Source organism: Diadema antillarum, unplaced genomic scaffold (genome assembly GCF_040938485.1).
Source record: "Diadema antillarum isolate AM-2024a unplaced genomic scaffold, OU_Dant_1.0 seq00002054_RagTag, whole genome shotgun sequence".
Taxonomy (NCBI): domain Eukaryota; kingdom Metazoa; phylum Echinodermata; class Echinoidea; order Diadematoida; family Diadematidae; genus Diadema; species Diadema antillarum.
In genome coordinates this window covers 5,226-124,650 of record NW_027272703.1, presented here as the reverse complement: position 1 = coordinate 124,650, position 119,425 = coordinate 5,226, and the positions used below count along the sequence as shown (strand labels likewise).

The 119,425-nt window shown below is 39.4% G+C and overlaps 1 protein-coding gene across 1 annotated transcript; it reads left to right on the top strand.

The window, feature by feature from the left end:
* The first annotated feature begins 21,596 nt into the window (after positions 1–21,596).
* LOC139713757 (SWI/SNF complex subunit SMARCC2-like) lies at positions 21,597–88,127 on the top strand. The gene is made up of 26 exons (XM_071625459.1): positions 21,597–21,717; positions 24,499–24,618; positions 25,112–25,197; positions 25,771–25,945; positions 26,895–26,964; positions 27,669–27,817; positions 28,839–28,916; positions 29,470–29,550; positions 31,594–31,700; positions 32,118–32,242; positions 34,607–34,710; positions 35,216–35,358; positions 35,734–35,805; positions 36,885–36,998; positions 37,906–38,071; positions 38,754–38,882; positions 39,416–39,617; positions 40,366–40,488; positions 41,388–41,650; positions 58,070–58,478; positions 58,969–59,096; positions 70,372–70,506; positions 74,972–75,452; positions 77,777–77,950; positions 81,106–81,234; positions 87,980–88,127. Exons 1-26 carry the CDS (start codon positions 21,607–21,609, stop codon positions 88,072–88,074), a joined length of 3,969 nt encoding a protein of 1,322 aa, XP_071481560.1. The 5' UTR covers positions 21,597–21,606; the 3' UTR covers positions 88,075–88,127.
* Positions 88,128–119,425: the final 31,298 nt, after the last annotated feature.

The window sequence follows — 119,425 nt, the reverse complement described above, 5'->3', positions numbered from 1 at the left end:
TCTTGTTGTCATCCAGATTGAGCTCATTTGGATTCTTCATAGCTCGCACTGACAGGTGAGTGTAGCACTCGGGTCGGATGAAGCAGGCAAGAAACTCTTGGAACAACTCTACCTGTCTGTCGTTCAGCTTATGCACCTGCGGCTGTGAGGATTCAAACATGCGTACATATTTTTTCAACATTGGCATTGATGCAGAGTAGAAACCAAGGATGAATTGTGTCTTTGTACCCTTGTAGAAGATTTTCTCGATGCAACCATTCTTCCTCGTTTTTCCACCTGCTGTCATCACCTTCCTGCCACATTCCCCCTGAATGTGAGCAATTTCCTTCTTTGCATGTGGAGAAACATCATGCTTCTTGTAGATATCAAGTACAGTTGCACGATAGAGATCCTTATCACTGCTGGTCAGATACGCGTAGTAGAGCACTACAAGAGCATCCCATAGTCGAAGTGTACTCACACTCACATCATAACAGGACAGCCAATGATGAGAGACAAACCGCTCTGGCATTGTGAACTTAATTCCTAGCAAAGAGCAAATATTCATCAATGCCGTTCGCAGGTCGGACGACCACTTGAAATCTGCATGAATGTAGCCAAACAGGCCCTCAACCCAGAATGCGAATGGTGCGCACATCTTCTTTGTTGCATTATGGATGTGATGACAAATGTTACCATCAATGTCAAGGAGGTGGGGTGCTTTCTCCTGTCGAGGTCTCACTTCCAAGCCAGTCTTGGATCCCCTCATGACATTACAGCTGTCCATCAGCACCGACATGAGATTCTTCCAGGGAAGATTGTGTTCCACCATGATCTCAATCAGTTTATCCAGGAGAGATTGTGCATTCACCCTCATCAGTGAAACAGATGCAATGTGATGAATAACTACACGTTTCATTCTTGGAGAGAAGTAGGATACCAAGACAGCAAGAACTTTTTCATTGGTGTGTGATGTTGATTTGTCAATGTTGAGAGAAAAGAAACTTGTCTGAAGGTCATCAACAGTCTCTTCTAGAAACGTCTTGGCAACTCCAAATCGCATTTTGTAGGAGGCACTGGTCCTATCCATGGACAACCGAGCCAGTGCTCTCGAATCAGTGGCGAGGGACTTGGCAAGGCCAATGAGAACTGGTGCCATGGTAAATGGTAGAGAATTCTCTGCCATTACACCTAGTAGTAGACCCTATTGGAAAACAAAGATAAATGAAATATGACATATTGTTGATCTAGATTCCCGTGGCATTCTCATACTTTATTCCACAAAAAACCTAATCACAACCCTAATCATATTCCTAGGATTATAGTCCTTGACTGCCATAAATGCAATTCCAACTTTCAGTTTTCTAAACTGTTTATACAATTTTTTGTGTCTGCATTTATAAAGTTAACATGTGCATTCCCAATATTAAGCAAGAATGTCACATGATTTTGCCGATGTGTCCACTACATACAGGTACTACTGTAAAAGTGGAAATTTTTGCGGTGTTGAAATTTTCGCGCATTTCGCGCAACCAAAAACTAGTGCGAAAATAAAAGCTCGCGAATATTTTTGCCTGCCATACGTTCCTGTGCGTGATGTCTTGATTCCGCGGAATTAAAAACACATGAAACTCTTCTGACCCGGTCATGCGCGAAAAATTAGTCGCGCGAAAATATCCACTTTTACAGTAGTAGACCAAAGATCAAGGTTTAGATGAGAAAAGAGCGAAATATAAAGGCAGTTTATACAGTCATACGCGTGTGTCTTGACCATCCAGCCACACGCGTGTGGTTGTAGCCATGGCCCGGATGGCTGGATACAGCCATTCTCGTGTAAGCTGTACATATCCATACACATGGGATGTCGCCACTGACACTGTGATGTATGTAGCCACTTCAAAACCTATGAGTCCATCACACACCACCACCTGGAAAAGTGATGAAAATGACATCATTATAAAGCAATCAGACCTTCTTGTCAACTTCTTTAATTTCCTACAATAGTTTTTCAACACTCAGTTCTCATCATCTTTGTGTGTAAGGTGGATCTAACAAAATTACAAGTATGGATTGGGGGACTTCCAATTCAATCGCAGAGAAAGAGTCGCTATGTTACGATTCCACGATCGACGACCAGCGAGTAGGCGCAGCAGCCAGCTAGCCAGCCAGCCAGCCGTGCCGCCGCGCCAGCACCGCTAGCAGTGAACGTGGCGCTACCTTGCGTGCCATGGCGAATATGTGCAGCTGCAGCCGCCTGGCATCGCGTCGCAGCGATTGTGATTGAATTGGAAGTCCCCCAATCCCAGACCTCTCAACATTTGAATTTCAAAATTCCTAATGATTTGCGCGGCTCAACAAACTTTGTGTCACGTCGCGAAATGCCTGGCTTATTGAGATACAATAATATGCATCATGCAGCTACCCAACACACATCTTGATGTTGGGCACATTTACATGCAATTAAGGGATTGTTTCAAGAAGTTTCAAACTGGATTTTTAAAAATCCAGGAGAACCTAAAGAGAGGGGGAAAAACAATAAAAAGGGTTAGAAATGCAACAAAAAACACAACAGCATTTAGTGGTTTCCATGAAGTCTAAGGTAAAACAGAACTTGAAAAGATAAATTATCTGAACAAAAGGATACAATATTTTGAAATCCATACCAATCTTATCTTGAACCAGAGGTACCAGCAACCTCCTCCTCTGATTTTTTTTTGTTCCTGAAGATCTCTGTAGGTTGCCTTCTTACACTGCTGGAGCAATGCAGTAGGATGTGTCTACTAATAGCACACTGTACCTCTGGAGAGCATGTAGTACTTCTGTATAAGAATGTCTCCTAGTGTTTCAGTGGTCATACTGGCGCTGAATTTTGTCTTTGCCTTGGTCACAAAGCTAAACACTCTCTCACAATCTGCATTGCTGTGGAAAAGTACTAAGACTGCTTTCACAAGTTTTGAGAGAGAAGGGTACTTAATCTTCATGTTCAGATCTTTGAGCTGTCCAATCAAATGCCACTGTTGATCAGCATGGGGGCAGTCAACCACTTCTTTGGGCAAATCATCCACTTGATAAGCTACACCTTTGTAAGAACTCTTCCTCCAGCTGGTCCATCTGCTGACTGGAGTTCACACCAAGGCAACTGAATCTCTCAGCAAAGTATCTGACACTCCCAAAGTTTACATCCTCTCTTTTCCTCACATCTGCAACCTTTGCATGGCAGATGACAGGGTCCTTATATGGGAACTTCTTCACCATATATTGTGCAGCTGAAGTGTAGTAACTTTGCACAGACTTGAAGAAGGCTGATGTGTCAATCATCTCACTTGCTTGCAAATACTCTCTTGCTGCTGCCCCAACAAACAAGTCTTCATCATCTTTCTGATGCACTCTCTCATCAAATGGAAGCTCATACAAGTTGTCTTTGTATGCATTCATTGCAGCAGGTGCGATAAACCGAAGGAACAGAGCTTTCAGTTGATCTAGAAGCACACTCCTCGTCACATGTATGCATGGAGCATCTTTTTGTATTATATCCCTCACAAATTGCTTCTCGTCCTTTGATTGGTCGAGAGCACTGTAAACAATAAAACATAATTCTACCATACAAATCCACGTATGACTATACTCCCGAGGGAAAATGGTAAAAACTATACCACGCTGGTGATTTTCGCGCCTTTTTTGCTTCGCGTCGCGACGCGAAATATTTCACGTGTAAATGAATGGGTATCGCAGCACCTTCGCTTCGCGAGAGATTTCATGTACAAGTGAATGGGAATCGCGGCGCCTTCACTTCGCAAGAACCACAAGGCACACATACACTCAATACGTGTAACGTTAGAGAGACTCAGAGAGACTCTTATAAAGCCCTCATTCCACCTAAAAAGATGATTATGGTATTGTATTTCGTTACAACAGAGTAGGCGATATCGTAGATCTATAATTAGACAACAATAAGCAAGCTAGGGTTCTTCGACGTACCGTAGGCCTTCGGGGAGTTCATGCTTCGCCGTTTGAAAGTTGGTCTCACAGTTCACTAACTCGAGCGACCCACCCAAAAGATGTTGACAAACGAAACTGCAGTAGATAGTAGGCCTGCTTTAACGTTAGCGCTAGTTAAGCGTAACGTTAGTTCTACCTGTCTAACAGTAGGCCCTATTTCCCGTAATCTCATTCCTAATAATTATTTTTTAGAGTGTCTAACGAGTTAGTTAGAGTCTAACTTGTTCACTGTTTACGATAGAACACCGTACGAATTACACGAATTTACAGTGGCACTCCATGCTTTAATTGCTAGAATTTTTCCAGTGCCTAATCTAACCTTATACGCTGTTACTGAATGCCACCCAAATTTACAATGTACTAGTATACTTGCATTTTAACAGGAAATGATAGTCCATATTCATGTACAGACAGCTAGGTAGAAAGACGACAGAAAACACAATCAACTGCAGCTCATAGTCACATCGTTGATCAGCTCGAGCACGCACATCACCGCACTGGCAACCGAACGTGACAGATCGGATAGGCGTATTGCATGCATGAAGCGCGTAGTGAGTTTGCAGTTTGCGCATGTTTACCAGTACGTTGTACAGCAATGCACCGAGTACACTTCAGCGGCTGAGCGCTCAGTAGATCTTCATAGTACGCGTATGCCCTGCCCTCCTGCTGAGCTGCTTTCCCGAGCGTGAATGACTAGATCTTCTTGAAAAGTAAAGCAAGATGCCCTTAAAAAAGAGGTAAATTACAGAATACCAGCAGTCGAATACTCTTAAATTCATTGGGAGGGATATAAAACAAATATACCAGGCCAATTTTCGAGGCACCGGTTGAAACTATGTGCCTTCGGTGACTTCAGTAGCACTATTTTCTTCGGGGCTGCGCCCCTCAGAAAAAAGTGCTACTGAAGTCACCTCATGCGCATAGTTTCAACCAGAGCCTCTCAGGCCTGGTATATTTGTATAATGTTACATTTGCCTTCTCAAAAACTGGTATGGATGCAGATAAAAACAGACAGTAAAGCTTTGTACTCTCTGCACTGAGTGCTCTCACAACTCGTTGAGGTCTTGTCAGTGGCTTAGAGTCAATTTTTTTCCCTTCAGTTTCTCTAGCCTCCTCTTTTCCTGTTGCATCTGTCTGCTTCCTCTTTGCACCTTGCACAGATTTAGTTGAAGATGCTACCTTGCTGGAATCAACTCTGAATGTCTTTCCCTGTGATTCCACTTTAGATTTATTTGTGGATGCAGCAGTTGAAGCTACTACCAATGGATTCTTTGCAAAAAATGATAAGGGAGGTTGAGCTGGTTTGCTTTTGACAACAGCAGTTCCCTTGGTAACACCAGTGCTAACCTGCTTAGAAGTAGCAGTTCCCTTGGCAACACCAGTGCTAACCTGCTTAGAAGTAGCAGTTCCCTTGGCAACACCAGTGCTAACCTGCTTAGAAGTAGCAGTTCCCTTGGTAACACCAGTGCTAACCTGCTTAGAAGTAGCAGTTCCCTTGGCAACACCAGTGCTAACCTGCTTAGAAGTAGCAGTTCCCTTGGCAACACCAGTGCTAACCTGCTTAGAAGTAGCAGTTCCCTTGGCAACACCAGTGCTAACCTGCTTAGAAGTAGCAGTTCCCTTGGCAACACCAGTGCTAACCTGCTTTAATAGAAGTAGCAGTTCCCTTGGTAACACCAGTGCTAACCTGCTTAGAAGTAGCAGTTCCCTTGGTAACACCAGTGCTAACCTGCTTAGAAGTAGCAGTTCCCTTGGTAACACCAGTGCTAACCTGCTTAGAAGTAGCAGTTCCCTTGGTAACACCAGTGCTAACCTGCTTAGAAGTAGCAGTTCCCTTGGTAACACCAGTGCTAACCTGCTTAGAAGTAGCAGCTCCTTTCTTTAGGTCTTCCTGGTTGGATGTTCTAGAGGATGCGACTGTGGTTGATGTACTAGTCGATGCATCTGACATGACTCCTGCATTGGTCTTTTTTCTCCATGTGATAGGTTGAGTTGATTTAGTTTTTTTGGCAGGTGCTGATGATGAAGAACATGGACCAGCACTTCTCTTCCTTGAGCTTCCTGTCTGTGCAGTTCCAGACACTTCCTTCTTGAAGAAAGCTAACAATGCAGGCCACTGCTGAAGAAGTCGATTGATGCACACACCTAAGGAAAGCCATCGTGTGCTCACATGCTTTATGATTTTCCGTACCTCTACATTGTGAAGACATTGAAATTCTTTCAATGTTGACTTCCTCTTACTGCTTTTCTCAAGGTAGAAGTAAACATCCACGAGCAGCTCCTCAATGTTCACTGGCAGAGATTTAGCCGCCTTTTCAGCTGCTATGTGCATCAAATGGCATGCACAACCAACCATGTAGATGTCTTCATGTGCTTGTTTCAGACGATATGCTAAGCCAGACTTTGTACCTTGCATGACATTCACATTGTCAGCACCAAATGACAAACAGTTGTTCCAGCTGACACCTCTTTTGGATAGTTCCTGATCCAGTCCTTCAAAAATCTTGGCTGCAGTAGACTCTTTAATCTCAACCATAGACATCAATGTGGTACAGACACGTCCAAGGGATTCATCAAAATACTTCACGACCAGAGGGTACAGTTTGAAGTCTCCAATGTCAGTGCTGCCATCTGTAGCAAGGCTGTATGGATTACTCTTTATCACATCTATGATCCCACTCTCTGTATTTCTCGCTAAAGTCCGAACAAGCGATCGTGTCTTAGTTTGACCGCAGCGATACTGCTTGGCCACATTGTTGCTTGGAAACATCTTTCTCAAGAGTGGCCCCACATGATCAGAGACAGCTAGAGGTAAGTTATGCTCTATTAAAAACTCTGTCATGTATACCTCTGCATTTGTCACATCAACTTTCTCATTGAAAGCGCTGAATGTTGTCAGTTTAGGAGTGGAACGAGCAGCGTTGACCAACCTCACATGCTTCTGTGACAATACATGCTTAGCACAATCTCCACGTCCTCCATAGCTGATCAAAAAATCTGATCCACATGAACTACAATGAGCATAGCTCTCACCAACTGTAGATGGGCCAAGGCATGGCCATTCTTCGTGATATTTTGATATATAGCGTTGGCGCTGATATTGCTTCTTTTCCTTGGATGGTGGTTTTGATTTTGGCATGATGTCCAACAGTTATCTTCTCTTCAAGAACTGCATGTGGAAAAAGAAAATTAAATGAAATGAGAAAGAAATGAGGTCCTGCAAATAGGCCAGGCTGGGCTAACTAAACAAATTAAAATTTTATTTTTCTTTTAAATTAGCATTAATATGATTTAGTTAATATCCTTTTATTGCTACTTGCATTAAAAAAACAACAACAAGCAAACAAACAAGAAAAATCCTTTGTTTTTAATAACATAGTTAGATTAATCAATTCATGATCAGTGTTAAAATATCCATTATATCAAAGAGCAGTATCAACATTTTGTGGTGGTAGACCCGTACAAAACACCATAACGCTGCGCGACGGGCCCGCTGGGTGAACGGGGTTTCACTCCAGCCGCCTTTGGAAGGAAGGCAGCTGCAACTGCACTCGCTCGATAATATCAGTTATGGCGTAATCACATCGCTCAAATCGCAACGAACAAACATCAGTATCGAAAATACACATCATAAAATTACTTACAAGTGATGATTTTGTCCTTTTTAGAGCATCGTCGGGATCAATGACGGCCTTCTGTTAGGAAAATGATGTCGAATATCGAGGCAACTCCGTGCGATCAACGTACACAAGCTATGCACATGTGCACACACGTTGTATGTGTATGCAGTGCATGCAGTGTGTGTACGTATATCGCAATCTCACTTCCGCATTCAATATATGAATGCTGCCATCTATCGTCAAAGACATGTAATTCTTCACTAATTTATTTATTACTATTATTTTTTTTTGGGGGGGGGGGGAATAATAGAAAAAAGCGGAAAAGCGGAAAAAGAAAAAGAAAGCGGAAAGGTTGGGAGGTCTGTGTCATGGTCAAATCCTGAGAATGTTAGGAAATTATTTCAGGTTATTTTTGTACATCTTGGCTATCCTATTTGCTCATGAACCTTTGAGACAACTGATGAAATTTGCTTGAGGCACTTGCTTTAAAGATAAAACTCAATGATAACAGTTCAAAGTTTATTCTACAGTTGTAAGTACAGCAGTGGATCGAAACAGTCTTCTATCATAAAACCCAATCTTATGTGCCAACTATATATACATGTTCATACACCAGCTACATGATGTATCTTCAATTTAGGAATGTGTCTTTTAAATACCGGAGTTAAAGTGTTTTTCACATACACTTCACTCAAAATGGACACACTGGCCAAGCTTTCCGACCAGTCCTCATACAGAAAGAATTATTCATATGAAGTGCTGCCAATATTCATAATAAAATTTGACATAAGCTTTCCCCCACAATAAAGACAGGACAGTGTGCAATATATTAAGTCAATAGTACAAACGAAGTCTGATGACCGCAGTGTTGATTGTTATAAAAAGATCAAAACACATCTCTTGATAAATACTATACCTGAAGAATTATTTTGGTCTAAGCTTCTTTTTTTTTTTCCAAGTGGTTAATCCTCTGGTGACTTATGAATGTTGCAAGTGTTGGAAAAGAAATATTTAGATTTTAGTCTGAATTTTTGTTTTGTAGAGACTCTTGTCTCAAAACAAGATGGAATATTGAAATATTAAAACTGTCATTCTGGGTAATGAAAGGAATAAAGTTAAATGTCAAATATCAGAAATGTTCCTTATCAGATGTTGAGGTGGAGGATATACAATCAATATTTTATCGCAAGCCAGGCAAGCAAATCAGGCATATATTCAAACTAATCTTCAGGAACTGTATCTTTGTCACTAATTTTCTTTTGGCGTGTTACATATTCATGGCTAACGTTAATGATAAATACTCCAATGTATTTTGTGGTGTTGTCTGTTTGAATGCATTATATCTACAAGTGAAACTGACGTCGATTATTCACCTTGAAAAGATGCTATAAAATACCAGTTGAATGCTTTATACACTGATTTTCATTAAATCATGTTATGTATAATCTTAATATAATTCTAGTGCAGCGTGTGAGAAATGACTTGTTACTTTAATACACTGACCACCATAATGAGGTATTTGGTACCCCAGTGTACCTACTAAAAGTTGGTAAATTCTGTTGAATCTTGTGTGTGTGTGTGTGTTGGGGGGGGGGGGGGGATGTAAGCGCTCTAACCTGGGTAACCCCAGAATGGGTGAAAGTACCGGTAATCTTAAGTACTTTATGCAAGATTTTGTTTTGTTATTAATCATAACATGACAATAAATGAATGCAAATTTATCAATAAATCCTATGATTGAATTCTATTTTTTCTCTCTCTGATTATGGTGCAAAATAGCTGGACACAAATACCCTGCCAGCATATTAGCAGTGTACAGTAGGCAGTGCATGCATTTGCAACCGAGGCTTACTGCTCAGCAGCAGCAGTACTAGTGCCATTGCACTGTGCCTTATCAGTTCACATACAAACATTTATAAGTGATCATTGGCAGAGTTTGTGTATTCAAATGGTCTCCATCTGAATTTCTGTCCAAAATTATGACATTTTTAGAAAAAAAAATGATCAGAAAAAGTTACTATCATTATTATATTAATCATTTTAAACATGCTACACTAGGGATGAATTATTTGGATTGTTATTGCCGATCACTAAAATCTGGCTGCCATAAAAGCAGTGTGTTACTGTACACAGTATAAAGAAAATGAGATGGCACTACACAACGATGTAAGCCAGGGTATAGAGTAACGAAGTGATGATGTCAGTCTTTCGTTCGATCATGGTTAACCCGTTGAGGATGGACTGATTTTGCTACAACACGCATTTCCCATAGACACTTGCCCGAGTATACCGGGGACTAGTCCTCAACGGGGTAACAACCATTGCGTTTACAGATATTTGGGCTGCGTGAGGTTGTTTAGTACAAGTTTTCATGGCGATGAATGGCTATGGTGTCTCACTTCAGTACTCTATGATGGTACCCCAGGTTGCAGCTTGTTGTACCATATGCCAAGAAGCATTCAATTGTCTCTGATGAACTTACATGTCGCATTAATATTGAATAGGGAAGTGAGTACGTGTTTGGATATCACCATGAATGGCTAGGTTTGTTTTGATAGCTTTCCTCACAGAGGAAATTGTGGCCGGTCTGTGATTGGCAAAGAGCAAATATAATCTAGATGTACATAATACATGTATAGTACTAAAGATTGTGTGGTTTAACCTTAGTTTGTATTGAGCTGGTATCAATGGTAGAATTGCATGGTGAGATGCTGTACTTGTAGAGCGAACTATGGAGAAGCTAGATATGTATTTTGCGCAAAAAAAAACCCCCAAAATCCAGGTCAGATGTATGTGATATGCTTATTATAACATTATCAAAGCTGAAATATCATACTATCCTTTATACCCATGTGTGGAGTTTGGATTTATAGCTCATCAATTCTTATGTAAATTTTGACACTTTAAGTTATACCTTGTATGGATTGTTGAAATGTATATTGACATGCAGTTTGCCTCAACAGGTTGTAAGAAATGTTTGTAAATGTCAGTTTTGGTGAGATATATGAATGTGTGGTTAGAATATGATGCATCATCAACATTACTCAAGTACATGTAGATTCAAAGTACAAATTTTACTTTTAGTATACTCCTGTAGCATGTCACACACAAGTGTACTGCATATCACATTAACTTGGGAAACTAACTCCAACGTCCACTCAAAATGTGCTATGTACATTACTTATGTGTGATTGTGGGTACTACTGTACTGCGACCAAATGTCTGTTGAAGCTATGGAATAAATACTTGGCCATACAAACTGCTAACTCTATGTAGCAATGCTTTAAATGTCATCAATATAATTGAGCACATGCCTATGCCTTTTTTAGCTGTATTCTTTCCAACATGCTACCGATGTGTGTTATTGTTACTATTAGGTGTAAAGAAATTATGATATAGATGGAATAACAAATTGCACTATAAAATATGACTTTCCCAAAATTTTCCCTAGTAGTTTGCATTTGTTTGTACTGTTTGCCCCAAGTGTGGATTGCAGTGATGTGTATTATGTACAAGTTATATTGTAAGTTATACACTGTACAATTTGCAATAGCTGTGTGTGTGTGTGTGTGTGTGTGTGTGTGTGTGTGTGTGTGTTTTGGAAGGAAATGTGTTACACTGGCGACAGATAATAAGCCTGCACTTTCACAAACACTCAATAACAAGTCCCCAAACATATACATACATAGTAAAGACTGCGCCCCACAGAAACAGTAATTCAGAATGAAAGTGGTGAGTTTTAGTATATCAGTGAAATTAGTGGGTATGACTACACAAACAATTACACAAGGTGCACATGAAACATTTTTTTTTTTTTGATCTGTCAGTCTTTGAGCAATCGTAAAAGTAGGTTTTGTGGCTGTTTCACTGTGACATCACTTGACTGGTACAAATCTATGTTCAAAAATATATGGCATATTCATGAATGAACAAACTGCTCAAACATTCACACATGTCATAACTACTGTAATGTGCATAATAGTCTCACCATGTGCCACACCAAACTCTGGAGCTAGAGATACATGTATTCAAGGATCAAGAATCACAACCACTAAGGATTTACAATGGATGGTGCGTGTTTAATGATTGCACAATATGATAAATGCATACAGTCATAGCGACAGGACAATAGTGATCTTTGTACATATGTACATGTACTTGAGTAGCTGTACACACAAATGTACACACATACAGTGCACACTATGGCTTATCCATAAAGGATACTCACTTTCAATTTCAGAACTAATTTTACAAACATTTAAATCCTACTTAATAAAAACACAAGAGTGTCCCCTACAATATGGACAATACATTGTACCTCAGTTCTGGGTTTGGTTTTTTCTTCTTTCTTTTTTCTTTTCAGAAATTGTAACATTCATTCTCAAGACAGCATTCCCATTACACAATCACTACAGAAGGATTTGATTGTTTTAGAAATTATAGTATCGTTCAGATTTGAGAAGATCTTAGATGGACTCGAGACCCAGAAAGAAAGGTGTCTCTCAAAAACTTTCGAAACAAGATTTTTATCCAGTCCCCGCTACATCTCCCAGTATCCTTTTGTTGACTATGTACGATGAAACACTATGTCACTTCCCTGATACTTTTTGGCATACATATTTCACAATATAATCGGCATCCAAACTATTTCACATTTCAAATGACTGCATATCCAACAAAATGCCACCTCCATGTAATGACTTAAATTAATGCTATACAATTACCAGGAGCTAATCCACAGGAACCACTACAAATTAAACTGGGCAGTTAATCTAAAAAAAAAGAAAGAAAAAAAAACTCTTTGTAGCTTGCTCTGTGGTACAAAAAGACAAGTACAAGTAATCGCTGGGATACTAAATTCGACCACTCAGTCTTGCATAATGCCCAATGAAAAATGATCGGGAGAGTCAAATTTTGAAATCAGTCATTTGAAATTTTAACAGTGGATGGATCATGGACAAAAAGTTTAAGATCTTTTGCCTGACATGTAGTTCATGTTACAACTTTTACCCACTGTTAATGGGAACTTGTTGTCCGAGGGCATTAAATCAATGGGGAATGAATATACACTTTTAGAAGGTGACAGATAAGACATACAACTGTAGTAATATATGGTAGTAATTCTATCTTACCTCGTCCCCCTCCCATACGAAAAAAAAAAAAAAAATGGCAGGGTCATGCTTTCACAAACTTCTCCCAACAGACATGTTACAGCTTTGTTTTTTGAATATCATGCCTTTCATATGAACGTATAAACCAAACACACCCTATCAGAGTATTTGCTCATTTAGAAGTCTACCACTAACACTTGCTGTTACATAACATTGTACTACATTCTGGGAGATGAAAGTTAACTGTTTGAAAAATCTGAGAGAGCCAACATCATTTCGCCATCTTTACTGAGCAATACTGGTTTACATATAGATTTTAATCATAACTGTCAAGGGTAAAGCTGACACATTTCTTTCTACATTATCATCATCATTCTATCATTATCAAGAAAGAAATAGATATCAATAACCAGGCTCAGGTTTTGTGTTTACATTTATTTGTGCTCCCCTTAAAAAGAAAAAAAAAAGCAATATGATAGAAATAAGGAATTTTCATAACTTCTCTGGCTGCATTTTATAGCTTCACTTGCTTCAAGTCTTGAAATATTACATGTACATGAGTGCTATCAAAATATTCTTCAGACAATAGACACAAAAGATGCATCTAATTATAAAATTAGGAAACATACATGTACAAACACAATCTCCAGATGCCACAGGCTAAGAGTGATATACTAATTTCTGAAGTTACTCTCATCCCAAGTTACATGTGAATCCCTTAGAATTCACTAGATGCATTCAAACACACAGAGTTGGTATACATTGTAGACAGAAAATGGAAACAAATACAAACTTTAAGTCGAACAATGAATGCCTGCTATGAAATTCTGTCACTAACAGACACAAAATGTCGACACACGTGCTGTACATGTAGGTTGGTGATAGGCAGGCAATTTTTCACCTGTGCCCTAAGATAAAGGTCTGCAATGCTCTTGTCACCTACTGCATTGAGGCTCTTCTTTAACCAAACTACCCTGGCCAGTGACCAAGTCTGGCGATGGACAGAACAATATTCCAGTGGCCTCTTCGGTGTTGCTGAAGATTCATATGTGACTAAGTTGATGACTGGATATCTGCAGAGTCCCTGTTCTCCCTGTATGGCTGATGCTACTCTATGTCTGTCAGTAAACATGCACCATTCCGTACAGAAACCTGTATGTGTGGAAGGCAATCTTCGTTAGGGAAATGAAACTGGGAAAGAAAATTACTCATAGAGCAAATATCTTTCATTGTGTGTGTGATATTTGTCCTGTTCATTTTGTGTTCAAATTATTTATCACTGAAAGAGACAAACGTCTGGCACAACTTGGCAGCATATCAGGGCAATTACCCCCGGCTAAATACTGGTTAGTAGTACGGTTAGAGCAAAGATTAGGGTTAGGGTTAGGGTTAGGTTTAGTGTTAGGTTTAGGGTTAGGAGTTTCGGTTACGGTTAGGATTAGGTTCAAGATTATGATTACGATTAGGGTTAGGGGAAGGGTGCGGGGTAATTGCCCTAGACCCGGCATAACTTGACAGCAACAACTATCAACTGTGCTTGAAATCAAAGACCTGTGTACATTTCTATTCTGCACAAATTTTAAATGCAACAAACGCATATACATTGTACAATGTACAATGTATGTGGTAATGTGCAATCAGCAGTACATGCTTATTCATCAATTCATGTACACTATTTCATTAGAGGTATATTTCTGGCTGAAAATACACTGTACCTTGCTCAGCAAAGAGATGCAATCTGCTATACAGTTGAACCTCTCGTATCCGGACAAGTCGGGACCGGGGCTCATCCGGATAAGGGATTTGGCTGGATACGGGAGACTCAATGCTTTATACATGTACATATACATACACAATGTACTGATGTAGCCCATTGTAGTACCACATGTAGTAATGTGTATGCTGCAACCTTTTCATTGTTACATTTGGGGATGTTTGGGGATGTTAAAATGTCTGAAGGTGAGCAATTTGGAAAGAAATTTGATGTAATGTATGTTAATCATGTTGGAAGTAATACAGTAATTCATGTGTGTTTGTGTAGGAGTTCTCAAGGAGTTGGGAATCTTCCTTTCCTCCCGTAATTATTTTTAAAAAAATCACGGTGAGATTGCGTCCGTATAATAGAGAGATCCGGATAAAGGGAGGCCGGATAAGAGAGGTTCAACTGTAATATAATAGAATTTAACTTCCTAACAGACAATAAAAACAAGGCAAGTGCCAAATTGTGTCTCGCCCATTTGCGTACAAAAAATTAATATTTTTCTAACTCCCAGAAGTTCATTGACCCGCCTATGACATTTGACCTTGTGGTGACCTTCAACTCCCCAAGGGACATTTAAAATCCAAGTTTGGTCACAATCGGACAAAGGGATCAAAAGTTATGAGCCATAATCGAAACGTGCCATAAAAACTTAACAATGGGCCCTAAAAATTTGTTGACCACTTTCTGTGACCTTTGACCTTTTGATGACCTTCACCTCTCCAAGGACATCTACCATCCAAGTTTGGTCACAAACGGACATAGGGATCAAAAGTTATGAGCCATAATCAAAACGCGCCATAAAAACTTAATATTGGGCCCTAAAAGTTCATTGACCCCGGTCTGTGACCTTTGACCTTGTGGTAACCTTCAACTTCCCAAGGGACATCTACCATCCAAGTTTGGTCACAAACAGACAGATACATCAAAAGTTACGAGCCATAAACGAAACGCGCCCTAAAAACTTAACATTGGGCCCTAAAGTTCATTGACCTCTGCCTGTGACCTTTGACCTTGAGGTGCCCTTCATGTTTGGTAAATTGTGTAACTTTGTATAACCACTCTTCCCTCCAAGTTTGATTGAAATTGAAATCCTCAGTAGAGAGTTATTCAAGTTTTTGTAGCGTTACCGACAGACGACGGACGGACGGACGACGGACGGACGACGGACGGACAGACGCCGCAGGCGATCCCTTGGTCTCCCCACACCTCCGGTGGGCTCGACAACTAGACCAACATGACCACAAAACTAAGAATGAGAATAGAAAAAACAAAGAGAAATAGAGAAGGTGAAAATATAAATTCAAATATAAATCAAAACAAAATGATTTCTCCAGTGATGAAAAAGGATACGTCCAAAACAAGATGTATGTCTGGTGATTTCATTTGGTCAAGGAAATTTGGTTTACATTCAAAATGCTACAAAAAAAAACCATACTAGCATCAATTTACAAACATCATGCATTAATTCTTAAGTTGAATACGAACAGAATGTACATGTTCTACAGATTTTCAGTTGCAAAAAATCCTTTGTGTTATCAGCACGGAAAGTGGAGATAGGCTATTTACAAGAAAATATACCCTTTTTAACAGCTTTCCTGCAATGCAGAAGTTCAATTGAAAGTTTAGCACCTAATCCAATAAAAGATGCAATAGTATCATGTTTGTACAAGTTACTCAAGGTGCAGCCTGCATGAGAGAATATTTTTTTTCTTCTGTAATAACATTTCTGATGCTGATGTACCTGCTTTGCAGATTACATTCCCCTGATCAGTAATAAATCAGGCATTAAAGCTCATTCTCCAGTCCAAATAGATTTAGACTCATGTAAAGTTGACTGTACTTCATTTCAACATGGTACTACAATAACATAAAAATATCCTTTATTTGGCTAAGAAACATAGGCATTGATAATCAAATGCTATGCTCCACTTGTCAGATAAAAGATAAAGGCTACCATATCTAGTTTGTATACAATGTACTGTATTTTAATACAATTAACTACATGTACTGGTACAGATTTGTAAAGGATACAAATAGTCCACCAAATAAACCATTGGTAAGGAGTGGCCGCCTCATCCTGAAATATTTCTTCCACTGAACGCCTGTCTTAAGAAACAGCATGAACTAGGAATTCAGAGAAGAAAATAATATCATATCAAAGGCACATGCAGAATAACTTCTTGGATAATACAAGAATTCCATGCAAATAACATACATAAATTACAAAAATTGCAAATACCTATGTTTGCTTTAATATAAAAGCACATATAAACATACACAGATAGACAGTGTGTTGCATTTACATTGACCCAGTAGTAACATATGACAAGCTCTGATACAGTTGTAATAATCACCAGTACAAAGGCACTGGACCACTTTTAAATACAAACATACCCAACTCATACATACATATGTACAAGAACATAAGATACAGTATATCAAATAAATGTCCTTGAAGTCCTCCAATGTACGTATTCCTCATCTTTTTAATTTACAAGCATGTTTACACTTCAGTATCACAGCAATATTCTGTGATACCTTGTAATTCATTCATTGCACTCAAGGACTTTAAAACTAAGACCCTGATGTTTACAATGTGTACATGAGTCTTTGCCAGGGTAACCTTTATAAAGTTTTATCATGGGTACAGAGTACTCCATGTACATAGACTACAAATGGGTGTTTGAGGTTTATGAGGAACATACCTTCAATGAAACAAGTTTTTGTAAATTGTTCAAACAATTCTATTGCATATCTAAACTTTTCCTGGTCAAACACAGTGCGCTTCATGAGGATCTCCATGCTTTGCATGATTATGGTAATCATTAAGTTACTACATGTATATATAGTTTTAAAGACCTGCTTTGACTCATTTTTTCATTTCAAACAATAGAAAGCTGAGAATATATGCCTTACAGAAAGTGCTAGAGCTGTGATGAAGTAGAAGATGAATCCATAAAGTCCAGTCAGACCAAGAATGCCAGCTGCTGAGCCAGATATTGCAGACATGAATGTCCGACTAAAGGACAAAAGATGCAACCAAAACATACATTGCAGATTAGCTCACGTAACACGTTAGTACTTCAACATTTATAGAAATACAATACAGTGTAAATGACTTTATTCTATGCACTTCCATCGCTAGCTTCATTAAAGGCAGATTCAAAACACAAGAGTTGGGATTAAACCACACAACATACATGCTAAATGCATATAACTGTAATTAAACATAATGATAACAGATACAAATGTGCACATATGGCGGGAGGAGAAAAAACAAACAAAGAGCATCATATATCACTGTAAAAGTGGTATTTTGCTTGGCTGGGTAAGATGGAGTTTGTGTGTTTTTAATTCTAAAAAATCAAAGAATAACATACTCCATATAATAGACCGTTATAAGCACACACAAAAAAAAAATGTGTGCTTTTGTTACACTAGTTTAAGGTCACACAAAATGCATGAACACTTCACTTCTACATTATATATGCCAGATCTCTTTTTGATAAGAATTTCCAGTTGCGATTCCTTGCGTAGCACTCACCAATAGTCCAAAATGGACATGTTCCCTCTGATAGCCAGCTCATTGTATATCATAGGTTCTGGGTGGAAGCAAATGAGAAAACACAATAAAGGAAACTCACACATACAGTAACAGAAGGCATCATATCAGAAACCAAAGAGTCTTTGGGGGTTGGGGCGCAAATGTACTTTTGTATCCATGTAGATTTCTCAAATTCTGGAAACCCAAACTGCACCAAAATCATCCTTAGGATACCTATGAATCGGTCATCAGGAAGTATCAATATCAATGTCAACATTCATGTAATTGCTCAAGAAAACTTGCTCTTCGCGAACAATCAATGCGTACACCGTTGTCTGCACAATCTGAAACTGAAGTTAGCTGTCTAATATCATGCGACAAAGCTTTCAAGTAACAGGTAGCAAAAAATCAGTAAACAAATGTGTAATGATAAAGACTTCTTTATCCTTCCCCTTAATAATTTTCCCATACCACTCTACACTTCCTTACCCTTTCTAGCACGGATCCACACACAGAACACTCACACACATTTGGCAGGTGATGAGGTATGAGTTGGTGGGGGGGGGGGGGGGCATAAGCAATTCTTGCTGATTTATGGCAAGTTGAAAGAAGTTAGGTGAGAAATGCAATTCCTAGAATGCACACCACCACAGACATACAATCACAAACAGACAGACAACAACAGACACACACAGACACACATACATGCAATCATACATTTCTCAGCCAACATCTAAAGTTCAACTTGCTACAATCAATGTGCATTGATTTTTTGCTCTCGTGTTGAGTCCTGTTATCCTCCCATGAAGAGAAAGTTTAAGCAATATGAAAGTGGACATCAACATTGACACTTTCTGACAATCAATTTCTTATTTGGTTTAAATTCATGCAAGTTAACGGGAGGAAAACACAAACAAAAACAAGACTAGGTATTAAGCAACTTGAGCCGCATCAAGGTTCGACCTCCTGTGCCAAAATTTGACCTCCTGCAAAAGCATAATAGGTTTCTACATAAGTAGCCAGTGGTTGAATCTTGGACGGTGTTACTGTTATAAATATGGTCAAATTATGGGCAGCTTGCCTTATACAATGTATATCCTGTGAGTTTGGTGCAACTGGGTTGAGAGGAATTCAAGATATTTACGGATTTAAAGTTAATTACAGTCTAATTACTTGAGGAAACAGGAGGAAAAAGAATTGAAGAAAATCATCATTAGAAAAAATGTAGGGGTCTAATTAATGTTAACACATCTTTGCCATTAACTACAACTGTAGACACTAGATTTATGGTAAGGAGATTAGATCTCGCGGAGGGACTTAATGGTCACGCATAGCGAAACTGCGTATAGCAAGCAATATTACGCATGGGATTAAGTGCAAAATTTGCCAATACGGCCATGGAATAAACATACCTGACAACCGCTAAACATGAGAAGGAAGCAGGTAAGAAATTTTGATTTCGAACAAATTTTTCACTAAATTTCAAATTTTTTACCTTGTAATTTACCTACCTAAATTAGCTTAAAATCTGTTTTAAGGATGTTGTAGCCTAACTTGTTAGATGTGTCGTCTCGCTTGTCTCGTTCGTAGCCAGTAGAATTCGTAGTTTGTTCGATCGATCGTTTACGTATCGCGTAACGTCATCATACATGAGAACAATGTACATGTATGCTGCCAGCTGTGCGACCTTTATATACCCCGAGAAATTGAACGCAGAAATTCAAGTCTGACATACAAACGGCGACAGCGCACTACTCCGTCATCGTATCATCAGGAGATTCAGGGAGGTGATTTTTCTGCATTTTCGTGATCTTTATTGAGAAATTCAGGTACGATTGTGGAATAATTCTATTATAAGAGCATCACAAACTCTTGTGCGCGATATCTAGACCCCTCAACCATACTTGCTTTATCAAAACAATGGGAGAACAGGCTGTTGATTAAAATGATGCACTTGCTTGCACTGCCACTGGTGTACTCCATAACTACAGATGACTATGTATTACTAAACTATACACAGCCCAGTCGTTGTAAGTAGCGCACAGTGTACTAACAGCGTCTGGTCGGGTCGGGCTAATGACTATGTTGATCGTGTTGATTGCGTGCGTCTGCCGCCGCGAGAATTCAACATGTGACATTACGGTATGACTATGAGTCAACAATCTGAGCCCGGGACATGAATCTGCACTACTTTCTGCCGAGCTGCCTTGAATGAAATGAACCTATGGTGAAACTCTGTAATTTATGAGTAAAATTTACTCAGTCTTCCTAACCTATTTTTACTTGGTAGAAGTCTACTGTCACTGACCGTCTGTCTAGTAGTAGGTAGTATAGTCAGGTATCCTATTACCGAACGGTATCCTATTACTGAACGCGTACTTTGTCAATGGAGCGCGTACAACAACTCGAATACGCATTCATTGCACTACGCGCTGTTATCTCACAGGGGAAGCCAGTGCCGAAAATTGCTAAACTGCAGCAAAAAACAAAACAAAACGTAATTTACCTCAAATTTACGTAATAATTGCTAAAATTTCGATGTTCGTTGTCCTGCGTTAATAAACATTGACCGAAAATGCAATGTACAATTTTCCCCATACAGAGGGCGCACGTTCGGTAATACAATACGATTTGCATCGGTAAAAAGAGACAATTTTTGTGGAAGGGTTATTTGAAATACGGATTTTTTCTAGAAGTTGGCTTATTTTTCAAGTATTTTCGTTACAGCTAAAGTCATCAGCATTTCAATTATCTATAAGGATATTTTTGGCTGAATTATTGCATAATGTTGCCCGTTTGGAGCAATAAAACAAAAATCGTTCGGTAACAGGATACACCTCCATACTAGTACCAGTACCAAGGACAAGGTAAATAAAATTATTGGTGAGTTACGGAGCAGTTATTTTCTCGTAAAGAAAAAAAAAATAGACAGTATCATACGGCATACTCGTGAAATAGGCCCCACCACTGCCTATCATACATAATGTATGTAGATACTTCGTCCTCTTGGTGTTTTTTTTTTTTTATTATTATTATTTTTATGTTGCACTAGTAATCATGGTTTGTTGATGGTTCCAGAGAATTGAAAAAGCGGCGCGGGCGGCGGAGCGCTTGATGTACAGCACACGACAAGCAATTAGTGGGACTACAAGAAGTTCGCTGAGTAAAAACGTATTTTATTAGAACAACACAGTATCATAAATTACCATGATGGGCAAAAAACCGTTCATAATATTGATTTTCTCAATTAGAAGCTAATTTGAATTAAATCTCTAGACACATAAATGAAAAACAGATGAATTATTACCCCTTTTCATTGCCGTACGAGCGTGTAACCCATGGGCAGCCGCCATTTTCAGTAATTCACAAAGAAAGTGTCGGATAATTATGCATATTTGTTTTCATTTGAATGTTCTATGAGTTTTTCATACTCTTTTAATATAATTTATGCTCAAAATTTTATTTTATTTAAAAAATTGACATGATATTGTTTTTATTTGAGAAATATATTGGAATGATCATTATAAATGATCACATTTGTTAAATTGTCAACACTTCATTTTCAGTACGAAACTCCGAAAAGAGACAAAGATGGCGATCAGAAAGAAAGACGGAGGTGCTGATTTCAAGTTTTTTGAGTCAACAGACACCGTTTCCCAACTCGATAATGTCAAATCATGGTTGCAGAGGAACTGCAAAAAGGTAACAATTTTCTTGGTATCAGTAGCCTCAAAGATTTATGTGAGATGGGTGTCTACATAGACTCAAACGTTACGACTAACGTTAGTGTGGTGTTCAGCGGTGTGTGGTGGTTGTGCATTGTGTTGTGGGTGAAGAGCCGGGGTGGCCCTGCCTGGCTTGCTTGGCCTGGCTGGGGGGACTAGAGCTAGGCCGGGCTTTCTATTTGCGGGCCCAGCTTCAGCGGGAGAACTTTATCATACCTGGATCTGGATGTTTACGATGCAGGGCCCTACTGGGCATAACGCATCGGATGAGAGAGGGCGCAGAGGTGATTAGAAAGTTCTATCAATGGCCTTTTTGAATGAGGCGATTGATGGCGAGTTAATAGTGGCGTCACTCAGGTGGTTCCACTCGATGACAGTAGACGGGAAGAATGAGTTTCTGAATTGTTCTGTTTGTGCTCTTATTTGATTAAAGCACTTACTGTTATTTGTCACTCGTCTGTCCAAGATATTTACAGTATCGCAGTTTGTGAATTGCTTAACACGGATACGTCGTCTAAGTTTTTTAGGTTGAGCAAAGGTTTGAATTATGACTTATTGAGTCTAAACCTCTGAATGCCTATGGATTACCTGAATTACTTTAACTACATATGATGACGTCCAGTAAAGACTTGATTCTGAATGCAATTATTACTAACGTTATTTCGTTAGTCAAGAAACATGCACATATTCACATGCCACAAACTCGCCCTTACTTCGTTATTCAGTAAAATAATTGCATCTGCATCTGAGACTCCACCAGAGAGGTGAATAGAAGTTAAGTTTTAACACTTTTGCTAGTGTTGTACTGTTGGAAAATCTTGATCGCTTGAAATGCTGGTTTGTACACAAGCAGTTGACATAAAAAATACTCAACAGTGCTCACAATACTCGATTAATAGCAGTTTGAATACGTTCAGCGCGCGCGCGCATGCAGCACTACGGTTCGCACTGCCACTGTTCATGAGCGATGATGTCATGTCTCTCTTATATTGTAGTTAAAGGGTTGATTGTTTGATCTCAGCGGCTTTTTCTGTGGTATCTTTGAAAAGCTAAGATTAGTTTTTCCCACTTCCTCAGCCAAGTCTTGCAAAAGCAGTTAGGTCTATTGCTTCTACACAAAGCGGTTGAGTGCATGATGTAGTATTGTGCAGCCCCTTGCATCTTTCTCTTTCTTTCATTTTCAGGTATTCGTAACTTTCCCTTTCCTTCCTATTACATTTCTTTGTGGGTTTTTTTCTTGTTCAACTATCTCAATTTCTCATTTAATCATACTTTCTGCCTAATTGTTTGTTTTTTTTTGTTTCCTTCATGTTCTTTGTTTCCTTTATGGCCCATGAAGGCAACAAAGAATAATTAGATCCAGGCAGAAAGTAGGATTGAATAAGAAATTGAGAAAGGTATGCAAGAGGAAATCCACAAAGGAATACCATAAAATGAAAGAAAATCATTGATTATCTGTCCCTCCATTTATTTCTACCTTTCCATTTCAATATCTTTTTATTTTTCGTTCTTTCCTGTTCAATATCGTTTTCTTATTTTTCATTCTTTCCTGTTCAATACCTTTTTCTTATTTTTCATTCTGATGTATCCTTTTTTCCGTTTTTATTTCCTTTTCAACCTGTATGATTCATTGATTCATCACTCATTTTATTAGTCTACCTAGTGCTCTGTTGTTTTCAATCTTATTTTTCTTCTTTGCTTTACGCTTTTCTTTTTGAGCATGCACAGCGCCACATGCTTGTTCTGTGTATGAAGTGTAGCTCCTATACATAATAATACAGTGTACGGGTAGGGCCGTCATTAAGCCACTGCAGCGCACCACTGACTGCTTCGCTGTTGCAACTGGCTGGCAGGCTGCATGCTGGCCTTTGATCATGAAATTGGAATGCCATGATTTCTGAGGCCTTTGATTTAGAAGTGAGATCTTCTTTAAGAAAATTTGCATTTAAAAAAGATGAACGTCTGTCACAAGACAAAAAAAAAAAGATGCGAGGAGAAAAGTTAATAGGAGTTAATTTGTTATGAAACCATGTATAGTAAATAAAGTTGTCTCAAATGTAAGAGAAAAAAAGATCATTCTAATCGTAATAAATTTCACATCACATTGCATGTTGGATGTGTGGCAAACTGTATGCAGCCGGCCACAGTAGTCACTCATGTGTGGCTGTATCCAGCAACCTAGGTCATGGCAACAATCACATGCGCATGGCTGTACATACACTGCCTTCGTAATATGCATATAAAACAAATTCTTTCTTGTAGTGGTACGTGCTATAGAAAAATCTAAATTTTTTACCATGTCATCTCTTGTGCATTCTTTTATCAGACCTAAGTCAGGCACTACTTCTCTGATCATATTTGTGAAAGAGCTTGAATGCCTCAATCATATCATACTTCACCCGGCAGTAAACCAAAGTTGGGAGTCCAATTCCCCCCTACGAGTTGGTCCAAAACTACACTAGGGCCTTGCGCTAGCTTGCAATTGCCCATGTATGCGGCTGTTTTAGATCAGAAAAAAGCAAGATGTCAAATACTAAGGTACTCCCTCATCACCTCACCCGAAAAATCCAGACGTGGAACTACTTTCTTTTTTTTACCTGGCCATACATTATGCAATGTTTTGTAATAAAGTTCACAATTTTGATAACTTATCTGTATATTCTGTGGTGTTGTATGCATTACATGTGAGTACTCTGTAGTAAATAAAAATATTGTTCTTTCATGTTTGTTTGTCTTTCATGTTGTTTTCAATGAATAGTGGATCCAGACGGAACCACCAACAAACAAGAGCATTGCCAGCATGCTGGCACAGTTGATCCAATTTCAGGAGGATGCCTTCGGTCGTCATGTCAGCAACCCACCCCTGACGAGAGTTCCTGTAAGCATCTCCATCTGTTATATCATGTTTCCCCGTCTCCCTTGACAAACAAAAAGATAATCAAGGAAGAGTGCACTTTATGACAACAATTTAAATGTGGTGAAAAGTGTAGGAACTCTGAAGGAAGAGAGCAATCTCCTCCGTGATAGTCTTTGTTGATGTGAGATGATCAGTTCCCATTTTGATCTTCAAAATGAAAATCTTTTATGTGGGAACGAGTGACTACAAGCTATTTTGGGTGGTCAGTGATAGAAATTTTCATGTGTTTTTACCTCATGTAGAAATCATTAGTAGGAAATTAAAAATGAAAAAACAAATTTAAAAAGATATAAAACTTGTTAAACATCATGCTGGATATGATATTACCAAATAGTTGTCAGTTTGTTTAGACTTGTCATGTCATTTCTAGTGTATTTGTTTGAACATTCAGCTATAGAAATCAGCATGAGCATTGGTGGTGTTTTGATCGAGTGTCAATTCATACTCTTTCCAGCAAAAATATTTCCTAGACTTCAAGTCCGGAGGCGGCCTGTGCAACATCCTGATGGCTGTGTACAAGTTCAAGAGTGAACAAGGATGGTAAGAATCCTAACGCATGTGCACTTGCCAACTATGTAGTCATTTTGAATCGTACTATTATTGTCATTCTTCAATCATAGGCTTTGTGTTTTGACATTGTCCATCGTACCGTTTTATTGTCCTTGTATAATATCTCATGTGGTCGCATTCAGACTTCCTTCAGACTTGGCAGAAGTGTAGCTATGGCAGGGCAAACAGATGGTCTATTTGAAGAAAATCTATCAGATTGGGGGAGGGATTGGTATAGGTTAAAAAGTGTCTACATTTGTATATGGCATAAATTAAATCATTTGCATGCATGACATTTCTGTTCAGTCAGTTACTATAAAGACCTTGGTTGGCTTATATTGGTGTTGTATTTGTGTTACTAGCTGTGTTTTCAATAACTGACTCATAAAAAGGTATGAATTGTTCACTGGAGCTTGCTAGTCACTTTGGCTTGAATTGCTCTTATTACATCCATGCTTGAAGGCAATGTGTTTGTGTAATAGTGATGAACAGTTTTAAGCTCTGTAACATGATATGGGCTATGCCATTCATCTGCTGGGCTGTGGTTTTCACCCCCTGTCCCAGGCGAAGGTTCGACTTTCACTCGCCCTCCCGCATGGACCGAAACGTGGAGATGTTCATGCAGATCTCCCGCACGCTGGTCCAGAACCGGTGCATGGTCTTGCCGCAGGTCTGCATCCATGAAAGTGTGGAGCCAAAGCTCGCCTCCAAGCTGACAGACATCATCAAGAGACACCAGGTAAGTCGGAGGGCAGAGTAGTAAAGGCATGGCTTTGTTGATATCACAATATCAATCTCTTGATGGAAACACCCTTCTGCTGCAGGCCCTGCATGTTACCATATTGCTTAAAGGCATAATTTACCATTTGCAGATGATACAAAAACCCAGCATTAGTGCTTCAAAATAGTCTTAAAATGTGAGTTAGGGATAGAAACAACGAATGTAAAAATTTTAACCAGTATAATCAATGTTTAAGTATTGTTAAATATACAGAATGTGAACAGTAGTTATAATAAAAATGTTTCCAGACTAAACCGTATACAGTTATGGTTTAATGAGAAAAATAGTGATATCTCCTTACATTTTAGGCTTTCTTGCAAAATTGTTATCTGGTAGGAGGTTTTGTTATACAACTGACCTACACATATGCATCAAAAGTGATATCTTGAGCATTTTTGAAATCACTGCTCCCAATGGTAAACAGGACCTGTAATCTGGGTTTAAAGTGTCGTGCATCACTGCAGTATTTGTCATACACATCTTCAAGAGGCATATTTGAAAATATGAATCTAGATATGGAGATAAACCTCGGTTAAAATGTTCCGCAGCAGCCTTTCAGCAAAATTGTGTTCAATAGTATGTCTGTGACATATTCTAGGGTCCAGAATTTAAAAAAAACACAACAACAACAAATGGTATAATCTTGTCATAATGTTTGTGGCTGGGTTGCAAGGTATGCAAAGATAGAAATCAAAATTTAGATATTACAACTTGCGTTCTGTTTAGAATTTGTATACCACAACACACATGTTTACGTATATAAATTGGCTACAACAATGTTCTATCTCTTCTTGTCAACTACTGCAGTTCCTTAATCGTGTTGTTGATGGAATGATTTGAATACCTCTACATTAATGCTATAGAGACAATTTTTACACTGTTTGAGATGTTCTTTTTTCCATCCAAGGGTACAGTTGTGGATGACCCAGATGTTGCAACTCATGTGGTGTTCTCTCCACCGGAGCCTCTTGCAGAAGGTAAGCTTGTTAACAAGGCATGTTCCCCTCCCCATTTGCTGAATGAGAGCTGTCAATACTTTTACTGCTGAGAAAGAAAAAACAACTTTGTCTTCTGATATGAGTGAGAATCAAATCTATTGCCTTGGCTGTTTTCTGTGAGATATGAATGGTTTAAATGAGTCTTAACTCAGTTAATAGTTAACCCCAGTTTGTTTATGAAATTTTAGATGGAAACTATTTCCTGTTCCCTCACCAGTGCTGTATCATTACAGTTGACTGAATTAAAAGGAATACACATGTGATGTATTCAAGTTTATGGCTGTCTTTGTGGCCCCAGTACTATGTAATGAGCTTTTATACACGGAAGGCCTTCTTAAATGCTTTATTTCTAGTTGAAATGTGTTTTGCCCTTATGAGTTGTTGTTTGATAAGGCACAGCTGAGAAACATTGCCTGAATAACTTTTCCATTGAAAGTGTGCATAAAGGTTGAATACAACACAAAACTTGTCATGCTGTGTTACATTCAGATGTGCTAGATTCCTTTTTTCAGGCAAATTGAACCATCTTTTTTTTTTTCTTTTTTTTCAATTCCATATGGTGCCGTGCTTCGATGGCCAACAACAAAATTCATTCATTCTTACACTTGTGCAAAGTACAAGTAGAACTATTTGCTTGTGATTTAAGTTGTCATCCCCTTCTCTGCTCCAACTCCCATGTTTAGGTGAGGAGTACCTGAGGCCCATTGCGCGCAAGGAGCGATCAACTCTCGTCCACTGGTGGTACTTCCCGGACAGCTATGACACCTGGGTGCCTTCGTCAGAGGTGCATGGTGACGCGGAGCACCTCGCCACCATGGACGGTGCCTGGGAGGTGAGTAGACACAATGCATTTTTCTCCTGGTTCACAGTCGTGTCATTATATGAAGTGGTCTACATAGATACTGGTTGGTCGTTATTCATAATACAATCACATGACTAATGCAGCGAGGATCAGAATTGTTATTTTTCAAGCAGTGATTTCATGTCAAGTATTATTATTGAAGAATTTTTCTGGCTGCTGACAGGGCTAGAATAAAATGATGTGTATTTATGTGGACCATATGGTATGACACATATGTGACCTGCCATGATAAAAGGATCTGAAAGTCACTGACGGCTGAGCCGTCAGAAGGAGAACTTTGAAGGCGGTTTTCAGGAAAAGCGGATTTCCTAGACCACTCGACATGCTCTCATAAAATCATTGATATATCCGCAACCGAGTACTTTTATGAGTTGTATTATATATGAAATTAAAGCGGAAGAGTAAGGAAATAATGTCATGTCATTTTTGGAAAACTGACCTCCCCCGACTTTCGGATCCTTTTGTTGTAGCGGATCACATGTTGCCTTGACTTTTATCATATTGACAGTCCTTTCAGAGTTATATTTCCTCCTCGAGACAAGATTTCATTAAGATATAGGCTCTTTGGTAGAATATAACTCCCATGGGGATTTCAAGCGTTATATTACACCTCTAAAGAGGCAATATGTGTATAACGACATGCAGTAGGCACAGAAAAGATTGCTTGCCGTAAGATATGAGTAAATAGCTCTTAGAAGAGCTGGGAGAAGAAAATAGAGTTTCATATGCAAAATTTATTTTTGCTTAGAGTGTTATGTCAGCTCATGGCATGCATTCTTTGAGATTACTTTACATTATTTCCCTGCCTCTGCTGTGATATTATGTTATGCATTCAAAGTTTATTTGAACAATGTCCATATAGCAAAGTTTAAGCTGAGCTCAAGAGAGTAGTGAAGAGATAGTGATAATTATGTGGTCTTCTTTAGCCAAGGTTTCCTCTTCAATTTTGCCACTGCTCTACCTCTTTGTCAATCTCTGACACATGTCACAGGTGAATGCCAAGTGGATTCTGGACTTGGATGAATTCAACGAGTGGATGAATGAAGAGGACTACGAAGTTCAGATGGATGTAAGTACTTGTGTGTGTAGAAAGAAACGATGTAGTTATTTGTGGCACACAGTAATTGTTACCAAGAGTTGATTCAATAACTGGCTAATACAAAGGCTGGCTCAGGCAGAGGTTATACTTTCAGCAGAATGTGGTTATAAGAATTAAAAGTAATGCATGTATGGTCTTGCAGATGCTTAGATATTCATGTTTTAGAAGGATAAATTAACCTTATTGTTCTAATGTAGACCATTTACTTAAGATGGACAATTGAAATTCATCCGGTCTGTACATTCCACTAAGCCCGTTAAGGAGGAGGGATGGATGTGGGGTTAGCCACCCCGACCCTGTTAAAAAAAAAAATCAAAACAAACAAACAAAAACAAAAAACCAGAGCAAAAAAAAAAGAAATGACCCATATTGCAGGAATACCAACAGAAATAATGGGAAGTTCCTGGCTGATCCTTCTATATGAGCAGATAAATTGAACATGGCCCAGATTTCCATCTCTGTCTGAAGCATTAAGCAGTGCATGAAATGATGGCAGTAAGTATTTGGTTTCACACTAAAACAGGGAGAGACGAGGATTCCTATCACTCCAGCCAACGGACGCACTAGGAGGCGGGCGTACCCAGCTAAGGCCAACATGGAAGAGGTGAGTGCTAGTTTGCTCATAAGACCTTGCAGGAGAAAATTATGCTCACAATGTTTATCCTCCTTATGCCCTTGCTGTGTTACACGATTCATAAAGACGTTCCAAACCGCCCTGGTGTCACATTAGCCAATATTTTACATGGCACGATTAGAGCACACATTTTTTTTTTATTTACCTCAATTGTGAAATATTAAGCGGTGTTGAAATTTTTCACTTATATTGAGCTCCACAAGACCTTGAGGAGAAAAGTTACTCACAAATTTGTTTTTTAGGCATTAGATTATGTACCATGCATTTTCTCATCCACAAAATAATCAACAAACAAAGTTCGCTGCAGTTAGGCCAGTGCAAAAAAAATTCATCACTCAATGGTGTCCGATTTTACAACACTTGACAATGATGGACAAACAGATTCAAGAAAGTATTTTTCATTTTGTTAGTTCTCACATTCGGAAGTGTGAGTAGGGCAGCACTCAGTTTCTCGTAAGAGAACCTACCTCAGTGCGTAGAATGAAATCAAGGAATGTAATCTGTGAAATATCGAGCAAAATCAAATATGTGTAAAGAAAACTGAGGACATCTGGAAGTCATTCGTGTTGTGTGGCTTCCTATTCAGACCTTGAAGTTGTTGTTGTGGTCATGTCTTTGTTGTTTGGTGAAATATTCCAAGTTTTGTGCACAAAGTGCCAAAATATGTTTTATCTTGAATTCATATGAGGAATCAATATCATGTCTCTCGGGATGTATAATTGTTGATCATCTTCTGTGTACGTCTGTCGTTCGATGAAATATCCCAAAATGTTTTGTGCGCAAAGTGCTAAAATATGTTTTTCATCTTGAATTGGTATTAGGAATCAATATCCTGTCTTTCAGGATGTGTAATTGTTGATCATCTTCTGTGTATGTCTGAGATGAGTCATGCAGAAAATTCCTTTCAAGAAAATAGGTAGTGTTACTCTGCATTTTTGTTAAAATGGCCTGATAATTCAGATTGTGCGAGCTGACCGCAGAAATTATTGCGAGCAGTGGAGTCTATGCCAGACTGCAATGAAATATTTTGCTAATTCAGAATGTATTATTCTGGTACTATAATATGAGTGTACGCTTCTCTGATCTCTCATACCCGGCATCCTTCATATGACACAACATGTCCTCGCACACCCTCTTTCTTCTTTTTTTTCTCCCTTATGTTGAGGCTTCACAAAACAATGGCAAGTTTAATTTCTCTAAAACTACGGTGCACTACAATTCTTTTTCCCACGATAGGTTTTTGAAAATTAATAGTAATGCTGTCAATTTGTGACAATTTTGTGAAAGTAATTTTAAAAACATGCAGGCCGGCTCTATGTGTGCTGCACATTTGAAGAGCGCACCCCAGTCAAGGAATTATTGTTATTGCAATGCGCAGTGTTTGACTACCAAAAAATTTAGCAAGATATTGCCTTTGAATTTAAAAGAAAAAAGAATCCTGCTCAGACTAGGGTTTGGATCACTATTTTGTGTGTTTTTGTTGCTACAATGCAAAATAATGTGATAAAATCTAACACAGAAATTCTTCTTGCGTTGATGTTGGGCAGTGTGGCACTCGATCTATTGTGAAGTCAATGCGTACATACATACATACATACATACATACATACATACATTCATCTCTCATAATTCATTTTGAAAAATATGTTTTTTGTCTGGAAAGGGCATACATGACAGATGGATTAATACCACAAAATATGCCACTGGTATTTTCAGTAAGACCCACCATCTACTCACAAGGATTTTGCCCAAAAAACTGCACCTAACTTGTTACAGATTATTAACCGAATAAGGACTCTCAGTTGATCACAGATCCGACGAGGAGGATTAGTGAGTAATTGCTGATGTATGGCTCCAGGTGGTTTGTGTCTTTACTCTTTTGGCTGTATTTATGAAACAGGAGTAATCCCGAATCCGGCTTTTCTGTGTGTAGTAGAAGCTGTTGTTTGACAGTCATGTACACAAGGTCTGATGATGTATGCATGGCATCTTGTTTGCGATTGTCTATATCAGAGCTCCGCCGATGGTGACCATGAGAGAGGGATGAACAAGCGCGGCGGTCCCGGCAAGAAGAGGAAGCGTTCGCCGTCTCCACAACCAGACAAGAGGAGGAAAAAGCCGTAAGTTTGTGCTAAATTTGTCGTCCTATGACAAAACACTGGTCTCCTTCCAGAAGGGTCAGGTTTCCATTGTTAATGTTATATAGGGCTTCAATAGTCATATAGAGACTGATATAAAACTGTATGATTATCAAAGTTTGTGCATTTAAGAAACATCCCCACCCCAGCTAAAACTCTTAAACCTAAGAAAGCATTTGATTGGTTATTTGATCTGAGATGCAATACATGATCACATAACAAACATTTGTCAGCCCTTGATATATTCCAACAAGTTGTCGTGAAGCTGACGCATTCTAGGAAGACTGCGTGGTTGAGGCCATGCAGGACTTCTTGACGTAGTTGTGTCCGCTTAATGACGAGGGTACTTTATTTATCCATTTTACGTGCTTGGCTGTGCTGACTGCTTTCCCTTCACAGGGGCAGGAGTCCAGCTCTCGGGGTGAAGAAGCGAGGGACCAAGGATGAAGAGGAAGACCTGACCAAAGAGATGGAGAACCCACCTTCAGTGCCGTCGGTCCAAGAGGTGGAGCTCCCAAAGACCAGTGAGTGGAATCTAGTATGAACGTCCACACCACTTCCAGAGTTGATTTAAAGGGATGGTATAGTCTTGGTGGAGATGAGGATTGGCTTTTAACTTTTTGCGAGATTTCAAGAAACCACCTACGAAACAGTACAGACAATACCATTCTAAGGGGAATTCAAAGTTTATCTAATAAAAATAGTTTTTTTTGAATGGCTGAGACATCCAAAAACAAAGTAAAACCAAGTGATTGTAATACCGTAATAAAAAGTGGGTCCCACCTTTTGTTGGGATTGCTGTGTTTTGTATATCTCAGCCATTTCAAAACCAATTTTCTTCAGATAACCGTTGAATTCCTCTTTGAACTACATGCTCTTTCACATTTCATGAGAGGTTTGTCATTATCTCACCAAAAAAGAAAAAAAAAATGTTAGAAACCTGCAGCCAGGGTCCCATTTTATAAAACTTGTTATCAGTGACAACTGCCACATTTCTGTGACAAATTAGCTCTTAGCCAATCAGATGCAAGGATTTCAGTAGCTTATAACAACTATGACAACTTGTCACTGATAACAAGTTTTATGAAACGGGGCCCAGGTCTCAACCCAAACAATGCGATCCCTTTAATGACCCAGTAGCGTGAGGATACCTTGTAATGGAAAGGTTGGTCTGCCTGGGATATATTCAAGAATCCCCATCGGGAATTGTGTAAAGTTTTATTACTGATCTCTATTTGAGTGCACACCCAGCTGAAGAACTTAGACCGGAGTAGAATGTTACCAATTAGCATGCACTTCAAAACACATATTATCCACTGCTGGGGAAATTCTATTTTAGTAGATCTTTGCTAGTCGTGGTATTGTAATGGACCCTGAAGGGCATCAATTGAAGATTTATTCAATTGGGCCTCTTATCTCTCCCATGCTACTGGGTCTTTTAGTAGATATAGACACAAGAAACTATAGAAGTTATATGCAATGAGATGAAAAAAAAAAAAAATTATCTCTTAGTAGAGTTTTTTGTGTTTTCTCTAAACAGTAATATAAAAAACTAGCAAATATGCCATCTAGAGGAGACAACAGTAGTCATAACATCAACTACTCTCCTTTTGGCTTGTACACAAAAGTGTTGAAAAATCAGGTTTTTGATAAACTAACTTCACAACTACGTATGCATTTTCCTAAAGATCATAATTGTACGTTCATTATTGAAAAGGACTACAGTGATTTGAAGTAAAGGATACAATTCATTACCAATTTCATGTCAAAAACAAAAATAAAGTGGAGATTTTTGCCTAAGTCAATTTGTGATGAGAGCCTTCCTTTAGTTTGTATATTTAGTTGCTCCTAATATCACAGTTTACTAAAACATGGAACACCTTAGATAGAATTACGTAACTGTATTATATCAGGTCTGATTTTTAAAGAAATCTGTACCAGTCTTAATCTGCTCATACTGTATGAATTAAAACCAGCTTGAGCTAAATGTCAATTGTACAATAAACCAACTACTGTATTGCTTTATGTTGCAGCTTTTCATTTTGAATATGGTGAGCACAGCAAGGAATTCAAATGTTTGTCAAATTATGATTTGTCTCTGAAATGTATGTTGTCATATCATGTTAGACCTTATTAGGGATCTTGAATCGTTCATCAGTGGGTTCAAATATCAAGTTGTCCGTCAAACGTGTCATGATATTCCCCAGCCAATCATATTCCACCTTTCATTCAAAACATGAGTAGATTTTCAAGTTATCCTGCTGCTGGAAGATGCCATGTGGTTCCAGAGAAATACTGGCGAAATTTTACAGTATGATTATTATCTGCCAGTGCCAAGCACTGTTGATTGTTCCTTTAAAACATATTATTTATGGACTAAACTTGTTAAAAAGCTGAAACAAAGAATATACTATCTGTCTGCAAAAAAACCTTGTAAACTGTTGAAAGAAAAAAGCTTGCCAAAGATAGCAGTTATCTCTGAATGATGTGTTTTGAAGGGTTAGAATCAAATGACTCCTTTTGCAACAAAGTCTAAATGTGAAGAATGAGGATTTGTACACAGTACTTGAAGGTGTGATAGTAATTCTTCTCTACCTCTGCACAAATGAATCAATTCAGTGACAGGCTCGCTCCATCCTCTGAAAAAAACCAGAGTGCAGTATGTTTTGCAACACCCCTTGAGCGTTCCTATGCAGTCGTATCATGATGTGTCTGTGATATAATCAAGGTTTTACCACGCATGTCCTCCAGCCCACAGTTGCCATGGTAGCAAAGGGAAGCCATGTGGCATCCTCCTGCGTCAGTAATTTTCTGATTGACTCGTCACTAACAAGAGGGATTTTGTTGTCCCATTTCTTTATTTGTTTCCACTCTCTGATGTCTTGCAGTTCCAGGTACCCGGAGCGGTAAGGACAATGAGATGCAACCGGTCAAGAGCGGGACAGTGATGGACCTGGACGAGGGCAAAGAAGAGCCGATGGAGATGGCAAAGGTGAGCCAGAGAGGCAGAAAGATGTCGGAGTCGAGGGCTGAGAACTAATGTTGTTGGTTCTTCAAACCTAAAGTTTCATTTCAATATAAGCTGCCGATGAGTCATTATTATTGGTCGCCATGTCTGTTTGAGTCATCCATCCATCCCTCCAGTTTTTTTTTCTATTTTCTGTTGTTCAAAGAAGGCTTTTGTTGATGAGCAGGTTAAGATTATTTTTAGATTTAAGTCATCAATAAAACTTGAATCATGACAAAGACATGCTGAAATTTATCTTTTGAATCACAAATGCTTGTTCACAAATAAGTATCGACGTATCAACTGGACTGGAGTGGAGCAAAACAAAAGTCTTATAGGGCTGCAAGTGAATCTCTCACATGGAGAGATAGCACTCACCTCTCACTCTTAGTATTTAGATGGAGTTTGCAATACAATGCCTACTGCAAAGTCTACTTCATGTGAGGGCATTCTTGCTCAAGAGAAGTCCTCCTCTCTCCCTCTCACACAGCAGGGAGATGATGCCCACAGCGCCACCACTGGTGCCGAGGAGAAGGATCGCAACGGGGCACCAGATATCCACGAGGACAACGTCACTGAACAGACCCATCATATCATCGTACCCAGCTACTCTGCTTGGTTTGATTACAACAGGTAAAGTCAGTCAACTCTCTCTGCCATCAACTTGTGCGCAACATTGCAAATACATGTACCGTAATTTAGCCTTCATTTGACTGACAGCACTCCATAACATTAATTGCCATCACAATTTTTTTTTAACAACTACTTCCTGCATTTTTAAGCAATTCAATGAAGATTTTAAAACTGATTGTTGAGTTTATTTTATGTGCGGGCAAATGTCTTTGACCCTTTGAAGTGCTGGATGCATTATGTAAGCGACTGAAAACCTTGATAAGTATTTATTTGACAGCAAGATATAAAAGAGTTTATAATATTCCCATTGCCATATATTATGAGTCATACGGTGAGCACTTCCTATTATTGTGATTTTTTGCTTGTGATTTGTAGTATCCATGCAATTGAGAGGCGAGCCTTGCCAGAGTTCTTCAACTGCAAGAACAAGTCAAAGACACCAGAAGTGTAAGTTCTCTTTTCCTTTCTTAATTTTAAACTTAATTAAAGCATACTTACAAAGTGCAACATATCAATACAAAATGTGCACGGTATTAGACCCAAGATCCATCTGGCGCTTTGTTTTGTTTGTTTTTATATGGAGGATGTCATTACAAATGATCAATATGGAGTCTGTGACAATATTCTTGTTATCATGATGCCAACAGTTCTATTTGATTTTGTTTTCAGTCTTCAGTAGAATACAAAATAGAGAGATTACAATGATTTGAATGTATGCATTTTTGAAAACAGGTATTGATGATTGATAACATTTATATATAAAATCCCATGACAATCTTGTACAGGATCTGTGATAACCAAAATAAAATGATGACAGTCAGAGTGTGTTCGTAACCATAAATGGTTATTCACATCTGTCATAAGTCTGTTCTGTGCTTGGAATTAAATTGCATTGTCGTGAATTCCAAGACTCCAAACATTTTAGATGTACCAGAGTTAGATATAATGCCCAGCAGCTTGTAGAATGTTCATCACTGTTCTAACATAGGACTTACTCTAGAATCGCCATATACACATGAATGTTCTGCTGGTGTTAGTATTACACCATGGTTACATTCACATATTGTCATCTATTTCACCAAGTGAAGTTGTATGTGTAAGCATAATAAATCAGAGTCGTTACTGTACAGTATGTGTGGTAATGAGCACAGATTTTAAACCTGCACTCTGTTATTTGTATATGATGTATGTCAAATACTTTATCTTTGTTACCAGTTTCTTCAAAATCAAAAACATTTGTGGAATGAAACTTTCTCAAATTGGAGCCAACGGCCTTTTTCATGGCATGAAACTCGTGCAAATTGCTAATGGCATTTCAGTGCATTGTGTGAAAAAAAAAGATCATGTGCATTTTACTTTTGCGAATCTTGGCTCTTCGGGAAATTAGAGAAAGTTTCATACAGGTGAAAATTTGGGGTTTTACAATACGATGGGTCTTTTACAGTTTGAATGTCATAATTGATCCCATATCTCCCACATGACTGCTCACGTTGCGATGTATTTCATTCTTTCCCTTGCCACCACAGATTCATGGCCTACCGCAACTTCATGATCGACACGTATCGTCTGAACCCGACAGAGTACTTGACCTTCACAGCGTGCAGGAGGAACCTTGCCGGAGACGTGTGCGCCATCATGAGGTAAGTTGAGTCTTACGCTGTTTTCAGTTTGAGCAGTGAGGTGCAGGATGTGCAGCAAAGCCTAAGGTGAAATAAGATGGGAACAAGAAGCAAGATTATTAACATATTTTAAGTGATGTTTAAGGCATATCCAAGCTTGTTTTCCTTACGATTGTGCTGTCATAGCAACATTAACTCTAGAATGGGAATAGAAACTTGCATATATGGGATAAATCATTGAATGTAGCAACAAAAGACTTTGTAAACAGTTATGAACTTTGTCCATACTGAAGTTCATTTGATTTGTGTGTTTTATGTATACAAAGCTCCAACACATGCTTGTGGAACAGTCGTTGTACAAAGTCGGGTGAAAAAGGATCAAACACTATGGATACCCAGTGAGTGGATCCATTTAGCCAGTTGTTGTTCCAACCCACAAAGTTTTGTATCGTTCAGTGTTAATCATTCCAGTTCAATCCAATTCAGTTCAAAATTTGTTACATTTTTCAAGAGATCACAAACAAACAAGCAAGGTATGCAAATGAGATGATGATGCTGTGAAATGCATTGGCAAATATTTATAAGACAGATATGCGTTATTGTTACAATGAAGGTAAGTTTTAAGACATGCTCAGCCAAATATGGAGGGACCCACTATAATGCAGTGCTTGTAATGTGTGGATCCTCAAAGAAAATCCAAGTAAATGGATGAGGAATGAATTAGCATACAGATACAGATATAGCCCACAATTCAAGAAAACAAATTTTGGACTTGACAGGACATGTTACAGTATGACAACATGTGACATAAACAGTGACAAGACAATACAAAGACACAAGAAAGAGATAGAGGACAACTTTTAGTACAATACCCTTGTTTAAGACAATGAGGCAGTAATGTCCTTCTTAAATGATTTTTGCTTTGTAGAGTACATGCATTCTTGGAGCAGTGGGGGTTAATCAACTACCAGGTGGATGCTGACAACAAGGCCACTCCCATGGGGCCACCGCCCACCTCACACTTTCATGTCCTGGCCGACACTCCATCAGGCCTGCAGCCGGTCCAGTCTGGAAAGTCCGGCAGTCAGAATAAGGTGGGCCGCGTGTTCACAGAGCCCTAATTTTCTCCTGGTGATTTTCTGATTTTTATCAGGAAGAAAAGATGGCCAAGGGACTTATCACTAGTTTGTCTGGAATTGTGGTTGTTATTTTTGCATTGTTGTGCCTTTTGATGTCGAAATTGTAGTTGTGGCCCTCTATTTTTTTATTTTTGTTTATCTAGTATAGTTGTTTTTACATGCTGAATTCTGTGGTCTGTATACCTTTCACCTTAACAAGAGACTCTCAAAAATAACAAACAAAAAAATTTGCTGTCACCTTCTGAGCAATCACATTGTTATGATTTGTCCCTTGAGTGAGGGTGAACAGATGTGTCAACAAAAATCAAAACCTACTAGCTGACACACAAGTAATGTAGCATTTGGAGATGTACAATTACCACAGTGCTCTATGGCACAAATAGTAAAGTTTCAAATCAAACGTAAATATCAAAACTAACTTGGCTGTCAACTTGTCGAAATTTAACATCAAGGGCCTTGAGCTATGGAGAGGTGAGTATACAACTAACTCATTTGTGAGTGCCACGCGACGATTTCATTGACCAAATTTGTTGTCATATGGTGTGCTTGAGCATGCGTGTAGACACCAGTGCCCTCTCACTCAACCAGCCTTCTCACTCTTCTTAAAACTTTTTTTTCCTCCATCTTGCAGCAGCAGCAATCCAACTCTCAGCAAATCATGAACATGACGGACAAGGATGGGGCCAAGGATGCCAAGAGCACGGATCTGACAAACTTTGGTCTCCGTGGAGACATGTACGCCCAGAAGAAGTCACAGAATGCCAAGGTGAGACCAGAGGGGAGGAATCACACTTTTTGTTCTTGGTCTGTTGCTTTATGTTGTGTGTTTTCTTTCTTGTCTTCAGTTGTTTTAAACTAAGACATATCAATTCAGGCATGTCAAATACAAATAGATTTATACCCAATGGTGATCGTTGCAAAGATTACTGATTTCCAAACTGAACATTACAGTACAATGTGTATTACTTTATATTTTGATATTCATGTTGTAAGATTTAGATGAAACAATTTTTTTTTTAACCTAAATCATTTGACGTGGCAACTATTTTGACCACACCATGAGCTTGTTAACCAGGCCATATTTGAATGAAACGATTTGTATTACTGTTTTAAAAAAAAATAAATAAAATGTTTCCATGCCACCCTAATCCACTTCATCTATGTTTGGGTGTGAAGAACATGAGATAATCACCCATAGTGTTTAGGTAGCTTGCCTCTCTTTTACTGAAGAGCAGTAAAGTGATTCCATGTGAAGCTTCAGTAATTCACATAAATCCTGGGCTACCCACCATCAATCAGGCCAAGGGGGCGTCGTCCAGCAACATCAAGGAGTGGACAGACCAGGAGACCCTGCTCCTCCTGGAGGCCCTGGAGATGTACAAGGATGACTGGAACAAGGTGTCGGAGCACGTCGGCAGCCGGACCCAGGATGAGTGCATCCTGCAGTTCCTGCGGCTGCCCATTGAGGACCCCTACCTCCACGACGGCCCCTCCGCCCTCGGTGAGAATTCTCGTACAAGTCATGCTTCCCAACATTGAGCATACAAGAGCAGAGATGCCAACTGTTACTTTTTTCCAGCATTGGGTACTGTTTGGGGTTTGTTTGTTTGTTTGTTTTTTGCCAAAAGTAATGAAAGTTTCATGGACAATACTGTTTTTACAAAATTGTAATACAACACATCGTCGGTTGAGGCAGGATTGGTAAAATTACTGTTTTTCCTCCAAAAATACACCTTTTCAGCCCTCAGAATACTGCAGTGCTTTCTCCCAGATTGGCATCCCCACAAGAAGCAATCATTCATGGTTTTACAGGCTGTACTAAAAGCTGCAGGATTTTGCTGGCCCTCTTTCGGTCAAGGTTTCAACAGCTTTGTTAGAGATCAACAATTCAACAATTATAAATCAAGAAATATGAATTGTAGAAATTTTAATCTCTGTCAGGATAAAGGTATCACTTGTTTTTCTGTGATAAGAATCTGTACATCAGCCAAATTATCACACAAAAACCAACTGATACTCTCACATGGTGAGGTCTGTGGGTCACAGTCACTAAGTTGACTTGTCACCACTGTAGCAGACTAGGATATTGCCAAAGAATTAATGATATAAATCTGTCAAAATTGGTGGATCGTTAAGAGTTAAGTTGCTGATGAATAGTCTTATCTTGCCTTTTGATGAGAATGCCATCATGTACAGAGCTGATCAATCTTGTTATCTTTTCCACTTTCTCTGTGTCCCCTTTCTTACAGGCCCACTTGCCTACCAACCAATCCCCTTCAGCCAGTCGGGGAACCCCCTTATGAGTACAGTGGCATTCCTGGCGTCAGCCGTCGACCCCAGGGTGGCTAGTGCTGCAGCAAAGGCAGCCATTGGTAAGAATGCCTTCCTTCTCCATTGTGGTTGGTGGTGTTTTTGCTTTTGTACTTCTGATCCCCCATCTTCTCTATCTATCCTCCCCCCACCCATTTCACTTTCCCTTCCCTCCTCTTCCCCTTCATTTTCCGCTTCCTTACCCCATCCCTGCCCCTTCCCATCCTCCTTCCGCATCCCCTCCTCCTTCCCCATCCCCTCATCCTGCTTCCCTGCTCTTCCCCCTTCCATACTTCTCCCCTTCCCTACCTGTCCTGTTCCCCCTTCCTAACCTGTCTTCCTCTCCCTGCCTTGCCCCTCTGCCTTCCCTTTTTCCCTTCCTCCTTTCTCTTTCTTCCCATCTCCCCTCCTTACCACTTCCTCATCCGTGGAAATATGAAATGAATGAGTATGAATTAAATGCTGTAGTATGCAGATCACTACCAGTAACCCCATCCTGTAATTTGAATTATATGAGTCCGTGTTGCCCAAAACATGTCTAAAGTTTTATGCCGTGGCACAGAAAAGAAATTTTCATAGTTTCTATTAAAACAGATCACTGTATACGTCATATATTTAGTGAGTCTAAAATTTCGCGTGTCAGAACTTCCCGGCGATTTCGCGAGTGGTTAAATTTGCGATCGTGAAGTCCTGTACTAAATGGACAAATGTATACACGTACTTGTACGTCACATTCTTATCGGGATCAGAATCAACATTTTTGTGTGTCTTTAATTTCGCAAATAACATCCGACTTGCAAAATTTGCGAAAATAAAAACCTCGCGAAATATTTGGCGTATACAATAAGTATTCTTTGCTATGCATTTTTGGCAGCCCTTGAGACACAAGACCCATCCGTATTTCCTTTCCCTGATTGTTGAATCTCGGTTGTATTCCCTATTTTCCTACCAACCTGTGCAGAGGAGTTTGCCAAGATGAAGGATGAGGTGCCCACCACGCTGGTGGACGTCCACATCCGCCGGGTGGAGGATGCGGCCAAGAACGGTCTCCTCGACGACAAGTACCTGCTTGGCGTCAGCGGCATCGCGGGGACCAATGAGCAGCAGGACGCCGAGGCAAAGGAGCCGGAGCCGCCGGGCCCCAAGCAGCCCGGAGACGGGGCGAAGGACGGAGCCGGCACCTCGGCGGCGGAAGGAGCCGATAAGGAGTTCAACAAGGATAAGGTAAGCAAAGACTTCCTCACCTGCTAGCATACAAATGATGCACAGGTCGGAGTGTGTCATTAGGAATTGTGTGCGTGAGGTACACATGTAACTATAGAATGCGTAAAGAGGAAATCCACCCTAAAAATAAATAAACTCTAAAAGAAAGAGAACGTCCCCAAAATGACAAAAATCATACAACATATAAGGAAGATAGGACATTTTGAAATTTTACATTTTTTTTCGGAAAGCATTTCTTGACCAGTCCTTATGAATATTCAAATGAGCGAGTTGATGATGTCATGTCCTCTCAATTTTTCGTGTTCATTATATATGAAGTTCAGAAAAATTGTCATTTTGAGCTAATACAGGTAAAAGCATATTCCCAGAGTTAAGATTTGTTCCTTTTTATTTTGGGTGGTTTTAAGGCAAGTTTTATGTTTATACAGCTGAAATATGAGTTTTTGTCATTTCTGTATATAAGATGAATAAAAAGTTGTGAGAGTATGACACCATCAACTTGCTTATTTGAATTTTCATAATGACCAGTCAAGAAGTGAGAGTTTTGAAATCTTGGAATGTCATAACATCCTTATTTCTTATCTGATTTTGATCATTTTTGCAATGTTCTGCAGGGAATTATATTCTAAATTTCATAGTTACTGCATGCACACAATTTCTTCTGACACACAAAATGCACGAACTCTTTATTACAAGTTATGCTCAACAAATGTTTACTGCGTCTATTGCCAGTGATCAAGCGTGCTGCCAGTAAAAATTGATACATTGCTTTCAACCAATGAGATTGCGGGATTCTCTCTGCCCATTTCATAAAACGTATGATGTATGTGATGCACGTCGATGTGGTGACAAATCGTGATTGCACAATGCATTTTGAGGCCGTGCTCATATCATGTCAGGTGGGATGGATGTGTGACAAGTCTTGCAGTGTACATGATTGTAAACAACGGTGGAGCTAATTTTACACCTTTATGTTCAATGTAACTTCTGATGATGCAATGTTAACAACCAGTAGTTGGACCATACTTCTTGTAGAGATGATTGTCAGATACAGCTGTAAGCTCACTCAACAAGAAAAGCCTCTTTTATTCTGAACTCAGAAGTTGCCCATCACAATCTTCTGCCCCTGCATTTTTGTTGTTGTTCCTTTCTAGGTACCATGTGTGTTAAACCTATCAGATACTCGTTAGATGGGAGATACTGGTGTAAATTTACATTCAGAATGTGGATTTTGAAAGTTTTGAAAGCAATTTCTGCATAGTTGCCTCTTGTCTTGCAAAACTGTATCACATGTGCCAAAGTAAATGAAAAATAATAAAATAGATTTGCATCAAATATTGTCATATTGTGTGTGAAGAGCAACATATGATGACATATGATTAGCAGTTTGAGTCCCAAAGAATATTACTCCTTCCTGCCCAAATTTTTACATAACATGACAAGTGTGTATGTGTGTATGTGCATTTGTGTGCTTGATGGTTCTTTTGTGTGTATGTGTGTGTGAGCATTCATTTGACATATTGAATAGACCTGTATACTAATTGAACAGTAGAATACAATGTAAGATACCCCCCCCCCTTTTTTTATTGAGTAGTGAATTCAAAGAACACTTGTCTTGTAAAGACAACATTTGCTGTATTAAATCACATCAGTTTATGAGCTTAATTGACATGGTGTCCTACAATGTATATTGTTTTCCAGCTAAAAGTCTTTTTTTTTTTAAATGAAATTAGAGAGAATCCATGCACTGGGTTATAGTCAGAGAGATTCCATTAGAGAGGCTTTCCTAACATTGTCAGTGATGCCAATATTCCATTGAGGTATCAAGTCTGTCTGTATTCCACACCATCCCTAGGAGGGCAGGAGAGTCATAGTAGAATCAGTTTCTAAAGAGTCATGGTGATCAAATAATATAGTTCCAATGTATGATATAAGTTTATATGACTGTGCTGTTCAAGTACCTTTGGTGCAACCTCGCCACCAATATAGACTTTACAGATGTGTTTGTTTGTTTTTTTCTGTGTGGAATTCTTGTCCAAAACGTGTTCAGTCAACTTTTACACAGTTACAATCTTTTTCCATGTCTTTACTTCAAATTGATCGAGTTCTTTTATTAGCTCACCTGAGCCAAAGGCTCAAGTGAGCTATTGCGATCGCCCTTCGTCCGGCGTCCGTCGTGCGTCGTGCGTTGTGCGTCGTCCGTCGTCCGTCGTCCGTCGTCCGTCGTCCGTCGTCCGTCGTCCGTCGTCCGTCGTGCGTCGTGCGTCGTGCGTAAACTTTTTACATTTTCATCTTCTTCTTGAAAACCCCAAGACCGATTTTCATCAAACTTGGCAGGTAGCATCCCTAGGGGGTTAGGAACTCAATTTGTTAAAATGGGCACCATGCCCCACCCAGGGGGGCCCCAGGGGGGCCCAAACCCCCAAAAATTAAGGAATCTGTAAAAATCTTCTTCTCTAGAACCAGAAGTGATAGAGCTAAGTTAATACTATGAGTTAGTACATTGATGACTGTAGTTTCAAGTTTGTTCATGGCAGAATCAGGGGTGCCCCCCTTGGGACCCAGGGGAGGGGGGTGGGGAGGGGTTCTAATGGGGCCTATATTGTACATTTTCATCTTCTTCTTAAGAATCCCATGACCCATTTTCACCAAACTTGGCAGCTAGCATCCCTAGGGGGTTAGGAACCCAATTTGTTAAAATGGGCACCATGCCCCACCCAGGGGGCCCCAGGGGGCCCAAACCCCCCAAAATTAAGGAATCTGTAAAAATCTTCTTCTCTAGAACCAGAAGTGATAGAGCTAAGTTAATACTATGAGTTAGTACATTGATGACTGTAGTTTCAAGTTTGTTCATGGCAGAATCAGGGGTGCCCCCCTTGGGACCCAGGGGAGGGGGGGGGGGGGGTGGGGAGGGGTTCTAATGGGGCCTATATTGTACATTTTCATCTTCTTCTTAAGAATCCCATGACCCATTTTCACCAAACTTGGCAGCTAGCATCCCTAGGGGGTTAGGATCACAATTTATCAAAATGAGCACCATGCCCCACCCAGAGGGCCCCAGGGGGCCCCAATCCCCCCAAATTAAGGAATCTTTAAAAAAATGGGACCTTATTGTACATTTTCATCTTCTACTTGAGAGTGCCTGGTCAAATTTTGGTAGAGCTGTGAATAATTTAGATTAGTGACTGCGTGAAAGGTGAACTTGCGATACTCAGGTGAGCGCTAGACCCGCGGGTCTCTTGTATTCTTTTCCTAATCTGTTTTTTCATTAGATTACCCTCTTTAGTGAACTACTTTACTGATTTTTTTATGTTGCAGTATTTAACAGTACTATTTGAACAATTCTCAAATTTGAGAATCAAGGGTTTGTTTCAACCACGAGGCTGAAAATGGACACCTTGTGCCTTTGACAAGTGCATTAGATTACTGGGAGCTGCAGCTTAGACACTTTTCTTTTAATCCAAATTCACACGCAAAGAATGCTGCCGTGGATTTGAGAGCACCAAAGCGTTTATTTGCCAAAATATTCCCAGCGAGTGCTGGGCATGCGCTATGATACAAATGAAAACGTGTGTGTGAGGTATGAAGTTCTTTATCAACAGCTAAATGCTGCAGCTCACGCACATATTAGTGAAAGCGCGCCCTCTAGAGTCCTCATATGCAGAACAGTGATGGTGCTACTGTGTGAAGAATATTCTGATTGTTTAAAACCAGTGGAACGTTTTTAAATGCATACATGCTTCAAACTAATATAACCTGTATCACTTGAAGGTCCTGTGGAGCCAGCTTAGTGTCATAAACATCTCTGCCATGGTTTTGTTATAAATACACTTACGGGTCAAACCTTCATTGTTGGGATCAGATAGAGATTTTTTTCTCTCTCTCTCTTGCTTAAACCATGTATCAGTTGAATACTATGAATGAATAGTACTGCATACATTTTCTATATTTTGCCATTACTTACTTGTCTTTAGGATTTGCTTATACAAATGTCTTTTGTAGGTCCATAACAACATTCATCACACACTTGTGAACAGCAGAAGATAAAACATTGCAGGATAATATTTAGTCCACTTTTGAGATGGCAAAGGCACATTAGAAATTTTGATTACTGCATTGTTGAAGTTTCATTGTATTTTAATGAGATATGTAGTGATATTCTGCAAATTACTGTAAAATACAAAACAATGATTTGATGCCTTATGATGTCTGCTAAACTTTGTGATGGAAGAGTGCAATCCACAGCGGGACATAGAAAATGAGGGCTTTTTCACAGAGTTGTATGGCCAGGTAAAACCATTACAGCAGGATAGAATGGTTCCCTCGATCTCGTCATGATTGCTTTTTTGTGTTCCAAGAATGGCAATGGATGTATTATGCTCTATTCATTATGATGGGAGAAAGAAAGTGCTCTAGAATTCGTGCTCATTCGCTCATTCCTGCGCCATCAGCTTACTCATGTCACGACATCATATCAATGCCAAGGGATACGATACAACCACCTGCTTGTTTGAAGCTTTTCAGCAACCGACGACAAAACACACTTGTTCTTCCAGTTTCCAGATATGGATCCTTTGATTAAATGCAAATTTCCCTTTGAATCATGGTAATGCAGTGCTAGAGCACAAACTGGAGCTCTTTAGGTGCTACAGATATTTTCTTTTTCCTTAATTTTCTTCCTTTTTTGTGTGTGTGTTTGTTGGGGGGGGGGGGTATTCAACTAAAGACCAAAATACCTCCAACTCGGTTAAGGTTGGCATTGTTTAAGCAATGAGAGAAGGCCTTGTCTATTGAAATGAACATCCAACCACCTTGACATTGCATCAACAAAGGCCCTTTTGTTTAAAGTTTCCTGATTGGATTACTCTGCTTTACAAATTTGTAACCCTTGCTCACCACCCGCCCCTCCCCCCCCCCCCCCCCCCCCCAAGCCACTTTGGCACACATTGCTCAGAGCATCCATCCACTCATCCCAAACTTTACGTCCCTCATTTCCCCCGCCGCTGTGTTAGTGACTGGACAGGCCCAATATCATAAACTGCCAATCGGGTAACTAATGCAGATTTGCGATGATGGTGGTGATGACTCCAATGGGGGTCGAAATTTGCGGGATTACACCCAAATGAGAAGGGGAAACGCCTCCTGTTGCTGAAGAAACAGGTGGCTGCATTGTTCCTCAAGAAGTCAGGAGTGAATGTCATCAGAAGAGATGGCATGTTTCTAAATTGGGCTGGCACCAGCCCACTATAACCCAAATTTGCACAGTCATAGTGGAAGGGCATGTGACCGAGCCCCAGTTTATCCAAACCTCAAGCATGATGGGAGGCAGTTTGCTCTGTTTATTTTTGCGCTAGAATTATTAAACTCTTTACTTTCATGGCTGTGTAATATATTCTGTACTGATGAATATTATTTTCTTTTCATTAATCTCTTCGTCGAAGTTAAGGTCCTATTTCATATCAAGACTTGCCTTGATGATAGCTTAGTTTGACAACAGCGACCATTTGAAGCAGCAGCCCTTTTAACGTTCAACACTTCTGCCGGTTGTCATTGTAGTAGGCTTATCATATTGTGGTTGATTATTGTAGTCATTCTTATCTGGGACACGGCCCAGGCAATAATCATACAAATTGTAAGTTGTTCACCTATGACCTTGCAAAGAGTGGCGTGAAGTTTTCAAAATCCAAGTGAAAGAAGTACAATTGTAGAGACACTCGAGGGGGGACAAATAACAAAAATCATTAAAACTTTTTTACTCGTGGGAGACGGAATGGAAGAGCACTTGATTTTTATTCATCTGTAAGTTATTGTTTAGTGTGTGTGTGTGTGTGTGCGTGTGTATGTGTGTGTGTTTCTGTAAATTAAGAAGTCTGTCAAAGCTGTATTGTACAATGCTAAATGAGGCACAGCTAATGGCATCTATTACCCACAGGCTTGTCATTCTGTGCTCTCCTTGAATTCAAAAGTGCCTGGGATTTGGCACAGGTTTCAAGATCAATACTAGCAAGAATAGAATACAAAAAAAAAAGATAATGATAGTAATAGACTACAAATAAACTTTCCAACAACACAGAATACAAAAGGTCATAGAGAATATCTTTTTTTTTTTTTTGGCTTGCTTGCTTGCTTGCTTGCTTGCATTCTTCTTTTCTGTTTGTTTGTAAGTCATTTGTTGGGGTTACAATTTCCATTAAGGGTCATAGTCATAATGCCAGTCTGTATTGTGTGTCGGGATGTGACTCGGTATTGCTGTTTGCTAGTTCTTGTATTCACATTTTGAACATCCTTATGACAAAGTCACAGTATCTTTGGCAATAACAAAGCTTGCATTTTTAGAGTTTGCTTAAGGCTTACGCGACCCATTAAGTACAACTATATGCTTTGAAAATTTGTCCCAGCTTTATACTATGCAAGTAGGTTTGAGACAGGTGAAATAAATGGCATTGATCACCATTAGGCATGGGAACCAGACGTATTGATAAACGTGGAATGCAGACTTGGTAAATTGGGCTATTAACTAACCCTGGTAAAACTTCAAGAATATTTGGAATTGAATGAGGAATTTTTTTTTAATTATTATTGTTATCAAGTGACATTGGTCATATGACCTGGACTTTGTTGCAAATTATTTGTTTTCTTTCTTTAAGTGTATGTTTCAGTTGATCTTAAGATCAGGGCCCCGTTTTATCAAATGATAAAATCGATTTTAAATTTCCTTACCACACAGGCTGTCATAGACTTACAGTTGAAATCAACTATATAATCAATTTTAACTCTTCACAAAACAGGGCCCAGTTGTCTTCATTTGCTTCCACATTACTTCTGGGTGTTAATACTGTAAGATATTTTGGCATGAGTAATTTTTTGCACTTGGCTGAGTAAGATGAATATTGCATGTTTTTGATTCTGCTGAATCAGATCATTAATTACTGGAACATATGGCATGCAAAAAATAATAGTTTCTGGGTGTGGAAATGCGTGAAAATTTCCACACCGCAAGAATTTCCTCTTTTGCCGCAACTTCTATAATACAGAATAATCCTCATTTGGTATGGAATTATCAGTTTGGGTGAATGTGTAATATTGTGAATATGTGTAATCTTGTGAATATGTGTAATCTTGTGAATATGTGTAATATTGTGAATATGTGTAATCTTGGTTATATTATGCTGGAAGGAAATATGTCTTTGTGTGCATGTGAGTCCAATTTCATTAATACTATACCTTGTCCAAAGGGAACATACGTTGTAGAATAGCATACCTAATGATTGTTGCAGACTTTGAGTGATTCCTTGTGGCTTGATTGGTCATGTCTCTTCAGATATATTGTACTCCTCACAGTTTATTGGTGGAGCGTGTGCATGTGTGTGTGTGTGTGATTTCATTGATGGTGTGAGTTTGTTTCCTTATTGCTCAGCAGAGTTGCACTTTGTTGTCCCCCCCCCCCAGTGAAAATCACTCTTAACCCTGTGATCACCAAAGCCAATTCATTTGTATGCAACATCAGTATCATTGTTATTTGGTATCCCTATGAGGGTTAAACACTGAGTGTCAATACAGGGGAACCCCCTGGTGACCGAGCAAGTTTTCTTTAATACCACAAGCACCCTCGAGAAGCTGTGCGAGATGCAGGCAGTGGAAAAAACAGCCATCACATGAGATTGGCAGGGAAGTGTGTGATTTTGTAAAGGGAAGGTCTTACGGCATTAGAGCAGCCTTTGCTGGCAATGTTGGCTCAGTGCCCGAGGATGGGCAAGGGTGGGGGGGGGGGGGGTGAAGGGGAAAGGGAGATTATCAGAGAGACGCATCAGTGTCATCTAGGAGATGATCACAGAGATGTACTCGTGGGGATTTAGCCCTGGGAGGACACTTGGGGGAAATTGAGTTTGCTCCTTGCAAGTGCGTCTGTGTAGAATTCTTTTCTTTAGTGCTCAGTGTCGATATTAACACATTGACAGATTTCGTCCGGCTTCACTTCGTCTTTCATTTTCTTCTGTGTGCATGGACCAGAAATTATTTTTGTTTTTAAATTGTTTTTAAATTGTAAAGCTTTGATTTTAGTTTGTATGGAAAGCAAGTATAGTCATTTAATAGTCTGTGGTGAAGGTCAGTATGTGAGATTCCTCATATATTTTTGTGTGTGTAACATTTGACACTTACTTCTTCAAATTTTCTTTGAAAAAAAGATCCCTTAAAATTTTGCTCAACACATACATGTATCAAAGCTAGTTTTTGTTCATTATTCTTCCAACATATTTTTTCTTTTTTCGCAGATCAGATGCCTTTTCAAATCACTGCCTTTTTGTTCTAGACATTTCATCCTTTTTTTCCCTTAAATTGGTGTGCATTATTTGAGAGACCTCCCAAATTTTTGAATTACCATCAATTTTTCCAGTGTAAGGATCATCACTGTGAATGCTAAGTACAGTATTTCACCCTGTGGAATTTAAGGACATTTTGCTCAGTGCAAACCTGCGCAAAAGGCAAAGTCATGCACAATGCTACATTCTAATTTCTTTGCTCTACGTTGTTCACAGGAATTATTACTATCGCCAGTAAGGTCAATAGCCAGCGAATCAAAAACTCATAAATTCATTGTACTCTTTAAAAAAAAAGAATCAACAAAGAAAACAACAAACATTAACTGCACAAAATTTCCTATTTACTGTTAATGTTACAAAGATATTGCTGGCATGACACAGTCTCAACAACTTCTACAATGTTACCATGTGTGTTCACACACATTGCTGCATTCAAAGCTGATATACAATATACGAGTAGTTTTGAAATAGGTCAATCAGGAAAATAAGGAAGTCTGTAACATTCCCTTCTCTCTTTCATGATAGATGTGACAAATGTAAAAAAACAAAAACACCTGTTTGTGTGAGTGGAAAATTTATCTATTATTTTTCTAAATATCTCAGGCAAGTTTTCATTATCCGCTTTTCTTACAGTCAGTTTACAAAAAAAAAAAAAGATGAAGAAGAATATATGAAGAGTAATAAGCAAGTTGGATCAACGTAAACAGTCAGTTTCTCTTTTCAATATGTCATCGCCGAAGCCATTGTTGGGTTTAAACCATTGGAGAATGATATAAGGGCCTTGTGGGGAAAAAGTATAAAGGGCATACTGTGTATATATTATATGTATGGTTAGTAGATGAGTGCTGTAACTCAAGATATGATTGCTAATGACTTCCAGATTGTACTGGATGCTCATAATGCAAATTCTCATATTCTCTCTTATGGTTCGATGATTAGAAATAATCTGAATGAAAGTCATTTCTAACAACTGTGGAGTGATTAATGGACGTGATGCATTGGCGCTCCCCCTCCGATTTATAAATGAAAACTCGGAAGGGAATACAAGCAGACGGGGGAATTATCCGTACTCCACGTAGTCGTTGGGGTGTGTGAGAAACGGAAATTAAGTGGGTGGCCTATGGGGCATAACATGTTGCTCTTATTTCTTAAATTTGTAATGCATTTGATTGAACTGTACCTGCTGGAATCAATAAGGGTTTGATTGTCTTACTAATAATGTCACCATGTTGATTGCTCCTGGAGGGCAGATCAAAGTATCTGAATTCAAAATGATTGAAATATGAAAGTATCATGTGTGACTCACAGGGGATGTAAAACTTCATGTTTGCTCTTTTGTGTGTGTGTGTGTGTGTGTGTGTGTGTGTGTATGTTTGCTTATTTAGCATCAAGTCCTTTGCTCTTTCTCAGCCAACAACTTTATGGCAAAACGATGTCTTAGGAACTTCAGATGTGCTTAAACGGATGGTACAGTATGGGTAGAGATGAGAAATGGGCTCTTAACTTTTTGCGAAATACCAAGAAAACACTTATGAAATAGTACCGAGCATACCATCTTGAGAGGAATTCAAAGTTTATTTTATGAAAATCGGGTGTGGAATGACTGAAACATCCAAAAACAAAGTAAAACAAAGCGATCGTAATAAAAGGTGGGTCCCACACTTCATTAGAATCGCTCTGTTTTGGATATCTCAGCCATTTCAAAACCAATTTTCATCAAATAAATGTTGAATTCCTCATGGAATAACATGCTCTTTCATATTTCATAAGAGTTTTCTCATTATCTCACCAAAAATGTTAGAAACCTGAAATTAGGTCTCAACCAAAACTATACGATCCCTTTAATATTTAACATGTACTTGTAACTGAATAATAAGAATGCAACATGTTTGCAAATATGTAGTGAATGTGTACACGCACAGTGCATAGGATTACCTTCATCAGAAATGCTTTGCTAATCTTGCTCTTTTGCAGCAAATGTAACAAGTCCTCAGTGTGTTGAGGGATGTGAAGGATTATTAACAGATGACTTCCTAAAGCCATCTCAGAGTTGTTCCTTTTTTTTTCTTTTTCTGTTTGATCAAACTTTTTGCAATTTATTCATTTTTGTTTTCTCATTGCTGCCACTTGATGTCGCTCGTAATTTGGGATATTCTGTACTACGAAACAGGTGTATCAATATTTTAATGTAATAAATTGATAAGATGGAAGGGTAAAATTCTGACAGATTGCACTCTTGTTTTGGAAAATTGGGCACGCATGGTCATACAAGTAAGCCCTTTTTACACTTGTGTTTCTTAACCCCGTACTTTCTCTGATCCAGGACTATTGTTAGTCCCGTACCAATTTTTTCAGCTTTTTACACTCGCCAAATAGTCCCGTACTAAGCTCTTGTCCGGGGCTAAGGAGAAAATTGACCTTTTTACACTCTTAGTCCTGTACTTTCCAAACCATATGAATATTCATGATTACGCCGTGCACTGTACACGTACACGCACGCACCGGCAGCACTTGATTACCTTGTTTCTGATTGGTCAGTGGGGGTCGGACTTCGTCTCCGTCGCTTAGCCCGGATTATTTTTTCATTCTGTTTACACTCGCTTGCTTGGCACCGCAAATTGCGGGGTTAGCACCGCAATTGCAGTGCTAACCCTGCTATTTTGCAGGGCCAGATAGTACAGGACTATCGGTGGGGCTAGCCCACTTTGGCAAAAACAAGTGTAAACAGAAAGTGGGCTAAGGAAAGTCCGGTACCAACGGTGGGGCTAAGGTCCCCCCTTAGCCCCACCGTTGGTACGGGACTAAGCAAAAATTTGCAAGTGTAAAAAGCCCTGTAGTTGTACCATCTTGGCTAGCTAGTGCGTATTAGTGTGTTGGTATGGGCCTGTGTTGTTAGTTTGTGGTTGTATGTTTTAAATTGGCTTACTGTAGTTTAATTTTGTATTGGATTTTAAGGTGGATCAACTGTCCTAACCGTCATAAAGTTGATAGCATTTTATGTTTTGAGTAACATGATAATTTAGCATATAAAAGTCAATCAAATGCCTCATATACTATTGAACACCTAATACTCTTTTTGAAAATTTGCGATTTTATCAAATTTAGTAGAGTTGGAAGAGTCGAGCAGAATTGCAACTCTCATTGTCATGCAATCAACAGATGCGAAGAAACAGAATGGCTCTTCAGTGTACAATGAAAGGTGGCCTGTATTGCTTGAGGAGTGTTGCTGAGAATCACTTTGTGGTGATATCCAAGGAAATTATTGCTGACATTGTTCAACCCTCTTTCCCCTTATGTAAAATAATCTCAGAATAAGACAAGGCCAACCTATAAGTTCATCATCTTATTTCTGTTTCTTTTAACAAGCACACCCACGAGCATGTAGAGGTCGGACTAAAGACACCTTAAAACAGAGCTGAGACTTGCTTGTTACTTTTGAATGTGACTGTACTAAATCAGGGCTTTATTTGCATTTTAGCGACTTGCCTATGATGGCAATTACACATTGTGCTACTGCTAATGTCAAGGCAGGCATGGATTTGTCTGTTTGTTTGTTCTTTTTGCCCATGCCTATTGTTCAGAAGCCTCTTCCTAGAGATTATGATGGGAATTCCTAAATCTTGCCATTTACAACTTGAATGTTATCTCATCTTATCATGCCTACTCATTCTCATGGCTAAACAATGCTAGTTTTCTTCCCCCTTCACCCCTCCACATTATTGGGATATTTGCTCTTGAATAGCTCTCATGTATTTTATTTGTGATAAGCCGCTTCAGGGTTTGTTTGTTTTTTTGTTGTTGTTTTTTTTTTTTTGGGGGGGGGGGTTGTGACCTTGGTTATCTCTGAATTACATTATTGTGTTTTGTTAATGTTGAAATGGATAATGCAAGTATTACGTGTTGGAGGATGAAATTGAAAAAGAGATTCAAAGATACTGAGCTGACATATTGTGTGTCACTTTGTCAAGTATGTCGCATATGTGGGGGGAAAAAAATATGTTACGATATTCTTCAGTTTCTGTCCATGTAGAGAGCATCTACGCAAACATCAGTTTGAGTTAGTTTCACAGCAAAAGCATGTAATCCAAACCAGAAGGGCCATGGTAGCATTGCGAAGGGAAATTTTCTCCCTATCTCCTATCCCTTTCAGACTAACTGTGTTCACTGGTTGTCCATTGAACTCTAGTTCAAAGGGGAGAATTTCATCACTTATGACATTCCCCCTCTTCCTGTCTTCAGACTAAAAATGGACAGTGAATTTGAGTGATTTTTTACGCTCACAAACTGTGTGAATAGTGAGCTGACCATGTAGAGGCATTTAATTGCTCAAGGGCATGTGTAGTGAAAGGAGTGTGTAAACGCAGCCAGACACAAGTTCACACAATGTTTTGAATGCAGAGCTGCCATACATGTATCTTTTCTGGTTCTGCAGGAGTTTCCCTGATGAAAGAAATATCTCTTCACATCCAGACAAAGGAATGCTAAGTCCTCCATCCTTCTGGGAATTAGTTTTACCTACATACCCAGCGTTCACATTAGTCCCCCGCTGCAGGACTTTCCACTCCAAAACCATTATTTTGAACACTCACTGGGACTTGTCTCAGCCCTGTTCCCGCGGAGCAAGTCCGGTCTGGGGACAAAATTTGGAGGGGAGAGTGGCCTTGTGCTACAATAGATAGCGTCCAGCTGTATTCATCAAATGTGCGCATGGGCGATGTGTGGTTTCATGTGGCAGGGCACGCCTCAAGCCCCGATTGCCCCCGCAGTTCGGGGACAGTCGAAATAGCAATGTGGATGGTCAGTGGGAAAAATGATAAGATCTCTGGTGACTGTCCCTGCGACGCTAGGTCCAATGTGAATGTGGGGTGAGATGCATGTGACATAAAAGTATCATCCTGAAAGCTCTCTTGAATCTCCTTTATTACCTCCGCCAAGGGAGGAGGTTTATGTTTTCTTTACCGTTGGTTTGTATGTTCGTTCGTTCGTCAGTTTGTCCGTGTGCAAAATAACTCAAAAAGTAGTGAACAGATTGGGATGAAACTTGCAGGAAATGTTGAGAATGACACAAGTAACAAACGATTAACTTTTGGTAATGATCCGAGAATTTTGGGGAAATTTATGAAGGATTTTTTATGTTTTGGCAGGTAGGGTCAATGAACTTGGGAGTTCAGGCTGCGCGTATTTGAGGTTTGCATGCGCGCACTAAAGTGCCTGCTCTAGTTTCTGTAGGGCAAGGCGCGCCGTGTGCAGCTGAGGGTTTATGACGTAACAAAGGCTTCTATATTTGGGAAATCGGGCGACTTTCAGCACACAATGCTAAAAGTACGTATGGGTGGAAATCACTGATATCTCCATGGAAGAACAAGATCAGTGGTGGAAATGAGCTGCATGCTTGGCAGAGTTCTGCGCTCTCAGAATGCTTCTCTAGTTTTTATGTGTGAATATTAGCACTCCTGCGAATGGTAATTCAATGGTATAGCATATCGCACCATATTCTCCAGTGGCATCACACTCCAGTAATCAGGACTTAACCATATGGGGATAAGAAATTCATCCTTGGTTCAAATTTTCATCACCCTACCGGCAGTGCTTTCAACGGGAGTTACTCTGGAGAGACTTTTCTGACTGGAGAAACTTTCACAGACAAAAAAAAAAAAAAGGATACACACACATGCACCCGTTTAAATTGCCTTGTCTGAAAGGGTATTAGTTCCGTTGCCTTACAGAGAACTTGTTTAGAAAACTGTGCCTGTGGTTGTGGCTATGGCCTGCCTGTGACCTTCGACAGTAATCCCATGTAAGGAAACAATCTCACCTGACCCTTGTAAGATGAAACAAGGCAAAACAAAATAGTTACCCGCCGTGGTTGCAGTGGAAGCAGTGGATTTGCCGCAGGCTTCTTCATTTGGGGTCTGTCGTTTTGGTACATGTGCTGGAAATATACACATCCTAGGACGTGACCCAGAAATGTAGATTGATGCCACGCTTGCAGCAGAAATCATAATTTGTTCAGTATGATTTGACCTGAATCATACTGAGACATGTGGTTCTTTTGTTATATACCTCAGCATTTTTGTAGGAGTCCTCCATTTTCTCAGCGGTCTTTCTGTACATCTGTACGAAATCTCCCCGATATTGGCTTGTGGGCAGAGACCCTAGTAAGTTTTACTTCAAATGCACAGTTAGGCACAGAATGGTAAATAGGAAATTGTAGCTCAGTACATTATTCTTTGCCAAGCCTACAGCATCTTACAGTATATTGCCTTTGAGATAGAATGGCCTCTTCAATCAGGTAGATGTTGCTATTTCCGACATTGTTCTGATGTCAGCGACATATATTCATTATTTATATATATTTTTTTAGTTAGACGCCATGATGAGAGGCCAACATGAACCACACTCCATGCATACATTGAGAACATTTTCATGTTGCAACATTAAGGGGGCACGCTTAATCTGTCGGTCGTGTATTCAAGGATGTGGTGCACACAAAAAGGGGCAGAGACTGTGTCTTTGACGAGTGCACCGTGCAAAAATGGGGTTATAAAAACAGACAGTTTGTGTGTCAAATGGTTGCATTTCTGAAAGGAGAAAGTTGTTCTCGTCAATTTCTAGGAAGATAACTCATTTTGATATTTTACCAAACAGAGAGCTACACTCATACATTACAAGGACACTTCTCCCTGGAAGGGAACGAGTAATGAGTACTATATATGCGCCGAATATTTCGTGAGACATTTATTTTCACAAATTTCATGAGTCAGTTGCTATTTGTGAATTTAAAGACACGCGAAAACAATGACTCTGATCCTGATATGAATGTGACGTGCATGTATATATTTCTCCATTTAGTACTGCACTCAACGATCGCGAATTTAACCAGTCGCGAAATCTTTGGGAAGCCCCGATTCATGAAAATTTAGACTCGCTATTATGGTGTATACAGTATGCAATGAAGGATAGCTGCTTATCTAAATAACAGATTGTTGTCTTGATCCTGTCTTTGATGTCAGTACCCAGTGTTCAGATGTAAGGAAAATTACTTGTTATATAAACTTAATACTTTGTCATTATAACATGTTGTTTTTGTTTTGTTTTTTTGTAAGTACTCAGTAGTGACATTTAGACAGTGATCCTTAGCCTCGTGAATAAGCTAACTTCGAAGGTAAGCTTGTAGTTAAGTATAGGGTGCCATGGTCTCTATCATCACGAAATGACAATTTAGGCTGCGTTTATCTAACTTGAGAGAGAGAATCACGTTTCCAAACGCGTTTGGAACGGTGTTTGTAAACGTGGTTTGAAACGTGATTCTCGATGAGCCGCGTTTATCTAACCATCATACAATCGCAATTCCAGTGGTGTCACTGCGCAGCTGCTTTGCGCCGTTTGACCCGGGAAATAAAGGTCAACTGCAACCACCAAACATGTCTCCTCAGTCACACACAAATAATGGGTAGAGAGTACAACCGGAAAGAGCTGGGATTTGACCTTGAGATATAAACGCGTTTCAAAACGGCATTGCGTTTATCTACTCACAGAACAGCGATCGTGGTCTCAAACGCGTTCCAAAACGCCCTTTGAAGGGCGTTTCAAAACGGCGTTCCTAAACGCGTTTGAAAACATGGTTGTGTTTATCTAACCCCTGAAAATGCCTCCAATGCGTTTAGGATCGTGATTCTGCCTCAGAAAATTTTAAGATAAATGCAGCCTAGGTGACAGAAATGTTTTTCCTGTGACAAGTGGCAATGTCAATTTCGTCAACTAAATGACAATTTTGTAACAAAATGCTATTTCGTCAATGACATTGTTAGTTCGATTGCAAAATTGTCATTTCGTGATGAAATTGTCATTTTGTCAACAAAATTGATGTCACTTGTCCATAAAAACAAACAAACAAACATTTTCATTACAGAATTGTCATTTTGTAATAAAAGATACCATGTGACGCTTGGCACCCCATACTTAACAAGTTTTATCCTTGAGGTTAAGGATCACCGTCTGAATGTAACTATTGACAAAATTCAAGGGAGGTTGCTTGTAACACACACAAAAAAATATTCTGTTACCATCGTGGATTTTGTTCTTGTTGTTGATATAGGTACCCATTGTCAAGGAAGAAAACAGATCCCCAGCCAAGCCGGCAACCCAAGATGCAGCGCAGCCAACAGAGGGCGCCACCCCTGCTTCCGCCCCCAAGGAGGGTGATGGACAACCCGAAGCCATGGACACCTCCGAGAGCTCTGCCCAGCAACAGCAACAGCAACAGCAGCAGCAGCAGCAACAACAGCCGCTGCCACCCCAGCAACCAAGTGAGCAATCCCAGCCACAGCAACAGCAACAACAGCAGCAACAGCCCCAACCGCCACAGATCACAGAGATTAAGAAGGAGACTGGAGAAACGGAAGGGGTTCCCATGGTGACGGAAGGCGAGAGGAAGGATGGAGAAGGGGCGGAGACGAGCAGAGATAAGGTGGACGCGGGTGGAGATGCTGGAGAAAAGAAAGAAGGTGAGTGCTGTGTTCACATTAAGAAAAGAAATTACGAGACTTTTATTCTGTAAAATAAAGGAATGTGATAGCATTCAAATCTGAATTTCCACTGCCTTTGAGCAGTTGAATGTAATTATGTTGAAGTAGTCAGAAGTTCGGATTTTAGTGCAGAAATCACAAATAACAAATACACTGATCATCGTATATATTGAAAATTTATGCTTACTTTCCCCATGCTTGTTGACGTCTCGAAAATCTTCCTTGAGCATACCTGACCTACCAATAACTGCTGATAGATCTATCTCCAGATAGTCAAACAAATTCCATCAACGAGCAATGCAGTCTATAATGCAAAGAAAAAGGAAATATAGATGGCTCATCGTTAGCCACATTTACAGAAATCATCCCTCTGACCTTGACTACATGAGGTGCCATGCCTACTTCTGAAATTTAACTTTTTGAATTTTCCTTTGTAAATCTTTGGAAAACAACAACAACCACACAATAGGTGAGGAGGTAAAGGAGGAGGTGAAAGAGAAGCCAGACAAAGTGAAGAAGTTTGAGGAGGAAGTGGATTCCGGGAATCTCGCCACCGCTGCCGCCGCCGCCCTGGCCGCCGCTGCTGTCAAAGCAAAGGTGAGCATCTTGAAAATTTGGAGCAGAGAAACTTTGCCAGCATTTAAAGAAGAAGAAAAATCTAAGTAGAAAAAAAAAACAAAAACAGGGTGTGATGTGCTGAACGAATAATCTCCTTCCTTTCCTAAAGTTTGCATTTTTGTTTCTTTAATACCTCAATTATACATTGTGTAATGATTGTCATGCTTTTATGATGCTGTGTGTGAGTAGTACAACTGTTTCTCTGTTCCTGTGAGCATTATTTTTACATGGTTCACTATTAAACATAATCAGAAGGTGAAGTTGGAGGAGAAATAGAAGAAGAAGCTGCAGATGGAACAGAGATGGAAAAACAAAAGTAGTAGTAGTGGTGATGGTAGTGTTAGTGTTAGTGTTACTGTTAGTGGTAGTGGTAGTGGTAGTGGTAGTGGTAGTGGTAGTGATAGTATTGAATTGAATTGAATTGAATTGAATTTGAATTAAATTGAATTGATAGTAGTAGTAGTGGTAGTAGTAGTAATAGTAGTAGTAGTAGTAGTAGTGGTAGTAGTAGTAGTAGTAGTAGTAGTGGTAGCAGTAGCAGCAGTGATAAAAATTTGCGTCACCATGATCATTATCGTTATTGCTGTCATCATGCAGGCCGCTTCTAAATTTGGACATCTTTAGGAACTCAGTGGTGCAGATTTGAGCAGAGTTGATAACAGATTTTGTTTGTTTTGACACACAAAGTAATGAGCCTTTTGGTGTCACAAAACGGCATAATAAGGAAATCTCATGACGGCATGATGATGCCGTTCTTGGTCACCTGACTGTGTCTCTTGGGAAGTCATCCTCGTATGTTCTGTGTACAAAAAGAAAAAAAAAAGACCAAAAATTGAGTTTTCCGTGGATCGGTTTGAAGGCATTGATGGTAACGTGCAAGAACGGCGGAATGGATGCTGATGATCTGTATCTTTGTTGCGATGAATCATGAGAAATTGCTTCTTCCAAAGGAAATTTGAAAGAAGTGGCATTGCTTTTTGAAAACATCTTGAGGAGTTATACATATATATTGTATACAACCATCAAGCACCCAACATTGTGTGTTCTTTTGTTTGTATTTGCATGTGTGTGTGTGTGTTGGTAGGTGGGTGTTTGTGTGTTGATACATTGTATCGATGTTGCTGAGTAAAGATGTTAGATTGCTGAGTAGAGATGTTAAGATTACTGGGTAAGAGGCATCTGGCCATGATGATGTTGATATGTTTTTACTCACAGCTTTCATCGATTTGTTAGCTTTCTTTTCATAATGAAGCATTATTCAGTTGTGGATGCTGTCACTTAATGCTGTGTGCATAAACCCATTGTAATTTGAGTGAAACGTGTCTTCTGTGCCATTTGATACCATTGCAGTCAAATTTAAGATAATCAAGTTACGCTGTGTGCAAGTCTCGAGAGAAAAGAACCGTGAAATCCCCGCTTTGATGGAGATGGTTTAGTTGATGATGTCATGCAACGTGTGTGTGCATTTAGTCGTCGATGTCACGCAACATGAGTTCCTTCCTATGATCAATCCTCTCCCCAAACAAAAAAATAATAGGAAACAAGATACCCAAGAATTAAACCGCACGACACCTTGAGAGTAGTTTTAAATTGCTGTCAGGATTGTACGCTTTGTTTGTTTGTTTTTTATTGGAAAGGTGCCCATCTTTTATCTCTCTCTTTCTCGTGCTCCCTGTCTTACTGAGTGACTTAAGGCCCTTCTGTAATCAATTGAGCTCGTTTGAAAGCAAGAAGGGGGCTCGGGTTGTCAGCGTGTGGTAACAGGTGCCAATAGCTGTCAACAGAAACAGCCCCAGCTGTAGCTAATGTTAGTCAGCATGTAGCATGTTTAAGGTCACAGGCATTTTGTAGTCTGAATAAAGTTTTTTTGGTAACCACCTTAGAAGATAGGAGGGGGAATTATTGGGGGATGGGAGCCACAAACACCCACTAACAAAAAAAGAAAGGAACTCATGACTATGCTTATGAGTTATGGTCAGCGTGGCATATTGAGAATGAATAAGTAATAACAATTGCAGATGTAAGGTTAATACAGCAAAGTTACCCATTAGGTAGAAATTTTAATCCTGAAATTGGTTGCCACAGATAATCAATAAAATGATAACATTGAGGATTGTCAGTCCTATGTACGCACATTGATGTTTGTGGAGTGTAGCATAAAGTGTGTGTAAAATTCCGCGTTTCCTGTGATTTACAACGGTCTGAAATAGAGTGGGCTGGTCTAGTCACAAATGAATCATCCGTTCCTTTGGCAAGTGTCACAGCTAGTATATTTACAATAATATTTAACACATCAAGTATGAGAAGCCATATTTCTGTGGTTTGGTAATGTATCGGTAGTGCTGTTCTCATTGCACTCAGAATAATGTTTTTTTTCGGGTCGCAATTAGGATCGCGACCCAAATTTTGAAACTTTTACATGCCAACAGAAATAACACAATTTTTTGCACGATTTGGATCACAATCCAAATTGTTCCAATTAGTGTGATTTTAGTTGTGTTATGTCGCTCCTTGCTATTTCTACCATTCTGTCGAGCACCGTAGTATACTGAATTGGTCTTGAGACATACTTGTAGACTACATTTTGTAGTAAGCATAACATTCATAACATGCATGGGCTAGCTCTTTGCAAATAATCGCAACCAAAAAAGTTCGCTTTTTTTTTCTCACAGTGAAAATGTTGAACCAAAAAGACACGAACCTAATCGTGGCCCAAATTTTGACATTTTTGCAATGAGAATGGTGCTAGTGTGTCCTGATTTGTATATATGTATGTACGTGTGTATCAATTGATAGCTTTTTGTAAGGTACAGTTGTAGAGGAAGCAATTGTCTCTCAGTTGAACCCATTATTGTTTTTGTTTGTTGATGTTTTGTTTCAATCGCAGAGTTTTTTTTTGCTCGAGTTTTTACATTCTTAAATTGGCAATTCATTTTGAAAGATTAAAAGTTCTCATGTCTCAAATTGGCAACACATTTTGGAAGATTAGTGTTCCTGTGTCTTTCTCAAATTGGCACAGTTTTTGTAAATTCTGTTTGTTTCGATGTCTATTGATTTTTTTTTTTCAAATTTGATGAACACAACCCATTGTATCTAATCTTTTTCATATAAGGCATACAATGTACAGTGAAATTCAGAGGTGCCAATATGATGATAACAAGATGATTTCTGTAGCAAGATATCCCTCAGGACTTATGAATTAATGCTACATTCCCAACATATGTGTAGATACAAAAGTTAAGTCTTGGTAGGAGGGTAATCATTTAGAGGGTGAAAAAGGACTTTTAAAAAAAAAAGAATTTTCAGTGACTATCAGTATTCGTTTATCATTTGGCAAGGTTTTATGTTGCAGAGAAGGAGACTCCATTTGTCTGTGAATTGAGTTTGATATGGCCATATTGTATTGTTAGGCTGACATAGTGCTGGGCAAATCCTTTTGTAATCCGTGCCTGCAGTGTTTATGATATATCTGATGATTCAGAGGGGTTTATTAAAGAGACTTGTCCAAAAGTCTTGGCAATGGAGTCATTGGGGTGTGCTAGAGGGCACATTGACATTTGTACATACTGTACAGTCGCTTATACGGTACATTCGATTTGCAAGTGCAACATTTTGTGAATTATTTGGTAAGATGAATGTTGCATGTTGTTATAACATTTCTTTTCATTGGAAAAGTTAGAGATTTCCCACATAAGTGCAATGTTTCTCAAGTCGTTAATATCGCATTACTATACATTATGTGAGTCAACTCATGAAATTTGTGAAAAGAGCACCAGGATATAAACAGCATAGCAACATAATTCTAAAGCCTAGCATTCGTGAATGCCATTCAAGACTCACCGCCACAGCATTGTAGGAGATACATGTATGCATGGTAGAACTACTGCAAAGGCAGGTGTGAACACTACGTCTTTGTCGACTGGAAGGCTTGTCACAGTGATTTAATATGTGTATGAATATATATGTAAAGCTGGTAGTAATGCACGCATCACTGTCTTGGACTAAAACCAGAAAAAAAAAAGGCGTCTGTATTCTTGATGTGTTGCAATAACCAAACGTGATGACTTTTAGTGGATAAGGGTCGAACTGCCAGATTATCGACAAGGCATGATTTTCAGCACACTTTTGCATACAAAACCACTGGGAGAGTTTATCAATTGGTGACATTACTACAATTTGCACTAAGAGGTTATGACCAATGTCAAGAATTCAGTGAAAACATTAGAAACTTGAAAACTTCCTCAACTTCCTTGTTTTCCAACGCTTCTCCCATTCTGTTTTTATGGCATCTCTTAATGTAGACTTGAACATGGTGTGAAAATTAGGTATAAGCATGCCTCCTAATTTTTGAGATCATCTATTGAAGAAAATTTCCTTAAAAAGAAGTGTTCTCAAAATGGAAAGCCATGTGTCAATCATTGTGAAGAAATGAAATGAAGTGAAATGAAATGTTCAGTAGTATCATCTGATTTTCCATGTACTGTTCCTGGTGGTTACTGTTAATTCTTAAGTCACATTCTGGGCCACTGATAACCCCAGTGTTACTACAGGACTGTGGATCCATGTAGTCATCCTATTATGCATACCCTACTCACCCATCTATATTTTGTCTTCCACTCTTATTTTAGTGGTAAATGTCCTGTCATGACCTACAGCCTGCCCAAGCTCACATCTGCATTGCATTACCCCATTTTTGTGCTGTTTTTGTTTTGGTTCATGCTTTTTATTGTTACTCTTGATTTCATGGGAAGGGAGGGAGGGAAAAGGGATTGTTTGAGGGGGATAGAAAATGTACCTCATATTTGCCGAAGATGCCATGATCGGAATGCTCCCGCTGTTTACGTGTCACTCACACGTTACCATGTTATCCGTCAGCACACTCTCCGCTTCCTCTCAAGCGAAATGTTTTGGGAAGATCTGTTCCTCGGCAGACCCCCGGACACCCCCGACGAAAAATGTTTGGGGAAATTAAAGAGTTAATGCTCCCTCATATTTTTGTTTGGTGTCTCTGACACTGAAGTCAAGGCATGCGATTGCGGCCGTCGTCACGGCAACCGCAGGACAGGCAGCCTCCAGTGATCGATATGTTCTGGAGTAAATCTCCTCTGCCCTTGAACCGAGTCATCTCCCTGCCCTCCTTTCCATCCTCATGTGGTCAGTCTAAGAAACAGCAAGAGCGTATAAGAAGGGCTATTGACTCTGTGCGGAGAAGATGCCCGTACAGACTTGTATAAATGGATAACCTGTTGTTTCAAACCACATTCCTCTCTCTCTCTCTCGTGTTGTGCATGATCCCGAAGGGGGATCAGCTTCCACCCAAGGTGGGCGTAGGAATTATGAACATGTGCAGCTAAGAAATCTGTCATTGATATTCAGCTCTATATGATCTGCTTTTGACCCCGTCTCTCCTCTCTCTCTCATCCCCTTATTTCATGTTTTATGTATAAAAGCAGTTTATTACACTTTATGTTTGACTGGAGCATGATTTACAAATTTGTACCATTTTTGTCTGTTCATCATCTGTGCATTTTACTTTTAATTTTTAAGTTTTTTTTTTCTCTTAGATTTGACACGTAACACAGAATTTGTTTTTTTTTTCTTCCCAAGAGAACTTTACAGTTGACAACAATTCTCAGCTATTTCTTCCCAGTCTTACCAATTGCTCATTCTATGTTTTCAAGGATAATGCATATACACACCTCAAAATACATGGACTTTATTGTACAAATTTGTATAAATTTGTATCTATTTGCTCCTTATGGGAGCATGACCCTTTATCTCTTGATAATGCCAGCGTCTCTGTATTTGCTGCGATAGCAGAGTTCGAGGGTCACGGGCAAGGGAGAAGACTTTAATTCCTCTCTGAGTACTCCTGTCTCCGCTCCATCCATTATGGGGCGGTGGTCCGCATCCGTGAACACTGCCATGCCCCGTTGGCTGGTGTGACCACATGGGCAAACACAGGGGCAAAATGTTGCGTCCCAACTTTTCTCACGAGCATTGTCCCCACCACGTCCCGCCCTGATGCAAAAGACAAACGTTGTTCCCAGGAGAGCTGAACTAACACGACGTACGCTCCCACCTTGTGTCGCTTTGTTTTACGGAAGGAGATTTGCGGACGGACAAATATTGAGTTTTGTCGCGACCCAGTTGTCTGAACAGGTGTTGCGCCTACGCAAGAAGACGTCTCCAATTTGGTGGCTTTCGTGTTATATTTGTCAAGTTTTTTCAAGGATGAGAGTTAATTGGTTTAAAGTTTCAATAGTCTGTCCTCAGTGGCAACAGAACTGCAACATTGTATTTTCATGCCATCCCATACCCAGCTCTACTCACTCAAAATATGTGTATATACATATACAACAAAACTATTTAAAGGATTTTTTTTTTTTACCAGAATAGGACAAAGTGTGAGAAGTCATGACCATTTTCAAGTCATTTATGAAACATGAAACATGATATTGCACTAATTTTTTGAATGTTGTAAATTATCCTGTAACTCGGTCTCCAGTGCATGACCCCTACCCACTAGTCTTTTGTACAGGAAGAATCACTAATTTCAATGCTCAGGAAAAAGTAGAATATGTTTTAATCAACTCTATTCAGTATATCTATTCAAAGGATATTAAGTTGTTAAGATGTCAATATGGCTGTTAGCACCATGCCTGAATGCCACATCATTGTGTAGTCCCACAAGCTATGTCCTGCCCGACAACGGATTTTTAGACAACTCAGTTGACATATAAACACTTCTGGCAAGGTAACAACATTTTTGTAATCATTTTTTATTTTGGGGCGCTAATGATGGATAATGGAAGTGTTTCGGCCAAAAAATAACCTGCTTAATGAAGCGATGAAAATAATACATTTATCATATGCAAACGTATGTTCCCACTGAAGCAGTTTGTGCTTATAGGGTTAGCACAGTATCATCCTATAAGATAAGTGTGTTAAGACCCTGAGTCCAGTTTATATATAATGTTTGCACCCTCTTGGTGATCGACATGATGATGGGTTCTACATTGTGGCACTGAATGATGTTAAACAAAAGCTCTAGCTTAGGAGACCCACCAAGTCTCCCAGACTCTTCATGCGGCTTCCTGAAAAATGAATTATTTCTTCATGTTTCAACGAAAGGGTGTAAAACTCTCTTTAAGTTTGGAATTGTGATTGACCATTCAGGTGAATGTTGGACCCGAGTATCTCTCCTCGTAGTACAGTAGTCTCCGCTTAATCGGGTAGTGTCTGGCAGAGCATTTTTTTTACCCGATTATAAAGTGGAGAGTACTGTACTTTTGAACATCCGTGATAGTGATGCCAAGAATGTGGGCTGTGCTGCTGGTAGGTGTCCACAATGGCCGATCGTGACTTTGTGTGATGCCCTCATAGGCACGTTCACACGTAAACCTGGGGGTCAGTTGGGGATGAGGATTCATTCCAAGGATTGATTATGCATGCAATATTTAGCTCATCTCAACAATGGAAGGGTTAAGATTTGAACAGTCGATGATGGTATCTGTCACAGACAGCTGAAGGCCACTAGAAATAGATGCAGTTCTACCTGGATGCTCCTGATGATGCAATTAGGGGGTGCACCCAGCACCACATGTGACTGGTTAAAGAGTCATTTAAAGCTAATTGTGATGGCAATTTAACAGTGACTGAGTTACAAATCATGCTGATAACTGGAGGCGGCAAAATTCAGAGTCATGCATACCAACGTAATTTCTTTCTAGGAGTGCCCCTTTAGTAATGGCTTTTGATAATTGGTTGCTTGAGCTCTTCTTTTGTAAATTCCGATAAAAGAAATAGGTGCTGTAAAATTGACCTTCATTTGCTTGTTTGTTCGCACTTCTGTGGGTCACATTGGCTAGGAACCAGGAATTGTCAATCCTATCAGAAGATCACCTGTTGCTACACATGATTACGCGTGAATCTTATCACCAAATAGTCATTTTTGGGCAGGTGACAACAGATGTCAATGCAAGTTCATGGTCTCATGGCGGAAATACCTTACCGCACTATGTTGTACCTAAATTGTGTTGATCGCGACTCATTTTGTTGCGCAGACAGCGTGTGTAACTTGAAATTCCAATTCTTACCATGTATTTCTTTTGTAATCTTCATTCTCCCTGTATTTCTAACGTTTAGATTTTGTTTTCAAGCATATGTGACCGTGCACCTCAAAACGAACATAAAGTCGCACACACTGATTTTGCGTGAGGACTGAAAATAAGTGAAATGGGTCAACCTAGTCGAACTTGACTTTTTCATATTTTCTGAAAGAGCGGGTCTTCTTTTACATTATGCTAAAATTTGGTATCATAAAACGGGCAGGAAAGTGTGTTTTTTTAGCAGTTTATCTCGAACATTTTTGGTAGAATAGTGTGAGTAGGTGTGTCTTTAGAATCCCTTTTTCATTTCTGAAAAACTTTGTCCACACTCTTCACTTTCAACTCTAATAACTTTTGAAAGGATAGTGCTACTGCTTTGAAAGTTAGCATTAATTATGGACAGAATGTGTTAATGAGGCATGCTTGATTTCAGTTTAATCTGATAATCCCTTCATTGTTGTTACTCTGGTGGTTTACTTCCTGTTTTTTGTCCCATTCATCACACAGCCAGCACGGTTTGGTAAAGATTAAGCGCTTGAATAGACACTGTACTTTAGAGCCTCTTTTCTCAGTTCACACTTTTCCTGAGTTTGTGCTTTCTTTCCAATATTTAGATAGGTTAGGAGAGTCCATTTGATTTGAGTTATACATCATTTTAAAGCTTAAGGTCTGCTCTTTCAGAATATGGTCTTAACTAAAAATTCATGTCTGGCGACTTTTTGTTTGTTTTGAGGTGCAGGGTCACATATATACAATGTAGTATGTAATACATCATGTGGACGCATCCTGGCAAAGGAGTGCTTGGTATTTTATGTATTCCAGCTATTTGTACTATTTCTTCAGGATGAATTGCATTTGGTATAAATTTTCTGTCAGTTTTAGTATTTATTCACTCTTTCTTTTTTTTTTAATCTACCTCAAGTCTCAAACATTACATAATTGATGCAACGGCGTAAGAAATGAAGTGAAAAATACCTCCCCAGTGTTTCCTAAATTTTTGACATTCATCTCTTCTCTTCATGTTCACTAGGCTTTTCATTTCCTGCATTAGTGTCCTCATCTGGATGACTTTACTGCTCAAGAGAAGTTAAAAGCTTCATGTATTGTATACTGTATGTGCCATATATTTAGCAAGTCTGATTTTTCACGAATCGGGACGTCCTGGCGATTTCGCGATTCGTTAAATTTGTGATCGTTGAGTACAATATTATGGAGAAATGTATGGGTGCATGTCGCATTCATGTCAGGATCAGACTCGATATTTTTGCTTGTCTTTAAATTTGTGAATACCACCCAACTCGCAAAATTCGCGAAAAATTAGAACCTCACAAAATATTTGGCCTATACAATAGTGGACTCTTACCTCGGGTTTGTCAGATTCTGTTAGACACTCCAAGAATGCTTGGGCAATGCAATGTGTATTGCTACCTCTTCAGTTTTTAAACTTGTGTATATATGGCGTTTATTCAAGTAGGTATCTGACAGAATTACTTACACTGTTGTATATGTACTCGTCTCATGTTAACATTCTTCATTCAGTGTGTGTGGTGGCAGCTCTGCAACATGACTAAATCTTGAACATAGAAATTATACACGTGGCATGTTCAGATGGTTTGCAAATGCTTGGGGTACAACTGCTTTAATTTCAAAAGTGTAGATTCTTACACATATTCTCTCTCTAGAGTGTACAATGTGGTTTTCATTTTATTCTGACTAACAGTGTCAATTCAATTCAATTCAATTCAATTCAATTTCTTTTCATACTTGTCATGAACAGGAACATTGTAAATAGTATGAGCAAACATAAAATCACACACATTTAGAGCTAGTGTTTTTCAACAGGTGTTATTCACTTCTAATATAATCATATTGACATGCTATTGATCACACATGGAGGTCCAAAGTCAAGGAGATGATGTGGGCATTTGAGTCATTACAATGTTTGCCAATCGAACAAACTCACTCACTTGTGTCAGATGCTAGAGAGCATGATAACCTAAACAATGGCAACAAGTTTATTTTATTTTCACATGGGTTTGCAACAGGTATAATGGTGAACGTGGTTCCCAGTTTACTGTTTGTCCACGCACCTCAAATTAAAGGGTGTGTACAGTTCTGGTCGAGGTGAGGACTTAGCTTTTAATGTTTTGCAAGATATTCAGAAACCACTCTATGAGATGTCAAAGAGCATGCAATTCTAAGGGGTATCAAAAGTTTACTTGATGAAAATCGGTTTTGAGATGACTGAGATAACCAAAAACAAGGTGAAACAAAGAGATGCTAATAAAGTTGTGGCCTGTCGCCTTTTATTATTATCACTTTTTGGGATATCTCAGCCATTTGAAAACCAGTTTTCATCAAATAAACGTTGAATCCTTCTTAAAATTACATGCTCTTTCATATTTCATAAGAGGTTTCTCATTATCTCACTTTGGAATGTTCAAAATAAGATTCCCCACCTCAACCAGTACTGTAGTACAGTCCCTTTAACGTCCACCTTGTGTTTGGTTTGAAACCTGTCAGTAAGCTGAAACTTTGGCACTGTACGTAAGATATCTATTCTCTGTACAGATATTACAGTATACAATGTGTTTGTTTGTTTGTTTGTTTGTTGTTTTTTGGGGAGGTCATCTTTTTAGCCAGATTTAGATTAACTTTTCTTCCATTATTTGTCATCAGATATTGTATTGATCAGTAAACAACAAAAGAACAGTGCACACTAGCTCTTTCAGATTGTTTTAAATGACCACTGTAGATGTCTTGATTACTACATTGTAAAAAAACAACAACAAAAAATAAAAAATACTGGTATTCTTTAAACATTGTACTTTGCCCAGTCCCATGCAGACATGTACATGTAATTGTATGCTGGCTGCATAAAATGTGATGATGAAGCACTGAGTGCAGAGTGAAGATTTTGTTGTTTTTTGTGTTTTATTTTGTAATGATCAGATCTCCTTCATTTTTGTTTTAATTCAACAAGCTGATTGTGTGTTCTAGAGAGAACAATACCCTCACAATTCTTATGAATAAAAAGTGCTGACTAATCTTCACTGTCTCAACATGGATTCTTCTCAAAACAATAATTTTTTTTTTTTTTTTAATCCCTTTTCTCTTTCTCCCCCCCCCCCCTTCCTTCTCAGCACCTGGCAGCCATGGAGGAGCGTAAGATCAAGAGTCTGGTGGCGCTGCTGGTGGAGACCCAGATGAAGAAGTTGGAGATCAAGCTGCGCCACTTTGAGGAGCTGGAGACCATCATGGACAGGGAGCGAGAGGCGGTGAGTTCACGCTCGTTAGTTAGCCCCCGCCGCCCAGGCTCTCATGGGAATAGTTGGGGTGCGTTCGAGAGCTCTAAAGTGAATCAAAACGAACTGAACTAAAGCGGTACTGAACTGTACCAGATTTGGAGCGTTTGAGCGCTCTGTTGAGAAAGCGTTATTTTTAGAAGAGGTCACGCATTTTGTAGCGAAAGGGTCATTCACCGGCACGCTTTAACTACTTCAGACATGATATTCTGTAGATTTAAATCTGATTTCCGATTTTATTTTTCTTCTAAAGTGTGTACACATTTTGCTATTTCCATGTGTTCAAATCACCTGAAAATTCTGATTTCTGATTCCTTCAAACAACCTCAATATCATCCCTGTACTTACAGCTGTCCCAAACAAAGAGAATGATGTCTTTGCATCATGTGCATGATACGCGCATACTTTACATGCAAACTTGTGGTACATTTTTGGTACCCTTTTAGAGCACATTGGCAAGTGGTCCACTTTCGGCTCGGTACGGTATGGTGCAGTACACTTTAGGAGTGTTCAAGCCTTCCTCTGGCACAGGTACGGTACAGTTCGCTCTAGGAGAGCACTCAAACGCACCCTTAGATATTGGTCTCTCTGGTTAGACTCCCATCAAGGATCTTGTAGGAGAAGTTTGATGTTAGTCACACCAGTTAGCCTACTGCCAAGGCTCTTGTAGGAGAATTTCAATCTTAGTCACTCTGATTAGACTCCTGCCAAGGTTCTTATAGGAGAAGTTTGATTTTAGTCATGCTGGTTAGTCTACCACACAGGCTCTTGAAGGAGGAGTTTGATCTTGGTAACTCTAGTTAGACTCCCGCCAAGATTGTATTGGGAGACGTTTGATTTCATTCATGCTAATTAGCCTGCCACCCAGGCTCTTGCCGGAGGATCTTGATTTTATGATTTGTTTGAATAGTGTGCAAATGTGATGATAATGATAAATAAGGTTTTGCAAGGGAAGTGAAAGCCCCACACTTACCTCACATTCTCAAAGATGCATGATGTGGAGCGTAAAAACATCTTTTTTGACATACCTGTTGTGTATAGTAGTTTTAAAGAAAAATAATAGCTGTAATGGTGTACTCTTTGTTGAATAAGAAGATTAAAAAGAAATGAAAATTCTTGTTGGCAACATCTTGTAGGTGGTATTCCTTGGATTTGTCCATCATCAGTTATTATGGAGTTTTATCAAGACACATGAAAAAGATTTTTAAGCTCACATTAATGGAAACCCTTCTGCATGAGGAAGGGGCACAACAATGAAACTCCATCAGACAGTTATAACATTGGGATTTTTTTATCTGCAGCTGTTTTGCTTTCATGGGCTTTCCACTCGGATGAGCCTTAATTCCAAAGTTCTTTCAAGCAGCCCTGTTGTTGAGACACCAGATTACAGTTACGTGATGTTGTGATGATGAGATTGTTCCTCTTCCGTATTATCATTTCTTTCTTTCTTTTTTCTTCTTCTTCTTTTTTTTTTTTTGTGTTATCATGCCTGTAGAATCACTGTTTTGTGCCTGCAATTTGATCCTGAAGATTATGTGTCCCCCTTACACCCATTTGTTACATTTTCTCCTTTTTTTTCTTTTCTTTTTTTTCTTGGAAATAAGAGGGAGTGGAGGGGATAATTGGAGGGGTTGGATATATTTAAAGGACAAGTTCACCTCTATAGACATGTGGATTGAGTGAATGCAGCAATTTTAGTAGAACACATCAGTTGGAGTTTGAGGAAAAATCTGGCAATCTGTTCAAAAGTTATGAATTTTTAAAGTTTCTGCTCAGTGACTGCTTGATGAGAAGACTATTAAGGCTTTTGATGTCATATGTGTAGAAAGATATAAAGAAAAATGTAAAGAAAATTCAACATATTTTCACTTTTCTTGCATAATAAAAGAACACTTGACTTGCCTCTTTCAGAAGGCAGGGAAAATGATATTACCCTTAACATTCGTTAGTGAAAAGTTGAGGAAATGTGCACTTTTTTCAAAAAAATAAAATAAAATTTTAGTAAAATTCTCTTTATACTTTCGTTATTATCGTTCTATGCATATGACATCATGCACTATAGTTAGTCTTTTCATCCAGCAGTGACTGCTCAGATACTTTAAAAATTCATAACTTTTGAGCGGATTGTCCAATTTTCACCAAATTTTCACTGATGTGTTCTTCTTATATTGCTACATTCACTCAATCCAGGTGGACTTGTCCTTTAGGTGGGTTTTACACACTGATAGCAAACAATGAAACGAATGTATTTGTCAATCTAGGAAATGCAACTTTTGAAAATTAGTACATTATACCCTGCTCATACGGTGTATTGCCTGAAGTCACATTTGTAGTAGTCCCTATTCATGATGCACGCCCTTGTTCTGTGTGAAACAAAACTTTAAAAAAAAAGTCCCTCTGTGAATTTTTGGTTCACACCATGGATGAGACACAAATGACAGTGTGCTTTCTGTGAGATCAATTTAGTACAGCAAATAGAGAGATTGAAACAAGGAATTGAGGTGGGGAAAAAAGAAAACCTTGGGAAAGTGTGAGTTTAACAAAAAAAAATCCTCCCCCCCCCCCCCCGTTATATTTGTTCATTTGGTAGCTTTACCTAATAGGTAGATAAAGAGCGTCACATGGGAACGTCACCTTTGCGTATCCACATAGAAGTACAAATTAGCAAGCATCGCTGAGATTTTTTCGATAGTTCCACTTCACAGGGAATTGGTCTTTCTGTGAATGTACGATTGCAGATTTGGCCGATGGCCTGGAAAAAAATAGATTCATTTTGTATTTTCTGTATTTTTTTTTCAAAGACCAGATCAAAAGATCGCATCAAAAAGAAAGAAAAAAAAAAAAACACAGAAGGGACAACGTGAACAGTATTCTGTGTGAAGAAATCATAATTGTTCATAATGGTTCAAGTCCCATACGTACCCATCTCATGTGTTGAGTTTGAATGGTGAACATTAGGAAGTTATTATTACCCTGTTTAATTTTTTTGTTTGTTTTTTGTTGGTGTGTTGTCTTTGAAACCAAGAATATGTGGTTTTTGTGTAAATTCAGACTTTCGACATAACTTTTGTCTGTGTTGATTGTGATAAACTTTTGTAATCAAATGATTTGTCACTGGCAGTTTTGTGGTTGATTGTCTTGTCTGGAAAGTGCTCCCAGATTCAAGGAAATTCAATTCATGTAGGACTTGATGCCTTTTAGATGAAACTGTCATCTGGACCTCTTTCCCCCTCCCCTTTTTTTCTTTTTGAAGAGATGCGCAAGAATACATGTTAGCTATAAGTGTGGTCATAATTTATTTTATATTGCTATGATGACAGAAGTTATCATTAACTGATCATGTCGTAAATGCCAAGCGAAATTTTATGTCAGGTGTGGCAATGAGAAATCAAAGTCTTGAATGCATCCATTTGCCCCTCGTGTTTGAATGCAAATATTGAATACATGATGTTTCACAAGGTGAAGATGATAAATCCCTCATTTAGATATTACATTATGACCATTATTTACTGGTTTGTTCTTTTAATGCAGTGTATTTACATGTGTGGCATCGTTAATCGTATTTCTGAGTTAAACCTCTTCACCCCACAATGGATGAGAAAGATAGCTGCTCACTACCTTTAATGCGGTATTTTTCTGTGTGTCATAACTGTAAAAGATCTTATCTCTCGTGGTTTGAATAGCTTGAGCAGATTAAGCCAATCCACCATGCTGAGTGTTTGCATAGCAAACAATGCATTGCCCCGCTTGGTTAACACCTTGACGAGACAAAATGATATTTAATTTTTCCCTCCATTTTTCTGTCCGTAACTGCACAATTTTGCATGGAGAAAACGAGATATGTGTACATGTTGTGGTTGTAGCATCAAATATACTAATGGGTAAATGACATGCTTGTGAATAGTGAAATTGTGGGTGTGCTGTTTATCTTGTCAGTTGTGAAGAAAAACAACTTTTCAGAGAAGTTTGTGTGCATTGCCATGGAAAGTAAACAATGCTGGATACATTTTGAGTGTCCTGTGAAGAAGAGTTGTATTACATTGTACTTAATTTTTACCCTAATGTACTGTACTCTTGCAGCAAAATGATGGTTGACTCCCATGAAGAAAATAAAAAAGTGACATTTTTTTTTTTAAAGTTGATGGCTGCATTGAAATTGAATGTTATGCATACATATATTTTCTTTCGGGAGAGGGGTTACACGAAAAGCAGTTTAGTAACTCATACTCATGTTTCAGCTTGTTATACTAACTATGCTAGTGTTTACCAAGAAAAACTCACTGAGTTTAACCCAGTTAAGAATTGAGATTAACCTGTTGAGGTTATCACTTCCTGTTTTAGACTGTCACAATTCAACTTGATGGCAATGTGTTTTGAATTTCATGAAAAAAAAGAATGGTGCTAGTGACCTGTTGACCTGTGTGTATTTGTCCTACAGTTGGAGTACCAGAGGCAGCAACTCCTTGCTGATAGGCAACAGTTCCACCAGGAACAGTTGAGGGTGGCCGAAATGCGGGCCCGCCAGCATGCCCAGGCCATGGCGGCCATGCAGGCCCAGTCCTCCGCTGCCGGCGCAGCCCCCAGCACCCAGACCCCAGCCACTTCCTCCCCTGTGGCCGCTCAGGCAGGCGGGGCACAACCTCTACCACAGCAACCGTCACAGCAACCAGAGCAACAGCAGCCGCCTCCGCAGCAGCAACAGCAGCAGCCACAGCCGCAACAGCAACAGCAGCTGCTGCCGGCGCAGCAACAATCAGACGCGCAGCAGCCACCCCTCCCCCAGCAGCCCATGACGACTTCCGACATGGGCCAAACGCCGACGCCCACCGACGCCGACGCAGATAGCGCAGCCAAAGCAGAGGATGGACCCGACAGTCAGCTACAGAAGTCGGTCCCTGCTCAACAGTCATCTGAACAAGGTAGAGATTGTGGACGTGGTGGTGTGTGGCAGTGTACGTGACATTGTCAATGTCAGAATAAAGCAATGCAAATGAGTTTGAGGTAGCCATTGGTGCGAATGAAAACCGAAGCGTAGGTGGATGTGTCAGACCTCGAACGCATCTCCCGTAAACGTTGTTTGACTGTTTATCTCGTCCATCTGCAAGCGCTGGACCTTTTTTCGCAATGTATTTGACGTTTGATTGCAAAATATTTGTCTCCCTACCTTGTTGAATGTCTGTTTTGTTGGGAATGCTTTTAAAAGAAATGTTGGTTCAGATTTTCAACATTGAAAATGAGGCCATTCGGTACTGCAAGGAATTAACACAATTAATGAACTCTTCACCAGTCCCTGAGCTCTGGGTAACATGCTGATGAGAGAGATAGAATTGTGTGTCGCTGACGACTCTTCTTCACACGCTGATCCGCTGATTACATTGTGTTGCAGTTGAAGAGGATGCGGCAGTCTGTGTGCAGTTTAACCCATAAGCTTCTAGGCTCTAACACTTTTTTTTTTTCTTCACAACATGAGCACATGTTGCAAGCCATGTGCTGGGAAAGGGAGGGCAGAGCAGGCTCTTCTGTAATGCTCATCGTGCTTTGGCTGAATAAAGAGAGAGAGGGGGGGAGGATGGGGTGGGGGATGGTGTCATGATGTCTACCAGTGTGTTTCTACTGCATGATATGTCCCATGTCACTGTGGAGTCCTTGATTTACATGATAATTGTCTTAAGTATACCACATGTGGTGTATGTTTGTTTATTTGGAATTGCATGTGTGTGTGGGTGCGTGTGTGTGGGTGCGTTGTGTCCATGTAAAATGTAAACCGTGCAAGGATTACACTTATTAAAATGCGTAACGTCAGCCATACAGTACACATGAACATCTTCAGCTGTAATGAAAAATACATCAGGCTGTACATTTTTGTCATAATTATAGTGAGATTATTGCATTTTTGTGGCGGGGGTATAAATGTAAATGATCTGTGGCATGCCTCGGGGAAATCTGGTATAATTTCATTGGGGTCAGCCCCAACCCAGAGTGAGTTGTCTCAGGATCCATTGTAGAAAATTGGCCATCTCTGCACAGGAAGCAAATAATCTACATTTTATGTTTATACATCAACAATTGTATGTGTTTGTGTGTGTGTGTATGTGTGTGTGTGTGTGTGTGTGTGTTTGTGTAAGTGTATATCTCTGAAATATCTCAAAGTTTATGATAAATCTTCTGTAAGCCTGAATTGGCAAGCTATCTGCCCTTCTCTCGTATAACATATAGTAGAACGGAGATGTGGCTCCATATGATAACAAACTGTCAATCCAGGGCATCTTTTCTGCATGACCTCATGCATTAACTGTGACCTCTGCTCTGAGGCAGGCGTCCATGGAATACAAGCATCCCTTCCTCATCTCCTCCCTCCTGAATCATGGGAGATTTTGTAGACCAGCGCCCCCCCCCCCCCCCCCCCCCCCGTGTTCATTTTGACACGAGACTGATCAGTGGGGGTGGGATGGGGGTGGAGGGGATTAGGGATTATCCTGGCGTGGGATTGGTTTCTTGGCTAATCCCTTCCAGCATGCTTCCTCCAGGCCTCTTGGCTCTTCCTGACGACGACACTGTGAACTTGCGCGAGGAAGTGTCGGGGAGGAAGTTTCGAATGATGTTGTTGGGTGCACACCCCGGCGTAACCATTGGCAACATGTCTTGTTTTTACACATTCAGTCACTGTGCTTCGTGCACAGTAGAGAGAGAGATAAAATTTGAGGATTTACTGTATCGACCAGTAACCAACAAGCGTTTGTTTTCACTTCCGTGCTTGATACTTAAAGGGAAGCTGGATCACTCTCATGGTGATCAGTCACTGAAAGCGTACCAATACTTGTGAGTCCCACAATATGTATTTTCCCAAGATTTTGTTCTATCTTGTCGAATCTTAGAGGGTTTAATTCTCAAGTAGCCCTTAACATTCAAACCATGGTTGATGCATTTGAAGCATACCTGAAATAAAATCAAGCCAAGAATGAACCCTCATTGTCAAATGAGATGATCATCACTTTTTGGTCTTAATGCGTAGGGTTGTTTGGAGTTGTTGTTTTTTGGTCTCACTATTTCCAAATAAAATATTTGTCTCTTTTAGATACATTCTCCCTTAAGTAATCCATGTCAAGTCTGAATGTCGTAGAAATAAGCCTTTTGTGAGTTGTGTCTTGTGTTGTAAACAAAACAAGAGAACAACAACCGCCAAAAGGAAAGAGCTCCGTCTATCCCATATCTTTGCTGTATATCCGCTTTGCCCATAATGCAGAGATCCCAGATGAAACAGTGGCATCTGCCCCGCCCGCCGCATCTCTGATGACCCAGGCACCCGCTGCCCCTCCCATGCAGGAAGCCCCGCCCCCAGAGTCCGGCGGCGCGCCCCAGGGACCGGAAGGTGCACAGGAGGAGCAGAGGGATGCTGAGGAGTCCATGGATACGAGTGGTGAGAAAAAGCTCGTTTCGATTGCCGCCGAGATTATAAATTCATTTTGTGATGTACAGGAGCTGCATATTCTATGTATACTCTGCAGAAGTGTACAGTGCTGATTTCATGGAGAGCATGTGTGACGGCCTTGCGATTTTACATCCCCTTTAAAATCTGAGTGCCATACAAGTCTAGGTTGAAAATGCTGCGGTTCAGGTGCACGCAAATGCCGACTTGCACCAACTTGCGCAAGATTTCTTTATGATTGCCTTATGTAAACCTATCTGCTTCTCTCCAAAAGATTCATATGAGATGGTTTATGTGTTGTCTGTAGCATTAGCACATGTTTTAAAACACATTTTAGCTGAACAGGCTACACACTGGGTTTAGCACTGACTTATGAGAGCAATCCTTGAGTCAGTTCCCTCATTGTTGGAACGCCCGAGCTACCTTGTAATTGGCTGCAAGACAAAGTTTGAATTTTTGAGCTGTGTGTGACATCCCCCTGACTAGAGCTTTGCGATAATCTTTATGTGGAGGTTGTGCTTTTGTTGATGCCTAGATGCTATAGGAGCTCATATGGCTTTCCAAGTATAAAAGGTTGTGACGTTTAAAGAGCCCGAGTATTGGTTCAATGAAGGGAAATCGCCCAAAGTTGCAGCTGCAGATAAATCTATCCAACCATGTGTCAAATTTCAATTCACTGCCCATTACCATGAATACTGATATCACTGCCGTTTATTTACATTCAGTGAGCCATCAGCATCATAGCATAATGTATGGCGCCAGCTGCCTTCCAGTATTCTGGTTCAGTTAATCAGTCACTTGTACAGCCCACCCCCCACCCCGGCCCACACACACACGCACTACCACTACCAAGTGCTACCACTACCACTACCATTACCACTACCACTACCATTACCATTACCATTACCATTACCATTACCATTACCATTACCATTACCATTACCATTACCATTACCATTACCATTACCATTACCATTACCATTACCATTACCATTACCATTACCATTACCATTACTATTACCATTATCATTATCATTATCGTTGCCATTTCCACCACTTCATTTTGAGAATCATGTATTGTGCTCATTCAAGTATCCTTTTGCTGGAAGTAAAGCAATTTCAGTAAGAATCTGAAGTTGAATCCTTTCGTGTGTCTAATCCATTAACGCCCACATGACCACCAGACCTAATATCTTATTGCCTTTGTATCTAATACTAACAGGAATGAAAGAGTCAAAACAAATGTGTGTTTTGACTTTAGTGAAGACAGAGATGGCCCGTGCATCAGTTCTTATAAATTTGTCCAGTCTATGGTATGTCATATGGCTCTGTAATTCTTTGTCTGATGTTCATGAAAATAGATTGATGTGAGCATCAATGGAGATGCGAGAAAAGTAGAAAGAAAATAAAATGTAGAAAAAGAAGCAGAAATTGAGGAAAAGGGGAAAGAAAAAATAGCAGAATGGCATATAGAAGAGTATGATATGTTTAGATTCTTGATATTAAATTGCAACTGATTGACAAATTACCCTACATCAACTCTTAAATGTTGGTAGAAGAAAATTGAGATGCCCTCTTTTGTTTTATTCATTTGTATGTGTACTTGATGGAAAGTGTTGTTCTTTAACTGTCTAACTTTACGGAAGATGACATGTATGGTCATTCATAGATGCAATTGGTCATGGACACAAAAATCATTTAGATCTGATGACGAAATGACAGAGTGTATTTCACGCCAAGTTGCATATGATCCACTTGAAATCCACTTAAAAAGTTAGTACCGGATAGGCATCAATCAGTGCTCTTGATCCATTTTGTGTCAATCGTCAAGCAGCAGCGAGCGACGCGGGCACGTTTCCATGTCCTGCAGTGAAACAGTCTGACCTCTGAGGGAAACTTGAGAATCGTCATGTACCAGAAGGAACTATTTCATTAGGTCTCTTTTTCCCCCCGCCCCCCTGCTTTCTTAAAAAAGAATATTAAATGCTCTGGGATATTGACCGGCGTTTGTTGCCCGCCCCAGAAAAAAAGATAGTAATCTATGTGTTAGAAAGAAAAAAAAGTATTCATTCGGACAAATGAATCACTGTTTGGATTTAGTGGGCTATGCCAATGACATTTCAAGGCGTGACTTCATGCTCCAGATAGGGACACTGACAAACATTTAGCCAAGATTTCCTACAGTGGCTGCTGGATCTATTCTCTCTCTTCCTCTCTCTCTCTCTCTCTCTCCTTTCTCTTTCCTTTCTCCTCCCCCTAGTCTACTTTCCAGATGTTCCCTTTAACCTGTTCCTTACAGAAACCTTACAGAAACCTGGTATACTAGGTTTCCATGGCGTCAACTGATATACGGGAACCTGGTATAATCCCATAATGTAGACAAGAGTGCCTACATTTGTATCCTAAATTCATGTTTATTTGTGTTTTGCTGCCCAGTAAAATGGCTTTGAAAGAAAGATTAGAGCTTCTTCTTTCAATATCAGTTGTTTACTGTATGAAAGCTGCATGTATCACAGCATTATTTGCCTTTTTACCAATGTAGTGCACGGTTATTTTGATGTAAAACTCGTGTGAAGATGTACATGGGAATCACGACTTTGCTCAGTAGAAATTCGCTTTTGCCGACCCCATTCAGGTGTTTACTTTGTGCAGAATAAAAGAGTTTTTGAGCACATCAGCACACGCTCTATTCATACCTTGCAACCGATCAATAATTTTATTGTTCCATGGCACATGTAGTTCACCATGGATAGGGGATACATGTCCTGCTTGACTGCTTTCACACAGGTGGATTACCAGCCTGTCTGTTCTCTGTCGACCTGCAAAAAGAATCTCATTTTTGGGCATTGGAGGTGCTCAGAGAATTGTGGGAGGTACGGGTTAATTACAGTAACTTCTTCAGCAACCTACACTTAGGATGGAATTTTCGTGCAAGTTCTTACTACATTTATCATTGTGCAGTATTACTGGCCTGTGTTGGAAAGATTGCAAAAATTAATATTCTGAGGAGTCCGTCAAGATACCACTTTCAAAGTTTGTTCAGCCACCTTACAGATGTTATTTGTATCATTTTCCTGTATTGCAAAAAAAAAAGTGAAATATTAGCAAACTTGCAAAATTCTTATATGCCACTTTTCCTCACTCAGAAGCACCCGTCAGCACAGAAGAGAGTGCCCCCTCTGGTGACAGCAAAGAGCCAGTTCCCCCAGCAGCCACAGAGCCTGCGCCCATGGAGACAGAGAGCAAAGAGGCTCCGCCCAGTTCTGAGGTCCAGGGTGAGTGAGTTTATTAAAGATGATGACAATCCACACCAACAACAGTGATGATGATGTGTGTATGTGTGTGTGTGTGTGTGTGTGTGTGTGTGACTGTGCTTGGGGTAATTTGTGCAGATTTTTAAGTGCATTCTTAACTCCATGACTGGAGCAGCGTGTGTGATCTGTTGTTGTTTTGTTTTGTTTTGTTTTGTTTTGTTTTGTTTTTAGATGTTTTTTTGTTTTTGTTTTTGTGTATGTGTGTGTAGATTGGATGAGAAGGGCATCTTTTGCGCATGCTCACCTGATTGTCAAGTTAGTGTGAATTGAAAGAGATGGGAGTATGGCTGAAAATAGGAATTAGCCATACTACCACTGTGCAAAACCAAGTATCATTTGGTATTCCAATTTATCTAATTAGTGATGTTGCAGGTGACCCACATGATGTTGGAAAACCACAAGACAAAATCATGGTAGCTCTTCCCCTTCCCCCCACCCCCACCCCCAAGTGCGCCGATCTTGAAGCCAGGTTGAATGTATGATGCATGAATGCGTATTCAACGTGCTCGTCATGTCAGCAGTCTGCATATGAGTTAGGATTCAGCTCCCTGTCCGCTCTGGAACCACTGGTGGGTGACTAGCAGCGCAGAAGAGGGGCAAAAACTCTTTGCCTGATGCATTCCAGCGGGCGGTAGAGACATGGTGCAGTGATCTAGGTGGCGACCCAGTGGAGCCGGTGAAGAATGAAATAGAAGTGGGAGTGGTAGAGTGACAAATTTCCCCTCATGAACAAAAAATGAGTAAATTCTTGTTGGTTAAGCAAGTATATTGCAGTGCAGCCAGTTTGACAACCTGGGGGTGTGAGGCTTCCTCTCCCAACATTTGAGTACAGAGCGCCCCCAAATCTTTTTGGATGCTTGTTCTCTTTTTTTTTCTCTCTCTTTTTTTTTTCATGGTCATGCTGGGTTCTTGCTTTTGGGACAATAGGACCGTTATATATTGCCCTAATATCTTCATGCTTATATACAATGTATATATGTTTCTTCTTTCTTTTTTACTTTTGCGAGGGGGTTTAGCTTACCTGGCTCAAGTGAGATATTGTGATCTTTCACCATCCACTGTGCATCATGTGTCAACTTTTTATTATTTTTGTCTCCTTCAAAACTAATGGCTAGATTGTGACCAAACTTGGTAGGAATCAACGATCAAGGGACGGGAGCGTAAATTGTGCAAATGGTTGTAGTAGCATACCAAGGGAGTCCCTACGGTGAGGCCTAAATGTCCCGAATTAGCTACCTGTAGGTTTTATGATTTTCGACAATTTCGTCTTCTTAAGAACTGGTGGCTGAATTTGACCAAAATTGGCAAAAATCATTTTTTTTTTGGGGGGGGGGGGGCAAAATTTGGAGAGTGTTGCTCATAGGGCTTGCAGCAATCCCCAATCTCAAGATTTTTTAGATAGAATGCCTCAGGTAGATTGCCATGAAGGCCAAGTGCAATACTCAGATGAGTGCTAGACCCACATCTCTCTTGTGTTAAAGATTGCTCTGGTAGAAATTGATTGAGGTGTTATTATTAGTCTAGTAATTTCAGCCCTACCTTACTTGTAGTAGCACCAAATTGATAATGGCTTTTAGATTGTTGTTTGTTTGTTGTTGTTGTTTTTTTCTATCAATACTGATTATGTGTCCTTTATGGTTCCGTATACATCTGTACACATGACATGGAACAGTGCGTGGTTATTGTGGCTATTTTATGATGTGACATACATGGTATGTGCCCGTACTCGTCAGCCTGAGCGGGGAAAAGGGGGAAGGGGGTAAAATGCAAATATACACACACATCTCTGATGTGATGTTTTAAATTTATTCATTGTGACAGGATGAATGGATGAGTTATGTGCTGAGTCACTGGGGATTGTCCATGCCTGTAGGGTGAGACTATCAGACCAAATCGGACTGAACCTTTTTGTATGCATCTTAGAGCGATTTCTACAGAAGCGTTTGAATTTTATTCAGGCTTTTTCTCTCGCTTTCTAGAGCTGTATGACACTACAGATGAACCAAGTTCTTGAGCAGGTTGACTTGCTCAACTTTACCTGTGTTCTTTCCAGCACTATTTCTGAGATAGATTGAAATGTCACCCCTTTTTCCAGGAGATTGGATTTCTTTGTGTTTGTTTGTTTGTTTGTTTTTTCAGGGGGGTGGGGTGAGGGACAGTGGCATTTGTGTTGGATTTGGGGAACCTTTTCTTGTGTTCTTGTACACACCATCTGAAGTCGCGGCGCACAAAATGTCTTCGTACTTCATTGATTCCCTGTGTCAAATGTAGCTTATAAATCATTCGGCCCAGTGGACTACGAGAATTCTTGATCCATACATCTCAGAGGACGTGTGAATCACGATAGAATAGTGTGGGGTGTTGTTGTCATGATAGTGAAACCAAAACAGAAAACGCGCCAGCAAAGCACATTCATTCCCTGTTTGGGGGCTATAGAATTTGTTCAAATTTTCAATAAAAATTTCTATGAATTGTGTACCAAAGTATTTCCACAGTGTCTCTAATTTTCATTTATTATTGGAAAATTGAGCAAAGAAAATGGGATTCCATAATTTTCATTTACCAGTTAATGTGGCCCAATGTAGGGTAGTATCTTCCATCCAGTTGACTGCTGTAGTGATATATATATTATAAATCCTTGGGATCAATCACATTTCTTGTTAATTAAGATAATATACCTGGATAGTATGATATTCCAAGATTGCAAAAAAAAAAGTGAAATAGAAGGAAAATTGAAGACACGAGGCCAGGGATATTATTTTGTCTGTACTGAAATTTTGTTACATCAGTGTTTCTCATGTGAAGTAAGTCTACAGTGTTCGCATTGCTTGTATAGTTGACCCTCCCTAGTGGGTGCAGATTTAGCAGCAAAGAATGATGGGCTAGATTCCCTTCACCCCAGATAAAGATAGACTTTATGATGTAAGATTTTGGTCTTCCAGGAATGTCTGTGTAAATCATACTTTTCATGCAGTCACTGATTTGATGTTTTTGTTGTTGTTGTTGTTGGTTTTTTTTTGGGGGGGGGGATATTGTATATCCTTTATATGAGTCAGTGTTTAACGCCTGTGCTTCCCTTTACAAACTGATGTTTCCTTCTTGCTGCTACATGTTTCTTGTTTCCGTGAGGCATGGTATCATGATATGACGATGAATATTCAGAATGCACTTAGGAAACGGGATGTGAAGCGTTCTGTTTGAAAGTCAAGAGAAGGGATTGTTTGGATAGACTCTACTGCCCAGGATGTATTTGGTATAGTAGAATGAGTCGCAAATAAAAAACACAAAATCCAGAAGATGGGCAGAAGGGACATTAGCATGGTGATTGTTTCGGTACATTGGGTCTCAGGCTGCACTGAGGTTTGAGGAAGTGTGGGTGACCTTTTCTGAACTTGCCATTCTGTGATGGCTATCTGGTCATGGGGAGGACTTTTTGTCTCATGATGCATGATTTTTGTCTGTGTCTGTTTCTCTGTTGTTTGTCTGTATGTGTACAATTTGTGTGTGTAACGTGTGAGTGTATGTACATCACTATGTGTCTCCTGTTGGATGTTGTGTGTGTGTTTTGTTGGATTTTGTGTGTTTATGTATCTGTGTGTGTTTAATTGAATATTGTGTCTTTTATAAGGTGTTGTGTGTGTATGTGTCTGTGTGTCTTTTTAGCTCACCTGAGCCAAAGGCTCAAGTGAGCTATTGCGATCGCCCTTCTTCCGGCGTCCGTCGTGCGTCGTCCGTCGTCCGTCGTCCGTCGTGCGTCGTGCGTCGTGCGTAAACTTTTTACATTTTCATCTTCTTCTTGAAAACCCCAGGACCGATTTTCATCAAACTTGGCAGGTAGCATCCCTAGGGGGTTAGGAACTCAATTTGTTAAAATGGGCACCATGCCCCACCCAGGGGGCCCCCAGGGGGGCCCAAACCCCCCAAAATTAAGGAATCTGTAAAAATCTTCTTCTCTAGAACCAGAATTGATAGAGCTAAGTTAATACTATGAGTTAGTACATTGATGACTGTAGTTTCAAGTTTGTTCATGGCAGAGTCAGGGGTGCCCCCCTTTGGGACCCAGGGGAGGGGGGTGGGGAAGGGTTCTAATGGGGCCTAAATTGTACATTTTCATCTTCTTCTTGAGAACCCCATGACCCATTTTCACCAAACTTGGCAGGTAGCATCCCTAGGGGGTTAAGAACTCAATTTGTTAAAATGGGCACCATGCCCCACCCAGGGGGCCCCAGGGGGGCCCAAACCCCCCAAAATGAAGGAATCCGCAAAAATCTTCTTCTCTAGAACCAGAAGTGATAGAGCTAAGTTAATACTATGAGTTAGTACATTGATGACTGTAGTTTCAAGTTTGTTCATGGCAGAATCAGGGGTGCCCCCTTGGGACTCAGGGGAGGGGGTGAGGAGGGGTCCTAATGGGGCCTAAATTGTACATTTTTATCTTCTTCTTGAGAACCCCATGACCCATTTTCACCAAACTTGGCAGGTAGCATCCCTAGGGGGTTAGGATCTCAATTTGTTAAAATGGGCACCATGCCACACCCAGGGGCCCCCCAGGGGTCCCAAACCCCCCAAATGAAGGAATCTTTATAAATCTTCTCTAGAATCAAAAGTTATAGAGCTGAGATAATACTACAAGTTTGTTCATAGGAGATCCAGGGGTGCCCCTCTTGGGTGGGGGGGGGGGGGAGGGGGGGGAGGGGGGGGGGAGGGGGGGGGGTGGTTGGAAGGGTCCAAATGGGGGCCTGAATTGTACATTTTCATCTTCTTCCTGAAAACCTCATGATGGATTTTTGTCAAACTTGGCAGGTAGCATCCCTAGGGGTCAATATCTCAATTTATCAAAATGGGCACCATGCCCCACCCAGAGGGCCCCTGGGGGCCCCAATCCCCCCAAATTAAGGAATCTTAAAAAAATGGGCCCTTGATATTGTACATTTTCATCTTCTACTTGAGAATGCCTGGTCAAATTTTGGTAGAGCTGTGAATGATTTAGATTAGTGACTGCGTGAAAGGTGAACTTGCGATACTCAGGTGAGCGCTAGACCCGCGGGTCTCTTGTTTTAGATGCTGTGTGTGTGTAAATGTATGTGTCTGCGTGTCTTGTTTTGGATGTTGTGTGTGTGTGTGTGTGTGTGTCTTGTGTCGGATGTTATGTGTGTATTCATGAGTCTGTGTGTCTTGTTTTGGATGTTGTGTGTGTGTGTGTGGCTGTGCATTGTATGTATGTCTGTTTGTGTATGTGTGCACTATTCTGAGCTCTCTTGGTGCTCTCCTTGCTTCTCATATTCATGCCGATTCAAAATTTTTAGAAGTTTATGATTGCAATTGACTTCAATTCACCTACACCCAGGGTAAGACACCAATGTACAGTTGTATGTCACAGTGCATGTTTTTTACATTCAAGATCAGTTTCAGGGCCAAGGGGGGGGGGGGGGGGAGGAAGGATTTAGGCTTCCAGGAGCTGTTATCAGCAGTGTGCTCATATGATGTTGACAGTGGTCACAGTCACAGATGGACACTATGGCTACTCCATGGGATTCTATATTCTTTCCTGCGATGTGCACCTGTAATGGGAGATGGGAGATGGTGCGTGCATTCATGCGTTGCGATAGCGAGTTGAGCTGTTGCTTCGTCAAACATCCCGGCACTATGCACTTTGAATGACTCTTCTTTTGTGTCGGGTGTTCTCACGATTGATTTCACCTTCCAAACCCGGTGAACGGCGAACGGCAGAGGGGGGAAAATCGGCGAGTCCCTCTTTCCGTGTCAGGAGTCGAGGAAGAATCCAGAGAATTGATTGACCTTTTCGGGAATGGCGTGCCAAACAGGACGTACCCATGCTCTGCTAATATGTTGCCAATATGCATTAATTTGCAGTTAATGAGCGGAGTGCGCATTGGTTCACATCTCCATTAGGACGGCACCACAATGAACAGTCGGGGCAAATTGATGTCCAAATGCCTTGTGATTATTCCTGTATGTTCTAGGGATCCCCCCTCTTTTTTTTCTTTTTCTTTTCCTTTTTTTTTTGTCAGTGGATGGGGTGGGAAGGATTGTTTTTTACCGTAGACATGTGTAGACAAATTTCCTGGGGGCAGTAAGTTCGTTTGGGCATATCCGATTTTTATTACACCAAGGTTAGGAAAATGACCTACTGTGGGAAATATATTGGAAATTGTATACTGGTATATATATTACTTATCTTTCAATATTGTCATTACTTCTTTCACCGTACTGCATGTTGTGTGCAGTACTCATATGCAGACCCTAAACACGTCTACTTGACTGACCCCTCCACTACTTTATACTTTGTAATTGTCAAATATGTTTTGAAAATGTGATGTTGAAATCATGTCCATTCCAGTTATGTTCATTCTATAACATCCCATAACTTATCATTTAATTTCATGTTCCATATTTCTATCCCATATGCATCCGTTTATGTATATTTCTTTATTACTCTGTCTGATTATACCAGACTGATAAAACTGATAACAATTGTTAAAAACTTCTATACGTATATCTGGCATCCTGTAAGAGCCTGTGTCATCATTTATCACACTTACTTGTATACATATATTTACACATTGTGTATGTTTCCCCATGTGTATATTGTTTTGATTGTTGCATAATATTTCTCTGCAATATGGAGGTCAACTCTTTGCTTGATCGAAAGTGGTCTTCTCCTTCTTCTTCTCCTCACCCACAGCTGAGTCCGAAGTAAGCGAGCCCAGCAGGGAGGAAGGGGAGGAGTCAAAACCGCAGCCAGCCGAACACAGCACGGAGCAGGAGCCCTCGACGTAGCGCCAAATTCCCCGACACCCCCCAACGTGACTTCATCTCGCCAAGTTGTAACTCTCTGACAATCCCTATGCCACCTGCATACGTTGCAACCCTGCTCAGTGCATCTATTCTCGCGAACCAGACTAGTTGCAATGATGCATGGAGACTGTTCTTCTATTCTTTACCTTTGGAAAGTAGTGCACCACTGGTTTTTTGTTGTTGGCTTTTTTTTTCCAACTCCTCACATATATAGTGCTAGTAGTTAACCACTTAGCTACAAAAATCAGGAATACTTGGAGACTTCAAATTGAAATGTGTCAGAAATGTACAGCCTTTTCGTAACTATCTGCTTAGCCTAGCAATGTTTGTTTGTTTGTTTTTGTTTCTGTATGTAACTTGTAAATAATTTTTCCGTAGTATTATTCAGTGTAATGGTACTTATTTAAACCTGATGATAGATTGCTTGTTCCATTTCAAGAGGCCAGGGACATCAATCAGACATTTTTTTCCAATTATTATTATTATTTTTTGCTCTGTACCCTGTGCAGACATACAAAGCTGGAAGAGGTATAGGCAGAGTAAGGCTTTGTGGAAATTGATCTGATTCTAGTGTCTGTTGTTCCTGCTTCTATTGAGGCAGGCATGTAGCCGATGCTACCTTGGCCCTGTTGTTACAGGGAATTACCGGTGTCTGTAAGATATTCATCGACTGTAACTCAAGTTGGTAAACTGTTAATGTTGAAAAAAAAAGAAAGATATAAAGAAACATACAAAAAATCACAGCTCTGAATTTTTGGTCCTGTGGTTAGTGGTGCATTCCAAGGGTTGTTATGTAGTGTTGCCTTTTTCTGTCTTTCTCAAGTCAGGTACAATGACATTAACATAAGAAAAAAGATGTGTTCTGACGTACCATGATAGAAAAGAAAGAAGTAATACAAACATCTCAAAGAGCCTGTACCCCTGTATTGAAGCAAGTTTTGGACTGATGTCAATGTTCTATTTATTATGAGGTATGTTGAGCGTAAAGTCATGTCAGGCTCTCAGTTGAACCACTGGTGAACTCATGTGTTTCCTTTGACTGTTCGTAATGTTTCGTTCGATGAAGGAATTTGTCGTTGGCTCTTGATGAGGTATGCCCTTCTCAAAAAATGAAAGTGATGTTAAAGGGGCACATCCTACACAGACCAAATCATGTATCGTTGGCTGATAGTGTTGATATTAATAGTCAGTTTCACGCAGTGCAAGAAGCTTCACAGGGCAAAAAATAGAAGCCTTTTTTTTTCATCTCCAGTTGTTTCCATACAATTTACCTGACAGATACAGAAGTAAATGGCACAGTATCAAAGATGCTGTTCATTACATACAAGAAGAATTAGACCTGTGGGACTTGAGGTCTTGGCAGAAAAAGGGAAAACCCGTGAAAAGAGAACAGAAACCATGGTTGCATTTTTATGTTTTGCCGACATGGTGTAGAACTCATTTTATGTCTATTTCAGTAAGGTTTGAAACTCACCAAGCATACCATAATGAAAGAATGGTAGGTAAACATGAGTACGCGTGTACTCAGAGAAGAATGTTACCTATGATGGGCCTCTTGTGAAACTATGATGAAAGGATTTTTCTGCATTGTTTGTTTGTTTGTGGGTCGTTCTTTAGGGGGTGATTCTTTCTATTGGCCAAAGGGTTTTTCAAGAAAGCAGGCATTGTTACTGGTTGGCTTAATCTTTTGCCCCTTATGTAAATGTATCAAAGGGGAAAAAACAGTGTTGCAGGGGGAAGGGGTTGAAATTTTGATAATGTCATTGTATGCTATAAATATTGTGCTTAGTTTTTCTTTCCATGTTGTTTGTGCATGTATTTATAAACCACAAGATGAGTTTCAAGTTATCTGGAAGAATGGACTGTGGTTGTTTTGATCCCTGAAATGCAGAATTGCCTGAATCAAAATCTTGATTCCGTACCCAGCAGCCAGATGCAAGAAGAGGTCAGGAGAATGTTGACTGTTATTCTCACTTTTGATTACTTGTCTGAAGAGAATAAAATTACCAAATCTTGAAAATAAATGCATCTTTTTGTACAAAAGAAAAAAAAAGTGTTCATAGTCTTGGTTGTCTGCGTGCTTGTCTTTTTCTTGCCTTTGTCTAGAAAGAATTGTGCAAGAACTAGACGTGTGTACACATATCATTATCACATTTACATTGATTTACCGGTATACAGTGCACTCCCGTTATAACGAGCACGTGTATAACGAAATTCTGGTTACAACGAAATAAAAATTCAGGCCTCAACATTATCCGCTCTATGTATGTATATTGTTTATTTGTTCGGTTATAACGAAATTTCGATATAACGAAAGAAAACCGCCGGTCCAAAGACTTCGCTATAATGGGAATCCACTGTATCACATTTGCATGGATTTATAGAACATAGCGTGAAATGAGATGAGGAAGATATGTAACCATTCTAGAGTGGACTCCCGTTATAACAAAGTCCTCGGGACCGGCAGTTTTATTTCGTTAAATCTAAATTTCGTTATAACCCAACAAATAAACAATAAAAATACAAAGTATGGGTAACATTGCGGCCTGAATTTTTATTTTGTTGTAACCGGAATTTCGTTATAACCGTGTTCGTTATAACGGGAGTGCACTGTAGTATGTTGACATTATGATTTGAGTAATAAGAGTTGTGGTACATGTACAAGTATAGAGAAAGAGAAGAGGAAAGAAAGAAAGGGAAGAGTAGAAGAAAAAGGTGACAATAATTCTAATCAGATATTTTGATGATTAGCTGCAAAATAATGACCAACATGCCACATTATTGGTTTGATTGTTTATGTGAAGATCATTACCTGCCAGAATAGATGAGGCTAAATTACAGATCATTTATGATTCATCATGTGGTGTACACGGCTGCAGCCCCTTACTCCCCCTCCCCCCCCCCCCCCCCCCCCCCACACACACACACATACATATAACACATTATACACAATTTTGGCTATCATGAAGATTAAATAAATGAAAATAACAGCAATTGAAAATAAACCCTCTAAACCCTCGCACACACAGCATTGACCCTAGATCCTGCTAGGAAGATAGGTCCATATAGACACCCTCTCACCCGGTCACGGCCCCTGCAAAGAGTACTGAAGTAACCAAGATATTCAAGTTACAATATCTGCATTCCTAAATTGATATCTCAAAATGCTGATGACACCAAAGGGCTCATCAACACACATTTGGGCCTGAAAATGTAAAGATTTGCATAAAAACTGAAACAGGCTTGCGGTGCCACTTCGTATGGTTCATGGACATCCTACTTCTGAAAGGACGTAGAAACCAGCTACTGATTTCAACGTTTCTGTAAAAATGCATATGAAACGTCGGAATCCAATTTTCACTGATTAGATTGTTGGCATGTCGAGTCACTGTTAACCTGTCTGAAAGTTCACTAGCTGTCTATTTTATTGAGGTACGCTGCATAAGATTCAAAAGTTCAAGTAGTTTGCCGGTAAAGTGGTCTTATTGATTAGGAGAGCCAATATTCTGAAGTTAATGATCGGTTACAATAAAAATTCCCCCAGGTGCGTACATGATGTCACAACTTTGAACAAAGACAACAGTCTCGTTTCTTCAATCCATTCAATAAAGCAACGATACGTTTTGTTCGTTTGCTTGTTTTGTTTTGTTTTGGGGGAGTTACTCAACGATGGATGCCAAATGTGTCCACTTTGAGTCACCAGAAAGTGTTTACTTCGGTCAAAAATTCGACATTGTTCCCAAAGTCACCCACGTTTTCAGCTTCTAAGCGAAAGCATTAGAATGTAAAAAAACAAAAAAAAAACAAAAAAACAAAACAAAACATGGCTGTCAGAAGGCTTCCGTGACATTTTAAAGAAAGAACAGTCAAAGTAAATCAGTCGACTGTAGTCCCAGATTTGGTGTGGAATAATTTGGTGTTTTGAGTTGTGCGTGTGTGTGTGTGTTTTATTTAATAAACAAACAAAATCAAAAACACCCTCCTCATTCCCAAAGATTAGGTTCCAGAGCAGGTTGATGGCGTGAAATTCTTAGGCTATTGATAATGTTCACGGTTGGAAAATCATGTGTAGACTTAGTGCTTTGATCCCTCCGCTCTGGGCAATTTACAAGAAGTCGCGCGCCATTCGGAGAATAATCCAACGCTACTATACTCGTACATGCATTTAGTATCGGTGAGATCGGATGTGGAAAAGCTTGACGAGACTGGTGATTTTGTTTTCTTTCTTTTCTTTTTCGTTAACACTAGCATTTTGTCCTCGTTAAATCGTCACCTTGGTCGCTGATCCCTCTACATTCTCGATTTTTTTTTTTCAATTCTGGACGAAAATGCTTGGAACAACAAGGGGATGATTTCAGGTTTGCTATTCACCTTTGCAAGGATGAGCCGCGAAGATCCCCGTGACAGAGAAACACAAAACAAAACACATAACCAGGCGTTCTTTTTCTTTCTTTCTTTCTTTCTTTCTTTCTTTCTTTCTTTCTTTCTTTCTTTCTTTCTTTCTTTCTTTCTTTCTTTCTTTCTTTCTTTCTTTCTTTCTTTCTCTCTTTACTGCCCCAATTGCACACAAAAGAGTTGGTATCTAAAACATGACTACTAAGAGCCAAGCAATTTAACAGGTAGATTATTTGATATTGTGCAGCAACGCAAAACCCCAAATTTGCCATTTCGTTATACCCCCACTTTTTTTTTTTTGACGATCGCGTGGTGTCTCTTTGCTGAAACGATAATCTCACATATTAAAGAATTCATTGCACGAGGAAAATTTCCTTTTCAACTCAGTCATGTACGGATTTGTTGGCTAAGGTAGCCGTGAAGGTTGGATTTGCTCAAAGTTATATATGTTTCAGCATGCATTTAGGTTATAAATTTCGTCCGGTGCGTATTTTTATTTTAATTGCCCTTAGAGATAGTTAATTGTGTCATTATGAACAGAATTGACTAGATACACGGCTGTCCTGTACAACTGTATAGTAACAGGGAGGTGACTCCTGATGGTTATCTTTATTCCGAAGGTTCGTTATTCCGAAGGTTCGTTAATCCGAAAATGAAATAAGGTTTGTTATTCCGAAGGTTCATTAATCCGAAAATGAAATAAAGTTCGCTATTCCGAAGGTTCGTTACGGACCCTATTTCATTTCGGATCAACGAACCTTCGGAATAGCGAACCCTATTTCATTTTCGGATTAACGAACCTTCGGAATAACGAACCATATTTCATTTACGGATAAACGAGCCTTCGGAATAGCGAATCCTATTTCATTTTCGGATTAACGAACCTTCGGAATAACGAACCTTCGGAATAACGCCACAAATGTTCGGATTAACGAACGCTTTTTCATTTTCGGATTAACGAACCTCTAGGCATAGGGAATTTGTGTGTTTCGGATTAACGATCCTTCGGAATAACGAACCTTCGGAGTAACGGAGAGCACCCCTCCTGATAGTAGTCTGACTTGCCAAGACTCTCGTGAATAGATCACAGGGTGATCTATCACTTGGTCTACTCCCACTTCGTCTAATGCCCGTTTAGTCTCGACCCACACAGTTTAATCTTGTTTCGTCTACAACCTGTTTGTTTTAACCATTCAATTAAATCGCCACTTAATAGCCTCATTGCCACTTCGTCTACCAGATGGGCTATGCCCATTTCGTCTAATATCCATTTGGTCTATTGCCTTTAATTGGTCTACCTCATTGTCTAATCACCTGTTCTTTTAATATTCGATTCGTCTAATTCGAATTCGTCTAATATCCACTTAATCTTTATCTCTTTATCTTTCTGTGAAGTGTGATGGAAACCGAACGAGAGATGCTTATTATTGAAAGCTCCATCTAAAGTGAAATCCAGTCGAGATATTTAACTTTGTCCTGCCATTTTTTGTACAGCTTGCACCCTTCCAACGGACGCTAATCATATACACGTTTTGTTTCTGTTAAAGACTATACGACAGGAGAAGACAACCGAGTACAAGTTATCGCCTACTTCTGTACCAGATGGTATGGCATTACTTGTCTATAAATTATGAAAACAACAAAAACAACAATTAATCCCCCCCCCCAAAAAACAAAAACAAAACAAAACAAACAAGCAACGCCTGAAGATTTAAAAACAGACAAGCAATTAAACTTCATCATCGTTATCATCATCATCATCATCGTCGTCATCATCATCATCATTATCATTATCATTATCATCATTAAAATCATTAACTTTTGTCAATACAAACATTCTTCTATTATGACTGGATACCCCCGGAAAGGTGTCTGCAGTAGTTCAACAAAATTGAGGGAAACATTTCAGACTCCTGGTACATTAAAGACAGAGATAATGCCACGTAATATCTCTGGCTCCACGACTCAGTTGCCCGGTAATTAGAGACATCGGTTTAAGGAAGCCCGATAGCTCCTAAATGACACAAATCAACTAGAAAGAAGGAAAAGGTATAACACCCGCCACAAAAAGGTATATAAACGCCACGCCGTTCTGTTTATCATCAAGAACATCTTAAATGTGGCAGAAATCGCAGCTCTTTCGATATACGAACAATAGTAATTATGATGAGGAGGAGATGTTACGCTCATTATTCCCTTATTTAACACAATTTACATCATTTTACCCGTGAAGGAGGAATGGTCTCTCTTTCTTATTGGCCAATAGGCGCGTGCTGGATGGTCATTTAAGGATTACACTGGGATCACCTTTTTAACACATGTTAACATAATCGCAGGTAAGCAAGCATATATACCAGCACATCAACAAAACCTCTCCCTGCGCTTTGCAGCGTAACCTGTCACACGAAGAAAAGGGTGTTTATCTGGCGAAACCAGCGCGCTTATTGTTCACTTATAATTGCACCCGTCACAAGTGAGACATTTTATACCTTTTATAGCGTAGTTATTTCATTGCCACTAATGTCTGGTAACGGATCCCCCCCCCCCCCCCACACACACACACATGCACATCGTCTTCATGCCAAATAATTACGCTGTTTATATTGTCATCGCTTTCCCATCTACTCGGGTGGTAGGACTTCTTTTGGTCAGTTTTTATTTTGCGTCCTTCAAAGAACGGTTTAATAGTGCATTCTTAGTGCAACTGCTCCACTTTTCTTTAATCTTCCCTCCTCTTTCATAAGCATGATTACATTTTGGCTGATGATCGTCGCCATCTCAAAGGTAAAGGGGGAAAAAGAATGAACAAACGAAAAGAAAAGAAAAGACAGCGACAAACGGATTGGTATTACAGTTGTATAAGTAGACCAGACCCAGTTAAAAAGTATCGAAATATATGTTGCAGTCTTAGGTTTGAGGCCAATGTGTTTTGGCGAGACTCCGTTGAAAGCAGTCTCAATAATCTTGCCTCTCGAGGAGTTACTGTATCATCATAGTGTTTGACAATCAGTGACAATACCGTGAAGAGTTTTACGTACCCAATGTAAGTATCTGTATATATACAAAACCTACCTCTTGAAAAAAAAAAGTGATATCATGGGCAGTTTCATTTCTTCTCTTCTCCACCCCCAAACTGACACTCAAGAAGAGACAGGTAGACACACAGACAGATATGTACGTGCGTATATACACCTGCCTATACTTACACACAGAAAGACAACATACAGGAAGACAAACCAGACAAAATACAGTAGGCCCATGCACGTTAGTTAAACACAGCACTGACGAAATCACGACATAATTTTCTCCCATTATTGATAGAAATGAAGAGTAACAGTTATTCATGGAACAGAGGCAACGGATGATGGACATTGACCTTAACCATCATCATTACCACGACTTCGAAACGAAAATATCATCGACGTCAAATACCGCACACAGTTGTCGACAACTGGCTATAGTTATGGCAAGAGTATTCACCGATGGCTCTAAAAAAGGCTGGTATGGAGGGGGTCATCCCACTAGACCGACACCCACGAGTCATACAGCCCACGAGTTCGACATTTAAAACAGGTCCATGAGTCATACAGCTCACGAGTCATACAGCCCATGAGTTCGACACTATAATAGGCAAATAAAGCTCATGAGTTCGACTCTAAGTAAAAACAGCCCACGAGTTCGACAGATACAACACGGGGCTTAACGTGTCGGTCTCGTGGGCCTTCTCAGCTTAGTGTCGAACTAATGGGCTGTATGACTCATGAGCTGTATAACTCATGGGCTGTATGACTTATGAGCTGTATAACTCGTGGGCTGTATGACTCGTGGGTGTCGGTCTCGTGACGTGCACCCGGTATGGAGAAGTAATTATGTTTGGTGAATTTTAAGTATAGGGGTGTTATCGTTATGTGGTGTGATCTCATTAGTTGCGGGATATGAAATATGATTGCTATCATCATTATCATCGTCCTTATTATCATTATTATTATTATTATCATTATTATTATTATCATCATCATCATCATCATCATCATTAGTATTAACATTATTGTTATTTCTATCACTAGGGCCTACTACTACTTACTACTACTACTACTACTACTACTACTACTACTACTACTTCTACTATCATCATCAATATCATCATCGTCATCATCATCGTCATGCTAGTTTCATCTCATGGGGGTGGGGGAGATAGGCCTTACCCCGTCTAAACCCTCTCCCACTCGGTCATGCTTCATAAAGACGTATAGTACACAGTTAAGACGCACACGCTGAAAGAGAGGGGACAGATACAGCCACAATTTATAGCCATTCACATTGTTCCTGAATATTCATTTGGCTTACTCTTTTTTGAAAATATTCAAAATATTCCTCTAATAATGTGTGCACCAGATCGTTGAATTTCAATCCTAAAAATTCTAAAGCTCCCCCGCTTCGCGGCTTGCATGTTCCCCGAAAAATATTGCACATAACATGATTAAAGTCTTTCCCCTCTCCCCTTTCCCTTACCCCGACCCCGACCCCGAACGAGTTCCTGCGCATGCGTACGGCTTTGAAAATCTTTTTCAATTTTGCCTGAATGACCGCAAAAAGCACATCAAACACAATATTCATAGGCTGTATATCCCTTTCATCTGTGTAATGTAGCACCTGTAATGCGTTTCTAACATAATCATTTTCACAATACAAGCGAATTGATATACTATCAATGACTTAGATATCAAAATTTTCAGTGAAACAAAGTGGTCCTAATAAAAAGGTGGGACTGGGAACTGTAACAAACCGTAATGTCCAGAGGCCGTTATCCAAATCAAGCGATTTGCTTATCGATAGCAATCTGCTCCACCTGTATACATTTTCATGTGACTTTTTTTTTCATTTTGTTATACATGTACTGATTTTTTTTTATACATGTACTGATTTCTTTCATACAAGTGGAGAAACAAAACTAACTGAAATTGAAATATATATATAGGCCTATATACCTGCATAACACGTGAGGGAATCAGAAAAAGATCATATTAGACCTATCGAGGCCGATTCCCTTACCAATGAATGTAGGATGTGAATCACAATCAAAAGAGAAATACATTACTACATGATGATAAACACACACTAAGCAGCAAATAAGAAAGGACAACTCAAACACAACAAAGTGTCGTACGTTTACTTATTGTGTCACAATGTCATGGCCATAAAATTACAACCTTCCTCGTATCTCGGTAGAACGAACAAACGAACTGAAGAAATTGTACATTTTTCATAAAAACGCCATGCATACCTGGCAGGATAGTCGCCTAATTATGATTGACCTTGACCACTTCACGGGAAGCCGAAAGTGGGGTGGGGTGAGCCTTCAAACATAATTAGTATCATCTTTTTTCAAAAGTGGGTCACGATTTCTACACCAATTCTCGTGTTGAATGAGATAAAAATCTCAGCGAGACTTTTCTAAATCCGACCATTGTGGGGTTTGTAGCCAGATCTCTTGATAATTTTCGAGAAGAATTTTGGCGATAAAACCGATAAATCACACGATTTCCTTGTTTGTTAATTCATTCTTATCTTTTGTCCAAGACCCGATCACAAAGCTATACATGTACTGTCTGTACTATACGCAGTCACGCGGGACTTTCTGTAGGCAGCGGCGGCAGGGGGGAATAATGAGCGCGCAGCCGAATGCACCACCTCCGTAATTGTTCGTATGGTGTCGGGGCGCGGAAATAGTCACACCCCGTATAACAAGTCATAATTATTATCAAAGTTTTCGCAGTGTTTTCTGCTCATAAATCACTGCCAGAAATAATAAATTGCGATTAATGATCGATAGTTATCAACAGCCCACTCGATGCAGAGATCGTCAAGAGCCTTTGATTCGCGTACTCGCTGTCGCTAGGAGTATTCGTGCGGTCTTGACTTTCTGATGACCATTGGCATGATTGGTCAGAGAGCTCGTTGGATCAAATAGTTTGGGTGGCAGATTAAGGATGATTAACTGTCAAGAGAAACTTTATCACTCAGGAAATAGCAATAAAACAATGAAATCAACCTGGCACAGGACGTACAGGTCGGACTTTCGTTGTTCGATACAATGATCTTCACATCCTTTTGACTCGAAGTAATCCGCAAATTGACAAGTTAATAATGTGCATTCAACTTTTAGACATCTTTTCGTAGTTTCATTTTGGTTTGTCTTTTAGTATGAGTTCTATTGAAGCTACGAACACTGACCTGTCCACTCCGAGTTATCGAAAACATTTTAAAAAGAAAAAAAACACTACAAACTATGAATGCAGATCACAAACGTCAATTTGCGGATAATGCGACATTAGTGTGTTGGAACGCTCGTGAAATTCATCATTATGTTTTCTTAATTTCATATAATGACTTATTAGAAATATTTGATGGGATGTAATTACGCCAATATAGCGTAATGAATGTCTCCGTAACATGTTTCACCGAGAGTTAACCTTATTTTTTCTCCTGATCTCGAAATAGTTGGCAAAACAACGAAATCAGTTTTTATCGGGAGGGATTTTGTAAACAAGTTAAACAGAGCGCGTCGCTCCCCGGACAATAATTCTACATCCGCCCTGAGGATTCGTGATAATTTCCAGCAAGAATGGCGCGACATGACAAACAGACAGAAATCTCATATTTTTCTTTTTTTTTTAATTTGAGAAGAGGGGGGGGGGTTCATGATGATATGTATCACAATTAAACTCGATGCAATTCCCTATCATCTTCTGCATCGCTGATTGCGAGTAGTATCACTTAAATCTGGATGAGAAACTAAAATCATCGCGGATGGAAAAAATTCAATCCTCCTACGTGATACGATTTGAGGATTTATCACAGTTGAGGAAGTAAAAAGTTACCCACATGCATTCTAACGGGTGAAGTTGTTTACCGCAGACGACCACCCATGTCATTCACCATGTTTTAAATATTGGAGAGCAAACATGCCACATTCAAAATGTCAGCCATCGATATTTTGATCCCGGCAGCTCAACATGGATTGTGTCGTTCTTTTTGTATTAGCCTCATGATGAGGCCAAAAACAACTAGGAATGGTAGTCAAGAATGTACCTTCCCTTTATTTGCCGACAAACATGCACAATTATAATGTTTACATCATGCATGTGTGCATAATTATACGTCTGTGCACGTAAATGCACCTAATAGGCTACATACATTGCATATACAACGCTGTTTACAGTCACAATACAAACGTGCATTATACCTCATAGATAAATAGACTGATGTCCATTCGAAAAATACATTGTACACTTGCACAAAACGTGACAGCCACGGATACAAATATATTGTTGCGTCCCCATTTCTTACAACTGGATTACATTTGTCTTCCAACTGTCACAAATATTACGTGCCGGGAGGAAAAATATCGTCTGCGTAGGAAGGCAGGGATATAGGCCGGTGTAGCTCGAGAGAATTACTTTCTCCCCGCGGTCCTTCCCTTTTTGGTTCTTGTTTGGGAACTCCAAAACTGCCATGGGAGTTGCCAAGTGTCACGACAGTGGCGGAAGGAAAATAAAAAACAGAAGTCGTTTCCCGCCAGCTAAATGCGATCACAACGACTTCTCGATGCAAATTTGTGAAATAATACATTCGTTTGAAATGTGTCAAGTACTTCTATCGGTAAAAACGAAAATGATATCCCATTTTATTATGTCCTTCCTTAAAAATAAGGGATTACAGTCATTCTCTTATCCGTCCTCTATAAGTCAGCAGCCACTAACACACACACACGCACACACACACACACGCACACACACACACACACACATACACACACACACACAAACGATAATGAATAGTACTTTAAAAAGAGAAAAGCAAAATCGTCATCGACTAATAATAACCTGTTGATGTCTTTTAAAAAATCCCCAAACCCCGATGTTTCTCTTTATAACTTTCGTCTCGGCAAAGTGTGCTGTCATGAAGCACTGTGTCTTGTAAGTGATGTCGTCAGCGTGATGCAAAATTATGCGTGCGCGTGAGAGTGAGCCTTTGAAAATGTGATTCAAAATATTGTAAAAAGCAAAAATAAAAAGAAAGCACCAGAATCTATATAAATAGACATGTTAGTTATGTGATTGTAGATGAAAACTGACAAAATCAGTGATGAGTAGGCCTAAATCATAAAATGCTCGGCTAATTTTTTTTTTAATCTCCGATTTTCTGAGTGGGGTTTTTTAAAACGAATGATTCATGCACACCTTATGGATGTCCTTATAGAAACCATTAAGATGGTCACATAATCATGGAGTAACGCACGCAAACTGGACTTCAAATATTGAAATGTACGTTTCAGGAGGACAGATAGTGGCAAATTCGAGCTTTATGAGGGAATGTAAGCATATTGTATTTCACACGTCTGTGAGCTGGGCAACTTTATTATATTGCACGGTCTGTACAAAGATTATGAGTACAAAACAGTCATAATTGTACAGAAAGAAAGAATATCAACAAAAGTATGGAGCTCGTAAAGTATTAATCGTAATGTGTCCTGAAGCATGGCGCGTGCCGAGAACAGGTGGCAGTTACTGGAGAAGTTACGCCCTTGGTGTATTCGGCAGACCGTCATACTCCTGTTACTCTCTCATTCAAGATCATTCAATCCGCCAACTTAGAAATGCACCAACAATGAAAATGTGCAATGAGATTTAGAAGTTATGGTTAACCTGCTATGCATAATATTTTATAGCACGGTACTAACGCCATTTAAATGTTGTTGTCGTAGTTGGAATTTGTGCAATGGAATAAACTTCGTCATAATCTTCAGGCATGAAAATAAACATAATCACGTAAATTGAACATGTTTTCTTTGCTTGATTTTGTACACGTGATGCCTGAGCTAACCCTTCAGTTGTGGCACGGTGGTTCTCTATCTGCTGAATTATGTAAAAATGGGGGAACGAAATATTGCGAGAAGAGCGCCATCTACGGAAGGGATGGAACATTATGTCCCCCTCTCCCCCCCCCCCCCCCCCGTATAAAATACGTTGTAGTCGTACTCAGAAATTTGAAGTATCACGATGTGTATGCACGAGTGATAAGTATTTATCGTTGCCAACGAACCCATACGGGCTTTCTGGAGTGAAAGAAGCGTGAAGCATCCCCTTGCCTGTTTGTTTGTTAGTTTGTTTGTTTGCAGTTTGTTGGAGCTACACTACCTGGAAATCATCGTCGAACGAGCTAAAATGCGAGACATGGCTCATTGCTACTGCAAAAATGAAATTGACCATGAGCCTCTCTGTAAATTCTATTATCCAGCACAAGGAGGCGCATCGTATTTGTGAAGACTGAAAAGCATTCTTAAAGTAATGTTTGAGTGTGCTACAGAACAAACTCAGCGAAAATTTCACATGTACGCCATTTTCGCTGACATGTAAATATCGAAACCATCATTAGTGTGTTTGGTGCATGTACCTAATAATCGAGTATTATTTCTGCTTATACTGATTTAATGAAAAGCAACTGTTGTGAATGATATTTTGTTCAATATGGCGCACGCTCTTCCTTTGTAACACCTTTGTAGGCCAATGGGCAAACCTAACAAGACACACATTGGCCCAAATTCACGAAGGTGGTACAAATGAAACCATGGTTTAAACCATGGACAAAAACCATGGAGCGCCAAGTGTCGCATGGAATATTTCATTACGAAATCAGTCATTTCGTCGATGAAATGATTATTTTGTAACGAAATGACAACATTTTGTAACTAAATGAACATTTCGTCCACGAAATGATAATTTCGTTAACGAAACGGTCATTTTTGTCGACGAAATGACCAATTTCGTAACGAAATATTCCGTGCGACACTTGGCACTCCATGGTTGTTGTCCATGGTTTAAACCATGGTTTCATTTGTACCACCATGGAGCTCGTAGCTCCATGGTACCACCTTCGTGAATTCTGGCCATGTGTAAATGTGTAGGGAAAAGGCACGAATGGCAGTGCGATACTGCGACAAAAGAAGTATATAGGGAGGGAGAGAGAGAGAGAGCAAAAGTGAGACAGGGAGATAGCCCCCCCCCCCCAAAAAAAAAAGACAGAGATACAAAGATAATGACAGATTAAAAAGGGGAGAGAGAGAGAGAGAGAGAGAAAGGAACATTTTGAGGGACCACACCTAGATAAAGTAATAACTAACACTGGGGAAAAGAAGGGAAAAATCAGGAAAAAATGCGATGCCTCTATTCCCAAGTTACGTACGGTAATCGATCGTCAGACGAATCAACAGGCGTTTCGAATTAGTCTGTATCGTAGGAACCACTCGGGGCGTGAAAGCGCGGGAAACTCCTATACCACGCTCGACTTAGTCGTTTACCTCTCTAAGCGGTGACTCCTCAATTTCCAGTCTATCCGCAAAAATTTTAACAAAGAAATATATAATGAGGAAAAAAATGTCAGGTGCTAATATTTTGCTGTGAGTCTCCGTTAGTACCTGAATCTATTTTTAAGATCAGTGTTCGCGCGAAATGTAATCGCAAAATAGATTTGAACGTTCCGCTATATACAGCGTCGACAAGGGCAATCCTTTATCTTATCGCAGTTCTCACAAGACGCGGTGGAACCTCCCTTACGTTAGAAGATTTTTATTGCAAGCAGCAGCGCTCAGAGCGGAACCGTGTCATAATGAGGAGATAATCAATACCATTGCAGGTTCCATGCCTTCTTCGTTCGATAATTCCATTCTTCTGACTCATGGATACATGCATCAAATCGATGGAGTTTGACGCAATTAATATATGCTTGTTTGTTTCCCTATATGAAGAAGAAAAAAATGTGTGTGCATTCTTTTCTGCATTGCCACGTTTGATAAGAATAGTCAGCGAAAATACAGTAAACCTCGGATAAGTCGACGTCGAGTGAGTCGAAAATCACTTAACTCGAAGTAAAATAAAAAGTCCCGATTTTTCCCTATGTATTTTCTCCAAGAAATATTTGGATAAGCCGAAGTACGAGAGTCGAATTTCGGCTGTGTCGAAGTAAAACATTCAGTCCCTTTTGTACAAAATACACGTAGTTTACATCACTTGAGCCGAAGAAGATTTGTCTGACATTCTCATTACATTTAGAGGAGAACAAAAAATCGGCATGTCGCAGAACCCCGTCCCTGGCCTGCTGCAGGTAAGCATGCACACTCAACGTACCGCTCTGCACGCATGTCGAATACGTACACATGTATACATGTATACACACAGGACATCGATCCATATACTTTATCCATACACACAGCACATCCATACTCTATCCATGTCAAGCCAGAACTCCTTGGTCAACCAATCGTTGCTTTAATATTTTAGTGACAGGCCAAGTGGGCGGAGCTTGTTTGTGCGTGCCCGGCTGGCTGTATAGTTTTGTTCAATGGAGGTGGGATGGGCCTGGGAGAGTGTTTGTCTCAGGGTAGGTTGACAGAGATGGCTACCTATGTTGCACCATAGACATAGCACATGCACATTGCCACATTAGCGCAGACATTCTCAGAACTACGTTTAACTACTAGTATTGATACAAATTCCATGTTCAATTTAGAACAAAATAAGAACATTATCTTCAAGAACAGACAAATTTGAATGCAAACACACACCCGCACGCACGCACACACACACACATGCATGCAAATGTAATATAATACATGTACATAACTGTGAGTCGAAAAAAAATCGACTCTCGCGAGAGTCGAATTTCACTTAAGTCGACGCATTTTTGTCAGTCCCGAGAGCTTCGACTCATGCGAGGTTTACTGTACTTCAAATTATCAAAATTTCCATCAAGTAGATCATAATTAACTTGGTTGGCTTAGAAAAGGATTTGCGCCAGTGAAGCCGTAATTACTGTTGGTTGCGCATTGAGAAGTGCGTGCGTCTGAATGTCAAAAGTATGACATATTTTGCAGGTCCATTAAACTTCCATTGTTACACATCCTCATTGTAAACTGTAACCTCCCCCCCCCCCCCCAAAAAAAAAAAAAAATTCTCCAGTCTGTTTGATCTGCATGTCTATACACGTATATATATTTTTTTCTAATGCAATATTACATGCTATAATTCATTCAGTTTCATGTGTGGTGACGTTAACCTTTATTGTCATTACTGACTCGTCTTCACTGACAATTTAAATGAAATCGATTTCTCCCAGGCCTTCTCCACCTATACACTATGAAAGATTTAGATCACAACTTTACTCCCCCTCACCTCCCCCACCCATCATCAATACCACTACCCTCACCCTTTCCGTTTTTCGCACACTTTCCCACACTTGCTTTCATTACACGAATATCTGAACCAACATTTTCATACAAAACTTTCCCTCGCTTCTCATCAGCTTGAATCCCAGGCATACACCGTGTCCACAAACACGAGGGAGTCCTTTGCCAACACACCTTAAAATAAAACCAGTAAATGGGAACCCCCGGAAATTCTGATTTCGAAATCGCTTATGCCGGATAATAAAAGTCGCTGTCACCCACACAACGGGAACGTGTTTTCTTTACCGACGCGAACGGAATATCTGTTATGATTGGCAAGATCGCTCAATCTTGTCTAGAAGAGTAAAGCCAAACCAACGGAAGTTAGTTGTATAGGTACGACTTCTTGCTCCCCCGTCCCCCCCCCCCTCCCCCTTTTCACATCTTCTTCATTTCTTTTTCTTGCGGAACAACTCAAGTTGGAAGCTGTTTCAGAGCGGGAAAACAAAACCTAGCGCGCGGGAAAACCAGGGAGATGCGGACCATCTCCCTGGGAAAACAAAACCTTCCGCGAACGCTGCGGAGATTATAATGTGAAAGCAGCAGGCTTACAGCGAGTGGTTGGTTTCCTCAGCGAGTTTCTTGGGATGGTGCGAGGTTGTGCATTCCGTGAAATGTTGACTTGGCGGCATCCAGTGTTATCATGATTGATAAGTTTAATGGTCTAAAATGCTTTCATGAGATTTCTGCCTTCTTTCAATCAGTAAAAAAAATATACAACATACTTTCGTCCATCACAAGATCGCTGAGCATCGATTATGATTGTTGTGTTTTGATGTTAAAGGTTCTGTTTACCTTTGGGAGCAGTGATTTCACAAATGTTCAAGATATCACTCTTGATGCATAATGTGCACGTCAGTTGTATCACAAAACATCCTACCATATAAAATTTTGTAATAAAGCCTAAAATATAAGGAGATATTCCTATATTTCTCATTAAACCATAACTGTGGATAGTTTAGTCTAGAAACATTTTTATTATAATTATTGTTCACATTTTGTATATTTAACACTACTTAACATTAATTATACTGGTTAAAATGTCTACATTGGTGGTTTCTATCTCTAACTCACAGTTTAGAACTATTTTGAAGCCCTAATGCTGGGTTTTGTTTCATCTGCAAATGGTAGATTACGCCTTTAACCTGTAATGGTTCTTGAAAGTGGTTCCCGTGCACGACACAGTCATATTCATTTTAAGATAAACAGCGCTAAAATTACGGCTCATCTTTTTTTTTCCCGAATCTGCGTTCATGCCTGTAGGATCGAGCTGTGTAAAATACGTATGTAGGCCTACTTGCGTTTGGTCCGTCTATCTACCTATCTATGTCTGCACCCCCACATTCTTTTTGTATATACTTTGTCTTGTAACCTTCATCCTTACACAACGATACGTAATAATAAAGACAATCCCAACAACTGCGTCGTTATACATCTGTTGTTATGTGAATAACTTAATATAATCAATCGCAATTACATCTGCAGCCAGCCATACAGTCTTGTCAATTTCAGTGTGTTGAACTCAGGTACTTAGTCAGCCAGATAGAAGTATATTTGCTGCACTATACTGCACTGCGACGTCATGCATTGAATCCTCTGATTGATCAATTGGGTATAAGTGTACAATACTCATTAAAATAGAGCGTAAGATCGTATAATGGGAATGAGAAAAATAAACATGATAAAAATAAATATAAACAAGTAAGCAAAGAATAAAATAGATTAAATCAAGGACAGTAGAAAACGCAGCATGATCACGGCTAATTAACTGACAAGACTTGGTTTCGTCCTCGGCTTCATCTATAAAACTGTGGCAGACATCTTGATATAAATGATGATATCAGTATACGTCGCGAATTATTTGGACTCCTCCATATAACGTCGAGACACTTGGCTCTAAGAATCATGCAATAGCAGAAAACTAAAACATAACAAAAGCAAAACAAAAAACAAACAAATGAACAAATGAACAAACAAACTAAAGGGTTGCGGAGGAGCGCAACTAAATGGCGCCTGCCTTTATGAGGGTGTATGTCTCGCATACATCACAGATCTCACTAGAAAAAAAATTAGATACCCAAGCACGTAATCGTATCCAATTTTGTACGTTTTCGTTAAAAAAAAGAGTCGTAAGTGCTTAAAACAATCAGGAAAATGAAAGGGCAGAATTGATGCATCACCATTCCGAGCTGTGGTATAATCAGTGTCTTTAATCTATAAAGAATGGACTTATGTTCATTCTATAAAAGAACAGAATTCAATGCAAGATGAGCATTCCATATCCTTCACACACTGTTCTAATAAACATTGTCATTCCCTGCGCTATTTTTGTAGAATGTTGGGATTTCTTTGACGTAGTTTATAATCTGCATTTTATTGATATTAGTGAAATTTATACAAGAAATCGAAGAGGACAACGACCCAAAGGCATTCTGTTTCCAATTTTTGTTACCCTGACGTCATGCGTCTATTAAAGTTAAGTTATCGGAAGACCGATTCGTAAAACGCTGAATATCATCAATCTCTCTTGAGAAAGGCAAACTTGGCTATGACAAGGACTTCTTTTCAGGGGTGGGGTGGCTCGATTATAAAGTTAAAAAAAAATAATCCGACAGTAAGAAACAATATGAATCGATATCATTATCAAATTGTAATGAATGATTATATTATGAATATGGAATATTCGGCACATACATGGTTCTGGAACTGCCTGGGCTGAAACGTATACTTCTCCGAGTATACTCTTTAAACGCTTTAATTGCTGTAAAGTAAGTATACCGAATAGGTGGTGTAAAAAGGTGATTATGTGTTCTAGTCATTTTATTGCTTAAGATTCAGATGTGTAAGCAATTTGAGAGTGTGTATGTGCCCGTATGTAAACCCTGCCTTCTGAAGACGACCTTGATTGGTGATTGGTGATGTCTTCTTTAATTTGATTACGGAGTAGAAAACAAAAATTACCACACATTTGGACCTGTATATTTTCCCCGAAACCCTCACACAATGTCTTAAAGAAAATGCCATTCTCGTAGAAATGCTTTGATGCGTTCGTAGGACGTATAACCGTTGAAAGACCATTATCTGTACGCTTTTTTGTTTGTTTGTTTTGTTTCGTTTTTGTTTTGCAATTATTATCCAAATGCGTCCAACGCGAGAGAATGTATTATTAGCTGAACTCTTATCTCTCGACATCAAAACACAATAATATCCTTGGAAAGAACCAAATTTATACAAAGCGATGACGTCTTAGCGAGTCTGCATCCGAAACAGCCAAAACCGAAACAGACCTGGCGTTGTCTCGGGACCAGAGGGAGGCAAAATTTCAGTAAGAGAAGGAGGGGAAAGGAGGGGGGGGGGGGGAGATGGAGAGGGGGGATGAAATTATCCGACCGATAATTGTCGGTGATTAATCCCATCTCTCGCTCTATTTGGGTCAATGCGGAACTCGGAAAGAGAGCGCGTGTTAAAGGCATTGTGAGTATGTTCTCAGTTTGCAAAATCTGATGATGAGCTGTACATGATAAATAATGGTCTTGCATGCTTTACCAGTGTCTCTAGCGGGCCGCAAAATAAAGCAATATGAAAACAAAAATGTAGTAGGACATGATCACTGATTGTTTCAAAAAGTTGGAGGATGAAACAATCGGTAAGTTACCAGATTCACCATGGGTTTACTATACTAGAAGACAGAAGTAAAACTACTTAAATAAACAACCTCGGACACGGTTTACTCGCATCGTAGTATCATCATTCAATTCAATTCAATTCAAATTTATTTTGATTTGTTGACAAAACATAATTACTGGGTACATATACCTCACTCTTTGTTTTGATTGCAAAAGAATACTGTAAACGGTACATTGTGAAGGGAACAGAGTATAATGCAACAATAGTAAAATAATATAATGCATTATTGCAATAACGAAACATTGTTATGAATAAATCACGAAGGAGAACAAAATTCATGTACGAAAAAGCGATGGGACCCATGCACTGAAAGACAATGCTTGTGATGGGCCTCTCTGAAGAAGAACATCATTACATGTAATAATATATGGTTTCTTGTGTTGATGTGCTCTCAACGTTACGTCATAATGACATTCTGATTTTGTTGCGCTGTATGCTTACACAGGACCCCCCCCCCCCCAAAAAAAAAGAAAAAAAAAAGCTTGACTACTGATGATGCCACCCTGTAGTATAGATTAAACTAAGTAAATAAATCTAATAAGTAAAAGGTACGATTTTTAAACTGAGACATCACAATGTCAAACTGTGTCTTTAAGGGAAGCATCCGTTTTACTGAGTGAGTTGTTGACGATAACCAGTCGATCTATGTGTCGCGACATTTGGGACGCTTGATTTCCTGAATCTCCATCGCGAGTTCGCCAATCACTGTCATTTGATATTCGTTACATGATTGCTGACAAATCCTGCCTGTCTATATAATAAAGAAGAAAATAACGAGACCGTGCCTTTTCTTTCTATCCTCCGGGCGGAGCAATCTAATTGAAATCAAGCTGAAATCTCAACGCAAAATCCGTTAAAAAGGCCACGTAAACATATTGGACACAGCCAGAAAAAAATGGCATCATGATTTTTTTTTTGTATCTTCGTTTTTGTTTTGAGATATCACTGAACCTCTCTGAGGAAAGTTGTTTATGTGAAAATGTGGTGCTGAACAGAAGAATTATCCGAAGGGCTCTATGAATAAAGAATGAGTGACTATTAAAGAGGAAGAGATTGTAGCTCTATTCTTCCAAATAGTTCACTAAAGATCAGGACATAATGACAGATTGACAATGGTATCAACTAAATTACAGTAAATAAAGCTGCACAACAACTACACTGCACTTAACAAGAGTTTGTTCGTGCAGCTAATGCACAGGCTTATACGTTGTATGATTACATGATACCCCCAATATGCGATCTGCGCATCTAGGCTTAGTTATTCCATGGACCCTACTTCCATGGTTATTCAATGTCCCCCTTTTTTAAACCTTCTAAAATTGTAATGTCGGAATCTTTGCAATTCTTTCAGAAGACAGACATTCCTGGAACTATTGTGTGCGATCGAAGCAAAAGTGCAAAGGTGTCACAAAAGAAGAAGAAAAAAGTACCAACCCTGAAAATATTAATTGAGCGTTCAAAAAGCAAACAAATCACTATTATACTATTATACCATTTTCCCTCCCCTTCCTCGAAGCGATATTTTCCTTTGCTCCAGTACTTCCAACAAGCAGGGGTTAAAGCAGAGGTGTTGGATTTCTCTGCCTCTTTCTTTCTCTCTTGTTTTTCATGGAAAGATATTCCTCTTTTTCCTTTTTAAAGTGATGTCAAGTTCTCCAGACAGATCATTGTGAAGGAATAACATTCGAAGCAACAATCGTGGCATTGATAGATGTAGGTTGAATGTTGGCAGTATGCGGCTGGGCAGGGGTCACCGAATTGCGCTGTAAAGCTCGCCCCGGGGCGGAAGGGAGAATGGCGCAAAAACGGGGGTAATTCTCCCGCGCGAACTTCGCGTAGCAAAATGAATACTGAAAGAAGAAGAAAACGGGAAGAAAGGAGAAAAAATACATGTTCAGAGTCTACGTAAGTTCGTGGCACTTTGGAAATGGAAATGTACTGCGGCAGAAATTAGATTTTATACTTAAGCGAATTATTGGAGAAACAGGAACGTTCTCTGGTTAAGAAAACGGAAACCGAAACAAAGTGAATTTTTTTGTCCGAGGAAAGATGACCAAGAACAATTTTGCCTTTGAGAAGTTCCCCTTATACTGTCAGTCCATGTAATAACTAAATACAGAAGGGTTGTGGGGACAGGGGTGGGGGAAAAGGTGCATGAGAGATCTCTTTTGAGTTTTTCCTATTTTCCTATATGTTATGTATTATGTACGAGGACTGCATGCAAATCAAACAATGCTTTTCAAAAGCTGTAGACCTTCTGTATTATTCATTGCATCGCTGATATGTTTTGATGTACATTGTAAAGGCAATGAAGAAACTGTATTGCTGTATATTGTAAAGACAATGAAGAAACTTGCTTTGTTAACAACTATGTATATATATGGCACCAACAATTTATATGATACATATGTATATGTACTATGTATCTGCATGTGCAATGATATAATGCAGGAACCAATAAATCAAATCAAATCAAAATAAAAAATCAATTATGAATTCAGGCATGCAGTGTTGTTATATTGCCTCCATATGGGGATATTTTGCATGATCTGCCGAAAGAAATCTATCATATTATTATACCATTATATTATTATGTAAGATTAGCATTCCTTGTCCTGGGTATACCATAATTTATTTTTTTTTTCAGTGTTGCTCCTGTTTTGCCACAGGACCCTGTCGTTATCATTTCCCCTTATCATAACATATTTGTTTGTTAAAACACTGCTTCGCTCCAATTTCCATTTAAAGGTATTATTTACCATTTGCAGATGAAACAAAAACATATATTTTAAGAGTGCTTCAAAATCGTTCTAACTTAATGTAAGGGATAGAAAGAACCAACAGAAAAAATTTGAATCAGTATAATTAACGTTAAGTATTGTTAAATATGCAAAATGTGAAAAATAGCTATAATAAAATTGTTTCTAGACTAAACCGCGTATACAGTTATGGTTTATGGAGAGAAAAAAGATATCTCCTTATATTTTAGGCTTTCCTGCGAATTTTTAATATGGTAGGATGTTTTATGATACAACTGACCTACACATGGGCATATAATGCGATAACCTGAGTATTTTCAAATCACTGCTCCCAATGGTAAACAATACCTTTAAACTATGCAGGAGTGCATTGGGTAGCTGTAAGCCACTCATCACTGCTTTTCTCATCGTGGTCAAAATATAACGCCTCTGTCAGACATGTTTTTATGATATGGTATGGGTCCATGCATTTAAAGGAGCGAAGAATTACAACTCATTCATTTCCTTTTTTTTCACCAGAGCATCCTCCTTTCATGAATCTACCGGCTTGTCACCAAGCGAAAGTGAAAAATCTGAGCTTGACGGCGTCCCAGGAGTTGAACTTCAGTATTTTTTTATGGATGATGATTGTTGTCGTCACTGATGAACATCGTTGTTGTTTTTTTTTTCTTTCCGTCTTTAGATAAAACATACACAATTTGCAAGAATACATTATTTAATATGAAGAAACGGGGGATTGCCCATTCAGCCACATTTGCAAAAATATAACTGTTCTTCCACATGGCCCCATATTTGCAATACAAATATAATACACTGTATACACAAAACATGAAGAAAAAAAAAGGGATCTCTAATGAAAATCATTTACAGGACTGATACGTAACGACTGAAACGTAAATTGTATAATAGGGTGTGAAAGAGCGCGCCTCTTCAGTTCCATCAAGAGACGGTCTTGACAACGGAGAATGAATGACGTCATCAGTTCGTCAATAGCCAATAATGCGTGGTATACTAATGAGGAAAGAACGAAACACGGAAAGCAGAAAGATCATTGTACAATAAAATAACATCAACAAGTAGACGCCACATCTAATAGCGGGACAAGAGGAAGAAGAAGAAGAAAAAAAGAAGAAGAAAGAAAAGAGGTAAGCATAACACCTTGCCCACAGCATTACACACAAAACTTGCAAAATTTCTTTTGTTTTCCATGAAAAGCACATATTCCATCGACTTGTTCAATGTGTCAAAGGTAAAATTACACCCCTTGCTTTCTAAAAGAAGTAAGTCAAGTGCTCTTTCATTTTGCCAGAAAAGTGAAAATATGTTGAATTTTCCTTATATTTCCTTTATATTGTTGCCCATAATGACGCATAAAGTGTAGTAGTCTCCTTATCCAGCGATGACGGCAACGAAACTTTAAAGGTTCTGAACTTTTAAATCGATTGTCCGATTTTCCTCAAACTTTTACTGATGTTTTCTACTAATAATGCTGTTTTCACTCATACAATCCACATTTATATTTTGGGCTTTGTTTTCCTTGACTGATGGGATAGGAAAAGTATGTTTGTATGCGTGTATGTTTATGTGTGTGCTCGTCTCGTATATCTCGAGCTATAGAGTCTATGTGTGTTGTGTATATTTCCATGTTGTTGTTGTTGTTTTAAAAAGAAAACAAAAGAAGAGAGAGAAAACAATGGGACGGCATAAAATCAGACCTTATAGATCTTAAAGAGGAATTAACCGCAAATACACAGGTGGATTTAGTGAATGCTGCTAGTAGAAGACATCAATGAAAGTTTGAGGAATATCGGACAATCCCTTCAAAAGTTATGCATTTTTAAAATTTGGTAACAAGACCGCTGAACCAGAAGACTACTACAGATCATGATATTACATAATCATGTACTACAATATAAAGAAAATTCCACAAAATATTATTTCATGTGAAAAGTACACATTCCCTAGACTTGTTACTGACATAGGCCTATGTCAAGACAAGAGTAATATTATTCCCCCTGCTTTCTGAAAACGGTACGTCTAGAGCTCTTTCATTATTCTAGAAAACTGAAAAATTTTTGAATTTTAATTATACTTTCTTTATATGGTAGTCCATATTATGTGATGTCATAATCCGTAGCAGTCTTCTGGTCCAGCGGCTTCATCACCAAAACTTCAAAAATTCATAACTTTTGAATGGATTGTCCGATTTTCCTCAAATTTTCACTGATGTATTCTACTAATATTGCTACATTCACTCAATCAGTATTTTTTTTGGGTTTCATTCTCCTTGAAACAAATCAAACATTATTATTAGATATAGACCCTACCGTAATGTCTCCACGAGGGAGCTCATAAAGAATGTCTCCACCAAGGAACTCATATTGGATGTCTCCATTATAACGAGGGAGCTCATAATGAATATCTCCACGAAGGAGCTTATACAAAATCTAATTATTACGGTAATATTCGATAATAAAATAATCGTTTTATTATAAATGGAAACATTTATAAATGCTTCTATGTGTGTATTTTTGTTTGTGTGTGTATGTAAGTCATGTGTTCATAATGTTTATGTGTGTTTCCTCGTCCGTCTTTCTGTGTTTGACTTCACATTGTTACTTTGTATGGATTTTACAGTTAAGAGTGAAAGAAATTCTTGATAGGTTCAGGAATAAAAACAGTTCAAGGAACTCCAAAAAAATTGTAAAATACAATGAACGGATACTTCTTCCACTTCTTCTTCTCCCTCCCTCTCTCTCTCCGTCTTCTTCTCCTCTGCCATTTCTGCCCAGCAGTGAGTACCTTGAAGTTTAAAATTGATTGACTGCTCTTACATAGACACTGATTTACGTCCATATATCGCTACACCTGTTCAATAGAGCACCTGAAAACGCGAAATAGTTGGAATACCAGGGATAAAGAACTCGGTGGTGTATGATTGACAATATCGAGAGAGGGGCGCTAATGGCTGCAAACAATGGTGCGAACTGAACCCTTAATTTTTTGAGAATAAACCGTCAGGTGTTGAAACGTAATTGATGTCTCGTTAGGTGCTCACGCAACTTTCTAAAGGCTGAAAATGAGATATTAAATACACGACAAGTGAACCTGTTCGTTTGAAATCAGGCCCCATCCGTGTGAGTGCAGCTGGAACGCAGTCAGGGTCTTCAGTCCAGCGGAGCTCGCGGAGGGACCCTGCCTCAATTCACCGCGTCGAACTGACAACAACCCGCTGATTCTTATAGGTAACACGACATAACTCAGCGCATTTTCTATGGGGAACTGGCCATTTTTCACGTCCTAAAACCTGATTGCGCGCAGTTTTTGCTGCGGTGAAAGTAATGACCCATTATAGAAACCGGTGTCACATACACACTCTTTTAGCCCGGGGGATGCAAAAAAAATGAGGATCCATAATAATACAACGTCGGAGCTCTTTGCATTATGCCTCGCGATTGTTTGTACCGTAACTGATACTCGGACTACGATGTATTTTCACGTCGCGTCGTCTCCCCATCGGCACAATGTTGACGTTGCGTGTCATTTCAATAAAAGAAAGGGGAAAAAACTCGCTGTCATTTTTTTAAAATCTTGATTTTAGTTAAAATCCCTGAATTAGCTTGTTTTGCCGTGTTTTGTTTTCCCCAATAACCCTGTATGCGATCGCCTGTGGTCTGTTGGTTTAAGACGACACTCTAAGCCAATCGTGGGCTGAACTTGTCGGGTCCCCTGTTGTATATCAAGCTGTCTGTTATTAAGAAATTTCGTCTGCAGGCAATCTTTCGGAACTCCATCTATTCATCATGACGACTTCATGAACTTTCGAACTTTTGGTACCCGGCCAAGCATCTATTCTTTTGGGCGGTGGATTTATGGTTTTGGACGCGACATATGCCGACAGAGAGGATCGCTATGATACAGAGCCATGGAGCTCATGCATAATTATGTTTAATCCGGTGTAGTGGTCCCGCTTTACATCCAACTGGACCCCATAGAAGACCAGCTATTGCATTTGAATATGGGATAGGGCCAGCCCTCTTTTTAGATGGAAATGAAACAAACAAAATAGGATTATTTATCACTTTGGTGGTTCCTTTTGCAGTAACAACAGCAAAACCATCCACGACGTAAAGAACAACACGTAGCAACAAACTTTTTGCACTAATTTAAAACATCTCTCGATTTAGACTCTGAGCGTCCTATCGAACAGTGACCCTCTTTAACATAATGAAAAAAAAACACAAAACAAAACAAAAGCACACACACACACACACACACACACACACTTTTGACTGTATTTTTTACAATGACATTTAGGCACGCCGGAATCATTTTGTGCATATATTACTTAATTGCCTCCTTATACTATTACAATAGCGATAGTCGATGACATTTCCGTCTTTGAATAATCGCGATATCTTGTAGTCATGACAATGCATGTCGAAAATATTAATTTTCAAACAAAATATCACATCATAATAATGTCACATTTTCGACCATTTCAATCTGCACAGTATCCAACGCTAAAACTATTCAACTAACCGTATAAAGCCATCTTTCTCCAGACCTTTATCTTGAATATATAGCGCGATCACACCTAATTTCTGTCCAATTACGACTTAGCCCATTTTTTTTTCAACTTGGTCTTAAATATTGAGCCGGATGAATTAATGAATCCGTTAATGCATTCCTACCCAGTGGGAAATTTCCAAGAAATTCTCTTCACCGCTTCTTACGTAGCGGGGATGGAAGAGAAGGAGAGGGAGAGAGATGAAAAAAATGTTCATTTTCTCTGAAATTAGTCCACCAAATAGGGCACAATTATATTGCGCACACTTGCGCACACTCATTGCACTACTTACAAAATTTGCATTATTTTTAGGTCGAGTCCATCATCGATCCGTTCTCGCAGTCCTGTGAACGTATATTATTATCCGTCAGCGGATTTACGATGGGATGTGGATGTGCGGGTAATCCCCTTAACATCGCTTATCATATATGATGTCGTTTTGGGTTCTGATCCTCACCGATTTACACAGCACCGAGGCAGCCAGGCCGGTGGTAATTCCTCACCTCCTATCAGACAGCCGACAGTTGAGTGACTGTCTTTTCCGCTCAGTTTGCCGCCAAACGGCCACACGTCGGATTGCTGGACTTCCCGAGCGAGCCGGATGTCGCAGTGCATTGTGGAAACTCGATGTATGGATTCCATTATGTATTCAAAGCTTCTGGGGTTTTTTTTTTAAACTCTCTAAAAAATACAAATACTTAGATAATCTTTGTCAATTCTACTATTCAAGCTAAAGGGAGCAGTTTATTCTACTTATGATCATGACAGAACAAAAAGACCGACATTGTTTTATGCCGCTTAGCCGGTGAGGAAGAAAAGGAAAGACATGCAGCAATTCAAAAAAGAAAAATCTAAATGTAGGGCAATCGTCTGTCGAACGGTCAATAGTATAACTTGGCCAGACAAAATCATAATGCACAGGAAAGTAACAGAGAGGTGGAGGATTTGCAAGATTCAGGACGCAAAATCTTGAAGGATATAAATAGATATATGCCTATTAAGAAGTGTACATAATTATATTTGGTGTATCTAAATATATCACAATTTGTGACTTACTGAATAAGTAGGCCTACCACGTGATATTCGCGAGAACGAGTAGCTCTGGCTTCTTACAGTGCAAACTAAATGATTACACACAGGCGTTTACAAGCTTAGTCTTTTGCGTGGGTACAAGTCCATTTTTTCGCAGAATGTATATATTTGTACGTGATTACCCTTCTTGTGCTGATCATAGACATGAACATGTTGTTAATAGTTGTTATTCTTTGCTGTCTGTATTATTCGATAAAATGCATGCATGCGAAGTTTCACATGTGCACATTCAGCTGTTGAAAAAAAAGAGGTGCAAATAAAGTTTGAATTAAAAAAAAATGCCAAAAGTGTAAGATAACGGCAATAAATGACTGAGATTACTAAACAGCCACAAATTATACTTCTTTTTGCTTTAAAAATAAAAACAAACAAACAGACAGAAAACTCCGAAGCACTCCACAGACTGCTGTTGAGAAAGCGCGAAACTGACGCTTCATTAAAATGTAGTTATAGTACAGCCAGGAGGGTGTTTCACAAAGCACTTTAATAAGTTGCTCTTAAATTCAGACATAAGATATGCTATTAATGACATTCAACTTCCAAATGAAATATACATTTTTGAGAGTTCTCATGCAGCCATTTGAGGGGAATGATATCCATTTTTTATGCGGATTGATTAAACGCAGCAATATCATCAGTATAAAACACGTAATCAGTGACGTTTGAGGAAAATCGGACAATTCGTTCAAAAGATAAGAATTTTCAAAGTTTAGGTCCGCCATCACTTTTTCGGATACAGAACGTACAGTAGTCCGTGCGATCAGTGCAGGACAACGATGTGAACCAATCACGTCAGGTCGATCCGCAAAAGTCTGGATTTAGTATTTAGCATGTAGATGGATATATCTAGTGACTGGGCCAGCCGCAGAGCATTGAGAGTAAGGAAGGTATAATTAATAAGCTTAAGTTTTGTTTTCCTTTGTCGTCCCTGCTCGTATTATATTCATCCTTAATATTGCCATATTTAAGTTACGGTATTCTCGCGTGGGGAAATACATATAAAACATTCTTAGATAAATTACTTTTATTGCAAAAGAAATCACTCCGTGTTATATGTCATACTGCATTTTTGTCCCATACTGACCCACTATTTTATGAGCATAAAATATTGAAAATTAATGATTTGTATTTGTTTAATCTAGGACAATTTATGTATAATTATAATAAAAATAATCTCCCAAATATATTTGAAACAATGTTTCAAAGAAATCAATCCATTCATAATTATCCAACACGGCGATCAAATGATTTCCATTTGCCATTTCTGAGAACTTTGTTGGCTCAAAACACATTTATTTACGACGGGCCAAAGTACTGGAATTCACTTCCCAGTAACATTACTACTGCTCAATCTCTGAATTCCTTTAAGAATAAATTAAAATCATTTTTATTGAAATTTTACAACATTCAACAGAGTTAGTTTCCCTTTATCATCTCAGTCAAGTCATCATTCTTTTTTACATAAGTCCTCCTATTAAACTATGTCCCTCTCTGTGTTCTAAATATAATGATGTGTTTTTTTTCTCCTGCATTCTTACCAACATAACTACGTATAATAAATGTGTTGTATTACATTCAATCCAGCTTGTATTTTATCACTTATTTTACATTATGAAATCCAGATTGCTTGCGTCCACGATGGCACATGCTGTAGTTCCCTCTTTTTTCTCCCTTTTTTCCTCTCTTTTTTTCCTCTTCTTTTTCCTTTCCTTTTCTCTCTTTTTCCTCTTCCCAATCATTTTGATGTCAGTTGACATCGGTTCGTTTATTGTGTTTTATATTGATGTTTTGTGTATTTTTCTGAGGGTCCCATATCGTACAAGCTTTGCTTCTTAGTGGGACCCTCCACTTCCATCCTCATCCTTAGTTGACTTGTATTATACGCTTTATGTATTTAACAAAGATGTAATCACATCTACTTTTCATTTTCATAATTTTCTTATGTACCTTTTCAAGTTTTGTTCTGTATCACAAATATCCCATGTATAAGCAATGTACATAAATTTCTTTGTTCATTTTGATGGAGGTGAAAATAAAGTTGAAAGTTGAAAGTTGAAAAGTTGAAAGGTGAGTCCACGCAAAATAAAAATTTTCATCTTGACCATCGCAATTCGTATACCTTGACGAGGTATTCACGTGACACACTCTACCTATGTAACTACACACGCGTGTATAAACCCCAAATTAATTTGCACCTGTTTTGCGTACACCACGTACGTCATGACAATGAGCCCAAACATTGCCCAATTGGATCTGATTGATCAGAGGAAGACTTTGTTTTTTCTGGTTCCTGCGGGTCAAGAATACATTTTCGCATCCAAGCAAGCTGTCTCGACGTCTGCTGTTCCTACCAAACTGCTTCATAATTTCACAAAATATTTTCCAACATGACCCACATAGCTACGAAATTGGATGTGATCGTCACTCGGTACGATGGAATACAGTTCTTCGCAGTCAGACGGTACGCACTCTGAGAATACATTGTAGTACAACGACCGTATGTTATCGTTACCCGTACTGTGAAATGTTTCTTGTAATTGTAGTGAA

What these genes read in the sequence shown, in the direction of transcription:
- LOC139713757 (XM_071625459.1), top strand. Translation starts at nt 21,607, where the DNA reads ATGGCGATCAGAAAGAAAGACGGAGGTGCTGATTTCAAGTTTTTTGAG. An exon ending in AAGTCAAAGACACCAGAAGT is followed by an intron (nt 35,806 to 36,884) that starts GTAAGTTCTCTT and finishes TTGCCACCACAG; the next exon opens with ATTCATGGCCTACCGCAACT. An exon ending in TGCTGGAGAAAAGAAAGAAG is followed by an intron (nt 58,479 to 58,968) that starts GTGAGTGCTGTG and finishes ACCACACAATAG; the next exon opens with GTGAGGAGGTAAAGGAGGAG.